The sequence below is a fragment of the Oryzias latipes genome, chromosome 3, assembly GCF_053564925.1.
Source record: "Oryzias latipes strain Hd-rR chromosome 3, Olatipes_Hd-rR_3.1".
Lineage (NCBI taxonomy): Eukaryota > Metazoa > Chordata > Actinopteri > Beloniformes > Adrianichthyidae > Oryzias > Oryzias latipes.
This window is the reverse complement of record NC_136239.1, coordinates 17,992,124-18,133,373: the sequence shown is the minus strand read 5'-3', so window position 1 is coordinate 18,133,373 and position 141,250 is coordinate 17,992,124. Positions and strand designations below refer to the sequence as shown.

General features: G+C 39.3%; 8 protein-coding genes across 18 annotated transcripts; 3 read left to right on the top strand and 5 right to left on the bottom strand.

Annotated features, from left to right (window-relative positions):
• The first annotated feature begins 22,621 nt into the window (after window positions 1–22,621).
• On the top strand, window positions 22,622–42,985 carry fn1b (fibronectin 1b). Of its 2 annotated transcripts, XM_020712847.3 has the most exons (46): window positions 22,646–22,915; window positions 23,013–23,138; window positions 23,251–23,388; window positions 23,877–24,008; window positions 24,398–24,535; window positions 24,615–24,761; window positions 24,856–25,032; window positions 25,160–25,342; window positions 25,489–25,665; window positions 27,250–27,405; window positions 27,522–27,650; window positions 27,753–27,896; window positions 29,034–29,155; window positions 29,796–29,964; window positions 30,051–30,227; window positions 30,538–30,666; window positions 30,760–30,849; window positions 30,936–31,130; window positions 32,550–32,828; window positions 32,924–33,187; window positions 33,280–33,374; window positions 33,566–33,734; window positions 33,859–33,945; window positions 34,071–34,262; window positions 35,588–35,866; window positions 36,446–36,637; window positions 36,775–36,864; window positions 37,173–37,439; window positions 37,541–37,657; window positions 37,742–37,903; window positions 38,000–38,155; window positions 38,263–38,379; window positions 38,688–38,957; window positions 39,038–39,225; window positions 39,302–39,389; window positions 39,469–39,648; window positions 39,724–39,813; window positions 39,963–40,151; window positions 40,271–40,360; window positions 40,686–41,068; window positions 41,140–41,278; window positions 41,562–41,723; window positions 41,805–41,930; window positions 42,028–42,134; window positions 42,220–42,312; window positions 42,421–42,985. In XM_020712847.3, the coding sequence occupies exons 1-46, from the start codon at window positions 22,777–22,779 to the stop codon at window positions 42,487–42,489; spliced, it is 7,308 nt and encodes a 2,435-aa protein (XP_020568506.1). In that variant the 5' UTR covers window positions 22,646–22,776; the 3' UTR covers window positions 42,490–42,985. The 2 variants fall into 2 exon arrangements, with proteins under 2 accessions (XP_011489070.1, XP_020568506.1); XM_011490768.4 differs by lacking the exon at window positions 35,588–35,866 and having other exon boundaries at window positions 22,622–22,915.
• Window positions 42,986–44,083: 1,098 nt separating this feature from the next.
• atic (5-aminoimidazole-4-carboxamide ribonucleotide formyltransferase/IMP cyclohydrolase) lies at window positions 44,084–50,392 on the bottom strand. The gene is made up of 15 exons (XM_004067090.4): window positions 50,039–50,392; window positions 49,745–49,871; window positions 49,517–49,660; window positions 48,638–48,726; window positions 48,395–48,546; window positions 47,359–47,515; window positions 46,946–47,071; window positions 46,756–46,863; window positions 46,598–46,683; window positions 46,436–46,525; window positions 46,063–46,188; window positions 45,885–45,977; window positions 45,629–45,811; window positions 44,672–44,827; window positions 44,084–44,402 (listed from the first exon to the last, which is right to left on the bottom strand). Exons 1-15 carry the CDS (start codon window positions 50,055–50,057, stop codon window positions 44,283–44,285), a joined length of 1,776 nt encoding a protein of 591 aa, XP_004067138.1. The 5' UTR covers window positions 50,058–50,392; the 3' UTR covers window positions 44,084–44,282.
• A 6,858-nt stretch (window positions 50,393–57,250) lies between these two features.
• mnx2b (motor neuron and pancreas homeobox 2b) lies at window positions 57,251–61,021 on the bottom strand. Of its 2 annotated transcripts, none has more exons than XM_004067091.5 (3): window positions 60,268–61,021; window positions 59,033–59,193; window positions 57,251–58,544 (listed from the first exon to the last, which is right to left on the bottom strand). In XM_004067091.5, exons 1-3 carry the CDS (start codon window positions 60,686–60,688, stop codon window positions 58,125–58,127), a joined length of 1,002 nt encoding a protein of 333 aa, XP_004067139.1. In that variant the 5' UTR covers window positions 60,689–61,021; the 3' UTR covers window positions 57,251–58,124. The 2 variants fall into 2 exon arrangements, with proteins under 2 accessions (XP_004067139.1, XP_078801246.1); XM_078945120.1 differs by having other exon boundaries at window positions 59,033–59,190; window positions 60,268–60,950.
• Window positions 61,022–79,474: 18,453 nt separating this feature from the next.
• stk16 (serine/threonine kinase 16) lies at window positions 79,475–84,827 on the bottom strand. Of its 2 annotated transcripts, none has more exons than XM_004067093.4 (8): window positions 84,687–84,827; window positions 84,325–84,448; window positions 83,246–83,465; window positions 83,032–83,165; window positions 82,313–82,400; window positions 81,849–81,977; window positions 81,604–81,725; window positions 79,475–81,238 (listed from the first exon to the last, which is right to left on the bottom strand). In XM_004067093.4, the coding sequence occupies exons 2-8, from the start codon at window positions 84,408–84,410 to the stop codon at window positions 81,100–81,102; spliced, it is 918 nt and encodes a 305-aa protein (XP_004067141.1). In that variant the 5' UTR covers window positions 84,411–84,448; window positions 84,687–84,827; the 3' UTR covers window positions 79,475–81,099. The 2 variants fall into 2 exon arrangements, with proteins under 2 accessions (XP_004067141.1, XP_011489098.1); XM_011490796.4 differs by having other exon boundaries at window positions 84,531–84,703.
• pcnp (PEST proteolytic signal containing nuclear protein) lies at window positions 84,707–87,102 on the top strand. 2 transcript variants are annotated; one of them, XM_004067094.5, is made up of 5 exons: window positions 84,707–84,861; window positions 85,355–85,581; window positions 85,692–85,766; window positions 85,834–85,889; window positions 85,992–87,102. In XM_004067094.5, exons 1-5 carry the CDS (start codon window positions 84,816–84,818, stop codon window positions 86,101–86,103), a joined length of 516 nt encoding a protein of 171 aa, XP_004067142.1. In that variant the 5' UTR covers window positions 84,707–84,815; the 3' UTR covers window positions 86,104–87,102. The 2 variants fall into 2 exon arrangements, with proteins under 2 accessions (XP_004067142.1, XP_078801245.1); XM_078945119.1 differs by having other exon boundaries at window positions 84,769–84,861; window positions 85,352–85,581.
• Window positions 87,103–88,335: 1,233 nt separating this feature from the next.
• LOC105357057 (interleukin-18 receptor accessory protein) lies at window positions 88,336–99,141 on the bottom strand. 2 transcript variants are annotated; one of them, XR_002292706.3, is made up of 13 exons: window positions 98,958–99,141; window positions 98,569–98,779; window positions 96,856–97,015; window positions 96,549–96,717; window positions 93,014–93,085; window positions 92,607–92,736; window positions 92,335–92,489; window positions 91,299–91,436; window positions 90,818–90,925; window positions 90,584–90,727; window positions 90,401–90,516; window positions 89,486–89,810; window positions 88,336–88,469 (listed from the first exon to the last, which is right to left on the bottom strand). XR_002292706.3 is itself a non-coding variant. In XM_020712815.3 (12 exons), the coding sequence occupies exons 1-12, from the start codon at window positions 99,070–99,072 to the stop codon at window positions 89,568–89,570; spliced, it is 1,761 nt and encodes a 586-aa protein (XP_020568474.1). In that variant the 5' UTR covers window positions 99,073–99,133; the 3' UTR covers window positions 89,238–89,567. The 2 variants fall into 2 exon arrangements, 1 of the variants encoding a protein (XP_020568474.1); XM_020712815.3 differs by lacking the exon at window positions 88,336–88,469 and having other exon boundaries at window positions 89,238–89,810; window positions 98,958–99,133.
• A 3,710-nt stretch (window positions 99,142–102,851) lies between these two features.
• LOC105357014 (interleukin-18 receptor 1) lies at window positions 102,852–118,825 on the bottom strand. 3 transcript variants are annotated; one of them, XM_078945111.1, is made up of 19 exons: window positions 118,709–118,825; window positions 118,327–118,391; window positions 116,930–117,173; window positions 115,697–115,883; window positions 115,483–115,627; window positions 115,342–115,404; window positions 115,145–115,268; window positions 114,875–115,020; window positions 114,651–114,797; window positions 114,384–114,536; window positions 107,490–107,739; window positions 107,147–107,315; window positions 106,932–107,067; window positions 106,791–106,856; window positions 106,176–106,299; window positions 104,801–104,934; window positions 104,534–104,677; window positions 104,197–104,349; window positions 102,852–104,123 (listed from the first exon to the last, which is right to left on the bottom strand). In XM_078945111.1, the coding sequence occupies exons 2-19, from the start codon at window positions 118,367–118,369 to the stop codon at window positions 103,771–103,773; spliced, it is 2,781 nt and encodes a 926-aa protein (XP_078801237.1). In that variant the 5' UTR covers window positions 118,370–118,391; window positions 118,709–118,825; the 3' UTR covers window positions 102,852–103,770. The 3 variants fall into 3 exon arrangements, with proteins under 3 accessions (XP_078801237.1, XP_078801236.1, XP_078801239.1); XM_078945110.1 differs by lacking the exon at window positions 118,709–118,825 and having other exon boundaries at window positions 118,327–118,650; XM_078945113.1 differs by lacking the exons at window positions 115,697–115,883; window positions 116,930–117,173; window positions 118,327–118,391; window positions 118,709–118,825 and having other exon boundaries at window positions 115,342–115,399; window positions 115,483–115,623.
• Window positions 112,981–130,678, top strand: LOC105357009 (coiled-coil domain-containing protein 81). 4 transcript variants are annotated; one of them, XM_078945117.1, is made up of 17 exons: window positions 112,981–113,104; window positions 118,960–119,021; window positions 119,105–119,258; window positions 119,970–120,154; window positions 120,248–120,322; window positions 120,395–120,548; window positions 121,226–121,367; window positions 122,917–123,010; window positions 123,223–123,369; window positions 126,631–126,729; window positions 127,846–128,015; window positions 128,091–128,169; window positions 128,993–129,097; window positions 129,174–129,283; window positions 129,366–129,491; window positions 129,755–129,928; window positions 130,210–130,678. In XM_078945117.1, exons 2-16 carry the CDS (start codon window positions 119,007–119,009, stop codon window positions 129,891–129,893), a joined length of 1,794 nt encoding a protein of 597 aa, XP_078801243.1. In that variant the 5' UTR covers window positions 112,981–113,104; window positions 118,960–119,006; the 3' UTR covers window positions 129,894–129,928; window positions 130,210–130,678. The 4 variants fall into 4 exon arrangements, with proteins under 4 accessions (XP_078801243.1, XP_078801241.1, XP_078801240.1 ...); XM_078945115.1 differs by lacking the exon at window positions 112,981–113,104 and adding an exon at window positions 118,763–118,894 and having other exon boundaries at window positions 121,226–121,340; XM_078945114.1 differs by lacking the exon at window positions 112,981–113,104 and adding an exon at window positions 118,763–118,894.
• The last annotated feature ends 10,572 nt before the right edge of the window (window positions 130,679–141,250 follow it).

Genomic DNA, 141,250 nt, shown 5'->3' with positions numbered 1-141,250 from the left:
ATCTTAAACACATTCTTTGTGAAAGTGCTTCAAATCTCCAAGACAAACATGTAACTTGACAAACAATCATCAATGAAAAACTAAAGGACTGTAATCCTTTTATTCACAACTGGACACTTAGACATTGATGTGGTGATTTTCAGACTGCTCAAACTAAAAAAGTTCTTTGAGAAATTCTTAAAAGTCAACATAGTTTATTTATGTCGGTTCAAATGTGTCATTCCTGTGTATGCTGAGTGATCAGTCCAGGCGTTTGCTGTTATGGTGCAACATTTTGCTTTTGAATTTCGAGAGATTTTCCCTAAGATTGCACACTTTACCTAAAAAAAAAAAAAAACCCGAACAGAGGTTTAAAGAGAACAGGACTGCAGTGATATCTCACAGAGCTGTGATGAACGATCAGGGATGCTGAAAAAGCTATTTTTTAAATCCAAAAACGTTTCTCTTTTGTTGAACCATTTCTTACTGGATAAGCTGAAGAGGGAAAATGCAAACAGAGAATTTTGTTTTTACTATATATACATATGTATATTTTTGGTGGAGTTCAGAAGGACAGATCACTCCCGTGAGGCAGCAGGAGACAGAGCAGCCTGCTATGGTGTGGGGAGAGACCAGACGACAAGAGAGTAAAAGCTTATTTGTATGGATAAAAAACACAGAAAAAAGCTGAAAATGCTTTCAAAAGACTGTTATTTCATTTCAGTTTATTTTTAAGTTTGAAAGGAGATGCTGACAAATTCCCTGCCTTGTTATGTGCGTAAAGGTTCTCCAACATCCAGGTGATGCTGTCTTGAAGTTGAGTCATGGCAAATAGACCTAAAACCTTTTTTCTTGAAACGTATCGCCGCTCCTCCAAGTGAGTCACTTTCTTATGACTTCTTAGACCCTTTTGATTCTGCATAAGCTTCCAGAGGCCTTAAAAACTGCAGTCATTAAACCTCTCCTGAAGAAAAGCGGTCTTGATCCCACTGTACTGAATAATTACAGACCTATCTCTAATCTGCCATTTTTAGGAAAAGTCCTTGAAAAAGTTGTCTACCAACAGCTCACTGATTTTCTCTTATTAAACAATTCATTTGATGTTTTCCAGTCAGGTTTTAGACCCCATCATAGCACAGAAACTGCTCTTATCAAGGTAACCAACGACATCCGCCTGAACACTGATGATGGCAAAGTCACTGTCTTAATCCTGCTAGACCTGAGCGCTGCCTTTGATACTGTTGATCATGGGATCCTTTTGCACAGACTCCAAGACTGGGTTGGCATCTCTGGATCTGCCCTAAGTTGGCTCAAGTCTTATCTAGAAGACAGGAAATGTTTTGTTGAAATTGGGAGTTGTGTCTCAGACTACATGGCCTTGACTTGTGGTGTGCCCCAGGGATCGATCCTGGGACCCCTTCTGTTCAACCTCTACATGCTGCCACTAGGGCAGTTAATACGCAGTAATAACATATCATATCACAACTATGCAGATGATACTCAGATCTATGTGTCACTGACAACAGGTGAATATGGGCCGGTGGATTCACTCAGCCACTGCCTCCAACAGATCAGTGCGTGGATGCAGAACAACTTTCTCCAGCTAAACTCAGACAAGACCGAAGTTATTGTTTTTGGCCCACAGAAACAAAGAGAAAGTCTCAGCAGCTACCTTCATTCTCTGTCTCTTAAACCCTCAAATCAATTCAGAAATCTAGGGGTAATCATGGACTCTGACCTGAACTTTAACAGCCATATCAAGTCAGTAACATCAGCGGCATTTTACCACCTGAAAAACATTGCCAAAATCAAAAACATAATCTCAAAGCGAGACCTGGAGATACTTATCCATGCATTTGTCGCCAGTAGGTTAGACTACTGTAACGGCCTGCTCACCGGCCTCTCCAAACGAGCTGTAAAACAGCTTCAGTACATCCAGAATGCTGCTGCTCGAGGCCTGACCAGAACCAGGAAGTATGATCACATTAGTCCTGTGCTCAGGTCTCTGCACTGGCTCCCTGTACCTCAAAGAATAGACTTCAAAGCAGCTCTGCTTGTGTACAAGTCTCTCCATGGCCGAGCACCAAAGTACATCTCTGACATGTTAGTGCCATATGAACCATCTCGTACTCTGAGGACCTCAGGGGCCGGCCTCCTGTTGATGCCCAGAGTCAGAACTAAACAAGGGGAATCAGCGTTTCAATATTCTGCAGCTAAAATCTGGAACAGCCTCCCTGAAGTCGTAAGACAGGCCTCTTCTGTGTTCATGTTCAAATCTAGACTTAAAACATTTCTGTTTAGCCGTGTATATGACTGAAAGGTCCTATCTGCACTTTTCTTTCCTTTCCTTCCTTTATTTTTAAATCAGTTTTCAATTTATTTTTTTTTTTTTTCTTTTAAAGTAAATTTTATGTTGATTATTTCTATGATGTATTGTGATTTTAATGCATTTTTCTGTTTTGTGAAGCACCTTGAATTACTTTGTGTATGAATTGTGCTATACAAATAAACTTGCCTTGCCTTGCCTTGCCATAACTGTTTGCCCAACTGCATTTTTTTGTCTGTTTCTTATTTACCACAATTTGAATAAAGAAATGTTCAGAAACACAATCTTAAGCTTAGTTGTCTTTATATCTGTCCTCCATAATGAGAAAAATGCTACAAGAACATTATTTAAAAAAACACCCAAAAAAGCCATTTTTGTTGAAGTGGGTCTTAAAGGTTGGACAACTTTGTCTCCAGTTACTCTATTATCAGTTACTACTCACAAAGTGCAATGAATTTTTGTGAACAGCAGCAGCTGCCACTCTGATCTCAGCCGGGTAGGAGTGCATGACATGTTTTACCAGATGAACTGCTAAATTCATCCTGAGTTTAAAAGCATTTTATTTGCAAATGTTTGGTATTCTGAGCATTTGGTAAGAGTGCTAAGGTTTTAGCATCTCAATAAATACAGTAAAAACAGGGTCTGCACGGTGGTGTAGTGGTTAGCACTCTCACCTCACAGTGAGGAGGCCCTGGTTTTCCTGCTGGATCCGTTCTCTGTGGAGTTCACTCACAGTCCAAAAACTTGCTTCACAGGTTACTGTACATCTTTGACTGCCCACTTGTCCAGGTTGTACCCTGCCTTCACCCAGCAGTGGCTGGGATAGACGCCAGCAACCCCCCTTACCTCAAAAGGGAATAAGCAGATTTCAGAAAATGGATAGATGGACAAGTAGACATTTAAAGAAGCTGTATTTTTATGCAAATCTCCCACCATCCTCATACAAAAATAACAGCTTTGCTGTGGGATCACGAAAGACCCATATATAAAAAAAAAACCCCACCAAATATAAATTCTGCGGGATCCCACAGGTTTTCGCACAGACTTTATTTGTTCATCTTTGCTGATTTAAGAAAAAAAACTTCACTCCTTTTTGTTGTTCAGAAGAAAATTAGCTAAAGTTTTTTGTAAAATCTGTTGCTCTTGTGTTTTTTTATTTTTTATCTGCACATCTGGACAAACATCCTGCTGGGTCAAAAGTGTCTTTTATCAAGTCAGGTCTGTTCTTTTAGTCTTCGGAGACCTTTCACGTTCTGCCTGTGCTTCACTTTATTACAGAATCCATTAAATCTGTTGGAGTAAAGGGGATGTAAGCTGTGTGGACATTTTTGTGAGATGCAGTCTTTTAGACAGCTGTGTTTAATCAGTTGGGTTATATATTGTCCAAATCTGTAAAGATCCATCACTAATGCTAAGACATAAACAGATCTTCACTCCCAAATGAATCTGGGTCTCAGTTCAAAGCCGTTTAAATCTGCAAACTTTGTTACAGGCAAATACTAAAGTAAGTTATCTAGGCAATAGATCTAGATTTAATCTTCGGTGTGGACGTTTTGCATAAATGTTTGTAGAAATAGCAGTTCTCTGCAGAAGGGAAGGCCAAGTCCTTAAAGTAGGCAAAGTGAGTTGGTCAATCTAAGCATGACTTTTATGGATTGAAGCTCAGATGCTTTTTTACAGTTTAGTTGGAAGGCTGGATATTTTGATAAGTACATTCTGGAGGAAATCTGATACATAAAGGAAAGGAATTAAAGCTTGCTGGAACAAATTACAGTTAACACAAACTGCTGCTAGTGTCAAATAGACCAAATGTATTACAGTGTAGTGTACTGTACATCTGAGATGGGGATCCGAGATGCTTAAAGCCAGTTTTACACGCCAAGTCTCAAGTCTCCAAGAAGAAGGTCCAAAAAGGAATCTGAAGTCTGTGGTCCAGAAATCATGTCAAGCCAAATCTGCATCATACAAATTGTTTTTTTACCTTTATGAAAAGTCACCATGTTACTACAAGAAGAAAGCAGACACTGTTTTATGGTTTGATGATAAGGTTCTAAACCTACATACACACCAGGCATTTGACTGTTGTTCCAGACTCTGCCATACCTGCATTCTTAAATGCCATTTGGCCCATTGTGTTCGTACTGGACAAGCAGGGAGGGGCTTCTTCTTCTGTTTTGTTTTCTACTGTTTACTAGAGCATCTTCACCAGTTGGAAGAGGCTTGGTGCGAGATGTCGAATCTTGTGAATCTTGCTCTGGGTTGTTTCTTTCCCAGCTTTATTCCAAGTTATGAAAGACATGGTGTCATACAATTCCAGCAGTGGACACACTTCTTGATCACTTTACAAACGGTTGGCACTTCTCTGAATTAAAATGGACACCATCCATACGCCACTACCAAATCCGAGTCCCTGACTGGTCAAAGTTGAACCTGATGTAACTTTCGTCGTGTGTTCAATAGCCACACATTTTGCACAGAGTCCGAAAAAGGTCTTAAAAATGTGCGTGTAGCTACATGTGAACTTGACAGTTTTGAACATGGAATCCCGAGTGAGTTTATAGACTTTTTATTGGAAGTGGTCGCTTAAATCATGGCTTTAACATAAATTTGAACATAGCTTTAAACATAAAATCAAAATAATGCATTTGATAGATAATTAAGTCTTCAGTGTGACTTAAAGTTAGGTCACAAGTTCAGACCTCCACCCCCGAAAAGCATAAAGGCTGTGTTCCACAAAGACAAGCTAATGTCAGTTTTATTATCTCATCCAGTCATTCTTCCTGCCTTCTGTCATTCCCTATAGTTGTAACAGATAAAGTCAGGCTGCTTTAGGCAGTGAAAGAAGTGAACCCTCCCTATACTTTCCCAGGGAAGTCAGTCAGCACTCGTCCGTCCTGTCACAGACAGCCTCACAGGGGTCTAAAGAGACGCCCCCCTCCCTCCTGAAAGAACATAAAACGTCTGCAGTCAAATTTGAAAGGAGGAATGTCACATGTATGCCTCACAAAGAAGACAACACTGCACATCTGATGCATCACCACAACAAAGGTTTCAAGCCCATTGCCATCATCGTCATTGCACTCATGCTTGTTGCAATAGTAATCCACAATATTTCCAGGTTGTTAATCATGCACTTCCTTTTTAGTTCCAAACCATTTTAAAACACATTTTGGGCCGTTTCAGTTCAACAGCATTAATACTTAATGAAACTCCATCATAATAACCTGCATAATAGTTTCCATTCCATGCCTTCATTTATAGGAACACAATGTCACTCAGCTGCTTTAAGGCATGTGCTGCACAAGCAGACTGCAAGCCTGCCATCTCTCCCAATTACACTTATCCTGATGCCTGCCCTCGTTGTCTGTTATATAATGAGGCCATATGCTTCCAATCCAAAAGAGCAAGTGAGCACAAGAATTTACCAGGAACCCTTATCTTCCAGAACAGATAAACATGTTGAGGGATAGCTCGTCCCCACCAGAGTGTTTGTTTAAAAATGGCCCCTCAGATGTTAAATGGGCAAATAATTGAGAGGAAGGATGTGATAGTGCACAAGTACACAACTGTCCTCCAGAAGTATTTCCAATTTTCGGGGAACATTCATCACAGGAGGCATTTGTAATGACTCCAGATTTTTGGAAAGAGTTCGGGGAGGGAAAGTTGGTGTTTTTCCATCTGGATTTGCAGTCGTTCCTTAATTTTCGTGTAGGTTTGCATGATTCCTTAGTCGTCTCAGATTCCTGTCGTCTGATGATAGAAATAACATTCCACTAAAATGGTGCGGTGACCTGCACTCTCATGCACTGTACTGTTAGCGGTGTTGGAGTAATGGTGTCTTTTCCTGTCGGGTCTGTACTACAGCAGAAAGCAGGGGAATAAATAATGAATGTTTCAGCTTTGCATGTGCAGTCTGAGCAGCTGGGATGAGGGTCGATCTGAGGGGAAATACAACAGAGAGGTTGTGTTTATGCTGATCTTGTCTGCAGGGACTTACCGTCTGGGTATTTGTTATTTAAGTCAACAATGAGCTGCAAAACAGTCCTTTATTTGCATGCACAGATAATCAGCTGCATTTATATGAGTATTATTTGATTTACCTTTTTAATAAGTCCAAGATTTGCAGAAAAAACACAAAGGATCTCCTCCAAGTTTTTGTGTTTGCTTGCTCCCAGTTATGCATAAAATTTTGCAATAGTATCTAACTTTCTTTGGGAGTTTTAGGCTTTTATGAATAGTAAAAAGCAAGACTCACACACCTAGAAAACCTTTCAGTGAACTTGTAATCCATCAGGACGGCCTCAAAGGGCTGTTAGTCTTTCAGTAGTACATCACACAAGTGTTGCAACACATTTGTGAGGAATATTATTGCTGAAGTTGATGTATGACTTCTGTCGACAGCTTCACAGCTGTTTTTCTGTAAAATGCACACTCCTGCATTATGCTTTACTGGAAGTACATTTAACCTGCTGGAGAGCAATATGCTGCAGTTAAATGATAGCTGAGGTAACTGTATAGCTTTCAGAAGCAATTAGTACAAACACAACAGCATTTTTCAAAGTTCAAAAGTTTTAAGCTTAATTTTCTTTATATATGTCATTCATCATGAAAAAAATGTTACAAGAACATGCTAAAACACAATCATCAATGGAGTGAGTCATAAAAAAACTGTAAAAAAAGACAGTAACACCAAAGAGTATATAGATGTGTACAAAATCAATGGAAATTTTTGAGTTTTGTACCTGATGTACTTATTTTAGTAGCATTTTTTTACCATCTGAATATTTGTTAAAAATGTTTCTATGTCTTGCACATCCAGGTTCTCTATCATAGAAAGGTGCCTCCTCTTATGTCATATGAGCATTAAAAAAAACCTCTTGTTTTTAATGTAATTTTACATAATTCAGTTTGCAACTAAGTACTTTAAAAATGTGTTCTATAGGCTACAAAATAAAAACAGTCCTGTTATCCCAATTTATAAAAGGAAATACAGTGGTATGAGAAAGTTTGGGCACACCTGATCATTTTTGTCAGGAACTGGTGGTAGAGGACCCAAAATGCAGGAGACCAAGCTTGGTGACAGGAAATAAAACATTTAATAAACAAACTGAAACATGACAGAACTATGGGGAGAAATAAACCAGTGAAAAAACAGAGCAGATGACCTGACAAGGATGAACAGAAACCAAGACACTTAAATAGGCTGAGGGTACATAGCTGAACGGAAGGCAGCTGTGGATCATGAACCTGAAAGTGGAGTGACTGACACTGGAGTGACTGACAAAGGAAACAAAAAACATGACAAAGGAAACCAAACTACTGAATCCTTACAATTTTCAAGATTTTTCTTCATAAATCATTTGTTGTTTGGATCATCAATTTCAGTTAAATATATCATTTAGCAGATGAACACAGTGATATTTGAGAAGTGAAATGAAGTTTATTGGATTTAAAGAAACTGTGCAATAATTACTTAAACAAAAATAGGCAGGTGCGTACATTTGGGCACCCCTGTTGTTTTAATGATTTGACTACCTTTAGCAATAATTATTGGAACACAAAATTTGGTTTTATAAAATTATGAGAACAGTTATTTAAGGTGGGCAAGAGCAAGTTTTTTTCCTCTTTGCATCTTCTCTGAAGAATGTCAACATGTCAACCTCAAAATAGCTGTCAGATGACCTGAAAACAAAGATTGTTCAACATCATGGTTTAGGTGAGGGATACAAAAAGCTTGCTAAGAGATTTCAGCTGTCAATTTCCACTGTGAGGAATATAGTGAGAAAATGGAAGACCACAGTCACAGTTCAGGCAAAGGCCCGGAGTGGCCGGCTCAGAAAAATCTCAGATAGACAGAGGCGAAAGATGGTGAGAACAATCAAACTCAACCCACAGACCAGCTCCAAAGACCTACAACGTGATCTGGCTGCAGATGGTGTCACTTTGCATCGTTCAACCAGTCAGCGCACTTTGCACAAGGAGATACTGTATGGAAGAGTAATGTGGAAGAAGGCTTTTCTGCGCACAAGCCACAAACAGAGTCGCTTGAGGTATGCTAAAGCACATTTGGATAAGCCAGCTTCATTTTGGAATAAGGTGCTGTAGACTGATGAAACTAAAATGGAGTTATTTGGACATAACAAGGGGCGGTATGCTTGGCGAACAAAGAACACAGCAGTTTCAAATACATGGGTGTTCACCTCAACAAGAAACTGGACTGGACTCACAACACCGATGCCCTGTAGAAGAAGGGCCAAAGTCGCCTCCACCTTCTGAGAAGACTGAGGTCCTTTTGGAGTGTGCAGGCCTCTCTTAAGGACTTTTTATGACTCTGTGGTAGCCTTTGCTATCCACTACGCCGTGGTCTGTTGGGGAGCAGGCAGCACAGACCGGGACAGAAAGAGACTCAACAAGCTGGTCAGGAGGACCAGTTCTGTCCTGGGCTGTCCACTGGACTTTGTGAAGGAAGTGGGTGAAAGGAGGATTTCGGCCAAGCTAACATCCATCATGGGCAACACCTCTCACCCCATCAGACAGTGGAGGCACTAAACAGCTCCTTCAGTTGCAGACTGTGACACCCTCCATGTAGGAAGGAACGGTTCCGCAGATCATTCATTCCAACCGCTGTTAGATTGTACAATGCCACAGTTTAAATATGCATGTACAAACCAGTTATCATACATCCATAGCCCATCCCAATATTCTGTCTTTTACTTTATTTAATTTTATTATTACGGATAACATATGTTATGTCGTAATAGTGTAAATAGGTGTAGATTCTTCTTTTTGTTAAGTGTTATTTCTTTTGTCTTTTTGCACATTTTTAAAAACGCCTTTCATTCTTTTTCACATTGCTGTTGTTCTTCTTGCTTCTCTAATTTGCACTGAACTGCTGTAACAATTGAATTTCCCCAACATGGGATCAATAAAGAATATCTCTCATCTCTCATTCCAAGACAAACACTTACTACCCACAGTAAACGTTGGTGGCGATTCCATCATGCTTTGGGGCTGTTTGCCCAGTGCAGGTACTGGAAATTTGTCAAAGTTGAAGGTCGCATGGATTCCAGTCAGTATCAGCAGATTCTTACAAACAATGTTCAAGAATCAGTGACAAAGTGGAAGTTGCGCCCTAAACACTGCTCTAATTCTACAAAGACATTCATGCAGAGGAACAAGTACAATGTTCTGGAATGGCCATCTCAGTCCCCAGACCTGAATATTATTGAAAATCTGTGGTGTGATTTAAAGCGGGCTGTCCATGCTCGGACCAATCAAATCTGACTGAACTGGAGATGTTTTGCAAAGAAGATGGTCCAAAATACCTTCAACCAGCATCCAGGCCCTTATAGGAAGCGATTGGAGGCTGTCATTTCTGCAAAAGGAGGATCTACTAAATATTGATGGCATGTTTCTGTTGGGGTGCCCAAATTTATGCACCTGCCTATTTTTGTTTAAGTAATTATAGCACAGTTTCTTTAAATCCAATAAACTTCATTTGACTTCTCAAATATCACTGTGTTCATGTGCTATATGATATATTTAACTGAAATTGATGATCCAAACAACCAATGATTTATGAAGAAAAATCTTGAAAATGATCAGGGGGGCCCAAACTTTCTCATACCACTAAATCAAATCAAATCAAACTTTATTTATAAAATAGCGCTTATCATGCATTTCATGCAGCTCGAAGCTACATTCAAATTTCAACATAAAATCAAACTTCTCAAGTTTTGGTAAGTTCCTTTGTTTCAGAAGTGTGAATTTTTAACGATATTTACTGTCAAAATATTTAAAATGTTCTTTTTCCTCAGAAATTTCATATCAAACTCCTATAAAAATTGGATCATGTTTGACCTCATCTTAGAAGCTTTCATGTAGAATTGGAAAACAAATATGATTAGTTTAACTCATCTGAGTTTGGTTCATGAAGCCATTCGTTTTTTAAAGACAACGTGGCTTTTGGAATGCTTGTGGTCCATAAAGTGCAAATCCACCTCAGGAGATTTGGTACAACTTTGCCCAAACACAAACTTGTGATTACTCAGGGGCTCCAATGGAGCCAATAGGATCAAAGGCCTCAATCTTTCAAGAGGAAATGATGGTGTCTTGTCCTGACAGACACTTTACATCACAGTACCTCCATATTTCACCATTTTGCAGAGGTAGAGGGGCCGACCTCTGATCAGAATATTGCAGGGTTGGTTCCCACCTAACACGTATCTAAATGTCTTTGGGCAAAACCCTGAACCCTAAATTGCTCCTGGTAGTTAAAGGTCGGCACTGACACCAGTGTGTGAATGTGTGTGTGTGAATAATAATGAAATAATGGATATAATATACAATAATGAATGGGACTGTGACTGTAAGGCATTTTGGGCCTTCCAAGAAGGTAGTTAAGCGCTGTTTACGCCATTTACAATCAAGAAAAACACCACTTTAGTAACCCCATGACAAGAAAAATCATCGTTCAGTTCTGATTCTTCAGATGAATCTCCATTAAATTTGTGAGTCATATAAAAATAAATTTCTGCTATTTTTTACCTTCCCACCTATCTGAAAGTGTAAAATATTTTCTGTTGAAGTCTTTTTAAAAGCACAACTTCCTTTTTTACAGGTTTTTAAAGGGAAACAGAACTTTCTTGCTTCACGTCAGAAATCTTCCGACTTCCTCCAAAGTTTTGAAACATTCACTGTTGACCAAAGCATCTCCACAACAAACTAAAACTTTCATAATACCCTACAAAGATCAAATTCAGCATTTCTGCAGCCTGATGTTCTGTTTGTGTCTGAATTATCTAAGATAAAGCTGTTTTACATCAAACAAGATTAGTATCTGATGTGATACTTTTCTAACCTGCAAGTTTGCTTCACATTTTCTATGATGTCCCAATTTCCTGGTAGTCTGATGTGGCGTGGATCACCTGAACCTCTGCAGCGTGTGAACAGGTGAAGATGGTCGTGCTCAGCAACACGCTCTGCCTGATGTCATCTGCTGGATCCCTAAAGGGCATAAATAAACTGTGTAATTACAGGAGATGGAGATAGACATCAAACATGTACAAGCAGACAAATGCATGATCACGCTCAGATGATGTCACTCTTGTTTACTTGTATCCATCGGTTCAAAAAAGACAACATGGATCTGAGAGTTTGCTTATTCCACCTAGTCAATAAAGTTTATACAATTTAGCAAAGTTTAAAGTGTGACTTTTGTAGCTTGATGGCATGCTAGAAAAGTTGTAACTCCTTGTTTGCAGAATCAAACTGTGGGTATGTGTTTGACAAAAAAGGCTGAAGGAAAGTTCTGAATGTTTTCTTCATTCAGAGACACTTTCTGCTGGGAAATAATGTAACAAGGTCTGTCAGTGTGCCCGTTCACAGACTGTGAGTCATTCCTTCACAGGCCTTTGTCATGCAGCTTTCCCTTTTGGTGATTCATAACCAACCGGTAACATTTATTGCAGCCACAGCCAAAAACCTCTGGAGAGGATTTGTTCTTTACACCCTGATTTGGATGTGCCATGAGTGACTGTGGTCACGTTCACTTAAGGCCTTATAGGCTGTGGCTCAAGTGTTTGGCCGTCTGTTGCACATCCAATAAAACATTAAGGCATTTCCTTTGGAAAATAGCACTTTGGCAAAAGTGATGAGGAGGAGCAACGTTGAGCCAAAAAGGAGGCACATACCAAAAAAGGTAGAAAGAAGGAAGCCAACAAAAAAAGGTAAGGATGGGAATAAAAGGATCATATAACCAAATGGTCTGAAATCCTCACACACGGAGTTGCTTAAGAATTCTTTTACTGTTACTGCTCCCTTTGCTCCCTTGACTGACTTAGGCCCAGAAATCCATTGAAATGAAACATTTTGAGAAACACTTTTCTACATTTTCTAGCAACAAATGCATGATTCCTTATGTGAACTTTGGGAATAACATGAACAAATTGTAACAACCTGTAACAACAAATTGTAACAACAAGACCTGCTGGGGTCCCTGGGCACTCAAGATTGGGGGACCGTTTTAAAACACAGGCACATTTTTTGTTCTAGCTCTTTGAAGTAATGATGAAAAAAGCAAGTAACACTATTTGACACATAAAACTGTGTCATAAAGCTGTGACTGCAGTGTAAAAAATTCCAAGGAAACAAAACACAAAAAGAGCAGGAACTTCTATAAAATTTGTTTTAGGGTGGAGAGATTTAAGAATAGGGATGAAGTGTTCTATTTATTTTAAATGGCACAGTCTAAATTCATACAAAACTGGGTCTGATTAATAAACGAACCCAATTGTGCACTTGCAACTAAGTTGCAAGTTCAACTGCAGTGGTGCAACTGTACATTTCTGGTGTTGACAAACTCTTCCACAAGCATTAAAAACTACCAAAAAAAGTCAGATTGGTGATAGTTTATGGAGACCGTTATGATGCTGGCATTTTTTTGAGACACACAACTTCTAATATCTTTGTGATTTTGCCAGTGCAGGAAAAAAAATGGTGTTATACCTCTGATGTTAGTTGCTGGAGTCATTTCAAGGTGTGACCTGTGAGCCAGAGCGGCACTGACAGCAGTATGCTCATTCACAACTGCTCTGCCTTTACCACAGCTTGACTCAGGCTTCCCAGGCCCACCGGGTTCATGTTGGCACAGCTCACACGGCTGTCAGAGGATTATTTCAAGAAGCAGTGTTAAAACAGACAGTTTTACAGCGGGTGTCTGAAAATCAAAGCAGGCAAATGAAGTTTTTTTTTTTTCTGTAAATCTCAGAGAGTACCTTAATTATGTTTCCTTTACACATACTTTGGTGAAACAACATGCAGGGAGAAAATGCTGCAAGGGCAGAGGGTAAACACCAGTGATGTTTACTGGCTGTGTTTGCTAAAGTGTCTGTGGATTTCTTTGCAAAACTCTGTCCACACGTTTGTACTCAGAGGTCTGCATTCACCGGTGGATGAAGACCTCTGTTACTCATCAAACTGACCTCTGTCTGTCTGTAGGCCTGCCACACTGTGGAGGGTTTCTCAAACTGTCTTTTGTGGTTATTTGTCATGTCACAGTAAAATAAAAATCGGCTTTAGGGTTGGTCACCCATTTCCCAAAACAGTCTGTGTTCACCTGGGATGAAGGAGGAGCAAAGTAACACACTCCTTTAACACATGTCCTCAGGTGAGCTGGCATCTCCATACAGTCTAGACAGGAATGAGTGAGTAATGGTGATGCTGACAAAGAGGTACACTTAAAAAACATTTTCATCACAGCTTTGGAAAGTGTCTGTGGAGCTGACTTCATAAGGACTTTTAAGGGAAGAGGGTTGAAAAGCTCCAAACTATTGAATGTCTGTTTCCTCTGTTTAACAAACTGTGATTTCAAAAAACAAACATGCTCCTTCAAAAAAGTTTAATAATTAAAGTGAAAGTAAAGACATCTTTGTCTGCTGCAGGCAGGATCTTCTGAGGACATCCAGGGATGACGGGGCAGGCAGGTTGGGGTGATGAAGTCACACACCCAACTCACATCTCAGGCTCACACCAGAGATGTGAGTACGGGAATTGAGCTGACTGGTTCTTTGCTTTACTGAATAAGAGACTCACTCCAATAAAAATTAAGTTTTAGCATGTTCTTGTGAATATAAAGAAAAATCAAGCTTAAATTGCATTTCTGAGTATTTCTTTATTTAAATGGTTGTGAATCAGGAGCAGACGAAAAAACTCCATTTGCAAAAACTTGTAGCAGTGACTTAAGCTGCGTTCACACCAAACGCGATTTAAAATTTTTAGTCAATGGTACAGATGCGATCTGAGGTCCGGATTTGAGCGTGTACCTGTCGATTTGAGCGACAGGCACGGCACGATTTAAGCAGCGGCCAGAGTTCAAATATTTAAACTTTGGCAAGGTCGCATTGGAGCGTCAACCAATCAGGGACTTAGCTTTGGGCACGTGATGCTTTCAGTGTTTCGATTAGCGGGTAGAATACACATCCAATACGAGTGATTTTGCCTGAGCTTCCATCAATGAAAATGGATCCCGTTGGGGTTGCTGGAGCCCGTCCCAACTACTGTTAGGCCAAAGCGGGGTACACCCTGGACATGTGGCCGGCCTGTCGCTCCCACGTCGGCCCTCGGGCGGCCGTCTGGAGGCCAGCGGAGCTCGCTTGTTACGCTGGCAGACAGAGAGCTGCTGTGGGATTACCAGGCCGCTTGAGCTTTGTGATATTTCTTTATGTATAAATAGAGACAATAACAAAAAGGTCCCCTAATTGATGATCTCATGAACCCAAACATGGAGACAGGATTACCGATGTGTTTGTAGAACTCCTTACAATAAATAAACCTGATCTCTTCACTTCATCCGTGTCTTCCATACGTTGAGATATACACAGACACAGCTCCATGTAGCAGTACAAACATCTGGTTGTAGCTCCTCCCACACGCGGCTGGGGCGTCAAGCTTAGGAACACATTTTTGAACAGGCGATGAGCAGAGAATGTGCCCCTGTGGGTACCGGATGTTCTCCGGTTGCCGGATGTTCTCGGGGTCCTTCAGGGTCCTTCGACCAATGATGACGTCACACTATTTGATTGGCTGTAAGTTGCCACGACCAATGAGTTAACGTCGCGAAGTTTTTAAAAAAACTTTATTGACAATTGCGGTATCATACATTAACAATGACATTAACGTTAACAACGAACAATAACGATGTAATCAATATTGCCTCGAAGATCAGTCACCATTGCCAAATATAACATATTGACATAGAAAATAAACAAAAGAGGGGAAAAAAAGAAACAATGAACATAACACACAAATAAATACAAACACAAGTAAAATAAAATAAAGGAACATAGAAAAAATCTGAGTAGTCTAATACTAGTTAAGTTAGGGGTACTCGTGAAGTTTGTATTTCTGAACAAAACTAAGCAATTTCAAGCCATTCTTCTTTTTCATATAATGAAGTGATTGAAAGCAAAAACAGAGCTCTTTATTAAATGTTATAAAAGTGATTTGGTCTTCAAAACTTGACCTTACCAAGATGGCGGTGCTCTCTTCCCATGAGGAACCACGTGATGTCTCGTCTAGTGATATAACTCATTTGAAGGACCCTGAAGGACCCCGAGAACATCCGGCAACCCGAGAACATCCGGTACCCACACCGCATGATGAAGGAGAGGCAGCCGATGCGAGTTGGACACACAGATGGTGTGAACGCAGCTTTAGAGGCTACATGTAAACAGAGGAACCATGGGAAATGGGGGCTGGCTTATGCCAACAGTTCCGCCCACAACTCAGAGGTGAATTTCTGATGAACTACTGCCGCTCTGCAGAAACTATGTCTTTGAAAACGATTGCAGGTTTTTTGATTTTGTCTAAAATAATCATAATTAAAAGACCATTGAGAACACTTTTACAATGTGCCCTATCCATAATTATGAATATTGGTGCCTTTCCACTGCCATCTAAAATCAGTATTTTAATGACCTGATTAGCTGTCGTCACATTATTACATAGACTTGGTTGAAATGTGAACAGGAAGAGCGAGACAGACGCTTTCACATTGGTACAAAATTCAGGGCATGTCTGCCAAGCTAATTCTGCAATACTTACAACCCGCCTTTTTATTCCGACGTGTAAACAAGGTGCAGACTCTTTCCAACACATTTCCTGTTTGCCTAATTCCTGTAATTGACTTATTGACTTGAAAATAGCTCCTCTTGAGCTGCACTTAAACTTCGGTTGGTAAATGAACTATTTGAAGTAGCAGATTTGATTCAAGTCCAGTCAGACATTTTTCCTCTCACTCAAAGTCACTGCAGAAATGAAAACACAGACGTGGGACCAGTGAAGATGGAGCTCAGTCACACCTTATGTAAAGCAGAAACCACTGAGACCACTTTTCCACAACCCTGACTCAGAGACACACGCTAAGGACAGCTGACCTGGAAATGAAATAACTGCAGGTGTAAACTGGGATAAACCTCAGAGGAAACGGCTATCTGGAAAGAAGGAGAGATGAACTTTGCATCCACAAAACCCAGAAGAGGAAGGCCTCTTGAGTTTAGAGGCAAAAAGATGGAAATCTTGTCAGGAATCAGGGTTTTTACAGGAGTATCTTCATTTCTGATTTGAAAGTGTGGACAATGTTAATCAGCAGCTATTCATAACAACAGATTAAAAGCATTAAACTAAAATTCTATTTACAAGTGTCTAACTGTTGTGGTCAAGGCTAAGATCAAACACTTTTTATAGTATTTACCTAACTTCCAGAGCATTTCAAAGAAGGGTGTGATTTTTGATTCCATCTCTACACCTGCTTCTATATTTCCTATTCTTCAAAAGATGAAAATAACTATATGGAAAATCTTGAGCATTTTCTTCACAAGATAGTAATTCAATCATCAGAGGCCTCTTCAAAAATTGCAATGTGACAGGAGATTCTTTCTGTCTAACACCTAATAACCATCTTCAATCACTCTGAAGGAGGATTTAAATTAAGTTACAATAACTTCCATTTCAGCCTTGGTCACAAATAAAGTGCCTTAAAAAAATTAAAGTCTGACTGTAAAATGCTATTTTAAAAAAAGGTTAATTAAATGCTTCACTAAACGGTTTCCCAAAAGACTGTAAATTTGTACAATTTAAAAAGAGCAATGTATTTTTTGTGGCTTTATAATCAAACTCTCCTAAAATGCCATCTTAGTCCAGTTTCTGTATAAATCACAAACAATGGACATAGTAACCCATAGTAACCATATTAAACCTGAGGTTTATCCATGAATTATTTTGTAGTGTCAAATTGTTTAAAAATGCATTTACTTAGTTTTATCTGTTATAGTAAAATAAAGGAGCACCAGTTCAAATGTGGAGCTCTTCTGAGTGTTTGGAACTGACTTGCACCTTTTTTCTCCAGTGAACAGCGTGGTCAGCTCATCACATTAGTGGGCGAGTGTTATGTGACACAGCACATAATTCAGAGATGAAAGCGTCGCCACCATCGCTTCACAGGTTTCCAACTCAAGCCTCTGCCCCACCAAGTTTGGTCTCCAGGGAGACTCTTTTTTTGTGGCAGTGTGTTGTGGAATGTTTGGCAAATGTGTTGTCAGCGTGTTTGTCTCCTGGAAAGCCTGTCCACTTCATGTCACATCCTGTACAGAAATTCAGTCTGATTCAGATGTGAGCAATGAGGTGGACGAGTGAGAACGCTGACAGCTCTGGAAGTCTGTTGCTCAGCTGCTGCAGTGTCCTCCGGGAGATGTCTGGGGTATGAACTATTGCACAACTTTGTCATGTTTTTACTTCTCTATTTGAGAATCCATTGTTCTATATTATGAGCTGAGTCTTGACCTCTGCAAGTCTTGGAATGGAAACTTTTCAGCTCATCAAACTTTACGGAACAGTTGTAAATGGGTGAATGAGGGCAAATAACATAAAACCACCACTTTCTCCTCAGTCATTTTATTTGATTTAAATCCTTCTGCCCCTTCACTCTTCCCTAATCCTGCTCTGCCTACACCTGTTATTCTGTCCAGCTGTGGCCTCCTGCTCCCACTCTGTTGACTGTCAATCTGCTGATAGGTGAAGTTCACAGAGAAAGAAACTGAAAATAACTGCTCCCATGACCCGCCATTAGTTTAAAACAGGCTAATTTTGCAGAGACTTAAAAAAGGGCATAGCAACTCTCAGATTTGACACAAGCCTGCTTTGCACACTGTAGAAAATAGAAAAAAATGTAAGTTGGAAGGTAACTGGCTGCCCAAATTTTTACATTTTTAAATCTAAGTTTTTAGGCAATTCCAATTTCTACATTTTTTTAAATCAAGCTGATTTTTAAAAATGCATTACTTAGTGCAGCCAGTTGCCTTAAATTCAGGAGTTTGCTCTATTTTTTCCTCTTTTAAGAAGAGTTTTTTGTAATTTTACCTTTTTTGTAGATTCAAGTCTTTGGTTTAAAAGGTCTTTTAAAAAAAAGTGAATTTGAAACATTTAAAAAAAACCTTTATCTGCTTTGTTCTTGTCTATGCGGTTTAATCCATTTGTCAGCAACAGATGTTAAAGTGGAAATTTGTTTCAACAAACTGACTTGTGTATATCTCATAAAAGAAAACCCTGGATGAATAATGGAAAACTTTGTTTGCGAGTTTAAGGAATCTAAGCATGTTTATTGCAATTGTGGTTGGTTTGAGTGTTGAGGAAATTAACGGGAATCTATTACCTAATGGGAAACACAGGCTTTGACTTAGTGACTTTGGCTGAGCCATGCACATCGATCGTCTGAAGACTGCAGATCTCCTGAAACTGAAGAAGTAAAATTGCTCCTGAAACTTTGGTTCACTTTTACCATCAACTTTTGCTGAGGTTCATTTCCCTTTTTTCATTCTTGAATACATTTCCTTCTTAAAGTACTTACTTACTGCAGGAAATGGATCAAACACAATAGAGACAAATTGTTTCAAATTAAACATTTAGTACCAAGTCTTACAACATCTCCCCCTATTGGAAATTTTGCTACATTTGGTTTAAATGACATACCTAAAATAAGATTGTCTTAAAAGTTACAACCTGAAATTTACGGCAACAATTTATAGGGTGTAAAAATCCTAAACTTGTGTTTTTCTTTGTGTTCGTTTTTTGGCATGCACACCAACAGAGAAATCTTGCAGTGAGAAGGAGTGAAGTTAGAACAGATGAACAGCAAGAATAGTTGTAATGGATAACTGGAAATGCCAAAAATCACACACAGAGGGACTAAGAGAATGGATGAGTGACCAGTTACTGTTACCAGTTGAGGTGGTGATGAAGACCAGAGATGACCTCTCTGACCTCAGCTCCTGAACCCTTAAAGTTGTTTAGTCGACCCTGAACTCTTTTATTTGCTCAGGTAAACTTTAGTGTAATATGGGTTCACATGTCTGTCACTGGAAGTTTGCATGAAACTGGGTCACATGACGGAGGGTGCTGTAAGGGGGTCTTTAACCCTATAAAATCCACAAAGAATTGACCGAAAAGTCCGTTTTTAAAATTAAGATGTTTTTAAAACTCTTTGATTAAATCCACAAAAAATGTGCAATATCATTATATTAATGCCATATAGAAAGTATCAGTCTGATTTGGTAATTTTTTGCTCATAACAATGTTAGTTTAAGATGCAAAAATACTGACACAAGTTCATGAATAAAGCACTTTATTTACCCACTGTCCAATCCCCCCTTTTTTAACTTGGTGTAAAGAATGAATTATACAAAATGTTCAATACAACAAGTAGTCATTAAAAAAAAAAAAGAGATGAAGTTTTCTCATTATTAGGTTTTGAAAATTAGCAAAACTTTTCCAGCCAAAAGTGTTTTCGAGGTTTAATGGAAGCAACCATTTTCAAATGATCAGAAAAAGCCATTCTACTGCCCCTAGGGGCAGTAATTATAATGAACTGCAAGACAGAAAAAAATGGACAATGGGTTTTTAAAGAAAGTTTGGAACATGCTAATGAGATAGAGGTCTCAAAAATGGTTATATAGAGTTAAAGAGCAAACGATGTCAGAACCTCAATGACCCACACCACTGTTCAGCATACTAGCAAATTTGAAGTCGTTTATTTATTTATTTATTTGAGCATGTCACAAACTATTAAATAAATCAACATTATACCTTTTCTTTTGGTTAAATTCTGCATACCTGCAGTGCAAAAAAGAGGATTGTTGAGGAAAACAGGTTCATTTTTCTCTGCTTCATTATTAATTCAAAGTTAAACTAACAGTTAGGAAAATACTTTTTCGCCAATCTATCCTGACCTTTGATAGGTCAAACCTCTCCTTTTAAACTGAGCCATAGAAAACAAGGAGAACAGCTAAATTTGACAGAAATGTTAATGTTCATGAAAAAATAAGATAATTTTGGACTGAAAAACTGCCGAGTTAGCTTTTTTGATGGAATTGATGACGGTACTGAAATATCAATGACAGATAATGCCAATGCAACTTGATCCCACATAAGCAGAGAAAGATGGATGGATGGGTTAGTCACAAAACCCTTATGGTTGTAAAGATATGATCAGAAAAGATTTGTTTAGTTTTATGTGACTACTGCCCAAAAAAGCGGCCCTCGAGATGGACAGGTTCCTTCGATTAATTCTTACATCATGTTCTGCTGTATTATCAAACATAAATTAGTTGAAATAGTACATAGCTGACTTATTGAAATGTGGATGTTATGTAAGAAAAACTGCAGAAAAAACTGAGGAAATGAGATTATTGCTTTGAGAAAAGCCAGGCTGCCTTCCAGAAGCTTCCACAGAGACAGCTTGTAAATTAAACTAGGTTGGCCTAACATCCCATAACTAAGAGTCACATTTTGTTGTGTGTTCTCTTTTTCAGAGCAGTTTCTTGTCAGTAATGCAAGAGTGCACATTCAGGAAACCGAGAGCGCCTCAGCAAATCTGGAAACAGAGGTTAGGTAACACACGTAAGCTTGAGGTGTTTTGACCCTCCAAAGTTTGGCAGGGTTCTGCAAACGGAAAAAGTTTAAAGACTATTTCCACAGTGGAAAGACTGGTGACTCAGTGGTGCTCTCTTAAAAAAATTACAGTGTTTTTGCTTTTTTTTCCCATTTCCCAAAAGTTCTGGTGGAGGTTTTGTCCTACTGAGGCATTTAAAACTTGAGGGCTGTGACTGGACCCAGGCCCACTGGCAGTAGCTGCTTTTGTGACTTAATATTTGTGAGTATTATATTTCCAAGAAAGCATGGTCATTTTTATTTCTGCCTTTTTTAAATTTTTGATTTGATGGGGAAAAACAGCATGCTGAATGGGAAACAAGAGGTGGGCTCTAAAAAGAAGACACATTTCATTTGAGTTTCTCAGTGGATGCTTTCATTTTCCCCCTCAAACGAATAATTTTCAGGATACATTTTTTCCCAAACTAACAAAAATAAAGGTTAACACTGCATGTCAGGGAAAAGGTCAAGGTGAAGCATTAGTTAGTTGTGACTTTTATAGTCCCACTCCGATCATGTTTCGATCAATTTAAAAGCATTTCCAGTGGTCTATTAATTATGATTATGACTTTTTTTTGGCAAAATCATAAAATGTGTGTTTTTTTACACACATTTTCTGCAGAGTTGCAGTAGTTCATTAGAAAATCGCCTCTGAGTTGTGGGCTGGACTGTTGGTGCAGAGTAAGCCTGCTCTCATTTCCTGTTATCCATCTGTTACATGCTTTCCTGCAAGCGGACAGCTCCTCACAACCCCAGCCTAACATCACCCGTGCAACAAAAATTCTGAGCAATATTGGAGCTATCCAGCCATATAGTTTGGATCCAGATGCCAGCTTGGATGAGGAGAACAAAGACGTACATAGATCTATATGTCTGCAAGTGGATAATTCAGAATGGAGCGGAGCAGGGAGCTTGTGGCTCGTCCAACATCATTTTAACATAGTGAATTATCTTTTTCATAATTGTTTCCCCTTCTCCTGATTCATAACGATTTGAATTAATAAATGCAGTTTTCCTTCATGAGAAAAATGCTACAACAATCAAACACCAAAAACATCATTTTTCATCAGAGTGGGTCTTTGTCTGCACATTTTGTTGGTACAAGTGCAGAGATGTGGATTTAAAGATATACTGAAGTGAGATGCCTCAATGATTTAATGCATTTTTTAAAATTTAGGATGAAGAAAAATACACTTAACCAATGTCAATATAAAGAACATGAATATAAACACTGCTTCAGTGCCTTTAAGGCAATACTTTTTTGGCTGTATCTATTAAATAGTTATTATTTTCTTTTTCTTAACATTTGCGTTTAACACATCCTTAAAAATGCAAATCCACACCCTAATTCCTCTATAACTTTAGTTTAAGTGTGTGTGTATATGTGTATTTGTTGCCTGGGATTTACTCATACTCAAAATGAACTTAGTATTGATAAAAGGGGGTAGTTTTATGCTCAGAATTGGTCATAATATTTTTGGAGTTAATGAAGGTTGGAGATGTTTCAATTTGATGAATGTGAAGGGAATGAGCTGGAAGGGACAACTTTTAGTTGCTGTAAAATGTAAATATAATAATTCTGACTTTATAACAGATTTAATGGATTTTTATCCGATTTTAAACAGTCACATAAAGTGTTTTCAGTTGAATTTTTACCCCCCCGCCCAAAAAAAATTGAAAAAAACTATCCAAAGACAAATGTCTTGTAATAAGAGATCCCTTTTTTCTTTATTTTTTGTGATAGTCCACACTTAAACTGATGATACATCTTCTGACCGTTTTTTCCTCTTGACATGGAGTGGGTGGTTGAAATCCCTCCCCTTTCCATGAACTAAGTGTGCGTATAAAGGCAGCCCTCTCCCCTCTGCAGGGTCTGGTTGAAGTGCTGCAAGGAGCAGCCACACAGCTGAGAACAGGGAGGGACTGAGCCAAACCTCTGCAAACTTTCATTCCTTCAGATCTGATTTTTCTTTTCTTTGTTCGTCTCCAAAATGACCGGTGGCTCACTGACAGGGTTGCTGGTTGCCTTGTGTATCAGCAGCGCAGCGCACGGCGCACCAAACAAAAGCAAAAGACAAAGTCAGTATCAGGTGGATCTTGACCTCCGCGACCCCGAGGCCGTCTCACCAGGTTAGTTTCTTTATGCATTAAGGAGAAAAAGTCAATTTTACTTGTTTTACAATGTCTGCGCAAACTAGTCCTGACGGTGTTGCGCGTTTTTACGCAGTCGTCTGTCAGGACAGCGGCCGCTCATACAGACCCTACCAGCGGTGGGAGAAGTCGTATCTCGGCAGCACATTGGTCTGCTCCTGCAGCGAAGCTGGACGCGTGGACTGCACGACCAAGCCTGAAGGTCAGAAAGACGCAGAAACACCAGGACCAGAAGCGGCTGCTGTTCAGTGTGCGCATGCACGATTCTCTGCAGCAGCTCGGTGGATAACTAACTGTGTTGTTTCTTTTCTCAGTGGAAGAAACTTGTCATGATAAATACAACGGGGAAACATACAGGATTGGTGAAACATATGAGAGACCAAGAGACGGGATGATATGGGACTGCACCTGCATCGGTTCCGGTAGAGGGAAGATCAGCTGCACCATCGCAAGTGAGTGACACCAGTTTAAAAGTCATGGGACAAAGTTTGTTTTTACTCAACGCTCTATTGGATTTTTAAGGTTGGATGTGCAACTCTGGTCTAAAGGTGAAGTTTTAAAAAGAAAAATTCTTTGAGCTCTGACTCGGGACTCAAATTTTAACAAAAAAATAACATCAAATGTTTTTTTTTTGTGGCTTTGGGATAAATGTTTATTAATTATTATTAGAGTTACTGACACTTTTCTGTGTGAAGTTTATTCTCCCCGTGCATGCATGAGTTTTCTCCGGGCACTCCGGCTGTGTGTCCTTTGACCTGTCCGGGGTGTACCCGCCTACACCCAACAGTACACGGGACAGGTTCTGGCATCCTTGTGACCCCAAAAGGGATATAGTGGGTTACAAAAATGGATGGGTTGATGGAGTTACTGACCAAATTAAGCACTAAAACTGGAGTTTAGAGCATCAATCAATCAAACTTGGCCATTGTCTCATCTGCAGATCGATGCCATGAAGGCGGGAGGTCATACAAAATTGGGGACACCTGGCAGAGGCCTCATGACACAGCTGATTACATGCTAGAGTGTGTGTGTCTTGGAAATGGCAAAGGAGAGTGGACCTGTAAACCTGTGGGTGAGTGTCAAGCTTTTCCAAATTCCAGGTCGCCGTCTAAAGGTTTTGCATCCATCTCAACTGAGATTTCATAATAATGTTTGAAACAGCCGAAATCTTCATGCATTAAATTATGAGTCTATGCTTGGTTTATCTTAAAAATGACAAATGTGCTCCGACAGGTTGTAGTGCAAGAGTGAATATAACAGAAATGTTCACAAGGCGTTATTTCTGCCAAATTGCTGTCTGTTAAATAACTTGAATAACCTTTTCTGCCTGATGTGTAATGTTTGCATTTTCAAATTATTTTGGAAGAAACGACATGATTTTTTTTAGCTTTGCCTCACCTCAACATACCACATTTCTGTGAGATGGCAAATCTTAAAAACACATCTCTGTTTTCTGTGCAGCTCAGCATTGCTATGACAACAGTGCATCATCATCATATGCTGTTGGGGAGACTTGGGAGAAGCAGTACCAAGGCTGGATGATGCTGGACTGCACCTGTCTGGGAGAGGGACACGGAAAAATACAGTGCACCTCCAGAAGTAAGCGCAGAATGAGTTCACCAACACACGCTGTTAGTTCAGATGCACCAGCTGACCACCACGCTCTTCCCCAACACAGACCGCTGCAATGACAACACCGTCAAGAAGTCTTTCCGCATCGGCGAGACCTGGATGAAGACCGACTTGAGTGGACATCGTGTGGAGTGTCTTTGCTTAGGAAATGGCCGTGGAGAGTGGAAATGTGACCGGGAGAGTGGAGCCCACAGTAAGTATTTGCTGAAAACCTTTAATAAAACTCAACATTTGGGGATTTACAAGCACTGTATTGACGCATTCCAACCTGGTTTGGTGGGATACAGGCGAGGGGACTGTGGTATACGCCCCTGAGCGATCCAGGTTTCAATCCAACAGAGAGGGAACATGCCGCACAGATTCTGGGAACTCCTACCACGAAGGACAGCGCTGGATCCGGACTCAGGGCAGCAAACAGATGCTGTGCACCTGTCTGGGCAGTGGAGCCAGCTGTCAGGAGTTGGGTAAGAGAAGTGGGGTCATTTTATTGTTTATGAGCCTCTTTTGGATTCTAAGTGTATTCCTTAACATAGGAAATAAAAAATGTGAGCAGCTCTGGTAAACACTTTTTTCTCTTGTCTGTCTGGATAGAAGCCAGGAATCAGGTGTATGGCGGTAACTCTAATGGGCAGCCATGTGCGTTTCCCTTTGTCTTCATGGGAAAAACGTACTACTCGTGCACTTCCGAAGGGCGCACAGACGGGCAGCTCTGGTGCTCCACCACCTCAAACTATGAGAGAGACCAGCAGTACTCTTTCTGTACAGAAAAAAATGGTGAGAATGTCAAAAAAACAGAACTTTTATAAAGGTTTTGTTGTTGTGTTTTGTTGCTGCTACCAGTTTTATTGATACAGTACAGATTAAACAACATTTTAATTTAATTCGGAGGATTTAACTGTCTTGTCTGCCTTTGATCCTAGCTATTGTGGCAACGCTGGGTGGAAACTCCAACGGGGCTCTCTGCCACTTCCCCTTCCTCTACAGTGGCCTCAACTACACGGATTGCACCTCAGATGGGCGGCGTGACGGCATGAGGTGGTGTGGTACCACCCATTACTATGACAGTGATCAGCTCTTTGGGTTTTGCCCCATGGCCGGTGAGTATGTGCTACTTCGTTAGTTCCTCACTGTTCAGAGTTTCATTCAGTTAAATGTGAAACTAACACAACAAACCAATGCTTACATTTGGGCAGTTTATAGATGACGCCTTTGTGTTGCTCTCATCATTCACACACTGGAGGATTATCACCAGAGTTAGGTTGACATTTCAGACAAATAGTGCATTTGTTGGTACAAGCACCAAATTTGGCATGGGATGTACAGTAGGATTGCCTCTTTCAGAAAAGCTTGTTAGCCACAAGAAAAAATCCCATACACTCAATTATTACAAAAATATTCAATGTCTGCTTGTCTCAGTCTCAACATTATGGGCTGTTCATGCAGAAAATTCAGCATTTACACTTGGGGAGTCCCTACAAAATACTATAACATGTATTTAACATACATAATATATATTTTAAAATCTTGAATTTTTTTGTGGCTGACATGCTTTCCTGAAAGAGGGAATCCTAAGGTACATCCATGGCAAATTTGGTGCTTGTACCAAAAATTGCATGATTATTTTAATAACCGGCTCCACAACCGGCTCAACAGAGGTTGGCTGCAAGTCCCGAAAGCTGGACTGAAAACTCCTTACATGGATCGCAGTGTGGATCAAAGGAGAAGGTTTCATGGGAGAACTGAAAGGAAAATAGTTGAGGCTCAGACCGCTACTCTGTAGGGACTAAAAGAAAGCTCTATGTTTGAATACTGCTAACTACTACTAATATACTAATTTACTTGCAAAGATTTTAAACCTTTTATCAGCCTTTTAAGTTGTTTGAACTTCTCTTTGCTCTACACCTTTCCAAGCTTTTCCCAGAATCGGCACAGTCGTGGTTTTTTTGTGTCATTTAGAGCTTGGATTTATACATAAGGAAACTATTATTAAAATTATTATTGCACTAATCCCTTGACAATAGAAAAACTTGACTTAAGACAAAAAAACCTCAATTTTCACTATGTTTTTTAAGGTTTTAAGGATGTTATTTTAAAGTAAAAAAAAAGGTTGTCAAGTTAAACTGGCATTTTTTAGAAATAGAAAAGTTGATCTCTGTTCTATAATAATAAGCACTAGCTTTAGATTTTATGAGAATTTATTAAGATTGACCAGCTTGTACTAAGATCAAATTCTCATTTTGTTCACATTTGGTTCTAAAATGAGTCATTTTCACTTATTACACTCGTTTTTTGTCACTATGATAAAGAGGAACTACAATAAGGTATATAAAACAAAAAAAAACAAAAAAACATTTGCCTAGAACTAGCAAAAATATTTATTATTGGGCTGTATACATTCAATTTGAAGATATTCTATCTAACCAATAACTTTTTTAGCTCATTTTTCGCTTTATGAATTTTTGTGTCCAGATTTTGATATCTTATTATAAGATTTCTTGTTAAGTAAAAATGTCTTGCAGCAAGGACTGATCACTTCACGACTTTCTAGTCATTCTCTTCTTAAAATTAAGTGTTATTTTTCCATTTTAAGGCTACCTCTTTTTTGCAGGGATTTGTCTACAAACAGAAGCTGCAGGTCAAAAGAGCAAGTTTCAGTCTTTATATTGTGTTTTTCTAACCAGCACACGAGGAAGTGTGTACCACTAATGATGGAGTGATGCACCGAGTAGGGGACAAGTGGGACAAACGACATGAAGTCCTGGGTCACCTGATGGAGTGCACATGCCTGGGCAACGGACGCGGGGAGTGGAACTGTGTTGCTTACTCACAGCTGCGAGGTCAGAAAGTTGTTTTTTTACTCAGAAAGAAATGTATGAAATAAAAATGATAATAAACAAAAACGCTGGATGGAAAATTGGAAACCAAAAGACCGATATTCCCTTTCTGAATCTAGATCAGTGCATTGTTGATGGAGCGACTTATGAAGTCAACCAGGAATTTTCCAAGCGCCATGCGGAGGGCCACATGATGAACTGCACCTGCTTTGGACAGGGGCGCGGCTGGTGGAAGTGTGATGCCATTGGTGCGTTTCTGGCTCAGTCATCAGAGATTTAAACACAAAGAATTAAAACTGATTCCACATTTCTCCTGCCCTCCTATGTCTTTCTCGTGTTTTGTACATCAGATCAGTGTCAGGAGCCGCAGAACAGGGTTTTCTATCAGATTGGAGAGCAATGGGACAAGGTCATCCATGGCGTTCAGTACCGCTGTCATTGCTATGGAAATGGGATTGGAGAAATGAGCTGTGAACCTCAGCAGACTTATCCAGGTAAAAGAAAAGCATTCATGCCAGTATCTTCTTTGTAAAATAAATGCATTTTCCCTGGGATGCTTCTTTTTTTTTTTTTTTTAAACATTTTTTAGTTTACCTTTTAAATGAAAAGCTGTGATGTGAAGAAATGCAGCTCTGCAAGCATGTAAAAACAAAACTTTAGTTCAGTTTGGAGCAGGGGTGTCAAACTCCAGGCCTTGAGGGTTGGCCTCCTTCTGGTTTTCCAGAAATCCTGCCTTATCTGGTGCTGATTAACTGGTTTAGGTGTGTTTAGCCAATAAGGAGCTTCAATGGTAGGTTGGTTGGAAAACTTGTTGGACATCAGCCCCCGAGGCCTTGATTCTGACACCCCTGGATTAGATTGAAAATGAGGATTTCTGCTGCCAAAGTTCACATTCAGAGTAGTTTAAAGACACTCACTGCAGTCTTTCAACTCTTCCACAGCATCTCAGTGCTTCTTTTGAAACCCCAACCTTTTATCCAACGGTGCTAAAAAATCCAGGCTCATTTGCCATGTTTTTGCTGGAAAACTGTTTTATTGTTTGTTTGTTGACTTTGATGTCGGACAAATGGAAAAGCGTCAAGTCATCAAATCTTCCCCCATCAGATGTAGTTGGAGAGATTTTTTCACCCCCGTTTGGCATTCTGAGACATTTTGCTGAGCTGCCACAGAGAGAATCAAAGGCCGTGACTTCCTGCTGCTGTTTGGATAAAGGTTGCCTAATTTGGCCCTTTGTACTTTAACGCTGGGTGGGTCCTGGCGGGAGGAAGTCACAGTTGAAACATTTACCTTAGACTCAACAGAGGTCACGGCTTAGAGGTGTGTGAAACCGTTAGGGTTCTTGAAAGAACAGAGGCTGGAAAATCTGTGATGAAAATGGACCTTTAGTGTTATACCGCACTGTAAGATTTCTGTGGGCGTTTAGCTGGTTTAACACCGTCTGGAGGTTTGCTTACTCCTCAAAAAAAATGATGAATCCTTTGGATGTAGCTCGTCAAAAATTTGCCAACTTTCACCTACGCTCGCCGCAGGTAACACTGTCTTATTGTGGGAGTTTTGCTCCTTCTCACAACTAACCCCACCTCTGCTCTCCTCCTCTGCTTTCCTGACGCCCGTCTTCTTGAACCCCGCAGGCGGCCGCAGACCTGTGCAGGTCTTTATCACAGAGGCAGGAAAACAGCCAGACTCCACCCCCATCCAGTGGAACCCTCCATCTTCTGCCCACATCACACACTACATCCTCAAGTGGAGAATCGTGAGTCCATGAACCAAGACTTGCCTTACGCAATCCTTTAATTGTGAAATGTTTTTTTGGAGTGACGTGTGAGATGTGGAGCCTTTGCTCATGTTTTCTGAACTTTAATAATGAACAAAGTGATTAAAGGCACATGAACTCTCTGTTACAGCCTGCATAAATAAACAGTCTCAGTCGCACCGCTTCCAAGATAAATTTCCCTCCTCTGCGATTTTTTGTTTTCTCCAAATGTCTTCACTTTGATGTGATAAAAAGGTTAAGATCTGCATCAAAATGAGTTGAAGTCTCCTGATTTCCTCCTAAGAAGTTTTTGTTTTATGTTTCCCACAGTGAATTTATTCCGAGTGCTTATTTGGCCACCCTACACCGAGTCTTGGGGCTTTAAAGCAGTCTGAATACTCATAAAACAGGATGAGGCAGTAAATGGGTGTGAGCCAGTCTCATTCCAAACTCGATTTAATTAAGGCTCCTATAAAAACTTTGTTTTATCAAAAACGCAATTATAATTTACTGAAGATTTACACTTGACATGAAGAATGTAAACTGGGATAGCTCTGTTATCTTTAGAAAAAAATACTCATTATCTTGTGCAGCTGCAGCTTTTCTAGTTTTTTTGTTTTTTTTTTTGTTCTCACATTAGAAAAATAGAGGTACCCCCTGGAGAGAGGTCAACATCCCCAGCCACATCAACTCCTACACCATCAGCGGGTTGCGTCCTAACGTGATCTACGAGGGTCAGCTGATCAGCATTCTGCGCTTCGGAGGCCGCGAGATCACACGCTTTGACTTCACAACCAATCACGGCTCCTGTGAGTAAAACAAAGATACGCTCTTTGAACGCCGCGGCTCTCCGGGAACCTCTGAAAGAACGCTGGTGTCCATCTCATCTCCTCAGTGGAGACCTCAGAGGGGGAGACGGCTGCCCCCCCTCCGTTGGTGGACACTTCGGAGTCAGTGACGGAAATCACCTCCAACAGCTTCGTTGTGTCCTGGTCCTCAGCTTCTGCCACCATCTCTGGCTTCAGAGTGGAGTATGAGCTCAGTGAGGAGGGAGCAAAGACCAAAGTCTTGGGTGAGAGACTTTAACCGTCACTCAAGCTTTACTATGTCGTTTCTAGAAAGGTATTCCTCTGTGCTGATTCTCTTGTTTATATGTAATCACAAATGTCAAACCTACATTTAACCACTGATGCAACTCTTTCTTATATCATCTAAATGTTTTAGCTCACCTATTTAGTACCTATTTATACTCAGCATTTCTTATTACAGCCTCTGTTTGTCAGAAATGTTTGATAGATTAACCGGCCATCAAACTCTGACCGTTGCATGGATGTTTCAATATTAGATGCACATGTTAAGTAACCTTTGGTGTGCCACTCCAGATCTTCCTCGCACCACTACCTCTGTCACCATCGATCAACTTCTGCCCGGACGCAGATACAACGTCAGTGTCTATGAGCTGCCGGAGCAGGGAGAGCCCAACCTCATTTTAACCACCTCACAGATCACAGGTGGAGCAGCAATCTCATGGTTTTAAATCCAGATGAGTGGAAACTTTGACGATCTAAACCCATTTTTTTGTTCTCTGAATGGTGCTCCACCAGCTCCAGACACACCAACTCTCCCTGCTGTTGATGAGGTTGGGGAAGCTTCTATCAGAGTCAGCTGGACCAGACCGCAGGCTCCTATTACAGGTAGACAAAAAACCTTAAAGTTGACATGTCAAGTGTTTTTGTTTTTTTGCTTCTGTTTGAATGCGGCTGCATGCTTGTGCCTGCAGGTTACAGAGTTGTGTACACTCCCTCTGAGGAGGGCAGCAGCACTGAGCTGACCCTCCCAAACTCTGAAAACTCTGTGACCCTGGTGGACCTTCATCCTGGACTACTGTACAACATCACCATCTATGCTGTGGAGGACCAGCTGGAGAGCGAGCCGGTTTTTGTGCAGGTCACCACGGCTGGTTCTCCCAGACAAGGTAAAAACACAGCACCAGAGCTGATCAGAAGTTTGTCTTTAATTTGCTCATTCCAGGCAGATTTTGAGTTTGATCAATGGTTTAATATAATAAATAGAATAGAAAATAATCTTTAATATCATTATTATTAATAATCATTAAAAACGATTTAGCCATCTTTCTCTCAGAGAATCATTGAACTAAGAAGAAAAAACAAACATCAGTAATAAACATTTAGTTCAGTGAGTTCCACACATCCATAAAAATCACACTAGATAGTAAATATACGCCATAGTCCCTACCTAAAAGCATATGTCTTTATGGTGAGATTTCACACATTTCCCTGGATGTAAACATAAGCTGTTCCACATTCAGCTGGTGTGTTTAATGTTTGGAAATTAATTCTAAATTAAAATCCAACAAAACAAAAAGCCAACATATCTTGGGCCTTATGATTTACTCACAACTACAGCTTTTTTAAGTGTGCATTTTGGTTCACAGCATAAAGATTATATGATAAGTAATTTTTTTGGTTACTTTGAGTCAACATAAGAATCTTTGTTACTTTTGTTAAATCTACACTTGAACTGGATTATGACATTTATGCAAAAATATAAAATGAGATAACTTCGTAGGGGTGAGATTATATGAAATTGCTACTTTCTACTCCTTTTAAGCAATACATGAAATTGAACTTTACTGTAGTTCATAATCACTATAATTAATTAATCTAATGTGACAAATGTTTGGATTGAATGCATTTCTGCAAAAATCACTATACATGATTATGAGTTATTACACTGCTAAGAAGATGGCATCATTTTCCTACACCTTTTCTTTTTTTTTCTTAGCTTTTTAATCAATGTAATACTTTATTTCTGAAACAACTTCAATATATTTGTGTGAATTATTTTTGTATTGTCTACTATCAATTCTTACAATAAACACATAAATTAAATTAAGATAAAAATGAACAAGAAAATATGCTTCATTTATACTTTATCATACTGCAGTCTCACTTTTTAGGGAGTGAAATTTTCCTTTTTTTGTTAAAATAATAGAATATCCAGTTTTTAAAACAATTTTTAAAAAAGTTATATTAACGGACAGAATAAAATGACGTCCTGAAATGGTTGAATATACAGATTAATGTCTAAAATTTTCTTTAAGCTTTCCAAAACCAAGGATTTGTCTTCTTATTTCTGCAAGTGTCCAAAAGTATTATTATCATTTTTGAGTTTGTGAAGAAAGAGCTTTCCTGTCACTGAATACGTAGCAAAAACGTTAAAAAAAATAAGCTTTGAGTCTTGAGAAAATAAAATGCATTTAAAAATGAATTTTCATTTACAAGAATGCAAAATGCTTCAATCCCCATTGATTTATTTGTAACTTAATTTCAACACAAAGCTTGACTCTTTCTAAAAAGATTCCTGTTTACAGAGGAGGTTCCAGCTCCATCAAACCTGCAGTTCTATGAGGTCTCAGATGTGAAGATCATCATCACCTGGACTGGTCCCCCCAGAGATGTGACGGGATATAGAGTGACCTACACCCCAATGGACCGGGACGGCAACGAGCTCCGACCACTGCAGCTGCCAATCTCTCCCAACGCCTATGCTGAGCTCAGCCACCTGCAGCCCGGCACGCTCTACCGCTTCTACATCTATGCCATCAGCAGCGGCACGGAGAGCAAGCCGTTAGTAGGAGAAAAGTCCACTAGTGAGTGCCATCATGAATATTCCCAAACAGAACTGGAATCATTTTTAAAAATCCCATTTTAAATGTTTTTTTCTTCATTTTTTCCCTCTGTGCAGGACCTGATGCACCCACAAACGTGCGTTTCACTGACGTTGGCCCAGACAGTGCGCTGGTCATCTGGGAGGCTCCCCGCGCCGTCGTCACCGGCTTCCGCCTCTTCCTGAGCATCGAGGGCTCCAACTCCATAGAGAAGAGGATCCCCGGCAGAACCACTCAATACCCTTTGAAAAACCTACGACCAGACACCCAGTACACAGCCACCCTGCACTCCGAGCTGGACAATGAGCTCAGTGAAGGAGTCACCAACTATTTCACCACAGGTCCGTTTATAAGAGACAGGAAATGTACCAAAGTAGAGAAAAAAACCCTGTATCCTTTTTCACTTTTTTAAAACCTGTGCTGTCCCTTTCAGCTCCCCAGTTGGGAAATGCTCCTCCTTTCAGCACTGATGTCACTGACACCTCCATCATTATCACCTGGATACCTCTTCGTAGGTTCAGCTACAAGGTAGAGAGAGACCAATCTCTGATCTTCATATCTTCATCAAAAATAAGTAAACAGAAATATTTCTCTTTTGTTTTCCTAATAAGTCTCAGATGCTAATTTAAGTGTTTACAGTAGATATTAGGCCCCGCCCCTTGTTTTAAGAGTGTTTTATTGTCTTATAATCTTTTCCCATTTTTGCCTCCTCTTTTTAGCTGTCTATTCTACCCAGCCAGGACGGCGAGTCTCCCAAAGAGGAGACCTCTGATTCTGGGCGTATATCCATTGTTGATTTGATTCCTGGAAACACATACTCCTACAGCGTCCAGCCCATTTTCAATGGCCGCAATCGTGGAAACCCCATCACCCGCAATGTCGTTACATGTGCGTATTTTATGCTAAAGAAGAAGTGACGACAAAGACTCATCAAATGTTATCTGTTTGCTGATTACACTGCTTTAACCATTGAGCCAATTTGAGCATCAACCTTTATCTTTCCTATGTGCAGCTTTGTCCCCTCCCACTGATCTCAGAGTGGTTCCTAACCCAAACACCGGGGATCTCACAGCCTACTGGACAGCCTCCAAAACACCAGGTAAATATTGACTCTTCAGCCTACAACTGGATCATGTTCCGTCCATACTTTGTGCTTTGAACTGACTTTTTTCTTCTACATATCAATTTGATATTGATTCATTTTTACCCCCCAACCATCTGCAGGAATCACAGCGTACAGAGTGACAAGCACACCAACGAATGACCAGAGAGGAAACTCTTTGGACGAGTTGGTCCCAGTAGGTCAGACCTACTGTCAACTAGAGAACCTTAATCTTGGTGTGGAGTACAACATCAGTGTGTTCAGTACCAAAGGAGAGGTGGAAAGTGTGCCAGTGTCCACTATTGTCACACCAGGTATGAGTCTCCAAGAAGGCATCTGTTGGTCTTAAACATGCAAGAAAAATTAAATGTCAAAGCCATTTTGGCTTTTTAGGGGTGGCGTTTAAAAAAAATGGATTGGAAGATGTTAAAATCAATTCTTGGAGAGTCAGTTTAATTAGTTGTGCTTGACATGTTCTATTTATTTTGTATTCTGGAGAACAGACAAAATTTTCTGCACACATTATGCAGTTACTACGGCTGCTTTCATTGGTGGTATTAAAAAATAAAACTAATCTGAAAGAACTGGACTAGTAATGCTAGTTTTGGGGCATCGATTTCACATAAAAAACATTTTCCAACTTGTCCTTCATAACTTTGCTTTTCTTACAGTCCCTCAAACTTTCGCCTTTTAGTTGGCTATCAAATTCATTTGCATTAACAAAGGCCCCGGGATTCACTTGAATGTGTCAGATTTTAAATACCTGCCAATTGAAACGTACTTTTCAGAAACTCAGAAATTATAGTTTTAGCCATCGCAATGTTTGCTTTTAGATTTAGTCTGTGGAAATGTAACAAGTTTAAAAGCGGGCTTTATTGTACTTTTAATTATCCTGGATCTCTGCAAGCTCTTGGAAAAAAAGATAATTCTGCTTAACAAATAGAAACGTAACATTTTTGCTGCATTCATGGTCTACACACAATAAAAATCACATATGCTTCACCTGGGGCTTCACAGCGGTTGGTGGCTAGCACTGTCACCTCACAGTAAATAGTAAATCCCTCTCTGTGTGGAGTTTGGGAGTACAGTTAGTCCCGGCTTCCACCCGCAGTCTAAAAACAGGTTTTATAGGTTGATTGGGGACTTTAATTTGTCTCTTGGAAGTGACCATTTCTGTCTGTGTGTGGTCCTGCAATGGACTGTCAATGGTGTTCCCCTCCTTTTTATTTTACCCTTAATTAGCTGGGATTGGCTCCGGCAACCTCATGACCCTGCACTAAACAGGAATTTTATGCAAACAGGATGCAGATTTGGAACAAACATGACTGACATGTGCTATAAGCCTCTATAACATTACCAAGATTTAAAAACATAGATGAAGTCGCTGTAGAGCTTTTCATCATGTTTCATTAACAACAAAAAAAACATTTTCTCCTCTGTCGCCTGCATGAAGATTATGGTAATTACTTTTTAATTTAATTTTCCTTTAAGCATGACCCAAAATAGCATGATGTATTTTTCTGTAATTGTGTAGCTTGGCTGCTGTTGGTTTCTGTTCTTTGCAGAAAGGACTTGAATGCTTATTGTTTATGTTTTCTCTAAATTTGCCTGCGCTTTATCACTGGCCTAACCCTTTCAGAAATTCCCAAACCGAGTCACATTGACTTTGTCAACATAACTGACACCACCATTGGCCTGCGCTGGACCCCTCTGAACTCCAACACCATAACCGCTTACCGGATAACGGTGGTAACAACAGGCGAGAGCTTGCCAATATTCCAAGATTTGGTGGAGGTGTCTGCTGGTTATTACACCATTCATGGTTTGGAGCCTGGCGTGGACTATGACATCAGTATCACCACGGTTACAGAGACGGGGGAAAGCAAGGCGGCCACATACACAAAGCAGACGCATGCGGGTGATTTTCTCCTGTAGTCCATTATGAGAGGGCTTTGGTTATGCATGAATTCATTTCCATGAAATGTCAGATCTCTTTAATGAAAGTAAAATATTCTGTTTTAGGTTTTTACTTCTTTTTTCATGCTAACTTCAGTTAGATGTTATGTTAAAGATTTACATATTTCTGAGCTCTATTACAGATGAATAGAAACTTCATTGATTATTCAAGTTTTTGAAATCATTATGTTACTTCCTGAAGGTTACGCTTTTTTGCATAAATTGATACTGCAGCATGTCTCTTTCTGTTTACAAAGTTATTAAAATAAGGGGGGAAACAAGCTTTGGTTTTCAAATTTTGGTAAAATATGAAAGTGGAATCCTAATTAGTTTAGACACCTCACAGTTAGGTCTGTCATCAGGCTTAACAATAAAAAATAACAACTGATTTAGGATCTGCAAAACAAAATGCAGATTCATTTGTTTTGCTTATACTTAAATAAACACAAGTTTTTAATGTTTGCATTAACACAATTAAAAAAAGTGCTTTCTTAAAGTCTTTAAAACTAAAAGAGAAATCCCTCCCCACTTATCCTTGCAGCCATGGCGCCTCCCCTTTACCTGCAGTTTGGAAGTGTGGGCCCTGACTACATCAGAATTACATGGACAATCCCCAATATTGCCTCTCCGAGCGACATCTCTCGATTTGTTATCCGTTACCACCCCACAGCTACAGACGATGACATCAAGGAGGTCAATGTTGGGGGAGCCACCAGCACATACCTGCTGAACAGTAAGGGCTCCTGTACTCTTAGGGTCCTCAGGGATTCAAAAGATCAAAACTTTTGAGTTCAATAAATCCTACAGTGTCCTTGGTACTGATTTGTGTGAGTCCGCTCTCTAACTGCACATCTTCCTTCTTTTATAAAGACCTGCAACCAAACACAGAGTACCACATCAGTGTTGTGTGTGTCTACGGTGAACGAGAAAGTGCGCCAATAACAGGAATTCAGAGAACGAGTGAGTATGTCTGATTTCAACTTTGGGTGGACAAATGTGGATTCAAAGTTATTGTTTTATTTTTACTTTATTTGGTCAATTTTAGAAAATTGCTACAATTTACAATCATCTGTCAAAAAAAGAAACATACGTAGAATGTTTTTAACCATCGCATAAAATGATGATAATCATTCAAATTAAATCGTGGTGCTAATTATTTGTGTTTATTTATGTCATAAACCACATATTTATGCCAGCTCACCAATAACATCCAAGTGTTTTAGTCATAGTTCTGAAATGAGGCTAAAATTGATATTGTATGCTTTTAGCTCTTGATTCTCCAACCGGCCTTGACTTCTCTGACATCCGGACCAACTCCTTCACCGTCCACTGGCTGCCTCCGATTGCTTCCATCACCGGCTACAGAATCCATCACCAGAAGACGAGCGGTGGAAGAGCCAAGGATGTGAGGGTTCCCCCTACCAGGACCCATTTCACTTTGACTGGTCTGGAACCTGATACGGAGTACATGATCTATGTGTATGCTGTCAGTCACAGTCAGGAAAGTCAGCCCCTGACTGGCACTCAGGCCACCAGTAAGTTTTCGTTTCTTAATGACATTAAATGAAAAAGCAAACCTGTGTGATTTTTAAACCAAATGTGTTCTTTTTCTCCACTTTCCACATCAAACACTCAGCCTCTGATGCACTTACTGACCTGGAGGTCACATCCTCCACCCACAACAGTATCACCATTCGATGGGAAGCCCCATCTGCCTCAGTGAATAGCTACAGGATCACTTATGGAGGGACAAGTCTGTACCTGGGATTATTTTCCAGCTTCTTTTCTTTTACAAAAGACCGAGTTTTATAAGTGATCCCTCTTTGTTCTCCTGTAGGTGGAGAATCTCCTGTGGAGAGAATGATCCCAGGGACCCAGACCACCTACACCCTCACTGACCTGGAGCCTGGTACTGACTACACTATCTCAGTCTATGCTATTTCAACAAGAGGAGACACCCCCGCCTCCAATACCCATGCTACTATAACTCACCGAACTGGTACACTTCCTGTAATAATTACCTAAAAAAATGAAATTGGTTACATGTTTTTATACATTTGAAATTCAAAATTAATCTTTTGGTCCTGGATTATAGATACTCTGCCCCCGAGTAGTATGAAAGTCATGGATGTGAGTGACAACGCCATCAAAGTGAGCTGGAGTCCGGCTCAAGGACCAATCCAAGGCTACAGAGTCACAAGTATACCCAAAAATGGTTTGGGACCCTCCTACTCTGAATTGGTGTCTCCAGGTAGTTATTGAAAGACCACCTGTAAACAAATGCATGAAGATAAAGTTTTTTGTCTTTTCTTTACCATTTAAAACCAAATCTCATCAGTTCTTGCTCTTCTGATGCAGATCAGACTGAGATGACAATCACAGGCCTGATGCCTACTGTCGAGTATGTTGTCAGTGTTTATGCTCTGGGAAATAACGGACAGCCATCAACCCCCATGGTGGAGAATGCCATCACCGGTTGGTTTGATTCAATTGTTGAAACCAAGAGGAGAAGCTTAAACATATACAGTATATTTACAGACCCTTTCCAAAAATTAGAATATTATGGAAAAGGGTGTTCATTTCCATTATTCCATTAAAAAAATATTGTTTAACTGATTCAAAGAATGTATTTGTTTATTTTTACATAGATTTGAGTTCTAGCTCATAAAACTTTCTAAAACAGGATTTGGGAAAAAGTCTGTATTTATAGGAAGAACTTTATGTATATCATACATGGCAGTTTTTGTTTAGGCTTAAAGAAAAATGTGCTTTGTTCCTTTTAGCAATGGATGGTCCCAAGGAGCTGACCTTTTCTAACATCGACTCCACTTCCATGCGCATCACCTGGGACAGCCCGGACGGCAGCGTCACATCATACAGGGTCTTGTACTCCAGCTCAGAGGAGGGGGAGAGAGAGCTGCGACCCGCCCCCAGAGGCAGTCAGAACAGTGCAGTACTGAGAGGTCTCCGGCCCGGCACCGAATACACCGTTAAAGTCATCGCCCTGAATGGCCAAACACCAAGCACGCCATTAGTGGGAACCCAAGCCACAGGTAGACCGGAACGATGAACAAAAACACTTTATGAAGTGTTTTTTTTTATTACAGCTTTGAATTGTGTTTTTCTACTTCAGTCATCAATGCACCAACCAACATGGTCATCTCCGATGTTGGACTGTCCTCGTTCACCGTGTCATGGCAGGCTCCAAACGCTCGCCTGACAGGCTACCGGGTGGTTATCACACCCAAGAACATCAACAGCCCAAGCAAAGAAATGAGCCTTTCACCAGACACCACCAGTGTTGTGGTTCCTCGACTGACGGTAAGCTCAGCTCCTCGTGTCTAAATTCATATCACTTCCATGAGACAATGATGTGCCTTATGTATGCCGTCTGCAGGCAGCAACAGAATACCAGATACAAGTCTATGCACTAAAGAACTCCGTCACCAGCCGACCTCTGGAGGGACTTGTAACCACACTAGAAGGTAACAAGCTTCCTTATTAACTGACCAATTTCCATTTTTTTGATTCAACTTATCTTTTGCTGTTTTTTATTCTATGCAGACTTGAGTCCTCCATGGCGCGTGCAACAGTATGATGTCAGGGATACTTCTTTTAAATTACAGTGGCGTAACAAGGCAAGAACTCTCACCGGTATCCTTATTGAAATCACACCCACCTCTGGATCACTGCCCAGCATTACAAAAACCATCCCAGGAGATGCAACCTCCTACACTGTCACAGGTGCGCCCCGCTCTCATGTTTGTCCTGTTCTCTAACGTAGGATCAGTCTCACTCAAAGATCGGTTTCTGCCTCAGGTCTTCAGCCAGGAACCACGTACTCGGTTAACTTGTACAGTCTGAACGGCAACACCAGGAGCGCTCCAGTATTTTTAAGGATTGAAACAGGTATGAAGCAAATCTGTAAAATGGTGATCACAGCACCGTGAAAAAAAAAGTATTGGTTTACGTAAATCTGCTTTTTTCCAACAATATAAACATGATGCAGGAACTCATAAAATGTCATGAAGAATACAAACTGATGTTTTTTTTCACAGCCGGACCTGTGGTTCAACCTCCCACCAACCTCAGATTTGCATCTGTGACCCCCACCTCGATCTCGTTCACCTGGCAGCCACCTGCCTCACACGTCTCAGGATACTACGTCACCTACGAGGAGCTGGGACGTTCCCCTCAGCAGCTCATACCCCAGCCGCACTCAGGCCAAACCTACGCCACCATAACGGGTATCAACGCCACCCGCTCCATTTTTGCTTTGATTGTTCAAAATTCACAATGATTAAACCGGATCCGTCGTTGACATCAGCTGCAGCTTCACTTACTGTATATCTTCTGTTCTCCTTAGGCCTGAAACCAAACACTAAGTACATTATCAGAATCATCGCCATCCAAAACACACAGAGGAGCAAGCCCCTGGAAGGCGAAATCAGGACTAGTGAGTTTTCTCCAAAATCTATATTTTATTAGGACATTCCTTGAAACAGAAAGATGAGAACGATATTGTTCAATGTTAGATTTAGGTGGCTGCTTTTAATGGCTCTGAAGCAAAGATGTGTTGTGAAAATCCTTCAGAGCTTGGCTTGTTTTTTGGATTGCTTTCTAATGCAAAATATCAACAGGTGTTCAGAAAATCTGTGACATTAATATTGCCCTGTAAATGCTGCATATTTGACGCCCCCTGCTGGCCATTAATTTGCAGAGTAGCTCAGCTTTAATTTCATCTAACCTGCTTGCTTATTAACCGTATCTTTCCCGCACAGAGCCGGAGATCTCGCTTCTGCCTCAGCCCCACCACCCTAGTGGTGTCAGCCCGCTGGATGTGCCCGAAACTGACTTTGGCGGTCAGGGCCAGCATGTGGAGTACATAGAGTACAACAATAGGGAAGACAGCAGTGGAAACCCACAGTCGCCCTACGGGCAAGTTCGTGAGCCTCTGGTCTATGTCTCCCACCCTGATGCAGAAGGTCGCAGGGTGCCTTTCCTAAAACTGAACGTTCCCATTGGATCCATCCCCTTTAACGAGTCAAGAGTGCCGCTTGAAGCTCAAACTCAGACCAGGATCTCATGGAAGCCCTACAGGCAGAGCAGTGCCTACCTGGTGTCCTGCTATCCTCTCACAAGCATCAATGAGAAGATGTTCGAGGTAACAGAAGATGATTCCCATTCATGCTGTGTTCTGTTTTGGATGGATTCATAAACTGTGTTCCTACGCAGATCCGCCTGCCAGAAACAGCCACCACCGCTAACCTGATCGGACTCACACCTGGGGCAAACTACAACGTGATTGTGGAGGCACTGCTGGGGGCACTCAAGCACAAAATTCTGGAGCAAGTTGTGACTCCCGGAAACACCAGTAAGCAACACCTGATTTGAGCTCAGAGCAAAGCAGAACCTGCTCCATAATAGTCACAGATCTACACCAGGACTGTACCCAGGGTGTGACCTTCTGTTGGACTGCATGATTATTTTAAGTGATGAAACTGATTCTCAACAAAAACTGTCACTGACACATCATTATTGTGCGTTTTTCATTTGACTGCAGCCCAAACTGCATGGTGAGAAATCCCTCAGGTCACTGAGAAGCGTTTCTAATGCAGGGAAACACTTTAACGCCCCTCTTGTTCTACTTCTCTCAGTCCAGAATGGCGTTCCTTCCACCAGTGACTCCTGCTACGACACCTTTACCTCCACCTACTACAATGTCGGTGCAGAGTGGGAGAGGATGTCCGAGACTGGCTTCAAGCTGTGGTGCAAGTGCTTGGGCATGGGCAGTGGCCACTTCCGATGTGACTCATCTAGTAAGTGCCATAAAACAAACATGATCACTCACACTTGTGATCTTTCTATTCATGCTTAATGTTGTGATCTTCTGCAAACAGAATGGTGCCATGACAACGGAGTCAACTATCAAATCGGAGAGCAGTGGGACCGTCAGGCAGAGAACGGCCACTTGATGAGCTGCACTTGTCTGGGAAACGGCAAGGGAGAGTTCAAGTGTGAACCGCGTAAGGCCTCCTTTAATAACCAGAAAAATGTTATGTGACTGCCTCGCCATGTTTAGGAGCCACATGTGACTTTTAATGTGTAATCCAATCCAAACAGATAAATCAGTGTGTTACGACGATGGCAAAACCTACCAGGTGGGCAACCAGTGGCAGAAGGAGTACCTGGGTGCGATCTGCACCTGCACCTGCTTTGGAGGACAACAGGTGTGATATTTTTTTTAATTTGATGCTGCGAGAATATTTAGCCGGGAAACTTTATTTCAACCTTGTGTGACATTTGTCTCATTAGGGGTGGAGATGTGAGAACTGTCGCAGACCAGGCGGTGAGGTTGATGCCATTCCTCTGCAGCCAGTTAGACATGGAGACAACACCCTGCTTAAAGTGAGTGGGCCGCTATTGATTCTGATAATTATTCTTAAGGTCACATCCCAGCTCATTTAAGTTCATTCTCTGAGAAAGCTTAACGTCTAAAATCTCACTGATTTTCAGAAAATCCACTGCCCCATTGAGTGCCTCCGACCTGACCTGCTGGCAGACGCACAAGCTCCTCCAAACTAAGAAACGAAGCGCCACCAGTCCGGCATCCGCTCTCCTCTCACCGTCTAGTTACTGCACTGCATCACTTTGTAGACGCCCGTTCAACTGATCACAGTTCTTATATGCACCTCTGCCTGCTGTCGGATCAATCCCGGTCGTTTCTGAAAGCCGGTCTCTTCACTGTGACTCTCAGCACCACAGTTTTCACATGTTTCTCTCTCAAATGGGGTTTACTCTTTTTTTAACCAAGAATGAAAGCACAGCACCAAAGAATGTTGCTGTTTCATCCCTACTGTCCATAGAAACTTTTGCTTTTCTTTGTTGAAACTCTTCTTTCATTCCTGAATGGATGCACTACTTGTGATTGAAATTCTGATCTCTTTTTACTAATTTATCTCATTAATTCCAGCTTGTGAATGTGAACTGTTCTATTTTTGTACTTTGTTGGTGCCAAACTGTTTTCCTGACAAGAAAAAAAAAAGTCCCTTGTTTCAATAAAGCTGGAGACATCCTGAAATTGAATCTGTGTCTTATTTTGTAGGAGCTGCTTGAGTTCTACATTGTATTTGTTACTTTTCAGAATCAAAGCATTTCTTTAATTTATTGTTAAATGTTTACTTTTACTTTTTTTTAGTTTTAACCTGCGTAAAAATTGACAATCGTGCCAAATGACATTGTTCTATAAAACTGAGGTCAGAGCTTTGTAAAAGTCACTGCATCTTCACCCTTTAGAGCACTTTATAACTCGATTTAAATGCTTTAGTTTCTGATTCACACTATAGCATCATCTGATGAACCAACAAGTCATTTTTATTTCATGTTGTCAAATGAGGTTTATATTTAAAAAAAAAAAAACTTTTTAGGGTCTGCATTTCCTCTCCTTCATGTTTTTATTTATTTTTTGTCATGCTAAAGGTTTTTTCTTGAGCTTCTGCTATCTCTCGAGCTGAAACAAAGTCCAGGGAGAATATTCTGTACTAAAAACGGACAGATTTTTGAGCACCACGTTCCACTGAAAATCAACTGGTCACTGACAACCAGAATTTATATATAGCCAACTTTTTTTTCTTTCGTATTTTTGAACAAATTAAGTGATCTGACGGGCACGTTATGGTTCGAAAAATACACCAAGGGTCACCTAATTAGTTCTGATTGTATTTTTGTTAGAATTATACATTTTTGGCTGAGATACCCCTTAAGCAGTAAAATAAACTTATTTTATTTTAAAATCACTGCAGACATTCACTACAGTGAAATGATCCTGTGATACACGGTGTCTTATTTTAAAAGTAAGTCAAGTGACCCTGTCAAAACTTGTAAACTATTTTATATTTTTAAATAGGGGAATTTTCCCTTTTTTATTGCTTTATTTATGAAAAAATTAATAGATAATTTATATAAATAACAGTAACAATAACAAGAAAAATGATCGTCTTTTCAGTCTTAGGGGTTGTGCAAGACTTTTTAAATCCTACTGAGTTGTTTTCAGTGAGAAAACAAATGAGTCTTAAGTGTTAAAGGTTGCAGACCCAATGAAAAGGTTTCAATTTTTAATTAATCTGTATAAGAACCAAACCATATACTTAAACTGAAGAACAGTGAAAGCAGACGGTGGTTATAAAGTCATCAGCAGTTTATTTTGTTTCCACACTTGACCGACCCACAACAAACATGGAGGTTCACTCAAACACTCAGCCGTTGGAATCATAAACCAGAAAAGCACTGAATGAGTAACAGAAATGGAAAACTTCAGCAGCAGGAATGTCTGTGTTGGGAATGGGAGCGGGAAACGTCTTTTTCCTTTGTAGTGTTGCTCAGTGGTGAAACAGTCGTAGGTTGGTGTGCACCAGAGTGATGCCTTGCTCGTTACAGGCGTTGATGACCACCTGGTCTGCAGCAGAGCCCGCTGGAGCGGCAATGTACTCCACGCCGCTCTGCACACAGGAGACAGACAGCTATTAAACACTGCAGCATGCAAAGACTCCAAAGAGCCGCCACTGGTCCACGGGAGGTTTCTGTCCTCCCTGAGCTCGCCTTGGGACACCGTTTGACAGGTGTACCGCCCCACCCAAACTCCCCACCTGCCACTGTCCCCGAGTGGGTCACGCTTGACACCAGAAGCGAGAGCCCACTCAAGGCTCGCCTCCCTGCCCCATCGGGTAAGTGGAAAAATGACAAGAGTAGTGGTATTTCCCCGGCGTACCTGTTTGGCTCGATCAATGTTATCTCTGAAGGGAAAGAAAGCGTCAGAGCTGACAGCGACAGCCTGCAGAGAGCTGATCCACTTCTTCTTCTCTGTGTCGGACAGAGGCTCCGGAACCTCTTCATACTTGGATTTCCACACGGCCAAATCTGGACCCTAAAACACACATAATAGCAGGGTCTATAACTTCCATAAGAGGCTAAAACAAAAACAAGAGACAGAGCAGAACTGTTAGGTCATCTATTTGAAATGAAAAATAAACTGCTTAAAAGAAACATATTTAAAGACCCACGCCGATGAAAATTGCGTTTTTGACACATTCTTGTGGCCTTTTTCTCATGATGGAGAACACATATATAAAAGAATTTCAGTTTAAAACTGTATTTCGGAGTATTTCGTAATTAAAATTGTGGTGAATCAGGAGCAGATAAAAACCTGCCGTTTGAAAAAGATCTCGGTTGTGATGTAGCAACAGAAACTGGCGGGCCAAAGTCACCCGGCTCCGCTCCATTCTGATGCATCCACTTGCAGACAAGTAGATCCATTAATGTCTTCATTTTCCTCATCAGAGCTGGTTTTTGGCTCATAACTGTACATCTGGATAGTTCCAACTTTGCTCGCCGTTTTTGTTGCACCGCTAATGCTAGGTTGGGGTTGTGAGGGGCTGTAAGACAGAGGGATGATGGGACATCAGCGAAAGCTTACTCCCTCTCCAATGGACCCGCCCACAGCTTAGAGGCAAATTTCTAATGAACTTCTGCCGCTCTGCAGAAACTATGTCCTAGAAAAGACAGTTCTTTAAATTTTGGCTAAAAATGGGCATAATCCTAATTAAAAAGACCACTGGGAAAGCTGGGAAAATAAATCAAAAGATGATTGGAGTGACACTTTAAAGATGAAGTGATATTGGGTTTGATGTGGTGGGAAATGTTCAAATGAGTGTAACGGCTGCCTCACCTCTCCAATGGTGTTGCTGACATATTGATCGATGCAGTTGGCCATCTCTGCTCGCTTCACTCCACTGCGGAAGTTCATGTTCAGCACGCGGGGGTGGTGCCTCAGCCACCAGTTATCAGCCTTATCTCCTGCCAGACGAGTGCAGTGGATCCGGGACTGCTGCCCGGCACCAATGCCAATGACCTGCAAAACAGAAGACCCCAGAGCTGTGAGAGGAACAAAAGCTGCTGGATGGGCTCAGCTTTCTCCTTCTCACCTGGCCATCTTTAGCGTAGCAGACAGAGTTGGACTGGGTGTACTTGACAGCAATAGTGGCAACAGTCAGGTCACGCACAGCTTCATCAGACAACTTTAGGAAGTGCAAAAAAAAAAAAGGGGGCATTCTTTTTCTTTTCTTTTTTAAATCAAACATTATTAAAAGCAAAGTGACTCACAGAGCCCTTGGAAACAACATTAGTGAAGAAATCCTTGTTGATGAGAGCCCCGTTTCTCTTTTGTTTCAGATAGAGTCCAAACAGAACCCTGACTTCAGTGTCGTCAGGCTCGTAGTCTGAATCCATCTGGAAAGATGACATGAGCTTCATCACAAAAGACCATTTCTAAATCCTGACTTTAACAGATGCCATTTTTAAAAAGAGAATTGATATTGTTTGTAAGGCTTCCAGTGACTAAATGTTAAGTTTGTGTTTTAAGCCCTTAATCCATATCACAGTTGACTTATTTAAACTTTTAAATAATACTCTTAATTGCATCGTTATTTGGGGGAAACAAATGGAGGTTACATCCACTCCTGTCACTTTTTCCCACCTGGAGCACACAATAGTTGCCATTTTTCTTTTTGGAGAGGATTTTAAGCGCCTCCTCCTCATAACCAGGAGCAATGATGCCGTCTGACACCTGAGGACGACCGAGTTATGAGTTAATGTGACATCAAATTGAAGCACTACAAACTCTTGTGTTGCTCTTTACCTCTCTGGATATAATCTTAGCTGTAGGAACGTCACACACATCAGACAAGGCAATGAAATCTCCAAAAGACGACATTCTGTCAGAACCTGGAGATGCAGAGTCAAGTTAAATAGTGTGCAGAGCTTGAGAGCTGATAGTCTTCACGCAGAGCCTCTGACCTCTTGCTCTGGCGTAAGCGGTGGCCAGCGGAGTGAGGTCGCTCAGCATGTCGTGCACCATGCACACTTTGGCTTCCTCTTCAGTCAGAGGAACTCCAACTGCAGCTCCTGCAGAGAGTAAATTGGGAACAAATGATCACTCTTCAAAGGCATCCATCATTCCATTGAGTCATGTGTGACAGAACTTTACCTGCAGGGCTGACATGCTTGAAGGAGGTGGCAGCCGCCATGCCAAGGGCACTTTTTAGCTCTCTGACCAGCTGCCAAGCGTTCAGAGCATCACAGAGGTTGATAAAACCTGGAGCGCCATTGATCACTGAAAGAAAAAGAAAGTAACTTTTATAGGTTTGGCTTCCCTTTAATAAATTATTTATTTTGCCATACAGGTGACGATGCATTTTGTTTGCCATTTATTCTGAATCCAAACAAACAGTTTATGAAAAACAAACTAGAGTTTGATTATTTTTTATAAGAAACAGGCCTCATTATACTGGATTATCATAAAGAAAAAAATTTATTTGCAGTTCAAATTTTTAGGAAATTTTTATTTTGAAGGGAACTCGCTTTAGAATGTAGTCCTTGACCACGGAGGAAAAGTTGTACCTTTGAGCGGCAGCTCTGGACGCAGGGTGTAGAGTTGGGCGGGTGCTTGGTGGGGGTTCATGCCATAACGCAGAGGCAGCTGAGAGACCCCGCGACTGTACTGACCACGGAAATAGTCTGAGATGGCCTCGTCATACTGAGCCGTGTGAGTGAAGGCCTGAGGCGGAGAGGAAAGAGGGAAGAGGCGATGAACACAGAAGCACCTCCAGCAACGCTTTGGATGTCATCATCTGCAACTCAGGAAGGTTTAGTTGTGCGCTACTTTTAGAGGTTGAGTTTAAACTTTGACTGGAAAACCTGTTTCAACATTTAGGGACAAAAAAGTCAATGCTGAGCTCTGACCTCAGCCACTGCAAAAAAAAACAAAAGCATACAAAAAATGAAATACCGTATTTTCCGGACTATAAGTCGCCCTTTTTTTCCATAGTTTGGCAAGGGGTGCGACTTATACTCCGCAGCGACTTATATTAGAAATAAATTGAAATAAACACATTGTTAACCCTCCTGTTATGTTCATTTGTGAGGAACAAAGATGATGTTCCTGGGTCAATTTGATGTATGAGGTATGTTAAGTGTTAAGATACTCCGGAGCGACTTATACTCCAGAAAATACGCTTTAAAAATCATTCTTAGAGGTAATATGAATCACATTAGACTAATAATTGATGGATTATTGCTAAATATTCTTTAGAGAAAAACAACAACACAGAAAGTCTGTCGATTAAGACTTTAACCAAAAATGTTGATTTTTTTTTACCCTTAACCTACAGAAAACTGCTCAGTAAATTAGGGAAAATGCTATAAACTATCTAAATACTCAATTTAAGGTGGTTATTTAGATGAGCTTTTATGAAAAACAAAACAAAAGAATGATCATTATTTCATAAAAAAAATAACACTGACAGGAATCGCAACGATCAAATGTATAAAGTGGAGTAAAACTATGAAGGTGGCTGAGAAAAAGTAGGAAAAGCTTGTCCAATAAACCAATCTAAATGTACATTTTTATTGGACTACATTGAGATCTTTGACCCACTTTAAGGGCCAGGGTCTTGCGTGTTTCCAGGGTTGTGTCTTTGTCGCTGGAACTCTCCATCTCCTTGGCAACCAGTGAATAGTCATCTGGATTGCACACAATGGTGACCCGAGCATGGTTCTTGGCTGCTGCTCTCAGCAGAGTTACGCCACCTGAACACACAACATTACATATGTACAAGAACAACAGAATATAAGGGTTTAGATTCACCAGAAGCTTCACCTAAAGCGCATGCCAACTCACCGATATCAATCTGCTCCACAGCGTCTTCCACTGTAACATTTGGGCTGGAGACAGTTTTAACAAATGGGTACAGGTTGCAGACCACTACTCTGCAAGACAGGAACACAGAAAAAGTGCTACATCTGTAACCAAATTAATCATATTTTTTTAAGGAAAAGGCCTAAAAATTTACTTTTATTTACCTAAAATGACATCTATTATTTAAGGTTTTTGAATGTTGTTGTTCACCTTTCGGCATATCCCTTCAGGGGTCGCTACAGCAAATCAGCTTTCACCGATTCACACAGGTGGTTTGGCAGAGATTTTATGCCGGATGCCCTTCCTTACTCAGCCCTATGTTTCATCCGGGCGGCACAGGGAGACCCAGACATGGGCTCCCCCGTGGCTACATAGTTAGGCAGTAGCACGAAAAGTAATCGCTGTTTGAGACATTTTTTCCTTTATTTACAAGGAATTATTAACTTGAATAACACAAACAGAATACACAAAAAAAAAAGAAACGTCGCATTTCAGCAGATTAGACACTCAAAATGTATTGACTTTTCAGTCAAATGCAGGAGTTTAACTTCTCAGTATCGATCTGCTGGACTCAGTGGCTTTGATTAGTCTGTCAGCACAGCGGATTTAATCGTATTCTCTGCAAACGAGAGTCACGAGTTCAGCCACCAATCTCCAATTACCCAGCAGTCAAACCAGCCTCACGTGCGTCCAGCCCGGACTCAAACCACAGGAGCTTGTGATCTGCTGGAAAACCTCATTTTCATACAGACTTTGTTGTTTGGAATCAAAGTGGCTTTGGGCATCCTGTGTATACTCCTACAAGTTCCAAAAGTGTTTATAAAAGACTGGAAGGGTCTTGAGAAACCCATCTCTTCTCACCTGACCAGGCTGTAGCCCAGCTTGTCCATGTCTGCTGTGTCTGAGGGGGTTCTTCTGGCCAGAATGCCTCCGTGCACAGCAGGATGAAGAGTCTTCACTCTTCCTCCCAGCATCTCTGGATGTCCAGTCAGCTCGGACACATCCCTGTCCCACAGCACAGATGTGTTAGAGAAGCTGCGCATCTTCACTAGTTGAATCCCAGCCTGACTACTAGTAGCCCCGACTAACCTGACGGCCAGCCCCGCCTCGCGCAGCGCCTTGGCGGTGCCTCCGGAGGCCACCAGAGACAGCCCCACGTTCACCAGCCTCCTGGAGAAGTCCACGAGGCCCGTTTTATCCGACACGCTCAGAAGAGCTAGGACAGAGGTGAAGGTAAGTCTCACAAAGTCAAGCGAAAGCTGCCCACGTTGGCTAAGGTTAGCCAACTTGCTAACTCGACGCATCATCATGTCGTAGGAAAAAAAACTTTCAAACTGAAAAACTTTGGAAAAAGTCGAACAGAAGATGAAGAAAGTCTCTTACCTAGTTCAGATGAGGTCATTGTGACTGTCTCCGTGTTGGTATGAGGTTAGTGTGGACGACCTGACAGCAGAGCCTGCAGAGCGAAGTGAAGGACAAGGAGTCGAGCTGCCCATTCATCCAAAAACAAGCAAGGACCAGAATCGGCCCCGCCCCTCCGGTCTCAGCGCTCCCAAAATGAAGCGGAACATGCACAAACTGCTCCTGTCTACGGAGTTCCGTTTAGGCCAAAAAGATGTTTTGGCGTCCACTGTCATGTCTTTGCCACAAACGGAACCCCAAACATGTCTGTGCAGAAAGCAAGACTTTAAAATTCACAGCTTCAGTCGTATCATGTTTTTGTCTAAAGTAGGTCGGACTACGGGCCACAAATTAGTACTTTAGGTGCAAAAAATTAGCATTTTATGGGCGCAAATTAGCTTTTTTCTACACAAATATGCGTGGTGACGTCATTTTTTAAGACGGGAACCATGACATAAAAAGTATATTAAAAAAAGCCCTTTTTGGATAATTTGACCAAGTATAAAAAGTTACAACCTGCCCACAACAGATTTTATTGTGCCACTTTTTCTTTATTGCTTGGAAAAGATTTTCTCAAATTGCAGTGTAATATTAAGTTCTTAGTCTCTCATTTCTTGCCCTGGTTTTTTGTGTCTGGGTTTTTTTTCTGTTTGTTTTCCCTTTCAGTTGTTGTTCAAATGTATGTTGTTCTATGACAAAATCTTTAATAAACATATGTTTATAAAAAGTATAAAAAAACAATGTCATAAAAGTATAAAAATCAATGACATAGGAATATAAAAACAATGACATAAAAGTATAAGAACAGTAAAATAACCAGGTATCATGAACTTAATAAAAAGACTAAAACTGCTGACTTATAAAAACAAAAACGTAAATGTTTAAAAAAGACAACCCTACCAAAACCTCCAAATAGGGAATTGGTATCTAAAAGTGTTGTGCTTTACGTTGGTGAGAGTTAAAATAATTTAATTATTTGAAGCATTAAGAAAATAAATAAATCCATAGATACAATGTCTTAATAAAGCTTGGAGAGTATTAACTCTAGCACCAACTAACAAACTGCTTGCGCTGCACCACTGAGGCTGTTTTAATAAAATCCTTAGGGCATCATTATAGGCTACTTGTAGCTTCCTCATGCCCTATAATTTGTCAACAGGTGGGCAGTATACAAGGTGTGCAGTAAGTTTTGAGTAATAGAATTTTAAGATTGTCCGAGCATGAATAAAACCTGCGTGCGAGCATGTTTGCCTGAGCATATAAAATACACCATGCTTCAGTGTATCCATGCTTCACACTTAATGATCGTTTCATTTCTAATGCGTGATTTATTTACCCAAACTTCTTTTTTGCCAAAGCCTAGCCATCCAACAAAAAAACAACAATTATTTTTTAGGCAACTGATCTAACATTTGTCAAAATGTCCATAAATATTGAACTTTATGGCAAGTTAAAAATGGATTTGAATGGTCATTGTGCATCATTTTAGTGATGGCTGCACTTAAATGAGGTCAAAGGTCAATGGAAACCACTTTTGTTCAATCAAGTCTCTTGCAAATTATGTGTACCAATTTTGGTAACTCTTAGAAGTCATTTAGGGAGTTTTTATTTTCTTTCAAAAACTAACAGATATCGGATTTAGCCGTATCTATAGATCTATAGATCAATAGTCATCACCATAATGATATTTGAAAACCTAGCCAGTGACAATCGTGTTTTTAACATGTTCTTGTTGTATTTTTCTGATGATGGAGGACATATAAAGAAAATTTTGTTAAAAATAGCATTTCTGAGTATTTATCTAAATTGTGGTTAACCAGGAGCAGATGATAAAGGACCTTTGAACAACCTTGTAGTTACATACAGTCTACAATCGGCAGGCCACAAGCTCCCTGCTCAGCTGCATTCCATTCGTAGATGACTAGATCCATATTCGTTTTTGTTTTCCTTATCCAAGCTGGCATCTGGCTCAACTGTACAGCTGGTTAGCTTCAATATTGCTTGTCATTTTTATTGCACCAGTAATGTTAGGTTGAGGTTGTGAGGGGCTGTAAGCTAACAAGAGAGAGTATAAACAGATGGTTGATGGGAAATGAAGACGGACTCACTCCGCACCAGCAGTCCCTTGACAGTTCGCCAACCCGAAGCAGGTCTATACACCCACACATCCATACACACTCACACCTAGGATCAATTTGGAGTAATCCACCTATGAAGTATGTTTTTGGACTGTAGGAGGAAGCCGGAGTGCCTGGAGAAAAACCCACACATGCACTGGGAGAACATGCTAACTCCACACAGAATGGACCCAGCTGGGATTTGAACTGAGGCCTTTTCACCTTGAGTTAAAAGCACTAACCGTTGCACCACTGTGCATCCCAATGCTTCAACAATAGATCAGAAGGTGATTGGAGAGGGACTAACAATGTTATTTGGGTTCCGCTGACCAAACATGAAAACAATTGGTAAATCTCCCATAATAGTTTTCTTTCTTCCTTTTTGTTAATTCCTTTTCAGTAAAAATATATTTTGTTAAACTTCTTCCATAAATTCATCTTCATTTGAACAACACGAAGGAGGGGTGCATCTGAGTTTAGCAAATAAATGATGCCTTCTGCTTTTGGAGCAGCAGAGGGCAAAAGTGAGCTGCTTTACTACCTCTTGAATAAGTGCTTGTGTAAATGTAATAGTTTTCTGTGGATTCATCTTTCTTGTTGTTTGATCATAACGTTGTCATTTTGCAGTAAAGGAATGCAATTCAAAATCTTTTTCAACATATTTATTTTTTTCCACAATAGTTTGAAAAAGAATGCAAAAGAAAAGCAAACTTCTAAACAGCAACTTTCGCCTAGACATAAAGAAATGCCCACATATTTTTTTTACCTTTTCTTTGCTTTGTTGCAGGTCAGATTCATTATTTTGATCCACATAAACCCGAAGGTTACTCTGACGTAGAGGGGCCCCATTGTCCATGTAAATGGCAAAACACTTTCCTGCTACAATAAATGATGCTCATGAATACATTCACCCCAAACAAGCCTTTTCAATAAACTTTACTGGCAAAATACGGCCTTTTTCGCGCTTTAGAACAGCGTTTTAGGTCGGACAGACGTAAATTTATTGGGCCCCGCCACTCACCTTACTTGTCCATTAGTTAAATGACAGGACGGGGCCCAGCGAGATGCAGCAATATGTGTGATTATGTTAAAAGATCACACAATCTGTTCATATATGGGTAATGACTCAGACGTTTCGCTGATTGATTAAACTACAGGGTGTAAATATTTTAAGGGGAGCTTGATTTATAAAGCAACAAAGCAAAAAAAAAAAAAAAAGGGACCAATTTCTTTGTGTAACTATGAAACTGGGGGTTTCTGGTAACTGCTCTGACATCTCAGAGGCTTGAGTGATTCAATGGACACTGAAGCGCTTTTATGGAAGACACAGGCTCACTATCCGTTATTGGTTCAAAAAATGAAGAAAGCAGGAAGTCTGTCAGCACTTTTGTCAGAGCACTGTTAAAAAGTGCTTTTCCTTTTTAGAAATAACAGCATATTATGTATTCTAAGACTGCTGCTTGAGATGATTTCAGGACAGAAATGGAATCAGTGCCCTCCAAATACCGCAGTGATATTGCAACTGTCATAAGTAAATGACCCCTGCGAGATTTCATGTTTGCAAAACGGAAAAGACAAAATTAGTTTCTTTCAGTATCTGATCGCTAATTGCAATCGCTTTGACGGCCGTTTAGGTTACGTGACGTGTGATTTGAAACATTTACGATAAGTATGACGTTTGACTACAAGTTTTCTAGCAGATTTTTAATCTGCGAAAACTAATTCTAAAAAAAGTAAGTAAACTTTTCAAGAACATTTGTCTCATTTTCTGTCTGGCAAAAAAAAAAATCTTATCCAGTGATCTTATCTTAGCGACAAGATTTTTTCTCTTAAAAATCAAAATTCTTGTTAAGACCATTTTGTTTACCCCATTGGCAGTTTTTTTTAATACTTATGTAAATACGCACTAGAATGAAAATTGAATTTTGGGGGGTTTAACATGTTCTTGTGCCATTTTTCTAGTGATGGAGAACATATATAATGAAAACTAGGATTAAAACGTCATTTCTGAGTATTTCTTTGTTAAAATCCTTGTGAATCAGGAGTACACAAAAATGTGCAGTTGACTCCCTGCTCCACTCCATTCTGATGCATCCACGTGCAGACAAATGGATCCATTAACATCCTCATTTTCCTTGTCTGAGCTGACATCTGGCTCTGGAAACTGTGTCCTAGTACACAACACAGCTTTTTAATTTTATTTTGGCTAAAATGGCATAATTATAATAAAAGAAAACACTGGGTCCACTTTAGAAAATAGATCAAAAGATGATAGGAGTGAAACTTTAAAGAAAATCTGCAAATGGGGTAAGAATTTTTACTCATTTCTAAAGGGCCTGTTTTTTCAGTGCAGACTGCATTTTTACGCCACTCATTTTATTTCCATTTCTTTGACCTTTACATGTGACTAAAGCGTGAACCTAACAACCTTTGACCTTCAGGAACAGTGCCTTGACTTAAACTTCCCTCGGAAATTCCTTTGTTTGCTTTTTGTGTTTTTACAATTTTAATTTTTTGCCAGCATGATCCAAACTCATACTCTCTAAAAACAAAACTAGAATGTACTGAGTTGTAACATGTTATCTGGACAATTTGAAATAAAAGAAGACTTACAAACATTCTGACCTCTGATTTTCAAGATCAGAGGTCAAAACCACCTTCAGTCATAATGTAATTCTTTCATAATTTCCTAGTTTTACTTTAGCTGTTACCAAATGTATATTCAGACTTAAGCCTATTTAATCCAAGCCTATGTTCACTTCACATCAAAATTCTTAATCACATGATACAACAGTCTTACATTCCCACGCTAAGGTATTCAAAGTAATAGCACTAAATAAGAAGAAATCCTTTCTAATCTTGATCAAATACAAGCTAAACTGCATGATGCCCCAGTTTAAATATTGTCTTGTTTATTTTATTTGTTTCTCCCCCACAGTGGTATTCATTCATTCATTCATTCATTCATTCATTCATTCATTCATTCATTCATTCATTCATTCATTCATTCATTCATTCATTCATTCATTCATTCTGGATCATTTTTTCTATCTAAGGAAATGAAGCCTGCACATTGTGAGGTTATAGGCCTCGCAAAGCTTCTGGTGTTATCAGAGAACTGATGGGAAGGGAGGAGACAGCAAAAAAACAAGGATCACTAAAACCAATCACCGAACCGGTCACGGCAGCCGATCTTCACTGAATCAGGCACTGCAGGGGTTTCTTTTTCCTAGTTTAGAGTGTCCTCTCCACTGTTGCTTTTTGGTTGCTCATTTTGGGGATTATCATCGTTGCTGTTTAAACCAGCCTGTAAATTAGCTCATTTTTCCAAAGAGTCTCTACACATGATTCTTTCAGATGATGCCTCACTTTCTCAAATATTGGATATTCATCCATGTATAATTTTTGTTAATCATTTTACTTTTAATTTATGTTTTTTTGTAGTATTCTTTTCCTGAAACTGCAAGTTTTATCCACACATAATGGTTGGCAAAGAAATGATGCATGACAACAGATCCACATCGAAGCAAAAAAAAGAGAAAGAATTTAGGATTTGGGTTTGATCCAGTCTAAACTGAAAGTTCAATTCACTGTAAAAGTTGCAGTGTGGCAGAGAATTATTTAAAATTTCCCCTTGACCCTTGTGCTATCTTAGATGACCCCACCTTTACATTGACGTGTTCTCCCTACCATGACAAAGGTGGATAAAGGTGGAAAGATTTCATGTAATCCTTGGACACCAGTGAAGATCACAAATCATTGAAGAAAAAAGGTTCAGCGCACTGTCTAGTGGGTCTAGATGACCCAACTCCCAACGTTAAAGTGCCTTGGATAGCACAAGGGTTACATAAAATAAAATAAAATGTATTTTAGATTTAGATTCCACATGAGAGATTTATTGGACCAAAGGGAATACTTTTATTGTTTACTGACAAAAAGCATTTAAAAGCCGCTCAATTGCATTAGTACCTAAAATAGTCGACACATTTTCAATTTTATGATTATTTTTCACATTTTCTGATTCATCTTGTCATACATTTATATTTAAAATCAAAATGACACTATTTGCTTTAACTTGAGAAGCAGACATTCCATCCCAACAGAGAGGTGTTAAATGACTGCACTGAAGCCCATGTTGCTCCTGCTGGTTATAGGTTGGAGTGAGTGTTTGGCAGCGCAGCCGCCATCAGTATGTGAATGTGTGTATGTGCATGGATGAATGGGACTGTAAAATGCTTTGGACCTTCTAAAAATGTAGTAAAGCTGTATAAGTATACGCCATTTGCCATTTAATAATTATCTCCATCAATATTTAAAGTCCTTTTTAATAAGTAAAAAGAGAGACATTTTTTCAGGCTGATAAAAATGCATTTGATTACCATGTAAGTGTGTGTTTGGTTCTGTGTGTGTGTGTGTGTGGTCTTGGATGCTGCTCCATGCCACCTCCACTCCGCTCTTTCATCACGCCTCCACACACGAGCCTTCAACGCCGCGTCCAGCTGCAACTGCACACACTCATCCTGCTGTTGCTCTTGGTAATTAAAATGGGCCCGTGTGACCACTCACCATCAGGCTTTTTATGGTTTTACCTCCTATTCATTAACTTAATCATTTGACTATCAGTAAACCCCACCAAGTAATTAATATCTAAAAGGCTTTGCAATAAATTAAAGCCATAATTTGCTTTGCTGAAGAACCAGTGAAACAATGAAGAGGCCAGTCCCAAGAAAAAAATGTTCCTGTTCCTATCACAAAAAACTATATATAGACATGTTGTAATTTCTTTGTTTCTGTAATAGAGCTTTTAAAAATTAAATTAAAATGTGCCTTTTAGGTTTGTGACAAGTATGTAAGGTTGTATCATTTTTAGGGGAATTTGCACAGTTTTCTTTAAATCAGGATTTCCTTGTCTCTGGAAAGGTTTTAATGGAAATAATCTACATTTCATATCTTCATGGTTAGTTAAAGTTCAACATCTGATGATATTTTAATGATTTATAATTGTAAGTTAAGACTTAAAGCTGTTGATTTGTTAGTTTCTATAAACGGGTGGAAAAAGAAAAACAGTTCATAATAATAAGCTCAAACCAAAATGTGATTTTAATTTTTTTATGCTTTTGAATTTTTTTTAAACTTTATAATAACAGCACAAGCAAGTCATAGATAAATACAGGTATGATGCCACCATTTGCAGTCATTCAAATAAATTAGGTTCATCCTCATTTCCTCCAAGGGACACAAAAATGACAGACATCATCAAGGGGAAATGTTATTCACATAAAATTCACAAAAGTAAAAGAAACAACTGATGTTTCACAAGAAGTTTATATACGTTTGGCGAAAAAAGTGAGTTTTTGTTTTGTTTCTCTTTTCTCTTTTTGCTTAAGCCACTTAAATGCCACCTTTCCTTTTCGTCTTTTGGCAGAATTTGTATTCAGGTTAAGCCGAGACTGGAGAGCTCAGCTCATCTCGTTTGTCTCTTTTCTCCCGTCCTCTCAAGTCCGCTGCCTGTGAAAACTCCCCTCAGCAAAACAACGGCAGGAAAAGTCTGCAGGTTCCAACACCGAGATGTTTTATTTTGTCAAATTACCTTTTCTCCTCAAGCGTGTTTGTCTTGTTTCTGCAAATGTGAGGAGAGAATAGGATGTGCAAATATCACATCAGGACCATGATGGTACTTTCATTGGAACAGTGTGTTTTAATGCATGCTACAAAATGTACAGTACTTTGTTTGTTCACCCATAGATGAAACAATACACCCTTATTGTTCTGTGTGTGTTTGTTTCTCTTTGAAGGGATTTCACAAAAGGTCCCAAAAATGGTTCCTGGGTTGAAACTGAAAGTTTTTTGGAGTATGTTTTTCAAGTAGCTGAACACAGACCTTCAGGGATATTTTCCAAAGGAGCCTCTGTGTAACACTCAGGGTTTCCTGAGGGTGATCTGGAATCTTCTTACAGCCCTGCTCCGATCTTCCTGTCTCCTCCTCCCACCTGCACTCCTTCCAGCTCCTCCTCAGAGAACGGGCTGTGAGGATCATAGCTGTTGCTGCTCTGCAAGAAGTCTGTGGATCGAGGAATGGCCCCTCTGGCACCCAAAGCAACAGGGTACCCATGATGGCTTTCCTCTTCTTCATCTTCTTCGTCTTCGTCCCCCGCATCCTCTTCTTCTACCTCCTCTCTCTCCTCATAGCTGAGATTGATTCCTCTGTCCTTTGAGTGAAGAGATCGTCCTCTCGCCTCAGATTTGCTGCTGACAGTCTTTTCCCCACCGCGCAATCGCTCGGACTCCACCTGGTTGGATGCAGCGGCCTGCTCCTTCGCCTTTCTGCTGCGCTTCCACTTCATCCTCCGGTTTTGGAACCAGATCTTAACCTACAAAGAAATAAAAGAATTATTCTGTAGTTTATAAAGTTTTATTATCATTAGATTATGGATTGAATTAACCAGTAGATCTGATAGATTTAAGAAATTGTGTTTAACTGATGTAAGAGATGCAGAACACACATTTTGAAATACAATTTCAAATTTGTAAAAAAAAAGAGACTAATTTGAATTTGTAAAAGATAAATATGAAAACAATTATTTTGGACAAAAAAAAACATTATGAATGTGAATATATTGTTTCACTAAAGTTAATTCATACCTTCTTTGTTTTTACAATCATTTTTATTTTGAAAATGACTGTTTTATATTTAGCTGTCAGTTAAATATTTCTTTATCCAAAAGTTGAGTTTGTCGTTCCTTTCTAAATGAAATGTTTTACTTCATGTTGCACAGCTTTCCTCCCAAAGGTTGCTGATGAAGGCCTAAAATTGTGAATCTTTGAGTTCACATTAAAAGCTCAGTGGCTGCCTTCATACCTGTGTCTCGGTCAGCATCAGGGAGGTGGCCACTTCGAAGCGCTTGGGCCTGGAGAGGTATTTGTTTAGCTTGAACTGGTTCTCCAGCTCCAGCAGCTGCTGGCTGGTGAAGGCGGTGCGGGGCCTCCGGCATTTCCCCAACAGGCCAGACTGGGGGCCTGCTGAGAGAGGAAAGGCAACAAATCTGACAGAGTTAATAAAAGTGAAACACAAATTTACTGACTACAACATGTGATTTTGCTCTGAGAGGTACTTTATCAGTATTCTGCTGTCTTAACACATGGATCCTTTTTGCTTTGGATGTCTAGAATATTTGGAGTCACGTCTTGATCATCAAGGACGTGACAAGTTCACTGTGAAGCTGTTGGTAGCAGAAGGCACACCTATGCCAGCACTCTCCGGCCGTCATTAACTGTAATGGCTTTACTCTAGTTTATTGTTGAGACACAACAGAAGCAGCCGCACAGGCCATAAAAACACAGGCATGCCATTAACGTAATGAAAATTCAATGGAGGCTTTTGGGCTTTTATTGACAAAACTACAGAACGTTTTAGGTGTTTGTTTATAGTTCCTTCGTCCCACAAAGACAATTGTCATCTTGCTGGCGTTTATAGAGATATAAATGTGGCCAAAATGAAAAATATATATGACGCAGACTTGGAGACTGTGGGCCACTGTCAACTAGATGACTTATTAATATAGCCCGCATGAAGGACTCCGACCATACAGTGAATGAAATATTATGAGAGCATAGCTGAAAATAGACTGTAAATTACAATACTAAATCTAATGGGGGCGGGAGGGAACTTAAAGGAAAACAATTAATCTCAAAAGCTGCTTTTTTCTGTTTGACATTTACATTTTAAAAAGGGAAAACGCATGGGCCAAATTTATTTATAAAATATTATATAAATATTTAGTAGATAGAAAAATGGAAATAAAAATCCAAAGAACATAAAAATATAAAAACATACCTGCAGTAATAATAATGATGATTAATAAATAGGAATATTTATATAAAGCATTTGCTTATTTACAACTGCAAATATATATTTTTTTAACTGATAAAAAAACAATCTGCACCTCAATTCTTAATAGATTATTATTGTGTTTTCGAATGTCTTAAAAATAAAATTATTCCAGAATAAAAGCACAATTTCCTGCTTGCTGAGCGCATGGGTGCTGAAGCTCTGAAGTGAGGATGAATGGACGGATCTTCGGTGATCATACTTACAGCTGTAGTCCGGCATCCGCGGCATCATGATCCCGGCGCGGATCCAGTGCTCCAGGGGCAGAGGCGCAGCCATGGCGGCCGCCTTCAGGTGCTCCGGGTAGGTCTGCGTGAGCTGCGCGAAGCCGGTGTATGCCAGCGCGGGGTGCTGCCCGCCCAAGGCCGATAACGGGTAAATGGGTGCGTGGTAGATGCCGGGAATAGCACTTTGGGACATGGCAGCGATTCCCGGATGAGGAAGACCCAGGACGCTCGGTTTGGGAATGATCCCCGTCTGAAGTTGAGTTGGCCTCGGGGAGGGCGTGCCCGCGCGGCGGCAGGACACCTGACTCTCCACCGGACTGTCGGCACTCAGGTCCTGGCTGCAGCGGTTGGCCTCGTCTGCCAGCAGCGCGTCAATCCTGAAGTTTTTGGATTTTTCCATGGCGGGCTGAACCACAGAGTCCTGAGGAAAAGCGTTCAGATTTGGAGCGCGCACCTGTGCCGTGCGTCAGCGCGCAGACGGTGCAGCCTCTGCAGCCACAACCTCGCTCCTTCCTCCGTTTATCATGAAGAAAGCGGTGCTCCAAAAAGCATCTGCTTCAAGCAGAGTTCATGGAAAGCAGTTTGAGTTAGAGGCACCTGCGCTCGCGCCCCTCCATTAGTCTTCAAGTTGCACCTTCACGTGTAACTCTGCCACCTTCACAAACCACAGAGGGATCGCTTCATCAGCCACCCCACCAACGCCACTGAAGGCAGGTGCGCCCTCGGATTGGCTGGAGGCTGAGCTGCTCTGACTGGCCTCTAATCAGCTAATTACCCGCTCGTTTCTGCCCCCCCAGAAAGCGCTCAGAGTGAGGTAATGTCCAACCCCTGTCCCGTCTGCAAACACCTCCAACTGCGTCAAAGCGCGGAGGTACATTCGAACTGTTCCTGCTGCCACAAACAAACAACACATAGATGTATATTACTGCACTAAAGGGTCAATGCTGCAGAAAACCCATGTCTGTGATTATGGGATGTTCACAAATCTGGGTTTGAATCTGAAGAATGGCGCACACAAAGGCCATACCAGCGCCATAAAAGTTTACGATCAAGAATTGCACACAAACCATATAAAAGCGTAATGACTTGGCAGAGGAGGCAATAAGTTAATTGGCCTGTTGCTTAATGTGAGCTAATTCCCCTTTTAAGACCTGAAAAAAGGCCGGGTTGCTGCGGCTATAGAATCCGCGCTGCACCGCACCGCAAGGTCGTGGCGCAGCAGCGGGCACATCTTGCAGGAGAACAAAATCCCAAGAGAAATTTCAGAAAAAGAAGCATCACAAACAGACACAAACAACTGCATTTACGCAAAATAATTCGTTTTGGCTGTTACCGATATTGTTTTATGACAATTAGGAAAAATCTCTTGAGCTAAAAAAAACATTTGATCCTGCATTTTATTTTGAAAATTTAAGGTAAAAGAATGTGATCGTGTTTTTAGACAAATTGCTTTGTTTTAGGACCGAAATAAAAATAAATTAAATTAAATTAGAGCGGATTTCAGTCAGAATAAACTGCAGGTGAATCCATTTTTGAAATTATTGTGCCTATCCGGTGACGTTTTTTAAAAATATATTAAACGGAAAAATGCAAAATGTTTGTAATTAGTTTTTTGGAAGCGTAAAATAGAGACTGTGGTTTTCCTTTATCTTTCGTTTGAGCAGACAGATACATTTCTGCGGTCTGCATAGTGTGTCAGATTGACATGTTTCATGGATGTGTCTGCAGTCGGCCCAATGTCAGTTTTAGCTTAAATTTAAATCGCCACCCTGATGCCCTGCAATAAACAAACATGCGCCTGCGCTCGACCCAAACCATCCGCCGCAAATTGAAATCCCTTCTGCTTTTCCAAATCAGAGTCCTCCTTTGTGATTGGACTGCCGCGTGAAGCTGACCTCCAGAAAATGAAAGGTCCTCCTCACATCACGTCTCCTCTTCTCCTCAGATTGCGGCCTGTTTTCATGCGTTCATGACCTCTAGGATTAAAAAACAAATCTGCGTACGCACCCTGATTGTTTCCTTTAACCTCTTCATTTTTTTTCGAGTGTAATTTGAACATTTAAGTAAAGGCTTCAGAATAAATTGAAGCTGCGTCTGAGAGGCTTTCCTCCTCCATCAACTACATCCCTTTTGCCTCATCAAAGCGAAAGCTGCTGCATGTGTGGAAAAAAACATAATTATTTGTCAAATTGCTGTCCTGAAAAAGTAAAAACCAGTAAAAAAATAAAACAACATATCCTTTTAAAAACTATTTATGACAGTTTTACAAAATAAAAGCTAACCACCAACTTGCAGCTAAATTGTGTCCATTTTTAAATGCATAATAATAAGGAAATAATCAAAAACAACGATTAAAAACAGGCCTGTTGTAATGACATAAAAAGTTGATATGTGACCTTGCAGCTTGAGTTGGGTCGGGGTCACATTGTTTTAGCTGCTGTTTTTCCTCTAATTTCTATCATTCCTTTGGCAAAATATCTACTGTACTTCAAACAGCAGCGCCACCAATTGTTGGTCAAAGAGGATCCTCTATGGCTAATTATTCACTTGGTTTCCTTTTCTTGTTTCAAAGGCATACCTGTTAACTGTTAAACTGGACTGGTTTTTATTCTAGTCTTTGATAAATACTCATTGTTCTCTATCATATTTCTTTGCAAACCATTGTCCTCTTGGACCTTGCTGAGCTCTCCAAACGCAGTATTCACCTTACTTACCATGAGAAAAAAGCTGCTTCAAAGAGGCCGCCAGCCCTTGACTACAAAGCTGGAGTTTTATTGATAAGTTAAGCGGTGGTTAACTTTGTGGCCATCAGGAGTTTACGGAAACATCAAAGAGCTTATCAGTAATTACAGGCATATTTTTCAATCATTACCACAACTCTGAGACAGCCTGCCCTGTCCTTAAACCAATCAAAGTTTACTCTTATGCTCTCTGTGTGAAGGCCCGCAGCCGGAGCGCCGGTCACTTCCACTGGGTCACAGCTTCCCACTGCTCTGCTCCACCTGTTGATAAGAGATTTCACCCAGAGGAGACTGAAAGAAAAACAGGAGCTGATATAAAGCAACATTTCTCAACCTTTCAGTGTGAAATGATTGTAAGAAAACACTACGGACTGTTTGGTTTATCGTCACTGATTCCTTCCAAGATTGATCGCGTTGAGTTTGCTTGGACGGCGTGCATGTCTCTGTTTGTGCCACACAAAGCTTTCATGGCGGCTGTCGAAGACATCACCTTTCCAAGGTCCCGAGCACGGCGTCCACGCCATGGTTGTGATAAATGATCCGGCCGCACAATGGGCTTTCTGTGAAGTGAAAATCAGATCCCTGTGTCCCTGGTAATTAGACTAATTCTCTCAACGTTAAATGCACATGATAAATCAGCGTACTTTTTGCCAGACCTTGAGACCAAAATTAATGCTGTCTCATTATGGAGATAAAGGTAATTTATTAGAGTTCTACTTCTCCTCTGAGTCCTCGTACCCCGTCCCCATCATTTATTAACCGATATTGAGCTTTACCATATGACATCTAGTCCACTGGACATGAATCTCCTTCTGTCTGCCTTTGCTACTTTGGCCCTTCCCAACTGCATTTTTTCCCCCTTCATCATGTGAGAGCTAATGAAAACCTTTGCTGCACACATCAGGGAAGACAATATTTCATGGAAGGTAGAAAACTGGCCATTACTTTCTGAATATAAACAGAATAGATTGATGGAGGCAAAGCAAACAGCAGGTAAAAGCCATATGAAGGGCATGTTTGGACATGGATACGGTGGGATTTTGCGTGAAAGTGTGGAACAGTTTTAACGCTTTCACTTGTTTTAGGTTGTTTTCGCATCAAATTTCAAAGAGCCTGGACATTGTCAGTGTGTCTTGTTACACACTATGGTCTGGTGGTTAACATTCATCTCACAGCAAAGGAGACCGTGGTCTTTCAGTGTACAGTTTGCATGTTCTCCCATTCTGGTTTTCTCTCACCAGTGGCGCAGGCTGAGCATTTTATGTGTGTGTGTGTGTGTGGGGGGGGGGGGGGGGACTTTGGAAAGGGACAAATGAGGACAGCAGAGTAGATGGGGCGGGGGGGGGGCATATACAGTATGGGGTTAAGCACATAATATGAGAGGTTCAAAATTTCATTTTAAAGCGTATAGCGTTAGCAATGCAGGAAGAAGTTTGTATTGAGGATTTCTAAATCTTTTTCAGTAATGATACCGATATTGACTCATAAATAGCAGATACAGCAACCCCTGTGGCCCAACCAGAACCAAGCAGGAACAGGAGACGAATGCATGTTGTGTGGCGTAATCCTGAGTGACATTACAGGATGTTCACACCTCCTGTAAGTAGAAGGGATGCCCATCAAATGATTTAAGATCATTTGGCTCAGAAGGAAGGGAGAAGAACTTGAGAAGAGAAGAATAAATACATTTTTAAAACAAATGACAAGATGCTGAGATGCTGTGAAGAACTATTGACATGACTTTAGTGTAAAAATGAACTCAATCAACCCCAACTGTTCTCAAAAGGAGTCTGATTTAAATAACTGGACCAGAATATGATGCTCTGGCTTCTGAAAAAAAAAGAAGGCTGCGCCCTCAATATTTCATGCTCGATATCTGCCCATAAAACATCCTTATTTGCCCCTCTTTGCTTTGTGAGCTGACATCTGTCTGCATTTAGGCTTTAGTGAAAACACACAAGAAAGCAAAACAAGAACCGTGATATTCTGGCAGACCAGTGTGCTTGTGTGTTTTGCTCCAAAGTTTGGACGAGCTTTCTCGCCTGCCGAAAAGAACTAACCAAAATCACAAACTCTGAAACAACCCAGCTTTGAATGCATCCAGTTTGGAAAAAGTTTGCTGCAGAAATAAATATTTGTCAGAAAAGCTTTAGAGCCTTCAGTGTGAACGATCCTCCACCTCCTCAGCCTGTCAGAGGTGTTTGTGCTGCCGTGCTGTGTGGTTTTTGACAAAAACAACACGGCCTCATGGTCAAACGTGTGCACTATGGCCATGCTTGTTTCAATTCTCGTGTCCTATTTAAACAAGACTTTGCAAACATAAATCATGCTTTGTCCTTCGCTCTGACAAACCCAACTGTTTTTACAGCCTCCAGACTGATGGGCAGTAGAACTGATAGTAAAATAATCACTTCTTTGTAAACATTAAAATTCTAATCTATAAAAAAACAAATTTTCCTGGTTACAAATCATTTTTTCAAAGCTGAAAGAATTGCACTAAAAATTGTATAAAAATGTTGTTTGTAGAAATCCAGCTTTGTTTTAATGTTTATTTTTTATTCTGAGTGTTTTAGAATCTTGAGGAACATTTGAGTAACAGTGAAAGTGATTGGATCATTAAAAGAGGCAAGCTGAATGCAAGAAAGTTTACCCTGAATATAAATAGGTGTAAGTTTGTTCATCTTGTTCATGGTGTTGAATTTCACTGTTGTTTCAGACAGGTTGTGTTGAATCAGAATGGCTCTATTGGTTCTCTCCTGTTTGATCTGAGCACTTTCAAGGCAGCTCAAGAACGTTTCTGACATGGGATAAACTGTAAAGGATGTCGTCCACATAAAACAGCCCAGGTTCAGTCTTGATTGGGGAATTCCAACCCTGTGACACTGCGATCTGCTTCCCAACTCACCTGCTTCTTATTTTGTTGACACCATGGAAACAGCAGCTTCTTTTGAACCTGATCCATTCCAACGCCGCGCTTTTATGACCATTTAATCGGTCTCTCTATCTAACAGCCTGTGTTTTACGGTCACCCATACAAGGGTCCCATTGTATGATAAGAGATAAATGCGGCCCGTCAGTCACAAAAAGGCATAATTACTTTCACCCTGCTATCTTGCCGTGGCTCTCTGCAATGCATTATCTGCCCATTTATGAGGATATTGAGAGTCATCAAGAGCTTTGAAGATCTCCGTCCGCAAGCTGTTTACTGTACTCTCCCAGTTTCTTCTGCATATAAACTCGGTTTCATCCCAACAGCTTATTTTCAACCCATCTCCTTCCCATCACTGCTTGTCAAACATTTATTTTCTAAAATGGCATTTAGATATTCATTGCTGTACAATGCAATGACAGGTCATTGCTGGTGATAGCTGGTCTTCTGGCATGCTTTCCGCTTGGAGGAATTTATTTACTGCTGTTAGCACGGGTTACTTGGAGAAGAAGGACGAACAAGTGGAAGAAAAACATTGTTGAAATGGGGTCGTTCCGCTTTCCAATGGGGAGTATTTCTGTGAAAAGGATGAAAGCGCCCGCAGACAGATCTCTTCTCCTTTTGATCCAAACCAATGATTTCTTATCACAACTTTACAGATCCCATTAGTAGACATTTTTATGAAATGTCTGTACAAGTGTGAGTGAATGAGCTAAACAAAACAACACACATTCAAAATAGTGACTGAAGTTGTGAGTTAAACACAAGACTAATCTCATGGTAAGCGTTTCATTCCAGTTTGTTGACGCCACTCACACATTCTGAATCACTAATTCCTCATAGAGCCAGTCCCAACCTGGTTCATGTGGAAGGTTCCCAAAATGTAACACGTCAGTGAACCCAAGAGCAAACATGGTATCACAAACAGTCATGATCTCAAAAGAATATTTGTACAGATTCAATGTCAATAAAGAGAGCACAGGTGCTATTATGGTAGGTGTAGGATAAAAAAACTGCAGGACACAACTCAAAAGGATGAAAAGATTGAAGGGAAAAGATAAAAAGGACATTCTTTGAGAGTATAACAGTTTATTCACCAGGAAAATAAAAATTCAGACAATCTAGTTCAAAAGACGAAGAACAGAAAACTGTTATGACCTCGACAACAATGCCTGCTTTATTTTAAAGGACCTTCTAAATCCAAGTTACAGTTTCTTAATAGATTTAAGAACATCTACAAGGTAAATATAACATTGGAAAATACCTGAAGTTTTTGTTTATATCCAAAAAATCTCTTTTCTTAGACGCTATCATTAAAGCAGAGGAATCAGTGAAGATAAGCAGATTCTTAGCAAACAGTGACATCTAGAAATACTTTTTTAAAGCCATGAATGCCAGAAAATTTGTCCTTCTAGTGTTATTTGTGGCAAGCTGACCAAGAATGATTTAGACTTTAAGGAATGAGTATGCATGCTTTATTGGGAGGAGGGGTTTTCCATTCAAACCAATTAGCATGCTGACAGAGAGGGATGAGCTCCCTGACCCGTCTGGCCTTGTGGCTGTAAATACAGCAGAAATAATGAACAGCAAGTGTAGAAAAGATGAGTGGAAACAGGGAAAAGCACTCGAATCAAACCCACCTTAGGTAGGGGCTACAAAGTGGGCCAACAATGGATTGGATGATGCTGCTGAGACATGCAATTAGAAGGCAGTTTAGATATTGCCAAACAAATAAAACAGATTTTGGTTTTGGTTTTAAACATTTCTGTTAAATGTTGCATCCGGTAAGACTTACCTGAATACAAACAGAACATGTATTTGGAGTCCTTCAGGAATTTTAAGTCTGTTCTTTACCGTCCTGATGTGGATCACGATTTGTCACACCTGTGACAAACCTTCAAATCAATTTTGAGCCATTAAAACACACCAGAATATTGTGATTTACCTCTGCTGCAATTTTACAGATTGACAAATCCTAATGTAACTCCATTAGTCCATTGACCAAAATCCAGAGACCGATCAATTCCTTGCAAAATTGGGAGTATTGAAGGCCTTCTAACAGAAATTACCTGATGGAGGTGGAGCTCGTAGCATTACTAAAAAGAGATTCGTCTGCTGAAAAGATTAGCTGTATTAACAAAAAAAAATATTTTTGAATTTACATCACAAATCTTGAAGAAAAATAACCTGCGCCAAAGCCTTTACTCTAATCATCCACTTACCAAGAAGTCTGAGAAAGCACAATTTTGAAGTTAAATTTAATCAAATGAAAGTATTTGTTTTACTTCTTTGGTTACAAATGCCTTTATCATATTTTATCAACACCGTTTTGAGACCACTTTCTCATTATCATTTATGTTTCTTTAAAGGGCCTATACCATGCTTTTCCTAAGCCTTTTATAGTCAACAATATCCATGTATATCATGATATATTGCCTTTGGGACACAATAGAACACATTTTTTAATGAATATTAGTTATTTCCATGAACTTTTTTTCTACCCGGAAGCAAGGCGACTTGATTTCTGGGGCACCGGCTTTAACCCCTTATGGGTGACGCCCATTTCATGATGTCATCCTAAAACTGGCCTCTGTAGCGTGTCTGCGTCTCGCCCACGAAACCAAACAACATTCAAACATCCAAGAGTTTTTGCCGATCACCGCTAGCTCCGAAGAGAAAGTGGGTGTGTGTTAGCCCAGGAGTGGTGCTGACTGTTCCTGGAAGGGGCTGTTCTCACTGGTCAATGTCAGCTTTTGAGAACCCACTGGTTTTTGTGGATTGGGAAGGGCTGGTGCTCAGAGGTTTTTAGAGGAATTGGGGTTTTCTTTTTGTGAGGAACAAACATTATAATACACTAAAAAGCTCAAAATGTAATTTTGCATGATATAGGCCCTTTAAAAACACAATGTATAGAACTTGGTCCACGTTTTCTGCCCTGTAGTTCATCATCATTCCACTATGGCCAAAAGGGCTTTTCCTGCTGTTTTCAAAACAGCTGTTTCCAGATCTCAAAAACACTTTTGGCAGGAAATGTTTTGCCAATTTTACAAAAATTAATGCTGAATTTCTTTTTTTAAATAAATTTTAATTTTTATTTTATTGACTACTTGCTGTAAAGATAGAAGGTAACATTTGTAAATAATTAATTCTTTATAATACAGTTATACCATGCTAAAAATGTGTGAATCAAATTTGAGAGAGTTGAGAAATTAGGAGCTTTTCACCTGGACATTTATGTCAATACTTTTGCTTCTTAAACTAACATTGTTGTTAGCAAAAACTAACCAAATCACTCAACATACAGTATATATTATCTGTAATGAATTGATGATTTTATTACAGACTCAAGATCCATTATCAAGACTTTAAAAACAAACAGAAATTCATATAAAAAGTTACAGTAAATATACATCTATACTCATGGAAACATATATATAGCAAATATTTTTTGTGGATTTCTTCAAAGGGTTTAAAAAATACCTTAGTTTAGAAATTGAATTTTTCTGTTAATAATTTGATATAGAGGGCTTCACAGGTTTAAAGTGATGTGAAGCCATAAGTATAGGGGTATAACAACAACAAACACACAAAAAAGTTGTACCGGTAAGTTTACCAGAACTGAAGTGTGTGGTTGTAAGCACACACACAGAAGAGCCACAGCAAGTTAAACAAAACCCTACTGCGTCACAAAAACATTTATAAACTTCGGAGATGAAGGGAAGCACTTTATCTATAAAACAGAGGCACAGAGGTAGAGTGGTGAACCTCCGATTGAAAAGTTACAGGCTTGATGCCGGCTTATCAGTGTCCTTGGGCAAGACAGCCCCTACGATGCTCCTGGTGGTCTGCTGGAGCTCTGCCACTGTGCCTGTGGTTGGGTGAATGGGACTTAATAAAGGTAGAAAGTAAGTATAGGCCAAAACACAGTTGTGGTTTTTCAATGGACCTGGTGCTCAAGTGAAGTCCAGACATCCAGACATGGATTATCATCTGCCATCTTCAAGTCTTCTTGGATTTTGCACACTTGAAGATTTTTTTCTTTGCAGTTTTTGTATTGTGAGTGGTCTGTTGTGCTCAAGAATGAAAAAAACATCCTAAACTTGTGTGCTACACACTTCAGACCACATGTGCCAAATGTGGCCCTCCATGTCATTTTATGTGGCCTGCGAGAGCATAAAAGTTTTTAATTTCTTGGAATAAAAAATAAAAACTGGTGTGTATTCATTCATATCTAGGGGGAATTGGACTTGAAATATCAGATTGGGCAAATATTCATTAGGACTTAAACACTGTCCATATAACCTAACCTGACAGAATCAATGTAAAAGGATTTATGCTAGAGTAACAAACAAACATATGTTTTCTATGCAACTGTAATTGTCACTTTAAAAAGTTATAATAAATAAATGAGTTTTTTAACATTAAGGCGTAGTTACATTTATGTTTCATTACATTTACTTATATGTATACGTTATAACTGGCCCTTTGAGGACAGCCACTAAAGTGATGTGTCCCTCTGTGAAAATGAGTTTGACACCCCTGATTTAGACTAAATACACAAATTGACTGAACACAGATAAATACCATAAAAAACACAGTTATACCGGTGAGGTTACATTTGACCTCCAGGTGAAAGTGGGTGAACCTTCCGAGGGTCTAAAATTAGAGTCTTTCTTTTATGAAACACAAAAGCACTGAGTCATGAAGATGAATCAGCCTTCAAAAAGCAGCTTAAACTAACATGAGGCTCATGAACAGATGCTTGGGATCAGTGCAAACACACAGCAACATCCCTGCAGCTCAATGAAAATACTGCACTGCATCAGAAACATGCACAGCATAGCAAGAATCTTATAAAAGGGAGACTTCACTGTAACCTTAGTACAGTGTAATAAGATATAAAGAAAGGCTGCCATTCAGATACAACAGAAAACAAAATATTAAAAATAATTTAAAAAGTGAAGATATGTAAGGATTTGGGGATATAAAATATAAGATTTAAGATTAGCAAAATACAAATTCAAAAGACCAAAAATGCAAGTGACAATTTTCACAGGACTTTACTATGTGTTTTTAAATACATAGGGTGTGTCCAGACAATGCAACATTACATAAATACATAGCTTCATTGTGTTAGGAGAAGGTGGTGGATAACTGAATCCAAGTGAGGTCACAAACTGGTAGAAGTGAATTGATTTGGCTCAATTGGCTGGAGAGAGGATGAGACACAGCTGGCATAGGGACTTGCAGGTGGACAAACAGACAAGCATGAAGACTGGCAGGCAGGCAGACGGGCTAATAGGATGGACTTTCTGAAAAGGGATTGTGCAAAAGTTTGATTTGAGTAGCTCCTTGATGCAACTAAATGTTAGAAGCCGAACACTGTTACCACAAGGTGAACAATAATCTGCTGCTGGCTGGAGGTCCTCCTCGGAAGTAAATAGTGTCCTTGATGGCCAGCAGGTGTGGAGGTGCTGATGGTTGGAATGAGCAGCAGGTGTTTTGCCTCTGGAGGAGGCATGTCCAACAGAACCACAACACATTGGGTGCATTGTGCTTTTCCATTTGGTCAGCAGTACTATTCACCATGGCCTTTGCTTTATGTTTTATTTAAAAAAAAAAACAAATACACGGCTTTCTATGACCACAGATGCTTTAGGTATGACCAAACTCATACCTTCAATTATAGACCTTCAATTGTAAGCACTAAAAATATGTGCAATGTTTTGTGTTTCTCTGAGTGAGTTGGAAAGGCCCCAAAAGAAAACAGACTTAAAAAAGAAACCTGTTTTGTTTTTGCTTTTTCTAAACAGCAAAGACTGCAGGGTTTTGGTGCAGTGTATTAAAATATGCTGCATATTGCCTTAAAACCTACATATTAAAGCATTTTAATTGAGTAATAAAACTAAGTTGTTTAGTTTCTTCTTTGCAACACCTGTTTGTGTGCGTGTGTGTATCCAAGGGCGGTTGATCCCATTTATCATGTCAGTTAACCCTTGGCAGCAAATAGTAATTTGGAACAGGATGCCAGAGGGAAATGCAGGCACTCGCTCTAATTAAATCCCCCCTCTGTCTACCCACCAACACCTATGACCATACCTCCCCCTCCTTGCAGCAAGAGAAACACTGACCTTCCCATCCTCCCTTTCTCTGCTGCCCATCGTTCAGGTCTACAAGCTCTTACTGTTTCATGCTGATCTGCATTACTGAAGTTCTGTGATTCGTCTTTAATTATTAAATAGAAACAAATAAAAAAAAAAAAACTGAGGTTTATTTCTCAGTCATAAAACACAAGTAATAATTTTCAAAGTCAATTTCGTAAACTCAATTTTGTGACATTCTGATGAATTCTGAGGGAGATTGAACCGAAAGACAGACTCAAATGACTTGATTTGGATGGTCTGAAAAACAGCATTTAATTGTCCTCTTATATCGATCCATAAAAGTGTTTATCTGGAATAATAATGTTTGCTTTCCCAGGACTGTTTGGCAGTTCAGCCAATGATGAGGCTTTCCAGCTATGCCGGCCTTTGGTGCACTGTTGACCCTTTCTAATCCAGCCTGTTTTCAGTGTGACACATGATCCTTCTGCTGACTCAAAATGAATGTGTCCTTCCTCCACTTATGAGGTAACAACGATGAATAAAGTGGCATTAATGTGAAGACATGTTTGCACTGGTATGATCGTGTACAGCTGGCTTTTGTGTTGCACGCCGGGTTCAAAAACAGGTTAAGAACAGCGCAATCTGTCTGAATGACAGCATCAAAGCAACTGGTACCATTTACAGTGACTGAGGCGTAGTCACAGCCACCTCATCCACTGTTTGTAGAGGTTACACATGAACTTGCGGGTCAGCTTGAATGTAAAGCTACTTGCACTGGAGGTTGCATACAAATATGCAATGTGTGAGAGGAATATGCTACTCACTATTGGTTGTCCTCTCAAAAGGATGAGACAGAGAAATTATTTGGTATGACAAAATACCTTAAAATTTTGAATGCGTGTATAGAGTTGGGCTGTGCAGTGGTTAGCGCTCTTGCCTCACAGCCTGAATCCAGGTTAGGTCCTTTCTGTGTGGAGTTTTCATGTTCTCCCCGAGCACATGTGATTTTTCTCCATACACGCCAATTTCCTCTCACAGTCCAAAAACATGCCTCATAGGTTAGTTGGTATTCCTAAATTGTCTCTAGGTGTGCATGTGTGTGATTGTGTGGCCCTGCAATATTTGTTTGTGTTATTGGAATGAAAAATCTATATATGCTTGTTTACAAATTATCCACACCACACAACATCTCCCTTGACTGATTTTGTAGGACCATCATTCTGTCTAAAATAGGAACACTTGAGATAAATTTAAGCCCTATCAGGTAAAAGAGAAATATGTAATTGTGGTGCAGTGTTGCTGTTGTTAAACTTTAGAAACATATAAAATAGCTAAAATAGCCTATTTTAATAAACCTGTGTAGAATTGTTTTTTGGTATATTGTTAATTGCATGTTGGATTTTGCAGTCTGGTGGCGTCACATGATGCATAAATCTTTCTCTCAGAATGATTCTGAGAGAAAGATTTATGCCGGATTTATGATTCTGACAGAATCAAATTTGAAAACGTTTTCCATGAAAATGTTTGCTCTTCTCAAAACAATACAGTCATGTGCTTTAATTCTGACAGTGATATTCCTCGGCGCTCCCAGATCGTAGTCTTTCCAGCAGATGCTGAGGCCTCCTCTTGGAGAAACATGCCTGGAACACCTCTCTAGGGAGGTATCCTTGAGAAATCCAGAACCAAGTCACCTGAACTGACCTCTCTTAATGTAGAGGAGCAACGGGAGTGCCCAGCCACCCTACCAAGGAAACTTATCACGGTTGCTTGTATCCTCCTCCCTGGAAAGGTGTTCCGTAAATGTCCTTCTGAGCGGAGCTACTGTATTTTAGAACTACAATTTTGCATTAATAAAAGATAAACCAAGTCCAGTTGAGTGTTTTTTTAACCTACTATGTTGATGGAATCTACCTGACTGAGGGAGAATCGACACAGACACGTGAATGAAGGTAGAAATGCAGACTGTCCAGTCACCCAAAGCAGCTCAGTGGCTGGACTGATGTTTTTCTCAATATATAGATTATGAAAAAAATTGGTAACAAATGGCCTCCATGCCGAAGTCCAACATGCACAGGGAACAGGCTCAACTTACAGGCTCAACAATTCAAACCAAGCTTCTGCTACAGTTTTACAGCGACAGACTGCCCTTAGTAAGAATGGTCAAGTTTTTAGTTAGTGTAATTTGTGTTCTCTTTTGACAAAACTCAATAGATAGCGCCATGTTATGCATGCATGGTGGGGGTTTACATCTCATTTATGTAATGGCTCCACATTTATCGCACCCTGACAGAACTGACAGGTGGAAATTACATCACCAACATTTAAATTGTCCTTTGCTCTGCAAGGTAATCTATGCTGAGTGATACAGATTCCACCAACAAGCTGTTTCCTTCCTCCATCTTTTTACTCCCCCTTTTTAAAACCTTCACACACATTTAAACCCGTTTTCTGGGTTTCATTAAACTGACACCACATGGTGTCACGGTGACATCCAATTGGCATAATTGAGTCAGGTCAGACAGTAAAGAGACCTACAACAATCGAAGGGAATTGGAAAACAGCTTAGTACTGGCTGTCTCATTCCTATGGCAGCCCCCCCATCTCCCTTTTTTTTGCATTTAACAGACTTGGGAAAAAAGTTTGGCACGTCAGAAACTGTGAAGAGACACGAAGAACTGTCAGGACCAGAAGAGAAGAAGGGAGTTCCGCAGAATCACAGCTAAGATAGATGGCATGTGACAAACTGCCACTCTTCTCATCAGCATGACACAGCTGTCACATCCCTATTTCAGGAAAATTAAATGGCCTTACGGTAAACTGAGCAGCCCGAGAGGAGGGGCAGAGGGAGTGGGCATTATGTATGTGTGTGTGTAAGAAAATGAATAAACCTCAAGAATGCAGATTGGCTTTCTGCCTCTCCTCCCTCCACTTGTTCCCCTCCCTCAAGCACCATTCTCGCCTTTTGACATGATAATGGCCCTAAAGTGATGAAGACACTTCATTCGTACCCGCAAGGGACATAAATGCCTCCTCCACGCCTCCTCATCCATCACTCCCCGGGGCCAGCCCTTCTGCCCATTCGACATTTGCGGGGTGGCAGCTTGTTTAATCAGCTAATTTGATCTCCTTGGCCACCTTTAATGACCACACCACCTCTGGATTATCATGTCATCCCATCCTCTTAATCAGCACTGATGAACTGCTCATCAAACTATTAGCCCCTCTTTTTCTGTGCCATGCTTAGCAAAGGTTACAGGCCTGCAATTAAAGCTAATTTGTTGGGCCACATCTGTCTCCCTAATTGGGAAAACAGATGCTGTATCTGTAGAGTTTCTATATTGACAAAAGGTATAATTTTAAATAAAATGCAGCTTTTTTCCCCCCCAACAGGTGACCATTGAATCTTGAATCCTCTGCCTCACAACAGCTTGATTGGGCACGCTCCAACAAACTTGTTTTCGTTCCACATTTGCCCTTTTTCTTAATAAAAGTTTAATGGTGCAATGTCCTGCAAACATGGTGGCAAACACAGAGCGGTACAAAGCTTTCTCAAAAGGGCGATGGCACACACTGTCATGCAGTTTCACGTGGTTATTGATTCACAAACTCAGCTTCTGTGCTGGTTCTAATGTGGGAACCTGAAAAGCCGAGCTACGCCTGCAATAAATTTGTTTGCTCTGCAAACAGGTCAAAATGTAAAACCTGTTTACTTAAAGTTGTACTTTTTTTTCATGGAATTTTGAAATGAAATGTTTACATTTCATATTTTTATACTTCACAATGGTTATCATGCAGCAAAAAGTTGACTGATGGTAGCTGGAAGAGCATGGGTGTAACGATTATCGCCTTAATCGATGAATCCTACAATCCAACCAGACCAATCTGTCTAAGGCCGATCCATCGAACAAGCTCACTCCTGATTGGTGACAATAGTTGCCATAGAAACATTGACTCAGACCGAATCTGACCAATCACTGCTGTCTGTATCGTGGAAAAATGGCAATTGAATTGTATGGGTGATGCAACATGCACTCCTTTAGATTGGTCCAGGCAACTCAGGGGAGCATTTCCACTCGAAGTTGGACCACCACGGCTCATACGGAGTGTGGACCGAGTGCGTATACATCATAGTAGTCTACTACAGCAAAAGTAAAGCTATCAACAACGACAATGGAGGTTATCCAGCAGCTCTTTTTCCCACTTGGCTTTTGGTGCTTCGTCCATACAAGTCATCTATTGTTGTTTGTGAGAAGATTGCTGGTAGTGAAGAACTAAAAATACAGCCGAAACGTTAGCACTGGTTTTGTGTTTTCTCATGTCATAATGACGTTACGCCAATGACTGGGTTTCATTGTGTGAAGACTGTAGCTCCGCCCTAACTGTGTCGTTCTGTTTTTCTATGAACTTACAACCAATGGGTGCCCAAAAATGGTATGATTCGATACGGTTTGATGGGTCAATTTTATAACAGAAATGCTCCAAATACCGAAACGGACTGTACTGCTCAGGCTAAATACAGTCAATGTATTTGTCAAGTCTTCATTACTGAGTCACACTGTTTGAATTTTTGGCTAAAGATGTCCTGGAATTTAGGTCAGTGAATCAGATCGAATTGTTCAAAATGAACCAATATCGACTGCGAATCGTATCGTCAACAACAAATTATTACATGAATCGAATTGTTGTTTAAATGAATTGTTACACCACTAATAAAGAGCCACCTATACATTCCTGGAGACCCCCCAACCATAAGTCATGACTTCTAGAGGAAGAAATAAAGATGAAAGACCACATCAACATACAAAGATTAAAGCTAGTATCTTTGGGAAGTCTAATCTTTTTTTGGAAGCTGTGTCTCTTTTCTCTCAATCACTTGAAGCCTTTTTTTTTGCCTCTTCCTCACAACCAAAGCACAATCCTCCACTATTAAAAGGGTTGTGATGCCTATAAAAGAATTCACAACTTTCGACCTGTCCTGACCTTATAAGGGGAGTAAAAACCATCGCTACCCCCCTGCCCCCAACTCTGATGTTAAAAGACTTATTGTGGAACTCCATTTCATCTAATCACTTGGCAAGAGAGTCTTGCAGCATCTAAATAAAAAAAGAATAAATAAAAAAAGTTCCTGGGCCACCATATTGCTTTCACCTTTGAAGATGAAATTACCCGAAAAGCTGTTACAAATCAATATAATCAATGCAATCAGCTAACTGACACAAGCAATCTCCTGCCAGGGAGTAAAAATACCCCCAGCGGAGATCTTTCAATCTCTGGAGCCATAATTGCCCCTGAGGGTGACGTTAGGGTGTAGCTTTTTGTACACTTAATTAAATTAGCAAGCTCTGTGGACAGGGAGGGTGGCTGATTTCACAGAGAACGAATAGGTCTGGCTATGCGCCAGTAATTAAGGCAATACCTTTTGTGATTACACCAATCCCCCCTAATGAACTCATTATGCATTTTAACCCAAACACTCCCATGAATTAATGGGCGCACAGAAAGCTCCTGGGTAGAAAGAACGCCCTGATAACAAGCAAAGTCATAACTCATCTACTCAGAAGGGTGGATGGCAGTGCCTATATTTCTCTGTCAGCTGCAGCCCAAACTAGTTTGGCCTTGAGTGACGGCAAAAGTTCTGAGTCACATAAACTGTCAGGAAAACATCTCCTTCCACTAATGTTTACCATGTTCAAGGATCTTCTGGCTGACAAAATCTTTTTCTTCTTCTTGTACATTGAAGATTTCCATCACCATTTATTTAACAGATTTATTTAACAGGAGCAACCTGATCATTAAATGATTCACAACTTGACACATCACCTCATGTATAAATATTTAATCTGTTCAACGCTTTAAGGCCTTGAATGTATATTTATTTGAAGATGATTTGGTTTGCATACAGATCCAAACCCATTTTATTTAAATGCCTGGAAAAGGATCTAAACTGAAGCAAAAATCTAGATGAATTGGTCTTTGTTATCTTGGTTTGGGATTTTTGGCTAATGCCTCAGCAGCCTTGACTGCATCCGGACGACCTGAACCAGGAATCTTTTGGAAAATGGAATCAGATTCCAGATCATTTTTCAAATGAAAATATGTTAAGGGAGCACTATAAGCATCTGGTAAGGTATATTATATCAACTGCAAAGATAAAAAGGACACTTCTTGATGTTATTTACAAAGACAATTAGTACTCATTATTAATAAGCAGTTTTTCAAATCAAGAATATTTCAACAATTTTTTATGACTAAACTATTTCAAAAGACTGGTTAGCCTTTCAATTGATAATTTTTTTTTAAAAAAAGCTCCAGGAAAATGCTGATTACCACAAAACAACTTGTTTATTCAAAGTTTATGTAGAAAGAACAGTCACATTTAAAATCAGGAGGGGTAGACTGTGTTGTGGGCAACAATTTACTCGATAAAGCAACCCCCCAAGATACCAACAAACCTCAACAAACCGACTACATAAATACCATAGTCCAAGAATGAATTAAAATGAGCAACCTTGACAATTGTGCGACATATTAGTCAATTATGAATTTTGTTAAGTCAGTGATTGCTTTAGATTCTCTCAGATGCTGTAGATCACATATGTCAAACTAAAGGCCCGGGGGCCAAACGTGGCCCTCCATGTCATTTTATGTGGCCCCCGAGAGCATGAAAATTTTTGATTTCTTAAAATGAAAAATAAAAATTGGTGTGTATTTATATATATATATATAGGGGGAATCTGCCTTGAAATATCAGATTGGGCAACTATACATTAGGACTTAAACACTGTCCATATAATCTAACCTGACAGAATCAAATTTAAAAGGATTTATGATAGAGTAACAAGCAAACATATGTTTTCTATGCAACTGTAATTGTCACTTTCAAAAGTTATAATAAATAAATAAATTAGTTGTTTAACATTAAGGAGTAGTTACATGTATGTTTCATTACATTTAGTTACATGTATAAGTTATATCCGGCCCTTTGAGGACAGCTGCTATACTGATGTGGCCCTCGGTGGAAATGAGTTTGGCACCCCTGCTGTAGATCGAAGAGAATCCACAACAATCAGCTGCAACAATAAAAAAAGAAGCAGGTAATTCAGCTAACATAGTGTTATAAGGATGTGTGAGAGCAAACAGCTGAAATGTTAAGGTCAAGGTTTTTGTGTGGAACTGCTTTCATTTTAATCCCAGAGGCCTTTACAGCAACAGCACTGACTTGTGGCAGCTGGATACTACTGCTTAGAAAATGCAGGTGAATCTACGAGCCCTTCAAATCTTAAATACAATGATTTTTATCATTTGTACCGTAGTTAGTTTATATATTCAACAAACTGTTTAAAGCTTTAATTTGCTTTACTTAAAAGGTTTTAAAAGCACCATCATATTTAAATAACCACTCACACCAGGTGTGTAGATATTTTCTCTTTATTTGTGTTTTAAAATATGAATAAAGGACTTTTCATCATCATCAAAAGCACACAATAATATCTGGTACCTTTACCAATACGAATAGAACTTTTTGTCTTTCGGATGCAGCATTAAACCTTTTTCAATTTGCGGTTCACAACAACACAACAGTTCATTATACTGGCTAAATCCAAACTTTGCAATAACACATAGTATCCTCAAACATTGTATAGTACTCCCAAAATACAGTTCAAATATGATGTCTACAAGCTAACTGAGCAGAATATTTTAAAGGTGGTCAAACAGTCCTAAATTACTGCACTACAGTCACAAAAAAAGCATTCAATTTAAATGCCCAAAAGGTTTTTACTGTCAAGACATTTTAAAGGTAGAGTTTAGGTTCAGAAACGAAAGCCAGAGGATTATGGGAGAACCCTGAGAGAACACAAGTCTGATTATTACAAAGAAAACAAGAATAAAACACAGGAATCAGTGGAATGGAAAAGACTGTTTAAAAACACAATACAAAGTGAAGTGACAGAAAAATATATTCCCTCAATTATTTCCAACTTAAAATAAACAGATGTTACAGTTTGTAACAATTGTGATCGAAGGACAGCCTTGTTTTTTTTTAAATAAAAGAATAAACATGGTGCTCCTCTAGACAGAACATGAACAGTCACTGGAATGAACATAGAAGCTTCCTGAAATATAAAAGACAAAGTGAGCAGCATTTAACTCCTAAAATTAATCCCTAAAGGAGTAAACGAACAATTAGCTATTGTATTTTATAACTCATTTATGTTATGTACAATTACTAAAGCTCATTGACACAACCGTGTTGTAATGGTGGGCTAAATAAATAAAACTGAATTATTGAATTACATGAGCCCAGAAGTGAAAGTAATCCGAAATCCAAAGCAGAGCTTTAATGTGTACGTTTTCGTTTCATATCAAAATCTAAAAATACTACTTTAAACAAAAGTTTATACATTTTTAGAAGAATAGTTGTTAAAGCTGCTGCCACTAGAGGGTAGACGTCAACTTAGAAGAACTAATAAAAAGGATAATAGTGAGCCTTGCTCCATCTGGGGGACAAAAATAGTTGCAGTTTCTTGCATTCACTGAATTATTTCTTCACTTTTCTCCACGGAATTAACCGAAACGAAACAACCACATAAATATGCTTGGATTTGATTCTCTTGCTTTCAAACAAAGCTGGTCAAATCTGTCTCCACTGCAAATTTTAAAGTGAGGTGGATCCAAAACACATGGAGCCATCAGACACATGAGCAGCACCTCATTTAGGTCTCAGGAAGAACAAATACACAGATTTTTCAAAATAAAGGTTGCCAAAAAAAGAAGCATTTTTTTTCTGACATCACCAGAAATAATTGCACTGTGGAAAATATTTATAGATTTAAGGCATTTCACATTCTTCAAATAATTTAGTGAGTTAAAATAAAGGCTAAAAGAAAGCTTTGATCAGATAAAGTGGAGGATGAGGCTTTTGTTGCCAACCGTCCCATGGAAAACCAGCTTTTTAGATTTAATTCTTCAAACAAACAAAAAAAGAGAAGTTCACTGAGGCGTGTAAAGGTTTGGTCTCTGCATACAGTGGATCCGATCAGACCATGTTGGTTTCGGTGTTCGGACTGCGATTTTGCAGGTCTTGAACCTGGTCAAGCACCCAACTGATGTTCGGTCGCTCTTGGGGATTTGAGACCATTATGGAGCTGAGCAGCACCTGCAGACCTGATGAATACCTGTGAACAGGTCAAGAGAATATCAGCCAACACATCCTCCATTCACAATTTAGCTTATACTGAGGGGAAAAAACGTGACATGAATCACAAAAACCCAGCATGTTAGGGGATTCACTTTAGCTTGGGTGTACTCTGCTTAGTGACAGCAGCATTTAAATGCCACTGGTGACCATAAACCCTCATTTTATAGTCATCATAAGAAATTTCTTGCAAGTTTTTCTTCCAAAATAAATCCAAAGTCTGTTTATTTTTTTGATTTTTTTTTTAACAAGCACTAAAAACGTCAGCAAAATATTTTTTCTTTTCTTAAACTTCTGAAAGGAATAAAGGAGGTTAACAGATCGACAAAACCCTCCAATAATGACCTGCAAGATGGCGGGATGCTGACTGGATTCTGGACAGCCAGAGCAACGCTGTCGCCCTTCTGAAACACCAGATCATAAGGGCCCTCCAACATCATCATGCAGTACAGCACACAGCCGAGCGACTGAAGGAAAAGCAGAATCAAAGGAGAGGCCGGCTTCAGTCATTTTCTCCAGAGGTTTCAGAAAAAGCTGCTCCAGAAAAAGGCAGGTACGAGTCCTTGAGGACAGTGGACTTGCAACGTTACCCAGATATCAGTGCGCTCATCTATGATGCAGTGGCTCTCTACGTGGAAGAGCTCAGGAGCTCTGTAGGAAATGGTGCAGCGCTGGGCCGCCCAGTCCTGTAGGGTCATGGCCTCTCTGGATCCTTTCACCTGGGAAGGAAAAATGGGTCATTAAAAGTAAAGGTTCATTTAAAGATGTGAAGGTTTAGGAGGAAGTTAGTTTTTAAACAAATAGCTGACATTTAAAGCTGGTTTGCTAAGAAATACTAAAAAAAACGATTTTCACATCCAGAGGGAGAACAAGGTCAACCATTGAAGCACTTGTACATCTTTGAAATTCATCTGTTTTCTAGGATGAATAACTCAATAATGACAGTTTACTAACGTTCTTTTAACTGTTTTTGTCATTTTAATAACAGTATGTACTGTATATGTGCATTTTAAATGTAGTTGGTTAAATGTGTTTAATCTTTTTACACGCTCACCTCAATTCTCGCACGATTCATGGAGCCCAGATCCATCAGTAACGGTTTGTTATTCTCATCCAGAAGCACATTTGTGGGCTTTAGATCTCTGTCAAATCACAGAACATTGCATGTGTTCATACAGTTGGAGCTCTTAAACATTCTCAGAAGCGAACTCCATCACACCAAGTCCTGGACTTAAATCCAAGCATTTAAGCCAAATATCAGCAAAACCCACGATTTTAAACTCAAACAAGATAATACAGAACTAGCCTCGTCTTGTATTTTGAGTGTAATTTACTCTATCAAAAATGAAAACCTTAGACTACAAAATAAGTAACACTGATACATTACAAGGGGACAACTATAAAAACCCATTATTGTAATTTGATTATTTCATTCAAGTGAAGCTTTGGCACAATTTTGCTAACAAAGACCAATAGAAATGGTCGCATTATCATTTCATCTTTTCATTTCAGTCAGATTTACCATCCAGAATCCTCACTATATTTAATTTCAGATGACTCCTCTGCTATTTCCAGGGTCTAACTACCGTAAGACTTTTATACAATTGCGTTACATCTTCAATCATAGTTTCTCTTTTAGTTTAAATTTTTAAAATGTGAAAACCCTCCACGCTAAAATAGGAGCAATGTTTGGCTTTATTTATAAAGTTACTGAATTAGCTTTAGATGAAGCTTTATGCTGGATTTCCACCGCTGCCTGTGGAGATAAATTACCTGTGTGCGTAGCCTTTTTCATGAATAGCCTTCAATCCAGAACAAATTCCACGGAAGATTTGCAAAATCTGTTTTTCAGGCATTGAGCTCCCTTTGTCTCTTAGTTTCTCCAGAACAGACCACAGACTTCCTTTCTGTTTACATGTAAAGAAAATGGAATTAAATCACTTTATACATGCTTGTAGTCATTCTGGAAGATGCTTGAACAACTCACACTCATATACGGCAAAAGGAGCCAGGCTTCCGTCTTCCCTCCAGCATCGACGAAAGTGTGTGACACCAAGCTTAGGATGTTGGGATGACTGAACATCTGATGCATTTCCACTTCGGTCTGAGCCTCCTTGCGACCTTCCCGGTCATGACACAAGATTCTCTTCAGGGCGTAAAAACGCCCATCTTTTGCCCCTTCAACCAGGTCAACATAGCTGAAGCCTCTGTGGGTGAAAAAAAGAGAATGACTCAGAAGAAGCAAATGCTTTGAAGGTTAAAAGTAACAAAAACAGAATAATAAGAAAAAAATATTCATTCTTACTTAAATTTAACTAAAAAAAAAAACCTCACTGGAATTAAACATTAAATTGTCAAATGAAGATATATTTTTAGGGTCCTTATTTATTTATTTTTATCATCCGGGGATGTGTAAGGCTAGTTAGTCGTTATTGTTGAGCTTGGCTTTCAGTTTTCTTAAATGACATGATTTCCTGTTAGGGAGGAGCCACATATCTGCAGGTGTTGTTCATTTACCTCATAAATCAACACCTCTTGCCCCAGCAGAGGAATGTTGGATGAAGTCAAGGAAGACTGTCTGATTCAATGAGTTATATTTGGTCTGATTATCCCTACGTATTGGGGCTTACTCTGTGAAATCCCCACCAAAGTCAAATTAGGTAAAGATTTCAAAAAGGTGGCATAGAATTTGAAAAATAACATTTCTTAAAAACTTGTCAGCATTTCAGACAGAGGTTTGTTATCCTACAAATAATAAAAATAGGAGTATTGTAATGTTTTTGCATCACAGAACTCATTTTCTATAAATAAATGTTAAAAAAATACATTTTTAACTCATTTTTATAATAGTTTTTAATAACTGTGTAAAACTGCAGATGGAAATGAACTGAAAGAGCTTTATGTGCTGCAAAGGATGCTGTGAATAATACTGACATACATGATTCCGGTTAGATCAACTTTATCAACCTGTTCATATGCCCATAAAAGGGTTTATTTGATATTAAAAATAGGTTTGATTACAGATGAAAAATGTCAGTAGGGACTTAAACATACATCAACACTCACCCTTCATCAAGTTTCTGAACAAAATAATATTTTTTGTTGTCAATGGTCATGGAGCCACGGGAACATACACACAACGACTGCCCCATCTCGTTTGCTACATTCTTTAACCCCAACCTCGGATGATCTAGAAGAAATAACAACGGTAACGACTTAAATAACATAAATGTGGCATTACGACTAGCTTGGTAAAATATTTTAAGTAGTACCAGCATGATAGCGAAAACGATGAATAAACTAAGATGGCAGAACAACACATAGAAACACTTTCACAGAGTAAATTTTACTGAAATGTAGCACGTTATATTGTGACAAAATCCCTGATAAAACGAGCAGATTTACGCAAATCCTTCCTTTAGTCTCACCATTTTACATTTTCGTCAAGTTAGCTTGGTGTCATCTTGCCGTTCTTCCTCTTCCTGCGCTAATTACATGCTGGTTTAACCCATAGCGCCACCCAGCGGCAAGAACCGGAAAACTCCATAGAAGCGACGATGGCGGATAGCAAGCAAAACAGGAGAAGTTACACCGACGACGGAGGTGATATTTGTGCAGTTGCAATGGTTTTAAAAATGGTAGAAAATTTCAAATTGTTTAGCAATGTTTTAATTTATCTGCCTATTATTGATTAAAACGAAGTGGATGCGTGCATAAAGTTTTAACGAAACAACTTCATCATCATCATGCTAGCTTTTAGGTAGCTTGTGCAAGAAATGTAATCCCTTAGACGTCAGTCATGTTATCCTGTTGTTGTGTTTAAGCTAGCTACGTAACATAGTAAACCATTGCTCCGTCCAAAGTGTCATATCTCTCTATCTTTTTTCTTTTTTTAAATTGTGAGCATGCTAATCAAACGTTAGCCAAGCTAATTTCAATTAGCCAGGCTTAAGCTAGTCAGCAGCTCTAGTGGCGTTAATTGTTTTTCTCCGTCGCTTTGTGTTTTCATAAACGCCACAAAGGTAGACATAAATGAATAATTTTGAAGTCCCAGATAACATTTGTTCACCCTGTTGAGTTGTCTCGCCTCAAGCAGGGCCGCAGGAGGAGGGAGACAGAGTGAAAACTAAGCCTGTCTCTTGTAGTACTGTGGGAGGCGATGGGGCCGCTTACAAACGTACATCCCAGCACCTCTCTGCTGAAGAGGAGGACGAGTCTTCAGAAGACCCGCCGGCACCTCGCAAAGTCTCCAAATTGGGCTTTAGCATGAGCAGCCAGGCGGCAACCAAATCAAACGCCATATCTATCAAACTTGGAGCAACGGTGAGAAGCAGGAATTGCCTTTTTTTGTGTGTTGGAAATCCACATCCATAGAATTTTCCCCTCCATTTTGTCCAAATGTTGTCGTCTTTTTCTCTGGTTTGTGTTTTTAGAAGCCCAAAGAGCCTGTCCCATCACTTCCACCAAAGAAGCCAGCATTGGCATCTGTTTTTAACGACAGCGACGATGTAAGTTGACACACGCCTCACACGTGAAACCTCGCCGTTCAAAGTTAATATAGTTTCTGTCTAACAGAGTGAACCAGAAGAGATGCCCCCAGAAGCAAAAATGAGGATGAAGAACATTGGGAGGTAGCTGCACACTTGAAAATTTCCTGCCTTTGCTTTTGTCCCCCCATGCCCTCTATGTCTTTGACCTTTTAGATAAATAAGCTACTGTTTTTTATTTTTTAGGGAGACACCAACATCTGCAGGACCTAATTCCTTCAACAAGGGCAAGCAGGGCTTCTCTGATCATCAAAAACTTTGGGAGCGAAAGATAAAAGCTCAAGGAGACAAACTGTAAATCAAAACCACACGTACTCACCATCAGGTTACTTTACATCCATGAAGGGTAAATGTTTTCTGACTTGGTTTTTGTACCTCGTCATCTTTATCAAGACGCTACAAGAATACATTTTGTTTGCTGTGGTTGTGGTTAAATTTGTGCTTCTGAACAGTAATGCTGAAAGGTAATCGGAAACTAGAGAATTGCCAATCCCCTCTGTCAAGACAGTGTAACCCACTTCTGGGGGAAACAACAAGAGCCACAACATTGTCAACTGTTCACCGCAATTTCTTTCAATTGACTCGGTGAAAAGATCTCATACAAAACAATGCGTTGTTGTTTTTTTTCCCCTTTGAAATAATTGTTCTCATCTGGAGCTAGTTCAACTTTGCTGCATGTTTTCTGTTTGTGTATAAAATGTACATAAAGTTGTGACAATGTTTTATTTTTGAAATTACAAATTGGGAGTGTGTCATGTAAAGCTTAAATGTTATGCAACTAGACAAGACACATTATGCACCCTTTGGTTTGTGTAAGAACGTCTATGTACAACTTGTTTTTGCCTGTTTTGCTCTAAAAGACGCTTTGTAATTCTTGCCTTGTGTTAGCTTGATAAGATCTTGGTACCTGTATTTTTTTAGCAACTTCATATTCTCCTATGTTGTTCCAAATTGGGAAACCTTTGCTAAAAATGTGTGATTATATTTTGACATTTTTTCCCAGCTGTTGGCTCATTCAGTCAGCGAATAAATCAATACAATTTTGCTGGTAGACACTATTAAACACTTTCTTTTTAGTTTCTATATGTTAAGCACCAAGTAAGTGCTTTCATATGCTCTTCATTGCTACTTTGCTATGTATTCAGTCCTTTTATTTTTGGGTAAATGTCCAACCGCATTGATTTGTAATGTGCCTAAAGCTCACCGATTCCCCTTCAAACAAAATCTGGTCTTTGTACATCTTTGTGGTTTACCTAAAGTTTGTGCAGTCATCTCCAAATAAATATCAGAAACATCACTTGCAGTATTTTCCTTTTGTCAAAAACATGCTACTCCCTTCAGTGGTCGCCAAAGCAAACCTGATTTCTAAAACATAAACCGTAGATTTGGTGGCTGTTGCTTGGTAACCCTGAGTTTCAGCTCTGTCCTTAGGTTTTCTATAGCAGTGGTCCCCGGGCTGCAGACCGGTACCGATACGTGGGTCATTTGCTACCGGGCCGCACAGAAAAAATAACTTGCGTGACTTCCGTTTTATTTATTTCGGAATCTGAAAGATGTTTTATTTTGAAAAATTGCCCGATTCTCTGTTACATCCGTCTGTTACTCTTGACGCAGGCCAATTCGCTCGTCTCGGTCACGTTATAGGATACCACTAAAATAAAACCCATGAACTAGCAAAATGAATAAAAAACAAACATCTTTGGAAAGTTTCTTTGTCAAGTGGAAATGGCCCAGCCAGGAGACAGAAGAGGAGCCTTCCACTTCCAAAAAAAGAAAGCTACATTTAATAGACAGTATCAGTAGTCCTAGTTAAAATACGGATTTATCCCAACGGGAGATTCCCTCGAAACATTCAGCATTGTGGTGAGTTGGATTTTCCATGCACTTATTTTGAAGGCATGTTTAATGTTTAATAATAGCGACCAGAGAGTTTTGCAGGCAGAGAGGATGTTGCTCATGTCATAATTCGTGTTTATTGTTATGTTTAGAAAATACCACAGTTTTCATGCAAGTCATATTTTGTTGTTTTGTAGTGGAGGTCACGTGCACGTTTGGTCTGCTGTCGGAATTCCACAGGCTGGAGGGGTTACTGTCGGAGCCGGCATCACAGGGAATCAAATCAATCCCCTTTGCCTGCTTTGGTCAAAATCGGGTTGAGCATGGGTCTTTCTTTTTGCCTACGGGTCCTTTCATCTGGCAGTTATGTTGTTTCTCCCTTAGTTATTTCTTCCTGTTGTGTTTACTTCTTTTTAGCACCATGAGTGTGGGAAGGGGACAGGATGGTGACACTTGTGCGATGTACAATGTTTAGCATGTCAAAATGAAAGTGCAGAGTACGTCTTATCACATGTCTCTGCCTTTATTGCAGCGTGTGTCTGCCACATATAACATACCGGTCTGTGAGAATTTTGCAAGACATCAAACCGGGCCGTGGTGCAACAAAGGTTGGGGACCGCTGTTCTATAGGATTCAAGTCAAGAGAAACGATGGGCCACTCCATGACCTTGAGATGCTTCTTCAGCCATTCCTTGGTTGCCCTTGCTGTATGTTTTAGTTCTTATCCTGTTGGAAGACCTTTTCATAAGCCTCCGGGCTTAAGGAGGGAAGGAGGTTTCACTTAGGATTTGATGGTAAGTGACTCCACACATCCTCCCATCAGTAGCCCTGTGGAGAAAAACACCACCAAAGCATAATGTTTCCACCTCCATGCTTGACAGTGGGCATGGTGTTTTTGGGGTCATAGGCAACATTTCTCTTCCTCCAAACACGGCAAGTTGAGTTGATGCCAAAGGCCTCAATTTTGGTCTTCACTGACCACAGCACCTTCTCCCAGTCACTAAATCATGAAGGTGTTCGTTGGCAAACTTCCAGCAGACCTGCACATGTGCCTTCTTAAGCAGGGCTGTCTTGAGAGCACTGCAAGATGTTAAACCATTGTGGTGTAAAGTATCAGCGATGGTTTTCTTAGGGTCTTTGTTCATAGCTGCTTTGAGATCATCAACTAACCCCTACCGTGTTGTTTTAGGTCTATTTCTCATTGTTCTTATGATCATGGAAACCCAGCCAGGTGAGATCTTGTTTGGAGCCCCAGACCTATATGTGGATTGATGGTCATGTTGTAACAATTGCACCAACATTTTTCATCTTAACCCCCAGCTTCTTGCTGATGGTTTTGTTGTCCATCACGGTCTTCTGCAGGTCTACAATCTTCTCCCTTTAATCCATTAAAAGCTCTTCCGTTTTTCTCATGTTGAAGAGTTTGGAGTCTGACTGATTCTGTGGACAGGTGTATTTTCTACAGGTGATTATTTCCAACAGGTGTCTTCAGTTCAAGTGACAAGTTGATTAGGAGAGTCTATATGAAGCAGAACTCGTAATGGTTACAAAGGGATCAAATATTAATTACCTCAATGAAATCCAGATACATTTACATAAATTCTTCAAATTTGATTTCTTGATTTTTAATCTTTCACAGTTCACATGAATCTACCATTAAGTTAACAGACAGCTCCTTTTCAGGTGGGCAAACCTACAACATCAGCAAGGGATGAAATACTGATTTCCTCGACTGTATAAGAACCAACCTCTGCTTAAAGTTTCTACAATCAGACGAGTAGAAATTACACATTACAATTTCCCCCAAAATTTAATTTTTCTTATACAGTATTGTCCAATATTACCTGTATAAACAGTGAATGCAGTCCTTGCTGAATAGAAAAAGGACTCAGCTGTCTTTTGTTGCAGAAAATCTCATCCCAATCCTTAAAGTCCGCACTCCATGGTTGCAACCTGTCTCTTTCTGCTTTGGGGCATGGCTTTTCTCAAAGATCTCCAGAAGTTGTCAACAGCCCTTAAAGATGTTTTTGAGCTGTAATTCAGCCGAGGCAACACCTTCAAGGCCGTCTGGACAAGTCGCGGCAGCGGCAGGTGTGACGGAGTCAGGAATGCTGAGGTTTCGCTTGTCCGTATTAATAAAAGTTTAAGGGAAGACTTTTGCAGCAAAGCCTGGAATATGGAAAAAGCAGATCAGTAAAAAGTTAAATACGTTTTTATGACAAGCAGCTGCATGTAGAGGATGACAATGGGGTTTATTAAAATTTGGGAATTTAATTTTGCACAAAAGCACATCTTATTGTCTGTGAAAATGTATTCACTCAGGATGGTTTCATTGCAGAGAAGTGTTTTAAAAAGTTTATCTGAACTTTTTTTTTACTTTAAGATGTTTCAACTTAAAAAACAGAGTCCAGATAAACTTTTTAAAACATTTTCTGCTAACTTATTGAGACATTTTTCCCCTAAGAAAGTTTATTGCATTGTCATATCTAAGATAAACATTGTACATTTCAATAATTAAAAAAATATTTACAAAGTTATGACAATTTACATACAGCCATTTACTGATAACCCAACCAAGCTTCTTTGGGCAACATGATTATGTAAAATACACAAATGATTACAAATATCAAATATATAATCTCTGCTTTGTAACTTCTGCCACCACTTCCGTAATTAAACAAGTTGAAAAATACATAAAAGGTCGCTCTGGTAATTGAAACCATTGTTAATTCACCCTGTGAGGATTCATGTTGACCAACCTGAATGCCTGACTCCAGCACAAACACAGCGCTGCTGTCAGCCAGGTAGTCAGCTGAGAGGACACACACAAGCATTCTGCTTCTCTTAATTCCAAGAACCACATCATTTGTATACGCTGGAAAACAATGCAACAAACTGTGAGAAAATGATAGATGGATTTGATGGTTGTGGGTTGATCTGACCTCCTCCAGGAAGAAGGTCCCTCTCCGGTAAACACAGGCGATAACCCCAGTGGACCTCCAGCACATGAGGGAGCAACACCTCTAATGGTTTCAGGGTGGATTTACTTTCCTTGCAACTCATCAGCTTCTTATTCGAAAGATGTTCTGGCATCACAAATCAACCAACAAAAAAGAGAAATAAGTGGTTTTGTTGGTGTGTAGATGTTTAAGATCAAATCAAATGTGTGGATTCACCTTCCTCATTACAGTCACATCCTGATCTGGATGGAAGGGTTAATCCTTGAGTCCCTTCTGCTGACAAAGAGCTCCAAACAAACGACAAAAACACATCATACTCCTTCTCTGAAAAGAGAAAGAAGAACTATATAATGAAATGAAATATCAAAACTATGAGCAGCTGTGTTCACACTGCCCTGACATTAGCTTCAGGTTGTTTGCTAATGCCTGAAGCTACAGTTCAGGTTCCAGAGTCTGCATATGGAATACTGGCACGTCTCCAAACAAATGAAGTCAATATCATGAAAAAAACTAGGATTAGCAAGAACATACTAAAAACATGTAGCAGAGCAAGAATGGTCATTCTGACAAACAGAATGACCGAGTAATAGCTGTTTATTCTTAATACAACTCTTGGAGCTGGTGGGTACTTCCGATTTCAAACACGGGAGGAGTAACTCAGTCCAGTTCTCATATACAGCCAATGGCGTGTTCTTACCCCCATCATGTCGTCGATGTTGGAAGTGGGATCTGTACATGAGCTGGATTTCCAACCATTTCACACGCAGGAGGATTCCCAGCCAAACTACCAGCAGGAAAGCAGCAAATGGATATCCAACCAATGGTGGCCAGTTAACTGAGAACACACAGACAACTCTGGCATGAATTGGCAGACACTGATTATTTTTTCCATGTATAAATAATTTAAGCTGTACTGCAGGCAAATTCTGCAATGATGTTCCACAAGGCTCAAAACTAGGGCCAACTCTGTTCTCATTGTACTTGCATGTAGAAAATATGATCAAACATAATTTCAGTATTAATGTACCTCATGGACCTATTAATTTTGTCTTCAAAAGTAAAATGAATTGTTTATTATTAAAGCGTTAATGAATTTATTGGCTGTATTTATCTTAATCCTGAATGATCTGCAAATTTGTTTTTAATTCATGTCACCCAGGTCATCACATTTTATATTCTAACACGAACGGCTAATATCCAATGGCTCACTTGACAAGTTTTATGACAGAAACTTTTCTTTAATTTAAAGGAAAGTTTCCATCTTAAGAAATCATTTGAAAAATAACTTTTGTTTGTTCACTTAAGTGTAAAGCTTCATTTCCTAAAATTGTAAATAATAATATTCAGATTTCCAATCCGTTGCCAATAATATTGATTTAAGAGGGAGCACAGTTTTGTTTGATGGCATCTTTAACATTTCTTTTGTACTCCAAAATTAGCAGTTTAGCCTTTAAACCATAGAATTTTAAGGTTAAGAGGGAAAGCATCAGTCATTTGGTTTTGTCTTGCAAACTGCTAGTTTGGTATGTTACTCTTTTCAAATAAATAATTTTTGCTTGATAGAGCAGATTTTCTCGAATAAAGGCTGAACTAAATTGACTCTTTTCACACAATTTTTTTCATTCTCTTAGATCAAATTCTGTCTGACTTTGATTGTAACAAGATTTTGATGTGCTTGACAACCATTTTTTTACTTTTAGAAAACACCAGGTAGCAAAAGGATTGAAACATACCTTTAATTTTTTGCTTAAGCTTGATTGTAACGCTGCTGTTTCCCACTGAATTGGTGGCGAAGCAGGTAAAGGTGTGCTTCAAGTGCTGTGGCATCACTTCTGATATGACGGCTGTCTGGATGACTTCAAATACTTCCAGTGTTTCTTGCTTCTGTCTGAATCACAGAAGGGATTTTACCCACAAGCAAGGCAGCGTGTACTGAGTCCTTAAACTCCAGCATGGAGTCAATTGAAATAATATGCATTAAATGTGAATGTAAAAAGTCACTCACTGTGGTGCTTCCATGTGCAGAGGAGTCATATTCTCCATGTTGTGGCCATAATTCATAAACCACTGCACCTTTGGTAGGAAGTCTACTTCAAAATCAAAGAACACCTCGCATGTCAGAGTATGCGGATGACCTGAAAGAGGTTAAACGTTTTACAAACCTCAGAGGGAGAAGAACCACATTATGTCCTACATTTGTCCTTTTATGCCTCAAGAAAATAGACTTTCAAATTGTCCCCTTATGTTAATTAAGACAACACAAATGTAAGCCGCAGTAAAAGGAAACCACAGGGAGGGATAAGTAGAGAACAGATCAGCTGGTTTGAAAAGCTTCGTCACAAGTTGTTATTCACTCGAGTGTTGATTCAAACAAAACTCTCAGTATCAGATGATACATTTCAAAGCACTTACCAAGCTCCACTTCCTCTGTCATGTTAGCAGCAGGATATCTAATCCTAGGACACCTGGATGGTTCTAGATGTGCTGTGTGGGAATGAGAAATAAAGTCATGCGAGTTCATTTTATGAGACAGAATTTATAGAAGAAACAAAAAAAAAAACACGCTACAAGCTCTGCATCAGTATGTCAAAATACATTATTCACTTAAATTAGTTGACTGTTGTAACAGAAAATATGTTATTTGAACTAATTTCCAACGCAACATTTAAACAAGCTATGGTCAAGCTACAATAACCTTTTCTAGTGCATTCTTTTCTTCATGAAAAAAACAGTGACGGCAGCAGAACTTTAAATGAAAGTTTAAAAAAATCTTGTTTTTTTTAAGACAACAAAAAAAACAACATCACAACAATTGTGCTGGAATTGATTTTACATCACTTCCAATATTAAGAGGTGATGTAAATGTGGTTAGAATCAGTTTTGCCTCTCTATGTGTAATATGATACACTTTTAATTTTATTTAATCATATAACTGAATAAATTATTCACTCAAATAATTTTTTTTCTTGTTTTTATTGATCAAGCCGTCACATTCCTATCAGATCCATGAGGATTTTGATCAGAAGAAACCAAAGCAGGATTTTCCATCTTGTTCTGGCTGTTTGTGTCTTCAGCAACATACAATGAAATAAGGCAGAAATGAGAAGATTTTCTTTTTAAAGACTTTTAGTCTTTTATTACCAGTTACATGGGTTAATTTTTAGGATGAGGAGGTCACCAGCAGTAAAAGTTCACCTGAGAGCCACAGGAGAATCAGAATTAACTAACAGCCACAGAGGTCCACAGGTCAGAAGAGTATGGGAGGAAGAAAAAAAAGGAGGAAGAAGCAGCAGAGAATGACACGTTCAGCCAAAAATCTCAAGAAGTGAGGATATCCTGCGTGCTCTACTTCACACAAAACGACCCTGTTGTTTCCTGTGTCATCTCTGAACACTTCTTCATTTTGCTTTCTTCTTTTCATTGTGAGTGTTCCTCTTCATGTATCCCAACAGTCCATGATGTGCCTTCATGCTAGTCTATCCCCTACGTGATCTCATGCATGAAATAATGAGAAAGTACACAAAAGTATCATTTTTCAACACAATTAGGTTGTTGAAAAGATTTAAAGGGTTTAAATTAAAATTTTATATGTTGCACACTTTGGCACTAAGTGTTCCTCGAAGGTTAAAATGCATTACAACCCTGTTTGGTAAAAAAATAGACTCAAGGTCCATTTGCCACAATACAAACAAAATAAATAAAGACTTAAGAATAAAAATAAAAAGCATTCATGATAGTACAAGTATGAAAAACAGTGACATAAAATGACCAATTATCATAAAATAGAATAAAAAAGACTAAAACTTTTGAAGATTAAAAAACGTAAAAGTTTAAAAAAGGCGACCATACCAAAACCTCCAAATAGGGAACTAGTGTCTAAAAGGTCTGTACCTTACATTGGTGAGAGTTAAGATAGTTTCGTTATTTGAAGCATTAAGACGATCAATAAACTATAGATAAATGTCTCAGCAAGCTTGGAGGGTATTAACTCTTGCACTAAAAAAACAAATGAGAGCATGAAAGCATTTAAGAAGTTTACATCAATTTTCTAGGCAAAAATTCTGTGTGTATTTAGAAATGTCTTTTTTATGGCAGATTCATGCACCGCTCTTCTGCCTCTTTTCTAGCAAGACAGGAGGGTTTCTGTGCGAGTGGCACAGTTTAGTAAAACCAACTTCTGAGGTGGGGGTGAACTGTCACAACAATGACTGATAGTTATCAGTCAAACAGTGGTTTTTCAAACACTGACACTTACAGTACAGAAACTAAAAGGACAAACCCAATGAAGAGATAAGAAAGGATCCTTTTGTTGTGGTTTGTGAAGTTGTATTTGTGAAAACTGTCTTTTACAATCTTTGTGATGAATTGTTGAGCTCATAAATGCAACATGCAAACTTCCATTAGTCACATTAAATGTCAAAAACCATTTAAAAATACAATTTTGTGAGGTAACTGCCCAAAATGCTCCAAAACACATTTTTCTTGTGGAGAAATTGACACATTTTGCTCTAATTTGTTGTTCTCAGGTTTAAATTTAAAGACTATCATCTTAATTTAAGTTCGTTTTGAATACCAAGGAGGTAATATTACAAAGAAAGAAGTTAGACATGAAGTGCTGAGCAACTAAAAAGGTCAATTTTTAGCAATTTTCAAATGTTGGGGGATTTTGCTGCTTCAGGTGTAGAGTTGAGTTCTTACTGCACTATCCGGATCACATTGAAAGGCTGTAGAGTTTAGCTTGTGATCTTTTTTGGAAATCATCAGTTTTTTTTAAAGCTCCTGAAACAAGACAGTTTGCTGATCTGGAAAAGCACAGATAAATAAAATCAATTATTATAAATGTCTTTCCTCAGCTCCATCGTATGTATGTGATTATGATTGGTGTATCATCTGCATCATGTGAAAGCTCTCTCTATTTTGTACGAGTTCTCACCCCCTTCCACTGAACCAAGCTACATGAAAGTAAACAAAATGTAATTATTTTAGCCAATGAGAAGGTCATAACAAGAAGCCTGGATATGGACTCATTTGTTAGAGACTTTGGCATAAAAACCAGACAAATAACTGATATAAGCTATGATGTGTGTTTAGAACTAAATAAAGTGATTAAAAAAATCATAAAAAGAATTCAAAGACAAACAAACCCTCAAAAGAATAAATAGCTAAACAGATAGACAAACTTTAAAATACATAAATAAAAAGTGACACAAAAAACATAAAAATAAATGAAAGAGACAAAAACATTAAACCAAAGATAAACTTAAACATAAATAAAAAAAGTGAAACAAAGCATGTAATAAATAAAATAAATAAACAAGATTTTAAAAAATAAAATACAAAATAAAGATGAATAAACAGACAGGCTTAGAAAAAATTAAAGTAACTAAAAATCACTCACTCACTCACTCACTCACTCACTCACTCACTCACTCACTCACTCACTCACTCACTCACTCACTCACTCACTCACTCACTCACTCACTCACTCACTCACTCAAAAATAAATATATTAAAAAAAATATAGCCTCAACACGTCACATTTGTGCCGTCCCAAGCCCGGGTAAATGCAGAGGGTAGTGTCAGGGATGGCATCCTACATAAAACCTTGAAGAAAAGTTGCTCCCCCGATATTCTGTCTGCACCCCCAACAGGGGCTGGCTAGATCCGGCCCTGGTTTCTAGGGGGAATGTGGAATATTTCTGCATCTTTTTTAGTAATATTTATTATAACATGCATGTAAAAAGCAAAAGACAGTAGCCAAAAGGCTTCTCTATGTGTCTGTAGTACAGTATGTGGTTGCATTGAGAGTGGAATAGTGAACATGTTGCTCCAGAACGTTCCCAAAAAAATCTAACTAAACCCAGTCAGTTAAAAGCAGCAAGGGCTCAGATTTGAACACATCCAGAGCTAGTCTTTCTTTCCTGACAAAATTGACACAAAAACTTACATATGACTGTAACGTCAACAGCCCTTCTGTAGGTCCACTGGATTCCTTCTTCCATCAGCTGGCGGTCACAGAAATATAAACCGGTGTCCTCTTCGTAGACTTCACAGAGTCGTAACAGGCCCTCCTCATTGCAGGAGGATCTGCGCTGCTTAGACACAGCTTTGTTACCCTGCAACAAACCACACGGAGGAGAGACTTTGTAATTATTTTAGAGGTTGCTCTGTGACAAAAAGCAAAGAATCTGTAGCAATGTGCGGTCAATGACAAAAAGCTTGATTATGTTAGAATGCCTGTCCCTATACTTTACCTTGAACCAGATGGTGCCCGTGTTGTTACTACAATGGTGGCCGGGACAGTAGATCACCCCCCCTCTACGCACCCTGAGTGTTACCTTGGCTTCGCTGGGCTGATAACATCTCAGAGTGATGCTTTCCACTACCTGCAGAATGATGATGGATCTGCTGCCACTGAAAGGCAAATACCTCAGTTTTAACTTTAAAAGTTTTTTCCTTTCAGTTAAACCTTTATTTACCCAGGTAACACAACAACAACAACATGGAAGCATGTGTTTGGACTGTGAGAGGAAGCTGGAGTGTGTTAAGGCACAGTCATATGGGGCGCCAAATTTAAAAATTCACCTCATCAAAAATGTTGTGACAATTTTACCACATTTAGAGATTTCTTTCCAAATGTGCAGCATTTATGTCACATTTTTTATTGCAAATAAAAGCCATATCTAGGACTTAAGGGGTTTGTACTTTAAGGTAAATCAAAACAACAATCTTAAGGAAAAACATTTATTTTCAATGTATATAATAAATGTAAACATTAAGTCTAAAAATATATCTCAATCCTAAATATAAACATTGTTCTAAATGTAAACATCAACTATAAATGTTAAACACAAATGTAGATGTTAAATGTAAACATTATATCTAAATGCAAAACTAAATATTAAATCTAAATGTATACGTTAAATCTTGTTAAATATACACTCTCTTGTTAGTACCGGATTGGACCCCTTTTGCCCTCAGAACTGCCTTAATCTTTGGTGGTGTAGAGATTCAACAAAGTTCTGGAAGCATTTCTCAGAGACTTAGGTCAATATTGACATGATAGCATCACACAGTTGCTGCACATTTGTCGACTGAACACCCATGATGCCAATTTCCCGTTTCACCACATCCTAAAGGTTTTCTATTGGGTTGAGATCTGGTGACTGTGGAGGCCATTTGAGTCCACTGAACTCATTGTCATGTTCAAAAAACCAGTCTGAGTTGGTAATAAGGGACCAAAAGAGTGCCAAGCAAATATCCCCCACACCATTACACCACCACCACTTGCCTGAACCAAATTCTGACCCTAGTTAGAATTTCACTTCAATCACCTTTCTTCTCCATTCTGATGCTTGGTTTGAACTGCATCAGATCATCTTGACCATGTCTACACGCCTAAATGCATTGAGTTGCTGCCATGTGATTGGCTGATTAAAAATTTCCATTAACGAGCAGCTGGACAGGTGTGCTCAGTAGTATGTCAGGTGAGTGCAAGTCTAAGTGTTTAATTCAAATGTAAATCTAAATTTTCAGTTTGAATATCAAATAACAATGTTGACTTTAAATGTCTGGGCAATATGCTAATGTGACTACGCCCCTCGTTGCAGTCTGTGTCTGGAGGAAAATTTAGTCATAGCTGGCCCTTTGAAACCTGTAAATTTTGAAAGAGCCATTGTTTTACAGAGCTGCAAACAGCAGAAACAGTTGGCAAATGGAAAGTTATTTTTTCTTTGCTCAGTATAGAAATGATCATGACTGAAATTAAGGTTTCCTATGTAAACCTTCAAGCTACGCTTTGAGGCAAAACTGTTAATCATTCAAACTTATTGATAAAATCACTCGTTAAGATCACAGTTGTTTCCCAAAGTGATACAATACTAAGCCTTAATTTAAAATTTAGACAAACATTTTACGTTGAACTGCTTTTATCTAGATGAATCAGTGATATTAAAAGTGGTACTTACGCAGAGAGGCTTGTGTACTTTCCAGAATGGTTCACTCTAGCTACAAACTTCACCCCACAGTCAAAGGTCAGGTCTTTATTTTCTTTTTTATCTTCTCCACTTCTGGACCACACGGTCCTCTCAGGCTGCTCCAAAGATTTAATGCATGGCATCATAAATAGTTCCCCCTCCACGGCTCTGAAGTGCTGATTTGTTGTATTCTGCTGAACACCTAAGCAGAAGCATTAATTAGACCTTACTCTGACCCGTTTCCTTTTGTTTGTTTACAATCTGATGAAACTAAGTCACACCTCATTTTTGCATTCTCACATATTTTACATATGTCTGTGCAACATATATAAAACAGTAAAAAAATTGTGATTATGAAACAGGAGAAATATTTTAAATACCTTTCATTTTCTTTTGGTGTTTTCTAATGCAACATCCCTGTAAAAGAACGGGACAAATCCAATAAAACAGAGCAAATCCAGTTTTCATGCCGCGCTGTAAAATCTCAGACAACATTTGTCACAATGCAGAGGAAATCACACGTCTTTTACATCACAGCAACCCCACCAGCGTTTCTACGGGTGCAATAAGAAGCACTCTTCTCAGTGTCTTCTTAATGTCGTCATAAATGTACTTTCTCATGAAGGAGAAAAGTTTTGTGGTGGAGCATTTTCAGGGTATTTGCAGATCTTTTGGAGGGCGGTAATGAAGAGTTTCCTGTTTGCTTAAGAACAACTTCTATGAAACCAGTTGTTACCCACTTCCTGTAGGAATCTACATTTCGAATTGTGTTCAGGTTTAACTGAATTTTCTGTTTAATTAAACACGCACACTTAACAAATCACTTCATACTACACTAACATGTATGTGATACTTTAGGACTAAAATGGTCTGTAGACCCACTCTGAGGAAAATTATATTTTAATTGTTTTTACCATGTTCTTGTAGCATTTTTCTGATGATGGAGGACATATATAAAGAATATTGAGCTCAAAATAATATTTCTGAGTACTTTTTATAAAATCACAGTAATTCAGGAGCAGACAATAAAACACAGTTTGAGAAAGAGTTTGTTTGTTACGTAGAAAATACACTGGGCAGGACACAAGCTCCCTGCTCTGCTCCATTCTGATGCATCCACTTGCAGACATAAAGGCAGAGGTGGTCGAGGCCAGTTTGACACCTTGGGCCCCTCACCCACCTGCACGCCCCTTTGCAGCCATGCCCCTAATAACTTAAAGCTTGTATACATACAAACAAACAAACAAACAAACACAAGAACAAAATATATTGTATATTTTACTTTATTAATCATATAAGTGATTCAAGTAAAATATACTTGAATAGGTGAATTCACTATTAAGATATTGTATAAAAGTTAGTTCACACTTAACACGCATCAGTTTGTGTTTTTGTTTTGAAGGCTGGCTGGTTCTGGCTGAAATTGCCACATTTTTCTGTTGTATTTTTCTTGAGCTGAATACAACCCTGACATGATTTATGAATGAATTAATTCCAGTCATTTCCATTGGCTTCATGAATGAACATCAATGGAAAATAAACAGCATATTCTTCCGTGTTTTGTACTTAAGTGTCACATAAACAGAAAAAAGAAAGAGAAATGATTGTGTCCATTGCATCTGAACTGTATATGAAAACTGCAGAATCGATAGATCAAATCCATCAATGAGCCAATTAACAAGACTAGTCTAATTAAGTGTAAACCTTCATAAGCCAAATGTTGCAATAAATTTTACTCCTCAAACAGTAAATTTGGTCGTATTTGGCGCCTAGCGAGTCTTAATTTTGGACACTGTGTGCATTCCTTTATCCTTAAAGTGTTTTTCTCCCTCTTTTCTCCTTTTGTTTCTAAACTGGACACCTGATATTTCCTGTGACCTATTGTTTATTTTTCACAACCTTGAATAGACATTTCTGTCTGTCAAACACACAGAGTCAAGATGAGTGAGACGATGGAAACTAATTCACTTTGATGCAGACTCATTTCTATTTTTCTTTCTTTCACTTTTCAGAAAATTCAGTAAATCCAATAAAGTATAAAAACGATGTATTTATACATTTATTTATTAAAAAGTTTGTTGCTGGTCTGGAATCATAAACTCCCCTGCCTCTCTACCTGCTTGTTCTCTACCTGTTCACATCCTCTGCAGATGCGAGTTGGTTTCCCCCGTGTGGACGTGTGTTGCAATATTCTATTGAGAGAGTGCAAAATAGTGTCATTATAGCAGCAGGTTGACAGGATAGTAGGGGCACCCTGGCGCACGTTTCATTACCTTTAAATGGGATGACTGGGTGGGGGGTGGTTGTGGTCAGTCTAGAAGAAATGCGGGGGGCAAAAAAGTACTTTTTTTTTTTTGGCGCCTCCTACTATATCGCGCCCTGGGCAACCCACTACATTGCCCATAGGAAAAACCGCCGCTGCATATAGATCCATGTACCTCTTTTTTTGGAGCTGACATCTCACTCAAAACTGTACGTCTAGATAGCTCCACTATTGTTTGCCCTTTTGCTGCACCGGTAATGCAGCACATCCAGAATGCCTTGATAATCTGGAGATTCCATTTTACCTTGTACAAGGTCAAGACACCCTGTGCCAGATGCACAAAGCAGCCCCAAAACAGAACTGAGCCTCCTCCATGTTTCACAGTGGGGACAGCGTTCTTTTCATTTTAGTCTTCATTTTTGAGTCTACGAACATAGAGCTGATGTGCCGTACCAAAAAGCTCCACTTTTGTCTCATCTGTCCAAAGGACATTTTCCCAGAAGCTTTGTGGCTTGTCAACATGCATTTTTGCAAATTCCAGTCTGGCTTTTTTTATGATTTCCTTTCAACAGTGGTGTCCTCTTTGGTCGTCTCCCATGAAGTCCACTCTGGCTCAAACAACGACAAATTGACACTGATGTACCTTGATCTAGGAGTTCACCTTTAATATCTTTGGAGGTTGTTCTGGGCTCTTTGGAGACAGTTCGAACTATCCGTCTCCTCAATTTGTCATCAATTTTCCTCTTCCGGCCACGTTCAGGGAGGTTGGCTACTGTCCCGTGGGTCTTAAACGTCTGAATAATATGTGCCACTGTCGTCACAGGAACTTCAAGCTGCTTAGAGATGGTTTGATAGCCTTTACCTTTATGATGTTTGTTTATAATTTTGTTTATAATGTCCTGGGACAATTCTCTCCTTCACTTTTTGTTGTCCATGTTCACACCTTTTTACCAAACAGCAACGTGACTATTTGTCTCCCTTTAAAGAGGCAGACTGACTGATTATGGGTTTGAAAACAGCAGTGATGTCAATTAAAGGACATACCTGGGTTCATCATGACCCCCCGGGCAATCAGTTCTCAGTCTTTCATGGAGGTACCATCATTTTTGCCCAGCCCTATTTCATTAGTTTGTTTTTTTAAATAATTCTATTAACAACTCAAAAGTAATGGCTGATTTTGATTTTTTACTTTTCAATAAATTTTAATTTGTTACTTTTGAACGTTTCAAGTCTTTTCAGTGAGCATTGTGGACTTTCTTTTTTTTAACTGAGGGGTACCAACAATTTTGTCCATCACTGTAATAGCGAACGAGTTAGCCTTTCAGGCAGCCAAACGCTACAGTCCCCCCCCCCCAGGGCGGTAGTTAATCAACTCACCTGTTCAGCGTCCTATTTAAGTCCAGGTGTGCAGCTGTTCATTCTCTTTCTTACCGCAGCGCTGCATTCGTCGCCCCACCCTCCTCCCCGGCTTCCACCTGTAGGCTCCGTTCGGGGTTTTTTACCCTAAAGTTTATGGAAATTATCTCATGGAATTGTACGGAGCCTTATGCCAATCAAAGTTTGTGAATGCCAACTAAGATGTAAATTAAGTATGTAAAAATAAATGTATTATACTGCAAGAGTTTGTCTGACTGAAATACAATCTATTAAAAGATGATCGTAGAGGGACTTTATCACATATCAAAGGCTGGGAAGTTTTTTTGTTTTTGTCTTCGAGACCCTGCATATAAAATTATATGTTTTTTCATTAAAGATAAAAAAATATTCTTTAGCATTGGTTCTGGAAATGCTATAACTTAATTTTACTATCAAAACTGTCTTCTGCCGTTTTATTTTTGTTTACAAATGATCCTGATTAGAGCAAGGAGCTTCTAGATCATGTGGGTCACTTGTGGGAGGAGTTTGCATGTGTGCCTTCACAGTGGGGGTGTTGCAAACTCCCCCTATTAACACACAAAAACACAAGCCTACACTCAAACATGCACACAAATGAAGAGATAGGTAAAAAAAATAGATTTAAAGTCATACTCTTTACTTTTTTAAACAGCAATAAAATAAAATCATAAGACATATACATACTGGACTGACCAACAGTCTGAAAAGGGCAACTGGGCAGGAAAAGGTTTACAGAATCATTGAGTCAATCCATGGGTCTCCCCCTTCCCTTCAAAAATAGACACAAATTCTAGCACTAACAATCAATCAATAATCAAGAAGTCACCAAAATCATTTAATTTTAAAATAATAACTATCAGTTATTCAATTAAAACTTTCATTTACCAATCTAAATAATTAACATCTTACAAATAAATTAACTCTAAAGCCAGTTAAAACTACCACTGCAACACTTATGGTTATGATAATACCATAATACCATTATGATAATAATCCATTTCATATTTTTTATGATTTGTCAAATACTTTACCTCCTCCTCTTTTCTAAACTACCCCTCTGCAAAGTAATCCTCTGGCCTGGTCTGGCATTCCTAAAACTGTTTTTAACATTTGACAACAGCACCAGAAAATAAAACAGATGCCAATGTTTATCTAGATGAGGCACATAGGGTGAAATATTACTTTTGAAACAGAAGGAAACAAACAAAAAATACAGGGATTTTTGTGCTTTACAATGCGGTTGATAAGAGATATGGTGAATCTCCTGAAAGGTGTCAATAGAAAATCAATGATGCGACATATATCACAGAACCGTTGAGACTTCTTCATGGATAAACTGTATTTAACGTTTCTTTTTACAAATAAAGCTGAACTGCATTCAGCTGTGATCGGAAGAAAATTGTAACTTTAACCCTACTAATACTTCAGCACCAAAGTGATCTGAATCTAGCATATATATGAAAGCAAAGACCCAAGTGAATTTCTTTTACTAGCTGGAAATAAATTCAGGCATCAGGGGGTTAAGAAAATTAATTTTAGCACATGCTGTCATAGTGGTTTTCCCTCAAAAACGTACTCGTCTGTTTTGTTCTCTGCGGGGCGGGTAAGTGGAGGCGCAGCTTCTTCCAGAAGGAGGAGGAGGGAGGCCTTCCCTTCCAAGTGACACACTCTGCCATCTCGCTGAGTAGTTGCAAAGCCTCTGGAAACGAGCCGCTTTTCTGTGTTTCTGTATGCTTAGTGTTGATAAAAATCAAGCGGGTCTGCTTCTCCACAAGGGCTGCATGGATGGCACTCAGCAGGCTGGATTCTGGTCCGGGATACTGAGAGGTGGGAACCAAAATCACAGTCCTGCTCTGCTCTATGCAGGCTAGAACAGCCTCAGCTGCAGCTGCAAGAAAAGAGAGTTTTTCCTAAAAAGCCGTTTCTCTGCATCTGCTTGGAAAGTTGTTGCTCAAACATACCTTCTCCTGGTAAGACGTCTCTTTCACAAAGGCAAAGACTGTAACCAAACTTCTCTTCCAAAGTGTTCTCCAGCAACGTCCTGTCAGCTTCATGCAGGCCTTCATCAGTGTCACATTTATAACACATCAAAAAGGCATCATAGCTTTTTTCATCTAAACAAACAACAACACAGTAAATCATTACGTGCACAAAAACAACATTCATTTCCAAACATACACATATATACGATTTAAAACTGGATTTAGTAGAAATGGATTATATATCTGCATTTCTCTATCATGCTGGCCTTTGACACCACATAACCACACCTCTAGTCTTAAAGCAAAGGATTCTCACCTGAAGAGGTGCCATAGCAACTGAGGGTGTCTCTTAGGAAAAGCTTGATCTCTTTTTGAAACTTTAAATACACAACAATGGTCACAGTCATTGCAACAACAATGCTGACGACACACACAATCAGATTCAAGTAGGAAAAGTAAGCTGTGGACGAAAAAGAAAAAAGATCAGATTTCAACTCCTTGTTTATTTTGAAGCCAAAAAAGAAGGTGCAAAAAAAAAAAAAAGAATCTAAGATGTTATCTATGGTGAGCAAACCAGGAGCACCTTTCTGGGTGAGGAAGATGGTGACACTTATAGACGGCTGATTGTCACTGTCGAGTTTGCAGGTGTAATTTGTGGACAGGTCTTCCTGTGATACTTTTCCTATAACCAGAGATGCTTTCATCTGTTGTTTGTCGCTGTTGGTGGCAAACACAAAGAAAAGTGAGATCAGAAATGCTGCAGAGGAGCATTCTCTGCCACCAGCACACAGCTATAGATCTCACAGGAAATGAGTTAGGCAACATAGTAGTGTCTGCAGCAATTGTCAGGGTGCTAGTGCATAGCTTCTTCTTTTTTACTGAAAAGGTTTCCTCCACAAAAACAGGTTTTCCTGCCTGATGACAAAGCAAGATGACAACTCCAGGAGATCAAAATGCCAGTGCACAAGAAAAAGTGTGTTGAAACCCCATTTAAAGAATATGTATTCATATTTATGTGTTAAGGGAGATAAAAATGAGTGAAGACACCTATGCAAAAAAAAAACAACAGTTTTCAAAACAGAAGAATCTGTTGCAAAAACTTAACAGCACTGAAGAGTATTACCTCACTCAAGTTTGTTTACTTCTTTGGTTCTAACAGCATTTTCTGAAGGTTTTGAGACACCTTTAGCTGATCCTTTGGGTTTCGAGTAGGGGCGCAACAATTAATTGTCTTAATCGAGGAATTGATTTATTTTCCTACAATCCAACCAGATTGATCTGTCTGAGGCAAGTTGCTACTCGAATCTATCTAAACCGATAATAATTTCTAAATGACATAAATCGATCATATTGATATTTGAAAATACCATTCGGATTCAAACACGGTACTTTTTTTTAACATAAAAAAGACCAAGCAAAAACTGATCAATCCATCCTTACAGTCCTATTTGTGGAAACACTTTGAATTTAGCAAAGACATGTGACCATACGGTGCGGTAAAATGTTATAAAAATGTTCCCTTTGGATCATTTTGATGTGAAAAAAACAACAGTGGCTTGAACTTTATGAAACTAAATCCATTAACTAGATCCATTTCAGGTCAGTGAATCAGATCGAATCGGATTGTTCAAAATGAACAAATGTCGACGATGAATTCTATTGTCAACAACAAGTTATTATATGAATCCAAACATTGTTCAACTTAATTATCACACTCTTAATTTTAAGTGTTTAAAAAATCAGTTAGCCAAATTTTTGATTGAAAAAAATTCTTGTTGTTTCTTTCATGATCAAATGTGAATGTGTGCTCCAAACACTTTTTCTGATCACAAAATTTGCTCAGATTTCTGAAAGGCCCACACAAGTATAAAAACGTCTGAGTAACAACAAGCTCATTTGGACTCATTTGCAAACAAAGTTTTATTTTGGAGTCTCTGGGCTTCTTTTGTTGGGCTCACCGTGTTTCATTGTAGAAAACTGGAAAGGTGCTATTTTCGTCCACAAATGATTGTCCTCTCATCCAGAACAACAAGTCCTCCGATGAGTCACTATCCGCTACACAGTCGATCACCACTGTCGTGCCTAAAAACAAGTTTATGGAAAAAGGAAAATTGGGAACATGTGGTAAATTTTCCAGATTTTTGATACAGGAGCCAGTTAGGTTAATATTTCAGACAAATTGTGGATTTTGTGGTTCAAGCACCAAATTTGGCATGGATGTACCGTGGGATCCCCTCTTTCAGAAAAGCTTGTTAGCCACGGGAAAAATCCAAAATGGCAATTTTTTTTTAAAGATGGCGGCCATACACTTAATTGTTGCAAAGATATTCAATGTCTACCTCCTCCAGTCTCAACAATATGGGTTGTTCGTGCACAAAATGTACAATACTCTTATATGTATATTATATAGATATTGTTTATACATTTTGCAATCTTGGATTTCCTTGTGGCTAACCTGCTTTTCAGAAAGTCGGGATCCTCAGGTACATCCATGCCAAATTTAGCGCTCATACCACAAAATGGATGATTATTTTGATAACCGGCTCCACTATGATGCAAAATTTGGGACTCACCCAGCTCTACAGAAAATACTTGATTATTTCTCGGAGAGGTGATTGTAGCATAAATCGGATGTATTTCTGCGCATAAAGGAAAAAGCGTTTATCATCTTGAAATCATGGGATACAAAGTCAAACAATCAGAGTCCTTTTTACCTGTTTTAACAATAAGTGGAACAACAAATGTTATGTTGTATGTTTGACCGGAATACAAGTATGATCTGTTGCAGGTGTAGATACCAGCATCTTCCTCTTGAACTCTCTGGAAATAAGGCTTCAAAGGCCGACTATCCTGATAGAATAAGGAGAACACAGCAGTAAAGTTTTGCAGCTCGGAGCTCAATCAACACACTTTCTTTGTCTTTGAATACCTTGTACCATGTGAGATCTGTAATATTGAGGATGCCTGCTGATGGGATGTTTGCTTCGGGGCAAGACAGAGTGCAGGACTGGTCTTTGTAACAATTTTTCGGGTAATCATATTTGTCTTCATATACGCTGTAGACCATCAACGTGAAGAGAGATTGACTGCTTTCGTTTCTGTGAAATTGTTGTGGAAAACACACATTTTAGCAATAACTTTCACATCTGGGAAGGTTTTCTTAAAAATTTCACATTTCAATGACAGTTAACTGAACAATGGGAATCAAATCAAAATTGCCACCAGTGTGACAAATGTTTTATAAAAAGACTGTTATGAAGGCAAAGCTGTACCTGCAAGACTGACAAGTGTAATTTCCCTGATGGTTCATTGATGTGTTTAAAATGACAAGCCAGTTCTTGTGCACCACAATGCCCATCTGTCTTTGTTGAGCCGCTGACATGTTGCTCTGTGCATATGTTTTCTGCTCAGAATCTTTTTTCCACAGGGTCACTGGGTCCCCATCACCGGGCTCATCACAGCTCAGCGCTACGATTTCTCCTTCCCTCACGTAGACGATTCCTGGAGTCAGGGAGCATGCGCCTGCACCTGCAGAACAAAACCGCACATTTATAATAATATTAATAATAAAAAGGTTTGTTTTTAGGTGCATTCATCTGAAATCAAATTAAACTTTATTTAAAAAGCAGTTTACACGAACACAAAGTGCTTGACATAGTAAATCTGGCTTGATATTGAAGTGGGGAAACTATATTTTGGGGAACTGCCTACAGCAGGAACCACCCCGTTCATATTCACAGAGGGCATCACCACAGGATCCCCCGACCAAAAAGAAAAAACTCAATGTGACCACAGTGTCTCAGTAAACAAAGGCAATTCAGAAAATAGGGGTTTTAGTCCGTGATTTAAAGTCCGATAGGGTGACGGCTAATTTGACGGGTTTTAAAAAATTCTAAAAGAGGATTCTAAAAGTCTGTTCTGAAACGGACTGAAAGTCACAGAAGAACTCTGGTGGGAAGCCAAGCAGGGGGTTTCAGTCATCGATGGTCTGAGGTGTAGGAAACAGTCAGATGCAGTTCATATTCCGTAGATGGAAATACGATATTTGTTTGACGAAAATAATAATAATAATAATAATAATAATAATAATAATAATAATAATAATAATAATAATAATAGAAGTCAAAGAAAAGAGTAGTGTGAAGGGAAATTTAATCTTAAGCCTGGCAACTTCCTGTAATAATTAAAAACATGCAACTGTGTCTTTACAAAACTTATTCAGTGAATGAAAAAAGAAATCTGTTTATTTACTATAAAGTTTGAATAATTTGACTGCATTTTTTGTAACTTTATTCTTTGTGCTTATTAGACAAATGAATTTCTCTTTCTGTCAATTCTGTTTTTTTGTGCATTTCCTCCTGTGGATTTTGATATTTTGTTTTGCTTCGATAATTTAGCATTTTTAACTCCCCTTTATTGATGTTGTTCCGTGTTGTAAAACAGCAACTTTTAAGGTCTGATATCTGGATTTGACTTAATGCCATTGTAATAAACATAAAGGAGTTGAAGAAAAAATATAGAAACATGATTATTGATAGATAGGTACATATACTAAGCATTACTAAACTACGAAACATATGTAAATATTTATGAATATAAATTGGAAACGTGTGAGAACGCACAAGGGTTGGTAGAGGAAAACAGTTCAAATGGAACCAAAAAAGTGTTTATTATAAATGTGTGTTAAATGCTTCCACGTGTGTTTGTTTTTTATGTGTATATCTATGTATAGCTGTTGGCATATGTGTGTAACTAAATGTGAGCTTATTACATAGTGAACAGGACTATAATAAATGTTGGGTGTAGTAATAAAATTGGGTTTTGGCCAGGGGAATGAGAGTTTATGAGGCTTTTACTTTTCCCTCCATTTCTGATATTTCTTGTGTCTTTCGTTTTTATCTTGTCCTATCTTTCCTTTTAAAGTATATATGAAATAAATATCACAATCATCAACATAATATTCATTTACATTTCCACTCCAGCTTTGACTCAAGGATTAAAAATTTAAAATGCAAAAAATAAAATAAATGGACAACTGAAATGATAAAACAAACAAATGCAGCAAATACTCATAGAATGTAAGAGGCGGGTATGCATTAGTTTAAGTTAGAGGAGCTGGACATTTATGCAAGTGTTGTTCATGTCTAGCTGTGTTCTTAAAGTTTAGGACTGTTGCATCATTTTTCATGTTTTAAGGAACTTTAAACAGCTGATTGTTGTCACATGACAAGGGACAGCAGCCATGTTTCAATCTGAGCAAAGGTCTGTGGTTTAGTCCGCTGTGGAGTTAGTCATCATTTGATCAGATTTTGCAAAACACTGAATGTACTTGAATGTGTTTTGTATTATTTCTATGATTTATTTCTACTTTTGGATGTCTGAGGGGTGCCATCACATTTCCCATCAGTTTCTGTTTCCTCCTGAAAGTGCTGCATTGCTTTTGAAACTCATCAACCACATTAAAGGAGCGTCTACCGTTAGAGCTGCTTTCACACCTCTCATTTTTTTACATTGGAACTTGGATCCAGCACAAGTGCAGGGTCTTGAACATGCAAGGTTGTGTGACAAACAAACAATTACAATAAAGTTTGTTTTGACATATTTTATAATATTTTTAAAAGTGGAGTTGTCCCAATTTGACTAAAGCCACACAGTTGTGAAATAATTTCAATTTTATAACTGATAATGTATTTTTCTGCACTTTTCCAGACGCTCAAAGCGTTTACAATGTGTCCATTATTCATTCACTCCTCATTCATACTTGGTGATGGTGATCTACTGATGTAGCCACAGCCCTGGGGCAGACTGACAGAGTGAAGTACTGAAGAATGGCTTTCTGTATGTGGCTCTGACCACCACTGGGACAGTCAAACACATTCACACACCAGTGGAGCAACACTGGAGGCAAGGAGGGTGAAGTGTCTTGCCCAAAGACACAACGTAAGCGGGGATCGAACCGGCGACTCTTCAATCCCCACCTAAGCCACTGCCGCCCACTTAGACAGATGTAACATATATCATCTTTTCTGAAAAGATGTGATAGTCAGTAAAAAATTTTAACCACATCCTATTTTTTTGGTGTGTAGTAAAACTATAGATGACTGTCTTTTATGCTTTTAGGCTGCAACTTCTTTAAAATCTAAACATCCCTAAGGCTCTGCAGGACCATCCAAACACCTGAAAGCTGAAATATGATCATGGGAGAGAATACTACAAAAATCAGTCCACTTATACGATATAGAGAACTCAGCTGAGCGGATTGTTCCCTTTTTACTAAGTGACTTCAGAACATTTCTCTCCTGCATGAATTAGTGTTTGTCACTGAGTGGATCGTGCTGCAAAAGACATTTTAAAAAGTCAGATAAACACTGGGTAACAACTCCTGTCTTACCGATGATGAATGTGAGGAGCAAAGCCTGGAGGAGCATCTCTTCAGCGCAGCTCAGCAGCAGAGTGAACACAGCTCTCCACAAAGTGCAGACACAATGTGGCGTGATGTAAAGAAGAAAAGAAACTTAGGCCTCGTAGAGGGGGGTCACGCTCCAACCCGAATCAGCCTTACTAGTTTCACTTCTCTTTCCTTCCTCCTCCTCCTCTTCCTCAGGTCTTCTTATTTTAAAGGAGTTTAGGTTACTCGTGAAAAGCACTGGATTTCTGTGTTCTGTGTGTCCATTCAGACCGAATTTTCTGTAGAAGTGAGCAGAAATGCTCTGCTGCAATTTCTGACAAGGCAGATGTACAGATACATTTGCATAGAAAAATTGCAAATTCCCATTTTAGGTGCCTGGTAACTTTATTGCATTTATCACAAAAGACTGATGACAGTGAGCTTATTTGTGACTGGAGTGGGCCTTCTTTTCTGAGAAACTGCAAAAACTGGAAAAGATGTTAGGAACACAAGACTCTTTGCAGCGAGAGAATGTAGAACTTGTGAAAACAAACAAAAAAGGAAAGAAAAAAATCACTCCAAAAGAGAAACTTAATCTGTTCTCAATTGACTTTTTTGTGGTCAAAGCTTCAATATCACCCAATCATAATGAAACTGCTTTTGTGTAGGAAGAAGGACGTTTTGTTTATTATTTTGGGGTTTTGTTATGCCGTCAGCATCATGATTTTACAAAAAGTTTCCCCTAAAATGATGTCAAATGATTCTGTGTGAGATTTCCAAAATGTCAAGCACATGTGGTTGCCATAAGGTGGGCGGTGTAGTGCATCCCCTTGCGTTTCTGCACTGAAGTTTTGCTTTTTGTTTAACCTCTATTAAACTCAAAACCAAAAGAAATAAGAAAAATCATTTTTCTATTAATATTTCTAAAACTGCTTATAGACCAGTGGGAAGAAGCCCCAGACACTGACAAGTCTTTGTTGTTTGGAAACTTTTAAGTCTCACTCAGATATTCTTTTGATCTATTTTCCAAATGTTCATAGTGTTCTTTCAATTGTGATTATGCCATTTTTAGGCATTTTCTAGGACATATTTTTTGCAGAGCATCAGTAGTTCATTAGGAAATCGTCTCTCAGTTGTGGGAGGGCCTGTTGACCCAGAGCAGCCCCGCACCCCTTCCCATCATCCATCTGTGTACACACTCTCCTGCTAGGTTACAGCCCCTCACATCCCCAACCTAACATTACTGGTGCAACAAAACATGCCGAGCAATCTTAGAGCTATCTAGTTGTACAGTTTAGAGCCAAATGAGGAAAACAAAGACAGACATGGATCTATTTGTCTATAAGTGGATGCATCAGAATGGAGCAGAGCACAAAATATTTTTATAGTATTTTCTACATCACAGATACAATCTTTTACCATCTGCAATTTTTGTGTGCTTCTGATTCACCAAGTAAGTAATTACTCAAAAATGCAATTTTGACTTTAATTTTTTTTAATGTGTGTCCTCAAAATTCAGAAAAATGCTACCAGAACCTGTTAAAAACACATTTTTATCCAAGTGGGTCTTTTAGCAACAGCTGTTAACCTTTTCACAGGACAGAATCTTGACTTCATAACTTTCTAAGGAGGAAGGTTGTGGAGACAGGTTCCAGAGTGTTTGTTGATTTGATAAGTCTTTCCAACGTGTCTTCCTCTTAAGGTCACGCCCCTTTATAGGTACCACGCCCCCTTTAGTAAATTTGGTTCTAAAGTCTGACATTGCAATAAAAGATCTTAGTGAAAAAAAGTTTCGTCTAGTAAAGAACTGAAACCAAAATAGCTTTTTGTAACTGTAAACCAATAAGATTTAAAATGCAAAAATTTAAACTTAGATCTTTAATTTTAAAAAAAAATTAATGGTGGAAAACTATCAGGAATCATTTCAAATATAGATAGTTAACTATTTATTTCAAGATAAAACATTTTTTGGTCACTTTGTGCAACATTCTTAGCACTGAACAGTAAAACCCAGAAATGTACTCTTAAATTTACAAACACGTGGGTATTCTTTTGCCTCTCAATTTGGCCTACACGGATCATTTGTTTAAAAAAACAACACTAATTTAGTGATTTTCAACTGCCGATTTCTACTGTAGTGAAAGCACAATGACACCCTGATAAATAGAGACTTTTATATTTTATAAAAGCCTGTACTCATTTGTTATATTTTTCATAACTCACAATCCCTTGTTCCTCATTTTGACATCTAATGCTGGAAAGGATGGGGTATAGCTCCCCCACGTGGCCATTAGACTCTATTGCAGCTTTGTAGTAGAAAAAAATTACATGTAGAAAAAATTACAGCCTTTGTGCTATCCTAGGCACTTTAACGTTGGGAGTTGGGTCATCTAGACCCACTAGACAGTGCTCTGAACAATTTTTCTTCAATGATTTGTGATCTTCACTGGTGTCCATGGATTACATGAAATCTTTTCACCTTTATCCACCTTTGTCATGGTAGGAAGAACTCGTCAATGTAAGGGTGGGGTCATCTAAGATAGCACAAGGGTTACGGACACACTTGTAAATGACAGGGATAAAAAAGTAATTTACTCTTTTACATTTAGGAGGCCCATATAAATTGTAAAGTGTCTAATTATTGTCATTTTTGATTATTGTCATTTTCTATGTAAATTTTTATATTAGTTAATATTAACCACCAAATATGGCTACAGTCGGCTACATCATGGCTACATCATGACAACACCACAAAAAATATTCTGTTTTTGTCAAAAGGGAAAACAAAGAAAAAGTGTTTACTGTGTCTAGTTTCTTCCTGCAATGACTTATTCCTGCCAGAGGGTGGCGCACAGACTGCTTACTTTTCTACTTTTCTTTCCTAATGTAAGGAAAAGATTTTCTTGTTAATACTGATTATTGTAAAAAAAAAAAAAAAAAAAAAATCACGGGCTGTCACATGAGGAAACAAATCATGATAAAAACGGATTAAGAAGATAAACCACAAAGTTACCATAAACCTAAAACGTATTTTTTGTTTTTTATCAAAATTGTTAAAACATTTGTTGGGTTTAAATTTAGTTTGGTTATGAAAAATTAAGAAATTTAACTATCCATCAGCGGGTCTATGATGTCAATAAAATATCAGATCATCAACCAGATTATCATCTGGTATTTTTTTAATTAACATACATATGCAGAGTCTGACTGGAATGATGCGATTGTTCCTGGTGTCCATGTTAAAGAATTGATCTAAACATAAAATTACAAAAGTGATTCAAGAAATATGCTACAGTTTAATAAGTTGCATACAAATCCTACTAAAGCTGTAGCTGTGCTAAACTTGTTGGCAGTGATCAACCAGGGTCGACTCCTCAGGTAGAAGTTTTGCCAGATGTTGAGGGGCAGATAAATGAAAACGCAGAAGCTTCCAGAAGGAAGATTTGGGCTCCATGGAGCTTCTGCCTTTCCAGACAACACAATTTCCTGCCTGGCTGAGATGCTCTAGGACTTCTGATGCAGAATCCGTGCTTGATGCTCGTTTCGTCTCTGGTTTGATGAGAATCACGCAAGTGTTTTTCTCTGCTAGAGCTGCCCAGATTTTGATGAGCAAATCAGACCCTGGATCTGAATCAGAAGAGCTGGGAAACAAAACCAGAGTCCGGCTCTGCTCTATGCACCCTGACACAGACTCTGCAAATGGTGCAACCAAATGAAGGTCAGGAGACAACTCAGTAGAGCCTCAAATGTTCATAATCATTGAAGTTCGCCTCCATACCGGTATTTTCTGAGGTGTCCCGACTGAGGAGGCAGAGACTGTATCCAAAGCGCTCTTCCAAAACCCTTTTCATCCACTTCCTGTCAGCTTTTCCCAGATCCACATCTGAATTGCTCTTGTAAAACATCAAACAGGCGTCATACTTCTTCCCATCTAAGCAAACAAAAAGCAGAGCTACAGTGAAGAACATCTTTTCTGATGCTACATGCCTGGAAAGTAAGGAGGTAGAACTAAAACGTAAGGTAAAACGTAAATTATGATTCCCACCTGTAGGTGTGCCATAGCAACCCAAGGCGTCTCGAAGGAAGAGTACAACATCAATTTTAAACTTAGAAAAAGCAACTGCAGTTGTAATAAAAACAACAACTATGATCCCCACAATGCAGATGATGAGGGAGACGGAGACGTCACTGACTGTGGGGAAAACAGTAGATACATTTACTGGAGATAATAGGAGCAAAACCTCCAATAAACAAGCCCAACAGTCGCACCTTTAGGAGTTAAGATGATTGTGACGAACGTTGAGAGTTGATGGTCAGACTGCAGTTTGCAGGTGTAATTCCTCGACAGGTCATCCTCTGACACTTTCTTGAAGATCAGAGATGTGGTCATCTCCATGCCTATGGCTCCTTTTACCCTAAAAATGAAAGCAATTCAAAGTAAATGAAAGAAAAACTTGCTGTTGTGTGACGGTGAGACATCAACAATTTTTTTAAATTGCAATAGTAATGTGAAATCCGGTTCTCTTCTGAAATATTGACCATGAATAATTATAGAAAACTGGTAAGTTGTCGTCCTCTTCAACAAATGACTCCCCGCTCAGCCAGAACACCTCGTCTGTCTCTGAAGTCATGACCGCTTTACAATCAATCACCATCATGGCAGCTAGAAAAAAGATTCACAAGAAAGTCAATTTTCACGAAATTTCTAAATAAAGTTCTTACAGAACAGAACTCACCTAGATCCACCTGAAACACCTGGTTTTGTTTGGGTGACACAATCACTGACTCTCCTAGCTGCTCTGTCCAAGATAAAAGGTTACTTTAAAAGCAGCCAGTAAAAAAGGGACAACATTAAGTTTGAAATGTGATTTTCTTACCATCTGTTTGGACATTAAGAACCACTGCAAAGGTCTTGTAGTAAATCTGACCTTTATGCATGTATGACCTGGTGCAGATGTACATGCCGCTGTCCTTTAGCTGCACACTGGAGAAGTGACTTTGACTGTGTGATGTTTCACCTTCCTGAAACATGCAGGATTTATTCAATCAGACTCCTCACATCTCATTTCAATTCTTGATTCTTTTGATTACCTTATTCCATGTTATACCCCTGCTGCTGATACCAGATATGTTTGCACACGGGATGTTTGCAGTAGGACAGTACAGAGTACAAGGTTCCTGGGTGTAGCATGTTACAGGATACTGGTTCCACTCTTCATACTCTCTGGATTGTGCTGTGCACACTGTTAGCCTGAACCAGATTTGGCTGCTGCCGTTCCTGTTGTATTAAAGAAAAGACACACAGAACAAAAACGTTGCTCTTCACAAATGAAAAAGAATGGATGCCAATGAATCCCACATTCGCTCAACTGGAGCTAGGTTTGTCTCCAGAAAACCTGTGACCTTGAAAAATCTGTGTTGTTTTCAAGGACATAGTTTCTGTGGAGCAGCCAAGAGTTTAGTTTTTCTCTCCCGTTAGTTTACAACTCCTCACAACCCCAACCTATCATTAGTGGTATAACGAAAATGGCGAGCAATATTGGAGCTATCCAGCCGTACAGTTTTGGGTGAAATGCCAGCTCAGGTGAGGAGAACAAAGACGCATCAGAATGGAGCAGAGCAGGAAGCTTGTGGCCCGCCGAGTGTAGATTTTACATCACAACCACAATCTTTCTGAAATGCAATTTTTTCATCTGCTTCTGATCTTATTCCTTCCTTCCTTCCTTCCTTCCTTCCTTCCTTCCTTCCTTCCTTCCTTCCTTCCTTCCTTCCTTCCTTCCTTCCTTCCTTCCTTCCTTCCTTCCTTCCTTCCTTCCTTCATTTTTTAAACCCATTTTTTCCCACTCGTAGGGGAAGGCAGGGGACATCCAGGCAGGGGACATCCTGGACATGTTGCCAGTCTGTCGCAGGGTTCTGATCCACAATTATTCAAATAATTAGATACCCAGAAACAGTTTTAGGCTTTTTTTAAATTTTATTTATTTCCTCCATCATCAGAAAAATGCTGGAAGAACATGTTCTTTAAGCAGGATGGATGGATGGATGGATGGATCCATTATGTGTCAATTTATTTTAAGATGACTGACTCCAATAAATGGGAGTGGAGATGATGTAATGACTCGCCATCACAGTTGACCAAAGCTTCAACAATCATCTGTCTTGCAAATGAATGTTCTTCAGAAATTTAGCAAACAGGAAATGACCACTCTATACAACCTTAAAAGATTCATTGCTAAATGAGCATTTCTTTCAAGAAAAACACGAAAACTTCTTGATTATTGTGCTAAACACATTCCCATTTAGTAGTTTCCATTGGGTACTTACCCCAAAGAGCATGAGTAATTCCCTTGATGGCCCAGAGAAGCACGAAGAACAACAAGGTTCCGTCCATGAATCAGAACACCCATGTGACCTTGATCAGCTGATGCTGAAGCACTGCTGGTCTGATTCATCTTCTGACCGCTGGGAATGGTCCAGATCAGACCTGTATCATCAGCTTCCTGACAGTGCATCACCACAATTTCTCCTTCTCTCACATTAAACACCTTCGGTTTCAGCAACTCCACACCTGTAAACCAGAGTAACACTCTTAATTTGAAAGAAATGAGTTTGTACACATAATTTAGAGCAAACAGATTTTAATCTAAGTATATATGTTTTATTTTTAAAATCTATTCATGCTAAAATAGATTTTTACAAAGAACAACAACATTGGTTACCCTGAAAAAAAAAGTCATAAATATTTGATCATAAACTTAGAATTGATCTGAGGAAAAGTAATCTTCCAAAAAGTGTTTATTTGGAAAATCCTGCATTTATTCCCTTTCTGCAGCAACAAGTATCTTTCAAGAACTGGGAAACTATTTGAGGAACATGATCTGGATGATGAAAATTATTGTATCCCTTTATTATTCAATGCACATGATTGCCCCATGATTTCAGGCGGCATGGTCAACATTTTTTTCCCGCTGATTACAAAGTTTTCAAAATGTTTCAAAATAAATTTCACTGCAAATAAAGGCTTTTCTTGAGGATTTTTTGGTTTGTAATATGGAAATGCAGTAAATAAATGTACAAAGTTAGGAGATAAAAATGTAGACCATTTAAATCAGAAGATTAAGACCACGAAAAGAAAAACTTAACATTATAAGATCTTTACACACGCTTTTGTTTAATTCATCTGTAGTCTTTGTACAAAGTTAAGATTACTCAGCAGTCATTTTCTATGTACAGTGAAGGCATCAACACATGTTGACAACTGATAGTGAATCAAAAGCTATAAAAACAGGCATTTTCCCCTTCAAGACAGATTCTATGATCAAACTCTGATGAAAAAAAAATCAAGTAAATATTTATCTTGGACAAAACTGCTAAAAGAAATATTTGAAATAAAACATGTTAAAATTAATCCAAAACTTTAAATACAATATATTTAAAAAAATGAATACTGACATTGATTTTTAATGCCTAATTTTCTACAATTTAAGGATAGTAAAAATAGTTTCACAGTATTATTGATACAGCGTATAACATTAATTTGCCCAAATAGTTTGATGAAAACAAAAAAAAATTGTCTTTATTTCTTGATAGTAAATAATAAATTAAAATAAAATAAAATAAAATAAAAATCCCTCCAAGAAGAAAAAAACATGATGAAATAATAACATCCTGGTTGGAATGACCAATATAATTTTATATCAACATCAGGGACTGTTTCCTACCTGTGAATAAAATGAGAAGAAATAGAGGAGTCAGATCTGTCATCCTCACTGTCGCACGCCAAGAGCTAAAGAGTAGAACCAGAGCAGGATGAACCACTTTAACGTCTGTCTAATCAGCCTGACAAACATTTATGGACCTGAGTAACTCAAGACTACTTTTACTTTTGATTCCTCCTCTCTGCTCGCCCTTCGCTCCTCCACAGAGCGCTAAGCCAATATAAACTGCGATAAAACAACATGCTGTTTACCTCATAATATCTAATGTCTGTATTTGTCTGTAAAAAAAAGTCCCAAACTACAACGCATTCTCGATTTATTTTCTAAACAAAGTTCATTAAAGTGACAGGCTCAGCATGCGCTTCTGAGAGTCACGTGCGCTCACAATTGGCCGCGCGGTTCCGAGCGCGAGCCACTAGTTCGTCAGGGAGGATTGTGTCATCAGAGCAGCACAAGTGAGAGACTGTCCAGCTTCACAAGCTTTTGTCCTGAAAGATGATGGACATCCTGGACCTGCTGAAGGGAGAGGACACACCAACATCGCGTTTTCTCTCCAAACTTTCCAAAAAAGGTTTATTTTAAGAGTGTGACCAAATATTGAAGAAAACAATTGATTACAGCACTTCTTCCTTTCAGATTTTGAACTTCTTTGGGAAGCCATCTCCATCTACATTAAACACAAGATGACTTTGCAGAAAGTAATGCCATCTATATATCTATCCATCCTTCCATCCATCCATCCAAAAATATTCTCCACTATTGATTAATTCTCTTGTAATAGGGGGTCCACTTGCCGGGGCTGGGAACCTTCACGTTCTCTCACCAGAACCTGGACATTGGACACAAGTTCATTAGAAATCAACAGCCTCTCTTCATTGTTGCTGGGAAACTTGCTGGATGTTTTGGTTTAAGGCAGGAAGGTCCATTTGCTGCAGGTGAGTCCAGCAGGAATGATAATGAAGCATGGATTGATAACGGTGTAGTCAAGTCATAACTGGAAAATAGATGCAAAACAAAGAAACATCTGCATGTGATTTGTTTTAATCATTTTTCATATATTTACAATGTTGTTGTTTTGTTTCTCCATAAAGGTTGCATGGGCTCATTTTAGCTCTGTAACCTGTTGATCTCAAAGTGCATCTCATATTGAAGTAACGGTCATTTAGGAGCAGCATGTGTTGATTTCCAAACCACAAAGTTGAGAGTCATTGTGGACATAAACAGTTATTTCGCTGTTGGCCTGACTCATCCTCATGGAATGAGTGTTGGTCAACTGTCAGCAAACTAGCATCCAGCTGAATTTACTTCCTTTTTTGATGTCATTAAAAAAAACTCCTGAAGATCATAACTAATTGAAACAAATACAGCAATTCCTTTAAATTTCTGTAGCCTTTAGATAACTTGAGGTGGAGTGACTTTTGTACTAGACACCTATATCAAATAGAACAGAATAAATAAAAAGTTTTGGTATTGATTTTATTTAATAAAATAAAAAAAAGTATTTCATATTCAACAAAATAAAAAACTCATGCACATTTCTTTAAAAGTACTAGTAAAATTACATCTGTGCCGGGTGGATTCTGTTAATGTTTTGTATGTGCTTCAGTACAGCATAGTAGAACTGACTTTGTGTTTGTCCTTTGCAGCAGCACACCTGCCGGTGGTGCAGCTGAACTTTGCAGCCGTGTCACAGGGCTCTCCATTCAGCCGGGAAGTTGTGGAGGGATGCTTTAGAGAATCTCTCCAGCTGCTCTACAGAGCTTTGGCCTCTCAGAAACATGTGTCTCTTCCCTTCAAAGGAGTTGGAATTTTGTCCTTCAAGAATAACAAGGTGCCTCTTCTGCTCAGACGGCCTTCCTGTCTCAGTTTTAAGGGCTGTAAACTTTTCTAACACATCATGTTGTTTGCTTGTATTTACCAAAAGGTCCAGATGAAGTTCAACAGAGATTTTCTCAATGCTAAAAATAAAACTGTGAGGCTTCAGACAGGCCTGAACTTGGTGAGTAAATGTGTGTTTTAGTTCATTTTCAAAAGAATTCACATGTATTTACCTCATTATTTGTATTTTTAGAGAGCAGACAGCGGGGTTTCTTCACTCCCTAACAGCTCACAGCCAGACAGCTCTGTTCCCCTGCTGAATGTTTCTTTTTCTCACGAGAGCAAAGCAAATGGCAAAAACAGAGGCGGCTTATCAGCAAAAACAGATCAGAAGAGGAATGCGGGAGGTAAATAAACACTGTAAGGTTTTTTGTGTTTTTTTGTTTTGGACTTTGATGGAATAATTAGGCTTTTTTAAAATCATTTTTTTTTCTTGGATTTATGCCTAATTAGATAAAACTACAAGACTTAGAGATACTCTGCTATAGAATAAGGTTTAAGCTGCCCGACCCAGGTTTGTTTTAAATCTACCATCCCTCTTTTGTTTTTTAGCCATCCCAGTTCTACTTACTGTTGATTAGTAACTGAATCCAGAGATGAAATGACAAAACAAAACAACAACAAAAAAACAGCTGATCAAGGAAATGAACAGCGAGTCTTCCAGAGATAGTTGGAAAAACAATGGTTGCTGGTTCTGAACCCTCGGGGATGGGAAGGCACGCTTTAAATGATGTTGTCAACTGTGAGGATTAACTGGTTGCTACAACAGTTTGAGGTCATGCTGCTTGTTCTCACATTACACAAACGTGCTAAAACCTTTTTTAGATTGCAGTAAAGTAACATTTCTAGGTTTTTAGTCCATGACTTTCTCTGTTTCAGTTCCGCCCAAAGTTACTCGTTAATTTTTCAGCTTTCTGGATCTCCAAAAAATGTCCATAATGTAACATTATTAGTGTCGGGAAGAGAGAGAGTCAGTTGTGTCTAATAGCGGCAAACCCACTCAGAGTTTTGTGTGTCTCTGCAGAGGTTGCTCATCAGAGAGAGTCCAAATCCCATCAGCCACTGCAGCCTGCCAAGCCGAAAGCTGTCACCATGACTGAGGAACTGAACCTTAACCCCCTCGTGGAGGCCATAAACAAGTACCCAGAACACAGGGAGACAAAACCGTGAGGACAGAAGAGCTCCAACGCAGCACAGGGTGGCTCAGTTTGCACTGCATTGAGCTGTTGTCTGCAGGTTATGAGTCAGAGAAAGTTGATCGCTCAGTGGGGGTCACCCACTGACGTCCAGCTCCATCAATGATGTACGGCTAATGGTTGGGGAAATTCTTTGGTGTCTTCTTCACCTACAGCCCCTTTCAGCTTTGCAAACGTACAGCTAAAACAAGCACACGTGCAATCTGAACCACAGATTCTTTTAACTGCTTCACCACAGGGTTTTCAATCACAGAAGAGTTGGCTACTTTTAATAGGTTTGTCATTTTAAAATGCCATTTTTGATCAGTCTCGTGACATTTTTTAATTTCCTTTTTTTAAGTCCACTTTTGAATTGTAAAAATATGCACAGATATGAAGTAGATACTTACTTTTTCAGGTTCATAATGGGAATAATGAATTAGATAGACTTTTTTCAATTTCACGTCCCGCTCAGATCACTTTTTTATCTATAGGAAAAAAAACAATCGTTTTCTAGTTTCTGCATGAGTTCATCTGAAAATCGCCTCTGAGTTGTGGATGGGACTGTCGGCGCGGAGTAAACCTGCCCCCACTTCCCATCACCCATCCCTGTGTTTACACTCTCTCCTGCTAGGTTACAGCTCCTCACATACCTAACCTAACCTATTGGTGCAACAAAAGTAGTGATCAGTATTGGAGATATCCAGTCGTACAGTTTTTAAGCCAGATGGCAGCTCAGACAAAGAAAACAAAGACGTACATGGATCTATTCATCTACAAGTGAATGAATCAGAATGAAGCAGAGCAGGGAGCTTGTGGCTTGCCGTAGTAGCTTTCACGGCCTCATTCGAACTGCTTCCCTACACCTTCGTTTCTCCTTATCCTTACATTTTATCACTTTATACTATCACTCCAAGCAGAGAGATATGGAAAAAATAGTGTCTTCAAATCTGGATTCTACTACCGCTTAATGACATCAATAGTCACTGGTCATCTACGTTAGTGCGTAGCTGCCATTGCTTGGAAAATATATAATACCAATTTCATAACATAAAAAAGTCATGCAAGAGAAAAAATGCAATACTTAAATTGAAATGTAAACTTCTGCGCTTTAGAGCACGCCCTTGTGAAGAAATGCGTTTCTCCTCCACGCCACAGCGCAACGTGGATTAACCCACTGGAAGAGAGATAGCCAGCCTTAAGTCGCTACGGCTCCCCCTTTAAGAACACTTTTGAACACCACTAGGGCTTCAAATACTCCTACAATTGGAGCAATAGCGGGTAAGGAAGCAACTCAGATTTGGCCCACGTCACAGCTACGAGCTTTTTTAAAAAGCATTTTTTATCTGCTCCTGATTCCCAACAATTTGAATAAAGAAATACTCAGAAATGCAATTTAAGCCTTATTTTTTTAATATATATCCTCCATCCTCATAAAATTTTCCTAACAGCTGCTAATCTACTGTATGGGAATCTAAAGGCACAAAATAACGTACTTTAATTGTGCAGTTGGCAATAAACAATTTGGTCCCACTTTCAGACACATCACCTCAGATTCACTACAGGAGAAGCCTCCTAACATCGACAAACATCTTTTGAAGGTGAACCCCTCCAGTCACATCCATACAGGACAGGTGAGTGCGTGCACCTTCATCGATAATCAACAGCTAATAGAAATGGATAGGTTTCAATTTTGTTCTTGGAGCATTTAGAAGGTAAAATATCAGGGATATTGAGAGACACGTCTTGATAAAGAATGTTTCTAAACTAATAAGGAAATTGCTGTGAGAAAAGCATTAAAAAAAAAACACCTCCAGCTGACAGTCGGTGCTCCTCTGTCTGTAAGGAGCTGTGCCACGTGTGTATGCAGCGCTCCCAGAGAAATATCCCAGTGTACCTGAGGGAGCAGCATCAGGCGGAGGAGAGAGTGCAAGAAAAACTCCTACTGTTTAATCGACAAATGAAAGATGAGCAGGAAATGGCGCGGGAAACGGTGAGACATCTATAATGCGCACCACATTGATGATGGTTGAAGCACCAAGAATCACCATAAAACTTGTGTTTTTAAAGAAAGCTAAAAAACCTAATAGTTGTTGAAAATGTTATGAAAAACATAATATAAAGCGGAATAATTGTCTAAGAATAATTTAAACCATCAGTCATCAGCTTCATCAGCTTGTCAATCATCAGCTTGTCCGATGGACCAGATGCTGCAGCATCTGGTCCATCGGACAAGCTGATGATTGGTGAGTGGGTAGCAACTGACACTACTTTGGCGTGCCCATTTGTCATTTTTAGAGCATTGTCAAGCTTGGGGGAATAGATTCCACTGAATGTGCCAACCCACAGGCTTCCTTTTTGTTGTTCAGAATCCTTTGTGGGACTCCAAAGAGAATGGCTAAATCTGAATTGCTTCCCTAACCTGACAGTTTTTCCCTATCCCTGCAATTTTCCCTTCAGGTGGAGAGATATGGGGAAAACAGTGTCTTCAAATTCGGATGTTTTTTTCTACAGCTTCAATTCAATTCAATTCAATTCAATTCAATTCAATTTTATTTGTATAGCCCAAAATCACAAGATCAGTCATCTCGATGGGCTTCGAAGTAAAACATGAACTCAAAAGGATCACGAATACAAAGAGTTCAATAGGAAAATACTAAAATGAACTAACAAACTGACTAAGCTATACTGGCATCCCTGCCCTTGGACCCTCCTTCGCGGTAAGGAAAAACTCCTAAAAAAACGAAGAAACCTCAGGGGTGCCCACATGAAGGAGGGATCCTCCCCCAGGACGGACAGGCGATTTACCAGAACTCTTAGAGAAGAATTAACTTATCTAAATCTACAACTACATATATAAAAGTCCAGTAGACGAGCTTCATCCAGCCGTGGTTGGGGGGACAGTCAGGGGCGTGAGTCGAGCCGGAGACAGGAACCACAGCCAGGTGTAGGAGCAGGAGCAGAGACGAGGTACTCGGTCAGGAACAGAGGAGAGACGAGCCAGAGGCAGGATCCACAGCCAGGTGTAGGAGCGGGAGCAAAGGCGAGGTAAACGGTCAGGAACAGGAGCACGGATGAGCCAACTGGAGTCTGGAAGCACTCCCACTCCCCAGGAGGGGAGAGGGAAAGAGTGACAATACATGAATCGCACTGTACCAAACAGAGGCATGGAGAACTAAATGATAAATTATGATCAAAAATAGAGGAGAGGAAGGGTAGAAGTAGATGAGAAAAGAGGACAGAACCCCAGTGCACCATGGTTAACCCAACTTCAACTTCTAGCAGCCTTTTAAAACAAACAGTTATTGTTATTAAGTTTAATTTAAACACATTAACATTAAGTTAAATAATCTCTGAATACTAACTAGTCTGATAATAAGCCTGTTCAAAGAGGAATGTTTCAGTCTAACTTTGAATGTAGAAACCGTGTCGGCCTCTCTTACATGAGCTGGGAGTTTATTCCATAAAACAGGAGCTTGGTGGCTAAACGCTCTACCTTCAACCGTACTTTTACTAATTCTAGGAACCACAAGCAGTCCTGCATTTTGCGAGCGAAGTGTTCTTATTGGATGGTAAGGGACTATGAGGTCCTTAATATAAGACGGAGCCAGTCCATGTAAGGCCTTATAGGTTAAGAGGAGGATCTTGAACTTGATTCTAGAATCAACTGGGAGCCAATAGAGCGAAATGTGATTCTGCTAGTTCCTGCTAACAATCTAGCAGCTGCATTCTGAACAAGCTGGAGACTTGATGACAGCTTGATGACATCATCTATAGTTGCTGGTCACCCACGTTAGTGTGTAGCTGCCAGCGCTCTGAAAATACACATTTGTTTTGTGACTTCAAAAAGTCATGCAAAAACAAAAACTCAATACTTAAATTTAAATGTAAACTTCTGTGCTTCAGAGCATACTCATGTGAAGAAATGCATTTGTCCTCCGTGCTACAAGGGTGATGCGAATCACCCTACCGGCGGAGGGACAAAACAACTTTTGGACACCACTACAGCTTCAACTACCCCTGAATTTTGAGCAAAAGGGAGGAGCCGAAGAGATTGGGAGGCAATTCAGATTTACCCAATCTGTCCAGAATTTGTTTGTCTACTGTCTGATGGAAAAATTTAAATTGAAAATGTCAGTATTTTTGGGAATAAGCCTAAGGGTCATAGGTTTAAAATTAAGCTTCATGGAGATCCTTATGGCTTCAAAAAGATAAGATATAATTCACACAATAGTGCTCTATTTGTGTGAATGTATTTTTTATTAATATATTGTATGGAACAAATTAAATCTGTTTTCCATAATGTCAATGAAGACATCTTGTATTAGTATAATGTTTGTGTGTCTTCGAAATTTATTTTAAACTTAATACATATGTTCATAAAAAATTTGTGGAAATTGAATCATTTAAAACTGTAAGGAAACAATTTCTGTGCTTGTTCAATCTTGGAGAATGGAAGTGAATGGGCAAATCTGCTAAATCTTTCCTTCACAGCCAGACTCATCTGCAGCACATGTATTACAGCTATGTTCCACAGTGAGTCCAGTTCTGGAGAAGAACCTGGCTGCAGACAAGATGACGTCTGACATCATCGTCCAGAAGCCGAAATTAAACAACTTTCCTTAACCCCAACGCTCTGTAGAATCGATGTCCTAGAAAATGACAAAGGCTTTTTTATTTTGGCTAAAAATGGCGCAATAACAATCATTAAAAAAATTAATAAATAAATAAAAACATATTCAAACTTAGAACAGGAAAAATTGTAACTCTTAGGGTCTTCAGTTAAAAAAAAGTTTTTTTTTTGGAGCGGTATCTGGGACTTCTGGTTTTGGTCAAGGACTTCTGGTTCTGGTCAAGGACTTCCGGTTGTGGCCGTTGATGTCTGCAGCCAGGTACTCTTGAGATTTTGCCTTGTCAGTTGGCTTGTTGGGTCAGAAATGAAAAAAAAAACAGTACAGTATAGAATGCATGATGGTAATTACTTCTATCAGAGTGGTGATGTGAAAGGGCATCCTCCTTTCAAAAAAACAGAGAGTGTCGTACTTGGGGGTAACTTCATTTCCTAGACCAGGAGTCTTTAACACTAAAAGAGCCATTTGCGGCAGTATCATATTGACCAAAATCCAACAAAAACTGCAAAGTCCTACTTCATCAAGAAAAGAACATTGATTTGTTGTATTTCTATTCTTGGCCAACATTTTTTAATTCAACAAAATAGAGTTTGTTATTATTTTTGTTTGCATTTTATTTGTAGGCAAAGCTGGCTGAGCAACGTGAGCGTGCAAAGCAGACAGCTGCCCTCAACTTGAAAATGTCAGAAAAGAAACAGAAGACTTGTCTTCCTGTCCTCCCTGTGAGTGCAACATTGTACGCAAAAGCCATAACCTTTTCATTCTGAGGTGTGATGTCACAACAAATACAGTAAACTTGGCAACAGTGGGTGAAATGTGGTATTAGTTTCATTAGTTTAAGGAAGCTCAGTGGGAGACAATTCTGTGAAAGTTTCAGGGATGCTCAGTAGTTATGTCCTCTTTTTGTGACGGAATGTGGACGAACGTAGTGGCATTTATTTTCCATGTGTGTCATCAGAAGCAGAAAGAAAGGAGGATTTGTTTTAATCAGCAGAATATTTTCCATGGCTAATGCAGCTGGATGACTCAAATAGTGCTGATTATGCACATGGTCAGTGTGAAAGTGTTGAGTTTCTGAAGTGAAGTGGTTTATAGTTTAGCAATGATGCCTGCTCCTTTATTTCATTCATAATAATAAGTACTGTTCAGAACGGTAAAAGGGGTCAAAGTTCAAACTGTTAGAAGCATGCAAGTGTAAAAGATCCTAAGAAAATCATGTTTTTAGTGTTTTTAACATGTTCTTCTGGCATTTTTCTCATGATGTAGGACACGTCTTTACATATGTTAAGTTAAAATAAAAAATGCGTTTCTGAGTATTTCTTTATTTAAATTGTTGTGAATCAGAAGCAGATGAAAAAATGCCATTGGAAAATGCCTGTAGCAATTACGTAGACGCTACAGTCGGTGGGCCACAAGCTCCCTGCACCGCTCCATTCTGATGCATCCACAGACGAATAGATCCATGTATGTCTTTGTTTTCCTCATCTGAGCCTGTATCTGGCTCAAAACTGTACAGCTGAATAGCTCAGATATTGCTCACCATTTTCTATGTTTGGTTGGGGGTGTGAGGGGCTGTATGCTAGTGGGAGACTGTGCAAAGAAATGGTGACAGGAAGTGGGGGCGGGCTAACTCTGTACCAACAGTTCCACCCAAAACTCTTACTACTACTTACTACTTAGAAATTGATAGTTTTTTTTATTTTGGCAAAAACGGCATAATCATAAATAAAAGACTACTGGGAGCGCTTTTAAGTAGATCAAAAGATGATTGGAGTGGGACTTTATGAATTCTACAAACCTGGTGACCTTTTCTTTGTTTCTCCTTGGGCCATGCTCAGAGCACTTTCATCTTGCTGACTCGGCGGGTCACACCTCCTAAGAGGATTCAGCAGCATCAATACATGAGGGATCTTCAGAGTCAGATGGAGAGGAAACAGGCGCAGGAGGATCTGGACCAGCAGAACCGCTTCCTCGCCGAGCGTCTCGACCAGGTCCAGCTAATACAAGAGTAAGTATCAGTGGAGTTGGAGAGAAGTTGCTGCTGTTATACAGGGTTTGTTATGAGGGCTGTGCTTCTTTGTAGGACAGCTCTCCACCAGGCTCAACAGCACCAACAGAAACAGGAGAAAATCAAGACTTACAAGAAGGCTCTGGACATGCAGGCAGGAAAACTTCTCTCTACTTTTGGCATTCTCCAGAATGTGTTGTGAAAGAGTTCAGTGCAGCAATGGGGAACGCTCAGTTACAAACCCAGCCCAAGTAGAAAAAAAGTAAACAAATGTGAAGTTGGCTTTTGATGCACGGGTTCCGCGTCAGCAGCTAAAGACAAACCGGTTGCATGCAGACAAAATACTTTGATCAAGCAGGTACCTGTTTCAACAAGTATGACACAGACACTTATAAACAAAGACAACATAAATGATCTCTGAATATTTGGAATATACTCTTGAGAAAAGAGAAAATAATTCTAGTTCACTGTTTATTCCTATTTCTATGAGTCATGGGAAGAAAATTACTGACTGGAGACAATTCAAACCAGTCTCTAGAGATTTAAAAATCGACAGTGATGCATTAAAATGCAGTAAAGTTAATTTAAAACCACGTTGCTACTCTCACTGAAGACTTTCAGTGTTGGTTTTGTGAAAAACTTCACTGGGAAAACTAAAGATAACTAAAGATAGTCCTTGACCTTTATCTCTTTTTTTTATCTTTGATCTTTATTTCACTTTTCACATAGCAGAATTTTTTTTTTTTATCATCATCTGTAGAAATATCAAATACTATTATGGGTCCTATCTGGGTAGTTTTTTAAATAAATGAAGAATAATTGAATAAACTCAGAAATAGGCAGCAGAACAAAGCTATCACCTGTTCTGTCAATGAGGTGCTGATGGAAAAAATCTCAGTTACTTTTTTTCCGCTTCTTTTTTGTATTATTAGGAGAACTTGTAAAGTTTGCTTCACATCATTCCAACTGCCTTGTAGGTGGAGAAAAAAAAGTGTTTGGAAACATGTGAGCAAAAGTCAACCTTCAGGAACCGCTGTGAGACTCCGTTCATAAATGCAGAGAACCGGGAGCGAGCACAGAAGGTCACTTTTGAGCACTAATTAGTTGCTCTAATAATCTATTCGACTACTTAGCTGGGGATGTTTTCAATCTTCACAGTTGTTTGAAGCCAATTTGAATGCTGCCACTCTGAGGAAGAATGAAGAACTGCAGAAGCGCCTGGTGCAAGTGGACAAAGAGAGGAGGATGCTCAGACACCGTAAAATGGAGTCAGTGGAAATACGATAAATAGCTTATTAAATATTGGTAGGAGCCGATGACAACATGAGTCTAAAACGTGTTTCTCAACAGGCTGATAATGGACAACATAAACCACTTTGAAAAGAAAAACAGCATCAGCAAGTCCCTGGAGGACGATTGGAGGCGTAGTATAAAGGTCAAGCATGAGAGGGAAGAGGAGGAACGGCGTCATCGCAGGTCTGGAAACATGAATTTACACAAATAACTATCAACCTGTTTATATGTAAAAAAAAGAAAGACATTTTTTAGGAGCACACACATTTTTTCCTGGTTTCTCATCAAGAAATAAACTTTTTGACATTTGTGAACATAAAGATTGCTATATTGTCCCTTACAAGGCTTAACTTGTCTTAGACTTTTCTATTATCAACCGATAACCAATTAAAGAGATTCTCCCACAGTTCATGTTGAACGTCATTAATTTCTGACTCCCATGGCAGGTTTGCTGGTCAGCTCCTCGTAGATAAGCTTGCAGAGTACAGACGGTGCTGTCAGTGTAAGAGGAAGACCAGCAACCGCGGACAAACCAACATCTGGAAGGACTCTCATTATCTCTCCGGTACACAGTTCATGGTTTGAACTGCAAAGACGATACCAAGTTTTACCTGTATAAAGTATGTTACTTTTTTCTTCTTCAGTTCCTCCTAATCTTTTGAATTGTCTATTGGTTTTCATCAAATTGTAACTAGGGCTAGTTAGAAAAAGATATTTTTTCATCTTAATCTCACGATGGAGAAATAACTTTCTTACCAAAAAAGCTACAGCTAACACTGAGAACAAAAGATAATAATGGATAATGATGGACATTAAAAAAACAGTGAAATGCAATAATTAACAGCAATAATAACACTAAAATGTGATCAATAACACAACGAAACATCCTGTGTCTATGAAGTGTTATAGCGTCTAATAGCTGATGGGACGAAGGATCTGGGAAAGTGCTCCTTCATGCAGGGAGGAGTTAAAGTCTCTGACTGAAGGATCTCCTCATTGTACCCATGGTCTGGTGCAGAGAATGATGATGCAGAGGATTGCTAACGATCGATTTCAGCTTCGAACAGAGGCGGATCTCCACACCAGTTTGTCGATCCTCACTCCATAAAAGAGAGCAGATGCAACAACGCCATCATAAAAAAATAAATACATAAAATCTTGAGTCCTGCAAACTCAGAGGGACCTCAGCCTCCTCAGCCTCTTCAGCTTCTCCGGTGGCGTTTTGTTGTCAAGCAACAGCAACTGAGGCACCCACAGGCCGCTTCAGACTCAGTGTGATGGAAAAAATTATTGTCTGTTTAATTTTATTTTTTTGAGCAGATGCTTCATATTCTTGCATGATGCAGTTGTGATTAAAATGTGTTGAGTGAGGTGTGCATTGTTTGTCTCTGTGTGGCTTTGGATGAATTAACCCACTGTTGACAGGCTGACAGTATACCAATAATAAATTTCTCGTCCTTCATACCAGTTTTACCATTGAAGTTTAAATGTGCTTTAAGCACCACCAAAAGCACGTCTGTTTTCTGCTACACGGCAACCATCGTATTAAATTAAGCACATTTTTTTTTGGCAATTACATATGTAAAATTTTGATGTCATCATCATTTCACCTTGATAATGAAAACATTAAAAAGCCACTTCTTAATGTTTTGCTAGTTCTGTAATTGTAGCATTTAGACTGTATTTAAGTTTTTGCTTATTCAAAAATAGCTGGACTTCACTATTATATTCTTTTTTGAAAAATGCTGTTAATGTTGTTATTTCATTGTTTAATTTAACTTGTAGGATTCCTCAATCCTGTAATTTCTCAAAAATAAGATTAGGATTGTTCATATTTTCCTTTTTGTGATAAAAAATAATATTCAAGGGAAATGTGTACTTGGTGGTGCAGCTGGATACTAATCAGAAGAAGCAGCTTGTTAGAAACAAATACTTGGTATTCATTCACGCTGACATGAAAAATTTGTAATCTGGTTTATAATTTGTTTATGTCAGAAATAAACACTCTGGTTCTTTCTAACACCATCCAGGAAACTTTAGCAAAAAGATTTTTGTGTTGATAGGTTAGATAAAACTGCAGTGTGGGAAGAACAAAAAGACAAAGTGCGACTTTAGTCATGGCTACTCCTCTGTTTGTCAAATGTTGGTGCTTTCAATATTTTAGGGGAGAAAAAAATAAAAGAAGAAAAAACATGGATTAAAAAAAGTGAACTCTTCAGTTCTGTATTTTTTGCTCAAAAACTACAAAAGTTTTCAAGCATATTTAAGACCAGATGAAATTTTAAAAAGCAAGCTAAAGATAAAATCAGGTTTGTTTCCACTAGATGGGGGGATAGATTTGTACAGGAAGGAGCTGAGGGAGAAGATAACTGATAAGCAGGAGGATGGTGATGTTGTTCTGGCTGTAGTTCCAGATCTTTGGAAATACTCCCTTGATGAACTCATGCAGGATTTGGAAGATGACCAGATAAAAAAAGTGCATTATAATCTTTTTCACGCAGGCTGATGATTACCACTAAAAGCCGTTCTGTGTGCAGACAACGGTGTGTTGAAGACTTTGTAGTGATGTGGACACATTATTAAGTGAAGGCGATCTAGAAGTAGTATTGCAAGCTGCCTGCTGTTTATGTTATACATTCATTGTTAAACTCGTATTCAATCCCACTGCTGCTCTTTCTCATGCACAATTTTCCAAGGTTCACACTTTTTACTTTATGAAATTCTTTAGCAACGACCATAAATACACTGTTGGCCTGACGGAAATGTAATAGTCTGACTTGAGGTGACCAGCTGTTTTTAACTTTGTGTCACACTAAAAACCACATTCTTTATGCATTCTGCACACGTTAATAGATAACATTTGAAATCTCCAATATGGTCCCACTGCAGCTTTGTAAGAATTGCAGATGACACATGCATAGTATAAACAGCCAGATTTCAGTTCGATCTATTAACATGGGAGCTGGAGCTACAATCCTGATGTTCCTTTCATGCATATCAAGTGTTTCACAGCTGCAGAGCAGAGGGCCTAAATTCAAAACAAGACTGAGAAAAAAAGCTTCAGAACTAATGCTTTGGACAAAAACAACTGTCAAGCAAAGTGAACAGAAAAAAAGTGTCTGATGTTTTTTAATGGCCTTGTGTTACGGACCGAGTGAGGAAGATCAGAAAGTATCCAATATCCTTTTACTATCACAGACATGCTGTTTGTTAAACTTCTGGAATGGAGCCTTTCTTATTTTTCATGCTTCATAATGAGGAATGGTGGATATCGCAGTTTGAATCTCTGTCAAAGACCGAGAAATAACCATCAAGTTCTTATTTACTGGTGTGGAGATGATAGAAATAATAGATTTCATTTTTAGATTTAGCTGTTTTGTTTTTGGTCTACACAGGGCTCCCTCCTGCTGGTCGTAAAACACAGTTTTTGAAAGGAGAATCTATATCTGTTTCTTGTATCATTTATATTACAGACACCACGGGCTGACTGATTAGTGTGAGAATAGTGTCCTTTTGTTTCCTTTTATTTATGGTTGTCATGTTCTGTTTGGGGGATTGTTTTCCCCTGGTCACAGTCACACCAGGTTCAGGTTAATGATCCACTGCTATCCTAACTTAAGTGACTGATCATCAGTGCATTTATGTTTCTGTTTTTGCTGTGTCACTTTGTTAAAAGTTATTTATTACAGATACATCTGAGTAGCTCAGTTCTAATGCCTCTTGGGTCTTACACCACCATATCCTGACAAGCAGTGGAATTCATCTGAAAAACATTGTTTAATCACCCCTTAAATGTGATCAGGTTTTATTTTTCACAATAAAGGTCATGCAGGTCTCACCAGAATAAAACAGCAAAGGGTAAAAACTAAAACTTTTGGGTAGATTAAAAACCCACTCTGATGAAAATTGTGATTTTGGTATTTTTAAAATGTTCTTGTAGCTTTTCATCTCATGACGATAAATAAATTAAGATTACAACTGCATTTCTGAGTATTTCTTTATTCAAATTGTGGTTAATTAGAAGCAGACGAAAAATATTACACGAAAAAGCACAAGTGTCGGGCTACAAACTCCCTGCTCTGCTCCATTCTGATCCACTTGTAGACGACTGGATCCATGTAGGTCTTTGTTTTCCTCGTCTGAATGTTAGGTTGGGGGTGTGAGGGGCTGAAAGCTAGCAGGAGAGCATGTACACAAAGGGATGATGGGAAGTCGGGGCGGGTTTATTTGAACGCCAACAACCCACAACTTAGAGGTGAATTTCTAATGAACTACTGCCGCTCTGCAGAAACTCTTAGAAAATTGATGATTGGGACTTTAATATTCAGGATTGCAACGGTGTTGACTTTATTCTGTGAAAATCTTAAATGTGTAAGGCAGTCTGCAGTGAACATGCCTAGGAACACATTCACACATGAAAAAGCAAATTAAGTCATAATGTTCTGCCTGCATCTAATCATCATCATTAGCTGAGTGTTTGTGTTTGATTTGAAAGCCAACGTTAAAATGAAAATCTACTCTCAGGCATTTCTCACTGATCCAAGTCATAAATTCCACTAAATTAACTCAACCATAGGAGAAGATGCAATCATCTTCTGAACCAGCATTTGTTGTTGATTTAAACTGATTTTTTAGCACATCTGAAAAACAATAGACAGACAAAACCCTGCCTGGTCCCACGACTCCTCAACAGCATGTGTCCCATAAAAACCATGTGGGTTATTACATCCTCAGATGAGATTAGCCGTGGTCTTTACTGCCTTTTCAAGCACACAGAGGCTGTCACATGCTCAGTCAAAAAATGCTGTTTCCTGACAAACACATGCTTTGCTGTTTTCTGCAGCCTCCTCCTTTCCTTTTCCTTTGTTGAACATAACGTACATCCTAAAGTTTCATGCCTATGCAGCAACACAGACATGCAGGTGCGGTTAAATCTGCACCTCTGCATAAAAACCAGCATGTTTATGGGAAAAAATAATTTCACGAATGTTATATTTTTCTCAGACTGTTTTTTTTATTTATGTTTTAGTGCAGTCTTCCCCACAGTTGCTACCAAACGGTCTGTGGAACCCTCAGGTTGGTTTATGGAGGAAGTTAATGGATAAGTGTGAGGTTGTGCCAGGTTTCTGCTGTTAAAAAAACAATCCCTTATCATCATTCTTCCATCTCCATGCTTGACTTTAGGTATGATGAGGGTGTTGAAGAGTTGTGTTTTATTTTCAGCCAACATGGAACAATTCGTATATTATTTAAAGATTTCCTCATGTAAGAGTCTTTTATTTGAAAATGTGATTTTTCTATAAAGATAAAGGCCACTTACCGTGGAATCATTTCTTGTTTATTCCTCAATTCTGTGGAGTCTGAAATGAAGCCCTTAGGATATTTACGTATTTATTTATTTTCGAGATTTCCATGCAGAAAAGTGGCTGCATCGTCAAATCCTAAGATGACAGACAACTTGCCTTGACTGTTTTCCACTTGTGGATAGTTTTTCTTACAGTCTACTGAGGGAATCCAGGATGTTTTTTTGAGTAACACTGTTTCCTTTACTAGATTTACAGGCAGCGACAACTGTTACTCCATAGTTGTTGTGGATGTCTTTCCTCTTTGGCATCGAGATGCGAACAATCTGGAATGTTTCGGAAACAAAGAGCCAATAAACTTTAAGGATATTCAATTAGCAGACTGCTGTTTATAAGCCTTTGGAAGCATCAAGAGATGATTTTGTTTTTTTTTCATACAGTTCACCTAAATAGTAAATTGTTCTGTGTGAATTATTTGTTTAAGTTTGTATTTCCCTAATTTAGAAGGTATAACACTATAGAATTATTGAGTTTATGCTCTCGGCTTTAACCACAAGTAGACACAGCTGCATTAGAGAATTTGGCGGAGTGCAGGGCGGATGTGCCAAAGTGGCTGCATTTTGCGGTTTGTGATCCAGTCTTTTTTTTTCTGGAGTGAATCATCTCTTTAAAAGTATTTCTCAGACTGAATGATGCCTCACGCCATCTCACCTGTTTAAACACTGAGCTGCAATTCAATCAATCAATCAATCAATCAAATCTTTATTTGTATAGCACTTTCACATCTTCCAGACATCCAAAGTGCTGCACACGTATAACTACACTAAAACCATAGGTAAAATTCAAAGAAACACAGTAAAATGATAATAAAATCATCAATAAAAGAAAACACACAAAAAAAAAAAAAAAAAAAAAAAAAAAAAAAAAAAAAAAAAAAAACTGTCTAATTATCATTCTCTCTGGTGTTAAAAGCCAATGTAAAAAGATGAGTTTTTAGCAGAGATTTAAAATCGTTTAAGGATCTGGCAGATCTCATAGACAGGGGGAGACGATTCCAGAGTTTGGGAGCAACCACTGAAAACGCTCTGTCCCCCTTGGTCACCAGTCGAGTCCTTGGAACCTCTAAGAGCATCTGGTCTACAGATCGCAGAGCTCTACGAGGACAATGGCTCTGCAGGAGCTCAGAAAGATAAGGAGGTGCCAGACCATTTAAACATTTAAAAACCAAGAGTAAGATTTTAAAATCAATTCTAAAAGAAACAGGCAGCCAGTGCAGAGAGCGCAGTATTGGTGTGATATGATCACGCCGTCTGGTCCCCGTTAGAAGTCGGGCAGCGGAGTTCTGGACCAGCTGAAGACGGTGGAGGAGAGACTGGTCGATCCCGGAATAAAGGGAGTTACAATAGTCCAGTCTGGAAAAGATGAATGCATGAACAACCCTTTCCAGGGTGTCATGGGGGAGATATGGCTTCACTTTACTTATTAATCTCAGATGATAAAAGCTGGACTGGACCACTGCACTAACTTGTTTGTCAAATTTAAAATGACAATCTAAAATGACCCCAAGATTCCTAATAAAAGACTGGTTAGAGTCTAATGACCCAATGGCACTGCTGCATCCTGTCAGGAGGTCCGTTTTCCCAAACCGAAGGACCTCGGTTTTACTTTCATTTAAGTTGAGGAAGTTTAGGTTCATCCAGGCTTTAACCTCCTCTAAACACCTTTGTAAGTTCTCTACACACTGGACTCCCCCAGATTTTAAGGGTAGATAAATCTGGATGTCATCTGCATAACAGTGATATGAGACATTATGTTTTTCAAAGATGGAGCCAAGTGGAAGCAGGTATAAAGAAAATAAAATAGGACCTAAAATTGAGCCTTGAGGAACCCCATGTCCGAGTGGGACCATTGTGGATGAGAATGGTCCCAGTTGGACAGAAAAACTCCTATTGGATAAATAGGACCTAAACCACTGAAGCGCTGTGCCTCTCAAACCAACAGATTGCTCTAATCGAGAGAGTAAAATATCATGATTCACCGTATCAAAAGCAGCGGTAAGGTCAAGAAGGATTAAAACAGCAGAAGCTCCAGAATCGACAGTTAAAAACAAATCATTGTATACCCTGAGTAGAGATGTTTCCGTACTGTGACGTGCTCTAAAACCAGACTGGAATTTGTCTAAGATGCCATAGAGCTCTAGATGGTCCTGTAGCTGAAGGTAAACAGCTTTCTCTAAAACTTTCGACAGAAAAGGCAGCTTGGATATGGGCCTAAAGTTTGAGAGAACAGAAGGATCCAAGCTGCTCTTTTTAAGAAGTGGTTGCACCACAGCATGTTTAAAGGCAGCTGGAACGCAACCTGAAAGAAGAGAAGTATTAATAAAACTGACTACCCAGGGACCGATAGAACTGAATACTTCCTTCAGCAGTCTGGGGGGAATACTGTCCCCTGGACAATAAGAGGGTCTCAGGTGCTGAACTATCTCAGAAGTTTCTGAGAGAGTCACAGGTTCAAAATGATCTAAAACAGCAGAAAGTGCAGATACAATAACAGGATCTGGGGTACAGGATACAGATAAAAGCCTGGCAGCACTTACTTTATCAATAAAATATCTTAAGAATCGTTCACAGAGTGCAGAAGAAGGAGTCAAGGATGATGATGATGAATCTTGAGGATTTAAAAGAGAGTTCAAAGAGTTAAAAAGAATTTGGGGCTTACTGAGATTCTCCGCCACATAAGAAGAAATAAACTGTGCCTTGGCACTTTTGACAGCTGCCTGATACTCAGATAAGCAGTTTTTTAAAATCTCCAAAGAAATGTGGAGCTTGTCCTTCTTCCATCTCCTCTCAGCCTGTCGGAGAGCGCGCCTGAGCGTCCGGGTGTGTTCATTGAGCCACGGCTCTGATGCTGAATTACAGCGCTTCGTTTTAAAAGGGGCAATAGTGTCTAAAATATTCTCACACACAGAGTTAAAATCATTTAAGAGCTGATCAACATTTCCATGCTGCTGTGTATCTAAAAGAAATGTACATTCATTAAGACCAGCTACAAAGTGCGACGCCGTCTGTGCATTGATCAGGCGACGTGGGCGCGCAGAAGGGCGCGAGCCGGGTACAGGCTTTAAAAGTTCGAACTCGAATAAAACGGGTAAATGATCAGAAATCCCGGCATCACAAACCTCTTTAACCTCTGCACATAACCCAAGAGTTAAAATCAAGTCCAGTGTGTGTCCTTTTGCATGCGTAGGAGACTGCACTAACTGGTTCAGACTAAAAGAGCCGGTCAAGTCCATGAAATCTTTTGTTAGTGGCTTGGACTCACAACACACATGAATGTTAAAGTCACCAAGAATTAAAATACGATCGTAGTCTAAAATAATAGCTGACAAAAGATCTCCAAAGTCCTGCAGGAAGTCACTGTTAAATTTAGGTGGTCGGTAGACCACCACACAAAGGACCGGGGATCCACATCTGATCTCCACAAGCTGGACCTCAAAGCTAGAGATCCCGGAGAAGCGGTCAGACGGGAGCTGCCGACAAGAAAACCTGGACTGGAACACGACGGCGACTCCTCCGCCTCTGCCTTTAGTTCGCGGGGAGCTGAAGAATCCACAATCCGGAGGCAAAAGTTCAGAGAATGGAGTGAGTTCACCAGGCCGAAGCCACGTCTCTGTCAAGAACATAAAATCCAGCTCTCGGGACGTGAAAAAGTCGTTCAGGATAAAAGTTTTGTTGGCTAGGGATCTAGCGTTTATGAGAGCTGAGCGGACAATCAGCTCGTCCGTGGCTGAAGACAAGGCCCGATTCAGCGGCCGAAGAATGCCGAAATCTACGCCAACGACCTGACGGCGAGACCGGCGGACAGGTGGAGCCGCCACCGGCAGGTGCGCTTGGTCAGCTAATGCCCCTGGCCAAACGGGAAGGATCCAGCGCAAAACTTTGCAGTCACGTCCACACCGTCGGATATTTCCTCTAGACGTTCTTCGGAGCGCCTTGATTTTCACCAGAACACCACTTCGCCTTCCTCGTCTCCTTGACCATTGCCTTCGTGGAAGATTGAACGGAGTGCGGCGCAGGAACGCCGGTATGTCCAATAGCGGTGATTCTGACGTCTTGTTCTTGTAAGTCCATTTTGACATAAACTCATAATATTGTCCGATGTTTAAGAGTGCTTGGCGATCGTAGACCAGAAGAGCAGATACATTCTGGTAACTAATAAAAAATAGTATAAACACAAAAAACAAACTAAGCAGACTGAACCATAGGCGAGCCGCACACGCTGGCGCCATAATGGTAGGCAGTATGCTGACACATCCGCATTCCGGTTAATCAAAGAGTGAATTACTTTAAAGCATAGTTTGAGCTGTCTGACTTAAAGGATCAAAGATAAATGTTTGTTTACTGAGATGTGGCTTTTTTCTTATTAAACTTGTTCATGCTAACTTTTGCTGTCTGGCTGGCTGGCTGTTCAGGTTAAGACACAACTAAAGCAAAGGCAATTACATTTCTATTTTGCTCATTTGTCTGTTAGGCAAACACTTGACAGTTAGAATCTTATGTGACTTTCACACAAAAACCAAATCTAACACATTTATTGATGGTGACAAATTCAGTATCCAAAATTGGTTTATTAGCATTTTAAATCATTTAAAATCTGAGCAAAATTGAGCACACCCTTAAAACTGAGATGATGGTTTAAATTTATCAGAAGGTATAAATGATTTATTTTTAAATAAACATGGTTAAAGTTTCTTTGTGGACACTGTAATGGAGAAGTTGGCCCAGTGTTTATTTGAGTTCATGTAAAAAAAAAAATTACACAGATTTTTAACATTTTTAGGCAAAATGTTAAAAATCTGTGTCATTTTCTAGGACATAGTTTCTGCAGAGCGGCACTAGTTCATCAGGAATTTGCCTCTGAATCCACTAACGCGGAGTAAGCCTGGCCCTACTTCCCATTACACATCTGTTTACAGCAGGGGTGTCAAACTCATTTTTACTGAGGGCCACGTCTCAAAGGGCCAGATATAACTTATACATGTAACTAAATGTAATGAAAAATAAATGTAACTACTCCTTAATGTTAAATAACTCATTATGTATTTACTATAAATTTTTAAAGTGACATTTACAGTTGCATAGAAAACACAAGTTTGCTTGTTATTCTAGCATTAATCCTTTTACATTGATTCTTTCAGGTTAGGTTAAATGGACAGTGTTTAAGTCCTAATTTATAGTTGCCCAATCCAATATTTCAAGTCAGATTACCCCTAGATATGAATAAATACACACTTTCACAAATACACACACAAACTTTCTTGAGTTTGACACATGTGGTTTACAGTCTCTCCCACTAACCTACAGTCCTTCCCATCCCCTACCTAGCATTACCGAAGCAACAAAAATGGCGAGTAATATGAGAGCTATCCAGCCGCACACTTTTGATCCGGATGTCAGCTCAGATGAGGAAAACAAAAACGTACACGGATCTTCTTGTCTGCAAGTGGATGCATCAGAATGGAGCAGACACAAACGACATTTTTTCATCTGCTTCTGATTTCAAATGGTTTAAATAAAGAAATATTCAGAAATGCAATTACAATTTATTTTAAGATGTCCTCTATCATCAAACAAATGTCAGAACATGTTAAAAACACAGAAAAACATGTCAGCGGAGCGGGTCTTTTAATGATTCAACACAGCCTTTCTCTTTTAGTTTTGCCTTTTACTGTCAATTACACTAAGATTTCCTAGTACCAATACACCACAACACATAGCAGCAGTTAAGTGATTCCAACAGTCATGGGAGATCCTATATCATATTTTCATGATATGTAAAGTAAACAACTGTAAGAATTGTAACGTACTCACAGATGGGAGCACCAGCTCTGTTGCAGCTCCTTCCTCATGTCATCACCAGTTAATCAAGCACAGTTTATGCTCTGAAACCTCTCTGCACCTGCACTGTGGGCTGTAATGACAACGTGTGTACTGACATTGTAAAGAAACGGAAAATACAGCAACACCAGGTGGAACTTATTTTGTCATGGGACTGTAAAAAAAAAGAAGAAGAAAAAAAACGTGCTGATTTGCTGTGGGTAAAATCCAGCTCTTTCTAAACAAATTCACCATCCACATCAGGGTCAGTGCGGTGCGTGAACAGCTGGGAGCAAAGTGCAAAAGAAATGGATTTAATGTTGATAATCCGCCAAAACCAACAGGTGGGGCCAACTATCCGCTGCATCCTGTCAGACTCACTCCCAATACAAGTGACAGTTTGAACTTTGAGGACTTTTCCACCAATAACACAGAAAAAGAGTTTGACAAGACCAAGACTATAGAGCAACACGTCTCCTGCTGAAACCCACACGAAGGCTGAGAGCCGAGGGATTTCTTCTTCTCTGCGTTTCAATCAGCGGAAACAAATGTAAAGAAAATAATCCAAAATGAGGGGTGAAAATATAATGCACTATTTTTTTTAAAACGGACATGAACTTTATTGATAGCACCTCACTTGTTGGACATTTTGGTAAAATGATTCACACAACTGATTAAATGCTGCACCCTGGGAGTGATGAGGTCTAATGAATTCAGAATTTTATAATTGTTTGACAGAGATAAATTAGACTTACACCTCTAA

Excerpts from the sequence above, each read along its gene's own strand:
- fn1b (XM_020712847.3), top strand. The coding sequence starts at position 22,777 with ATGACCGGTGGCTCACTGACAGGGTTGCTGGTTGCCTTGTGTATCAGC. Across the intron at positions 30,667-30,759 it reads AACCACCTCACAGATCACAG|CTCCAGACACACCAACTCTC; the intron begins GTGGAGCAGCAA and ends GTGCTCCACCAG. Across the intron at positions 42,313-42,420 it reads GAGACAACACCCTGCTTAAA|AAAATCCACTGCCCCATTGA; the intron begins GTGAGTGGGCCG and ends ACTGATTTTCAG.
- atic (XM_004067090.4), bottom strand. Across the intron at positions 48,727-49,516 it reads CTGGGCTACAGCCTGGTCAG|AGTAGTGGTCTGCAACCTGT; the intron begins GTGAGAAGAGAT and ends CCTGTCTTGCAG. Across the intron at positions 45,978-46,062 it reads ATGTTGTTTCCAAGGGCTCT|TTGTCTGATGAAGCTGTGCG; the intron begins GTGAGTCACTTT and ends CACTTCCTAAAG.
- mnx2b (XM_004067091.5), bottom strand. The coding sequence starts at position 60,688 with ATGGAAAAATCCAAAAACTTCAGGATTGACGCGCTGCTGGCAGACGAG. Across the intron at positions 59,194-60,267 it reads GCGGATGCCGGACTACAGCT|CAGGCCCCCAGTCTGGCCTG; the intron begins GTAAGTATGATC and ends TTCCTCTCTCAG. Across the intron at positions 58,545-59,032 it reads TGATGCTGACCGAGACACAG|GTTAAGATCTGGTTCCAAAA; the intron begins GTATGAAGGCAG and ends ATTTCTTTGTAG.
- stk16 (XM_004067093.4), bottom strand. The coding sequence starts at position 84,410 with ATGGGGCAGTCGTTGTGTGTATGTTCCCGTGGCTCCATGACCATTGAC. Across the intron at positions 81,978-82,312 it reads TGAATCGTGCGAGAATTGAG|GTGAAAGGATCCAGAGAGGC; the intron begins GTGAGCGTGTAA and ends TTTCCTTCCCAG. Across the intron at positions 81,239-81,603 it reads AGCATCCCGCCATCTTGCAG|GTATTCATCAGGTCTGCAGG; the intron begins GTCATTATTGGA and ends ACCTGTTCACAG.
- pcnp (XM_078945119.1), top strand. The coding sequence starts at position 84,816 with ATGGCGGATAGCAAGCAAAACAGGAGAAGTTACACCGACGACGGAG. Across the intron at positions 85,582-85,691 it reads CTATCAAACTTGGAGCAACG|AAGCCCAAAGAGCCTGTCCC; the intron begins GTGAGAAGCAGG and ends TTGTGTTTTTAG. Across the intron at positions 85,767-85,833 it reads TTTTTAACGACAGCGACGAT|AGTGAACCAGAAGAGATGCC; the intron begins GTAAGTTGACAC and ends TCTGTCTAACAG.
- LOC105357057 (XM_020712815.3), bottom strand. The coding sequence starts at position 99,072 with ATGTTGTCTGAGATTTTACAGCGCGGCATGAAAACTGGATTTGCTCTG. Across the intron at positions 93,086-96,548 it reads TGTTGACGTTACAGTCATAT|CACATCTAGAACCATCCAGG; the intron begins GTAAGTTTTTGT and ends ATTCCCACACAG. Across the intron at positions 90,728-90,817 it reads ATGTGACTGTAATGAGGAAG|AACATCTTTCGAATAAGAAG; the intron begins GTGAATCCACAC and ends TTGTGATGCCAG.
- LOC105357014 (XM_078945111.1), bottom strand. The coding sequence starts at position 118,369 with ATGACAGATCTGACTCCTCTATTTCTTCTCATTTTATTCACAG. Across the intron at positions 115,628-115,696 it reads GGGGTATAACATGGAATAAG|GAAGGTGAAACATCACACAG; the intron begins GTAATCAAAAGA and ends TGCATGTTTCAG. Across the intron at positions 115,269-115,341 it reads GGTGTTTCAGGTGGATCTAG|CTGCCATGATGGTGATTGAT; the intron begins GTGAGTTCTGTT and ends TCTTTTTTCTAG.
- LOC105357009 (XM_078945114.1), top strand. The coding sequence starts at position 118,819 with ATGATGGACATCCTGGACCTGCTGAAGGGAGAGGACACACCAACATCG. Across the intron at positions 119,022-119,104 it reads ACAAGATGACTTTGCAGAAA|GGGGTCCACTTGCCGGGGCT; the intron begins GTAATGCCATCT and ends CTCTTGTAATAG. Across the intron at positions 129,098-129,173 it reads ACCGGGAGCGAGCACAGAAG|TTGTTTGAAGCCAATTTGAA; the intron begins GTCACTTTTGAG and ends CAATCTTCACAG.